A 144179-nucleotide genomic window follows, 5' to 3' on the forward strand; every position below is an offset into this window, starting at 1 on the left:
ACTACGCTCAAGAGAACCCTGTGAAGCAGGATGATAGGGGCTGGACAATACCTGTTTGATGTTGAACTCTTCCAGTGTCCTCTTGAAGAGATCACTGGTGAAGTTGGTGCCACAGTCACTCTGAACCTCCCTTGGAAATCCATACTGGGTGAAGATCTTCAATAAGTGTTTCACAACCGTAGCAGCCGTAATGTTCTTTACTGGAACTGCTATGGGGAATCTGGTGGTAGGACACAGGATGGTTAAGATATAGGCGTTACCTGTACTCATCAGTGTTACCTGTATCCCCACTGGATTTTGAAGAAGCCATAAATAGTATGCCTATGCACTCTGCACCAGGCCCGGATTCTTGGAACTCCATATTCATCAAGAACTGTAAACAAACACTATCGCAGGCCCTCCACATTCTGTGGAGACAAAGCCTAGATACTGGCGTTATTCCTGATATACTAAAAACAGCAGAGATAGCACCACTTCATAAAGGAGGAAATAAGGCAGAGGCAAAAAATTACAGACCGATAGCACTAACATCGCACATTATAAAAATTTTTGAGAGAGTGCTAAGAAGTAAGATCACAAAATACATGGAATCACAGCATCTCCATAACCCCGGACAACATGGTTTCAGAACAGGGCGCTCTTGCCTGTCGCAGTTGCTGGACCACTATGATATGGCATTAGATGCTATGGAAGACAAACAAAACGCTGATGTAATTTACACAGATTTCGCAAAAGCTTTTGATAAATGTGACCATGGCGTTATTGCACATAAAATGCGTTCAAAAAGAATTACCGGAAAAATAGGCAGATGGATCTACAATTTCCTGACCAACAGAACCCAATGTGTAATAGTCAACAAAATAAAATCCAGCCCATCAACCGTGAAGAGCTCAGTTCCCCAGGGTACTGTGCTTGCTCCAGTACTTTTTTTCATCCTCATATCGGACATAGACAAGAACACAACCTATAGCACTGTATCATCCTTTGCAGATGACACTAGGATCTACATGAGAGTAGGCAACATAGAGGACACGGCGAACCTCCAGACAGATGTAGATCAGGTCTTTCTATGGGCTACAGAAAATAATATGGTGTTTAACGAAGATAAGTTCCAGCTCATGCGCTATGGAAAAAATGAAAATATAAAAACGGAAACCACGTACAAAACTCAGGCAAATCATAACATAGAACGTAAAGGCAATGTAAAGGATCTGGGTGTACTCATGTCGGAAGACCTTACCTTTAAAGAACACAATAAAGTAGCCGTCACAACTGCAAGAAAAATGACAGGTTGGATAACAAGAACTTTTCACACTAGAGATGCTATACCGATGATGACACTTTTCAAAACGCTTGTGCTCTCTAGAGTGGAGTACTGCTGCACAATGACAGCCCCTTTCAAAGCTGGAGAAATTGCTGACCTGGAGAGCGTGCAGAGATCCTTTACTGCTAGAATCCACTCAGTAAAACACCTAAACTATTGGGACCGACTAAAGAGCCTAAATCTGTACTCCATTGAGCGCAGGCGGGAGAGATACATAATAATTTACACGTGGAAAATATTAGAGGGGCTGGTCCCAAACCTGCACACAGAAATAACATCACATGAGACCAGAAGACATGGCAGGATGTGCAGAATACCCCCGTTAAAAAGCGGAGGTGCATCAGGTACTCTGAGAGAGAATTCTATCAACATCAGAGGCCCGAGACTGTTCAACTCGCTTCCGCTACACATAAGGGGCATAACTGGCAATCCCCTCACAGTGTTCAAGAGAGAACTGGATAAGCACCTCCAAAGTATACCTGATCAACCAGGCTGTGACTCATATGTCAGGCTGCGAGCAGCCGCGTCCAACAGCCTGGTTGATCAGTCCAGCAACCAGGAGGCCTGGTCGACGACCGGGCCGCGGGGACGCTAAGCCCCGGAAGCACCTCAAGGTAACCTCAAGGTAAGGTACCTGAACTGGTCCGAGGTAAAGGACCAACACAGTCTATAATAAGTCTGTGGAAAGGTTCCACAGGCACCTGTATGGGAGTCATTGGTGCTCTGGGGATAGAGATGTTCGGTTTACCTGCCATCTGACATGTATGACACTGTTTGACGTACTGTTTGACGCTATTTACCATACCTGGCCAGTAGTAGTCTTGACGGATTCCATGGTAGGTCTTGTTAAATCCGTAGTGGGAGAGTGCTCCGTGGGCCAGGTGTAGAATAGTGGGCCGCAGGCTGGCAGGAATCACTAGTTGTTCGACGTTGGCCCAATCGTCCTCCTCCTTCCGTTTACTGGGTCTATATCTGCGGTAGAGCAACTCGTTCTCTAGGAAGAACCCAGGAATACTGTCAGGTTGAGTCTCAGCCTGGAAAAATAATGGTGTCAAGGTAAGATCTTCCCTCTGTAACTTACGGAACTCCAACTTGGTCAAATTCAGGGGTAGTTTCTGAGGGTCTTGAGGGACAGCGGTAGCAGTAGAGTCAGCTGGCTGTGGTCGTGCAGCTTGTGCACGGGTGGTCACTAAAACCGGAGGAGAAACTTCATCACTCTCTTGAACCTTTGCTGGAACATACTCAAAGATGGGATTATCCATTACAGAGGTACACACCTGGGGTTTGTCCATGACGATCAGGTTGGTCGGTTGCAGGTCTTCTGCCAAGTCGTTGCCCAGGAGAAGTTGCACTCCAGGCATGGGAAAAGGCTTTTCCCTGACGGCGACTTGGACTTCTCCGGTCACGAAGGGACAATCCAGGTGGACTCTGGCGAGAGGATAAGGAGTGGTAGCAGTGAGGTCAGTGATGAAGACAGTTTCTCCGGTGTAGGCGATATTGGGCACAGCTGATTTCAAAATAATTGATTGAAGAGCCGCTGTGTCCCTCAAGATCTTCAGTTTGAAACGTCCCTCCGGATTTGAGCCGTTGGTAGAGACAGTTCCAGTATACAGGTGTTTACTGAAAAGAGAAAGATCATTACCATGAACACCAACATTCATCACAGGCATACCGGACTTAGGAGGAGTCTGTTTGGGTTTAGGTGATTCAGTATTTCCTTTGTATTGAGACTTACCACATTTATCTATGGCATGTCCATAGAGTCTACAATACTTACAGTACAATTGCGAGCCAGCTTGATCGGTACTCACTTTCTCGTAACTGTACCATGACTTCTTACTGGAAGATGGTTCTGGTGTCAGCCGGTGGATGAGGCTGTAAGTGTCAGCCGACTTAGCACACTTTAGGTAGTCGGTTTCTTCTTTATCTGCTAAATATAGGCGGACAGGAGGCGGCACACGCCTCAAGAATTCTTCAACTAGCATAAGGTTGACGAGTTCGGCAAAGGTAGAGACATGTGCTGCTTCCAGCCATTTCATAAAATATCTCTTTTTGGTATTAGCAAATTCGAGAAAGGTAGTGGTACTTGCCTTCAGGTGGTCACGGAATTTCCTTCGATAACTTTCGGTGGAGAGAAGGTAGGCGTCCAACACTGCTTGTTTCAGAGTTTGGTAGTCATTCTCAGTCGCCAAAGTACTGAGTGTAACTGCAGCTCTACCTGTAAGATGTACTCTGAGAAGGGTTGCCCATTGGTCGGCAGGCCAACTAAGTTGATTAGCAAGGGTTTCAAAGGTGGTAAAAAACACATCAACTTCTGTCTCTACGAATGGTGGCATTAACTTACTTGCATGTGATATATTGAAACTGACGGGAAGATTGGCAGTATCTTGCTGGCGTTGAGCGTGGTGTGTAGTTTCCAACGCGAATTCTCGTTGACGACATTTCATAGCCAGAGCTGCTTGTTGTTTGTCATGTTCGCGTTGCATCTCCAATTGGCGTTGTTTTGTTTCCAGCTGTATTCGCTCACGTTCACGGAGTATTGCAATCTCACGTTCTTGTTCTTCTTTTCGTATGGCAGCTGCTTCCCTTTGTTGCTCGAGGGCTTCTCTTTGTTGTTCGCGTTCGATCTTGGCCAGCTCTATTTTGTGTTTCATCGTTGCCAAATCAGTTTTATCTGCAATAAAGTAAGTTTCGTGAGTTTCAGAGTCTATCTTACCTTTCTCTAAGAGATGATCCAGTAACAGGTTATGTATTTCATTGTTGTTGGCTTGGTAGGGAACTTCTAGTTGATACTCATGTGCAAGAGTTTGTAATTCAGTCCTCTTGGCACGACTTAAAGTCCCTATTTCACCTGCTGGATCTGTACAGAAAGCTTGGAGACGAAACATGGTGAAATTAGCAAATAAATGCACAACGAATATACTGTTGTGATATGGTGAATGTCAGAAACAGGACAACGTGGCAACTGGTACCTATCCTGTGGAATCGTTAACAATTAATGTTAATTTCAAGATGATAAATGATTAATAAATCAAGGTCGCAGGAAATCCTGTACCCGGTACTCAATGTAAGAGGATAAGGGCAAGAAAATCCTACTAAATAAGCGAAACTGAGTTTCTAAAACAAATGAAACAGTTAATTGCCTCAAAAGTGAATTAGGTAGTCCAAGAATGTAGGCATACCTTGCCGAGTCTCTATAGGACATAAGCAAGTTTTTCGCACTGAAATTAATATGATACTTACAGAATTAGCGAACTTTTGTGCTCTGAAAAAGAAAGCTAATTCCCTACCAATGTAAATATCATCATCTCTGACCGACGTGTAGGGGTGCGAGGTGTCAACTGGTGACGAGAACTGCTGCTGAGGTCCCAATTCAGCAACTAAAGTTCGTGCGAGAGGAACTATGGCCCTCTTTATCCTCCTACCGTCAGATGGCAGAAGATTAGGTGCTCTTGACCCGGGGACAGACCACAGTACCAGGGTAACAATATGATGATCTGCCGAAAATATGAGAAATATCCTAGGGACAAAAGATGGTAAACACGAGTAATAACACGGAGGGAGAGATGACCAATTAAGAGAATGACTGAGGCCTACAGTCACCACGTAATCCAAAGTTGTCTCACCTTCACCATATGCTACTGTCGGAATGCACAATACACACAGCACCATATGAAAATAAAATTGAATATTGAAAATAGTGAAAAGTTACTTTACCAAAGCCAAATACGCTTACCACAAATTTACATTTGGTACCAGTACCTGAGTGAAGCTCCGTGGACAGGCTCCCACGTAATGTGACGGAAAAGCGTTGGTGTTCGGCTGTTTCAAAAGCTGTGGGCAGGGCCTCGTCACATAACAAAAAAAAAAGAGAAGTTTGTCCTTTCGTCTGTGGTAAGGTAATGGGAAGACACAAAACACAAGTATATAAACAATGAAATTTTAATTACTCTAGAAAACAAGACATGAATAAAGGCAATCTCATAAAATGCAGGACAAGTCAACAAACAAAACAACATGAATAATCACTGGCAATGAAAAGTTACTCTAAGACAAGTAAGTTATAGTGATAGCAATATAAATTAAAGAGGTGAGATGCTGGAATACTGGCTTCAAGCTGCCACCTCCCTTAGTACACGAAAGCCAAGGCTTAGTCTACTAGCGAGAGATGTCAACTCCAAGGAGCACAGAGATATTCTGACGAGTACAGCGTGCTGCTGCCCAGACGTCGACTTTTGGTGGTGGCGTGAGTGCAGGTGTGGCGAGACACCAGCCAATCAGCAACAGGCAGGCGGAGTATGAGCAGTTTGCTGGTTACGGCGGCTGTAGCAGGTGTTGGGGTGTGCATGGTACGATTTGCTTCCTGGGCAAAACGTTTGGCGATACTGGTGGACGTATCTTCTATATAGTATCTTGTACTTTAAAGACGTAATGATGTAGGGAAGAGCAGGCTCAATCTCTCTTGAAAGAGATTATCGTCACAGTATCCATATCCGTCTTTTGACGTCTGAGCGTTTAGAGGGTGAGGAAGTCTCTGCACGCTTATTGAGTAAGGTTAAGTCTCCTAGGTACTCTACCATGATGACTTGTATTCGCAGGGTAGATGGAACGGTCCTCACTAATACTGATGGGTTGGTGTGTTATGTTCGGGAGGAGTTGGAGGGTTTGTATAGAAAGGTGGAGTGTGTTTCAGTTGAGTGTGAGCATTTTCTTAGTTTTTGTCAAAATGTGTTGTCTGTTGAGGACAATGTGCCATTACTGAGCGAGTTTACGGATAGGGAGATTTGGGAGGTGGTTCGTGGGTTGGTGAATGGGAAGGCGCCAGGGTCTGATGGGTTGCCGGCGGAATTCTATAAGTGCTTCTGGGGGTGATTGGGTCGGACTTCTCAGAGGTGGTGCGGTATAGCCTGAGGCATGGTGTTATTAGTGGGTCACAGTCGTTTGGTATTATTCGCCTTCTGCCGAAATCTGGGGGATGTGCAGCTGCTCTCGAATTGGAGACCGTTGTCTCTCCTGAACCAGGACTATAAAATTCTTTCAAAGTTACTGGTGAATAGGCTTCGGTTAGTTTTGGGGAAGTGTATTTCTCCAGGGCAGTTTTGTGGTGTTCCGGGTAGGTCGACTGTCTACTGCAAAAATTTGATGATGGATATGATTTATTATCTTTCAGATAATGTTGTTCCATTGGTCATGGTAAATTTAGATTGGTCCAAAGCTTTGATAGGGTGGATTTGAGTTTTGTGCTTCAGGTGATGGAAAGGGTTGGGATTGGGCCGCAGTTTGTCTCTTGGATCAGAATGCTGTATAGGGATTGCAAGAGTAGTGTTTGTATTAACGGGGTGTTGAGTGCCCCCTTTTTTCTTGGGAGGTCGGTCCGGCAAGGTTGCCCCCTTTCTATGGTCCTGTTTATTCTGTTTCAGGAACCTCTGTATATGGCTTTGCGGTCCCATCATTCTCTTGTGCCGCCGCGTCTCCCGAATGGTTTGCTGGTACCCGTTGTAGGGTATGCGGACGAGACGACTGTGTTTGTCTCCACGGAGGAGTCAGCTCTTGTGGTGCAGGATGTACTGGCTCGGTTTCATCGGGCGACGGGGGCAGTGCTAAATCGGGAGAAATCTTTGTATGATGGGGCTTGGTGCCTGGGCTTCTCGGCCTTCGTGGGGGGGTTTTTGGTTCCCAGGTGTGGACTCGATTCGGACTCTTGGCATCCGGTGGTGTAAAACGTATTTGATGTCCTTGCAGGAGAACTGAGAGGCAGTCTCTAGAGGAGTTTGGGTTCAATTTCATGTTTGTATGGGAGGAGGTTGACTTTGTTTCAGAGGGGGCTGCTTCTTAACTGCAAGGTTCTATCCAAAGTTTGGTACATAGCACATACCTTTCCGTTGAGTCGGCAGTTTGCATTGGCCATCAATAAGGTTTTTTTCGATACTTGTGGGGTGGGAGGTATTGTCCGATACATAGGTCTATCCTTTTTTTGCCAAAATTGCAAGGTAGGATTGGATTGTTCGCTCTATACTATAAGGCGTTGGTAATATTTTTTGTCTCGTTTAGGAAGGGGCTCTTGGGGGGGGGGGGGACGGTGTGTTCTCTCTGGGATTATATTATTGTACGATGCGTGTAAATTCTCTGTTGCGGTTGCCTTTGTGTAGGGAGATTGCGCTTCTATCGCCTCCCTTTTATACTTGTGTAATTGATGTCCTCCGGAGGCTTTGTCGTGTGGAGGGGTTCTTGTTTTTTACGTGTCGGAGAGTGTATGAGGAATTGCGTCATTTTGTCGCCCCTGCTGTGGAAGACTCGTTTCCTCTTTTTGATTGGATGGTGGTGTGGCAATCGCTCCATTTGAAGTTTCTAGCTTCGTCGCAGAGGGAATTCCTGTACCGGTATTTACATGAGTCGATTGCGACAAACGAGCGGCTGCTGAGGTTGGGGATTAAGGATAGTGCTGGGTGTGACCTTTGTGGAGGGCTGGAGACTGCGTTTCATGTGTTTTATTTTTGCCCAGGTCGGGCGAGGTTGGTGGATTGGTTGACTGGGACGCTTGTGCGTTTTTATGCGTCAGCGTTCTGTATTTCCCCTTTACGCTTCTTGATGTTTCATGTTCAGGCTCCTTGTAGGAGGGTCCGCAATACTGTGCTTTTGGTTCTATCGGATTATCTTTATTGTGTGTGGGTTGGGAGGTGGGAGGGGTATACAGTGGATAGAACGTTGGGGTTTTTGGAAGGTCGGTTAGGTTACTCGAATTGGGAATTGGGAATGCATCTGCTGGTATGCATTCAAGATGCTCTGTTGGACAAATTTAAAATTGAAAGAATTTTCAGCAGGAATAGATGCAAAAACTTCCTGAGCTTTCCCCTTAAATTGTCCCTGCATAATGGCAACCCATTGATCCACAGGCCAATTCATGCTGACTTCTAACTTCTTAAAATGTAAAAGAATATTTCTGGGTCTTCCTCATTGAATTGAGGTAAATCTACATGTTTATTATACTTGGAAGAACTATTTAGTTCTCCCAAGTACTTAGGGAAGGATTGGGGGACCATTTTACTGATACTTATGTGCATTATGGATAGTATATGACGTTTTTTTTCGGGGGGGGGGGGTACTGGGATTGTAGTTTACTTTCGCTTTGTGGGTTTGCTGGACTCTGGGCTCCGTAGGTCGGTTGCCATGTGTCTTGGGTTTTCCTGGGTTTCAGGGACGTTGCTGGGTTATCATTTTGGGTTTTCTGGCTTTGTGTGGGTCGTTCTGGTTTCGTTGGGCCTCTGTTTTTTTTCCTCCTACTGGGGTGTTTGTACGTTTGTACTATACTCTCCAGGTGGAGGCTGTTAGTGTTCTGGGTTCCGCTTTGTTTAGATGTTGGTTGTTGGCATGTTGTCATGTGTAATGTGTAGCTGTGGGATTTATCTCCATTTGTATGTGTGTGTGTGTGTGTGTGTGTGTGTGTGTGCTGGGATTGCGTGCGACATGACCTGTTGTCCGTGTGCCTTCCTTTCCTCTTGTGATGGGTTTGTGTGACGGCACTTTGTGTGTCACTGCGTGGCAATATGATGGTATTGTGACTGGGTACCATACGGATGTTTGTGGTGCTATGATTTGGAACAGTTTAGGTGTGTATGGGTTTGTTTGAGGTATGGTTTCCTGGATTCCTTACATGACCTGTCCCAGTGATATGCTTCCCTGGTTTCCCAGTTTATGGGTGGTACAGGTACTTACGTGTATATGTGTATTTTACGGGGTGCTGTGCCCCCCCCCCCCCACCCTGTTACATTGTTTCCGGTTGAGAGGACTTTGTTATATAGTTAACTAGTTTTATCAACTAGTTTTATTAATGCTTTCTCCGGGTTCGGAGTGTAATGTATGTGTGTTTCATGTTGGATTCTTGGGTCCTTTTTATTATGCCCTGCCATAATACATATGTGGCCTTTGAAATAAAATGTGTTCCGATTTACTTGAGTGGGTGCCTTATCATTTGTGCATTTATTCTGTTCCCTTTATACTATTCATGTCCAATGTTTGGGTGGTGTGTGATAGCTCTGTATTGCTGGGGTTTGGATGTATATTTATATTTATGACGACTTTATAAAACAAAAAATATTGGCTATTACGTGTTGTAACTCAACTGTGTGAATTAAAACTGAATAATATTTGTATTCGCTTATGCTGTATTACATTGTTAATTTATTATTGTCATTTTTGTATATTGCTTTTCTTTCTGTTTATACGTTTTTGTACTTAGTCCTTGTTTTTGTATTATGTGTCCGGCCTTTTGGTCTGTATGCATTTTGTGTGTTGTTTAGTGAGGCGTTTTGGGAAATGTTTTCAGTGGGTTAAATGTTACTAATGTTTTCAAGTGTTTTATGGGTTTTGTATATGGTTAAGTGGATGGATATATGCCTTCCCCTTGGTTTGTGTTCATTTATGTTCCCCGTCGTATGCCTTTATTCGTCAGTACTGCAATTTTCCTTCTGTGCTGAGGGGTGGGTTGTTTAATCACCTGTTTTTGTGTTGGTTGTTACAATTTTATTATGAGTCATGTGAGTGCTATCTAACTCACTGTGTACTGGTGCTTTGGTAACTGTTTTTATATTATATTTATGTGTTTTATAAATAAAAGAAAAAAATTATGCTTCGTAACTGCAGGAGGTACAATTACACCCCCGATAACGAGTGCAAACGCCGGGGAGGACCCTCAAACGTCCGTCCCCTACGCTGCCTATGGCACGACTTTGAGAGTCAACAGTAACAGAGCCAGGACTCAAGGTTATGTTGGGTGCGTTGTGTATTAGAGCCGATTCAATAAGACGGCGTCTGTGTAGAGGCAGGAAAGATTATTTTGGAGGAAGACCAATCAATAGGATGATTAGAATCCCTAACATGACAGAAGAGAGCATTGTTTTTTGTCAGCAGACTTAATACTTCTTCTGTGTTCAGTAAGTGTACGGCCAGTTTCACCAAAGTATTGGAGAGGACAAGGCAAACAGGAAATAGAGAAGAAATCAGCAGTATTAGAAGCAGGAGGAGGAACAGTGTGGACTAGATTGCTACGAAGTGTGTTAGTTTGTCGAAGGGCGAGCTTTGTCAAGAGGACGAAAGGTATTAGTAAAAGTTTTGAGTTCAGATATGAAGGGAAGGCAGAGCACATTCGTCATCGTCCCTTCACTTTCTAGTGTGTGGTTTGGTCAACAAGATGAACAGGTACGTAAGTGCTTTTGTAACTGCTTCGTGAATCTGGTCCCAGGTTGGTTTGCCTTAAGCCTGGCTTTCTAAACCATTACTGATCTGAATGTCAAAATGGGTTTCAGTACACCATTTTCCCTGCTTTTGTTTTACCTTAAGTTCTTTGAGCTTAGAGAAAATGTTGGTTGAATAACATTTTTCTACACACTATTCACTGGAAAATAACTGGCAATAAAGGATTTAAAAAAAAAGGAAAATATGAATCTCAATACCTACATCTAAGATCCTAGTTATAATTCGTCCACTGGAAAAGGTCCTAACTAATAAGGTAGTTACCTAACTGGCATCGGTCAGCTATAATCCCTAGGTTAAATGACAAATCTTAAGTTTAATGAGTGCTAACTTTAACCATTCCATTCAGAACATTTCGGAGTTGGGGAATCCTAGAATGACTCACAACACCACTGTTTTTACAGTTATGTTTGCTGCTCCATCAGTTGTTGCTTCCTTGCATTCATCCCAATTTTTTTGCATTTTCCAGTTTTCACCCCTTCCCTTTCTGGCTCGTTGTGGTCGTGAGGGGGCTTGGTAGGCGGCTGCCGGAGTGTGATGCTCCATGGAGCATTCCTCGCTCCTTTTGAAGCCTTATGCTCCTGCTGCTCTCTTCCTAAACAATGCCGGATGTCTTTTGCTTTTTCATGCGTTAATTTTTTCTCCCCCCCCCACCCCTCTTCTTCTTTCTAATTGTCATTTCCTGTCGATCTTTTGCCAGTCTTGATTATTCTTTAGGACATATTATGTTTTGATACCCGGGTGTTTGGGGAGGCACACTCTCACCAGACGAACTGTGGTACCTAACGTCGTACGCAAGGGGCTGCTTTTGTTGGCAATCCTCCTTTCGTTGCTGAACCCGATCTTGTCAGACTGAAGTTTCTTAAGGTGGCGATTGTGGGGCGTATACTCACGATGCACCCCTGGGGGGCACCAGCTTGTCTCTTGTTTGGTGTCCTATCCTCTAATTGTGACTCTATGGTGGGTACAGAGGCATATTCGTGAATGAAAGTTTTACCTGTCATTTTCATGTCACTGAATACTGTTCCTCTTATGACTTCTAAGGCTCGTGGGGTGGGCAATCAAGCCCCCGAGTTAGACTGTGTTTGAAGATTAGGCTCTGTAGCCCCCGCTACATTGGGCCCCGACCTTGCTCCTCCTTTGGCCCTCCTGACTACCCACCTCCGCTCTCCTGCTACCTCTGTGGTAGAGTCGAGATCCAAGCCAACCGTGGTGACAACCTCGTCCTCTGGCACGGCTCAGTCTCTCATTGTGACTACTGCTTCCTTTAACCCCTCTCTCTCTGGTGGTTCTCAACGCTGTCCCCGCCACAGTCACACTAGCATGATTCATTCCCATACTAATACGTACCATGCCTTGTTTGGTCCTGATTCGTGGGCTAAATACTTTTATCTCCACCATCTGGATTCTACACCTGACGATTTCTCTCTTCATAAACTCCTTGTTGATTCGGTAGATGCTTCTGTTACTTTTAACCCCACTCGTTTGCATCCTGCTCTCGCACAAGACAGCACATATATGACTTAATGCTTATAGTCATTATTTTACTTATGAATTAGTACATATGTGGTATATTCACAGTTATATTTTTTCAAGGCCCAAACTCTTCCTTACGTACCAATTTACATCTCACAGTACCCGTCCATCGCCGTAGACAGCAGAAAAGTCGTGATTGGTTCAATTATAATGAAAATTGTAGTTTTCAGGTCACACATGGGTAGTGAAATTTACCTGCTATTATCCATGCTCTTAGAATATTACAGATCAGCTACATCCTATTAAAGGTTCGTAATTTTGTTTTGAGAAATATTAGTTATTCTTAGTAAATTATAAATAAGCACTATAAATTATTACATAGAATAATAGTGCGTCACCAATCAACAGTATATACACTAGTCTGTGCTTTAAAACTTTAAGAAATGTACTGTAAGAACATCAACAAAAAACGATGTTACGTTGGAATGTCTATGGGGTAAACTACTGCAAATAGGATAGTATGGTGTCTTATTACCTTCTGTAGGATGGGTATAGGGTCCACTACCACCTGTTAGGTGGGTAAGGGGTCCATACCACTTGAAGGATGTGTCTGGGCCCACTAACTACCCATAGGATAGGTATGGGGTCCACTACCGCCTACTGCATGGGTATATGGTCCACTACCACACACGGGATGTGTATGGCGTCTACTACCGCCTGCAGGATGGGTATGGGGTCCACTACTGCCCACAGGATGAGTATGGAGGGTCCACTACCGCCCACAGATTGGGTATTGGATCCATTACCGACCACAATATGCTTATGGAGTCAAGTACCGCCCACAGGATAGGTATGGGGTCCACTTCCGCCCACAGGGTGGGTTTGGGGACCACTATCACCCATAGGATGGGTATGGGGTCCACTACCACCCACAGGATACTTATTTGATCCACAACACCCACAGGGTGGGTGTGGGGTTCACTACCTACAGGATGGCTATGGGGTCATTACCACCCACCGCATGGGTATGGGGGTCCACTTCCTCCCGCAGGATGGGTATGCGGTCCACTACCACCCACAGGATGGGTATGGGGTCCAATACCACCCCACAAGATGGGTATGGGGTCCACTACCATCCACAGGATGGGTAGTGCCCTCCCCCCATATCCACCCTGTGGATATGGGGGGGAGGCCACTACTACCCACAGTATGGGTATGAGGTCACTATACCACCCACAGGATGGGCATGGGGTCCACTACCGCCCAAAAGATTGGTATGGGGTGCACGACTGCCCACCGGATGGGTATGGGGTTCACTACCACCCACAGGATAAGTATGGTGGTCCACTACCACCTACAAGATGGGTGTGGGGTCTAATATTATCTACAATATGGGTATGGGGTTTACTACCATCCACAGGATGGATATGGTGTCCACTACCACCCACAAGATGGGTATGGGGTCCACTATCATCCACAGGATGGGTATGGGGTCCACTAGCACCCACAAGATGGGGTATTGGGTCCACTCGCACCCACAGGATGGGTATGATGTCCAATACTTGCCACAAGATTGGTATGGGGTCCACTACCGCAAACAGGATGGGCATGGGGTCTACTATCACCAACAGGATAAGTATATTGGGTCCACTCCCTTCCACAGGATGGGTGTGGGGTCCATTATCACTCATGGGCTGGGGTATGGGGGCAACTACAGCTCACGAGATGGGGTATGGGGTCAACTACAGCTCAAGGATAGATATAAATTCCACTACATCCCACGGGGTGGTGGTGTTGGGAGTGGTGGTGGTGTTGGGAGTGGTTGGGAGTTACAAGTAGAATGTTGGATTTCAAGAAAGAACAAGTATATACTATGGCTAAAGCACTAATACGCACAGCGTTTTGGGCAAGATCTGGGAAAACCTTAAAAACTAAGACTTAGGACTAATTGAGATCAACAGCATGAACTGAACTGACATATGTTGACATTTAGGAGTTAAGGTAAGTTACAATTCAGTTTCTTTCTTTATTATGCACCCCATACCCATCCCGCGGGCGGTGGTGTAAAGGATTACAGAGGCACATAATCGGTTCAGGAACTGAACCCTCTAGTTAGTTTAGCTAAGCAAATAACAATCTTTTGACGATAGTTACACAATTATTAATGTTTTATATACATGTACACATACTCATACATACATGTACATATATATACATATAATATATATACATACATACACATACATATTCAATCACCTACACAAATACACACATCAATAATCTTTTGAATCACAAGTGATTCAACAAGAGTCTCACAACAGTCACAACCCAGCAATCCCAGAGGGGAGTGGGGAACTCCAGTCCAGCAACTCAGGAACCCCAGGGGGGAATGCAACACCCCAGCCCACCACCCAATAGGGCCCTCCCCCCTATCCCCCAACACAAACCCTTCCTTGCCCCTGCACAATGCCCATCATGAAACCCAAATCCTCCCCCTCCCCTTACCCCAAGTATCGCCTGCTTTCCCAGCCCATGGTCTTCTTCCTGCCCCAAGCAGGCCTGAGCAAGACCAAAGCCCTCTATCCCCCACTCCACCTCCCCCCAAACCCCTGTCAACTACACTGCAGGAGGGCGTGCCCTCTCCCCAAGCAATCCCTGCCCCCCTCACCCCCAGGACTTCTTCCTGCCTCAAGCAGGCCTGAGGAAGACCTAAGCCCTCCATCCCCCACTGCACTTTCCCCTGAATCATTGGAGATTTCACCCATGGAAAGATAGACTGGAAGAATGGGGACCCACATGGTGGTGCAGATACGTGGTGAGCTAAACTCTTGGAAGTGGCAACAAGGCACTTTCTGAGCCAGCATGTCAAGGAACCCACAAGAGTGAGAGTCAATGATGAACCAGCTAGACTCGACTTTATATTCACCCTGAATGAGTCAGAAATAAGGAAAGTCAAAGTTGAAGCCCCCATAGGAATGAATGACCACAGTATTCTGACTTTTGAGTACTTGGTGGAGGTAGGGATAACCTATCTAAGGATGGGATCAGAGGGAAAAAGACTGAATTACCGAAGAGGAAAATATGACGAGATGAGGAACTTCCTCAGGGAAATACCATGGGAAACAGAACTTAGAGACAAGAATGTGCAGGTCATGATGGATTTTGTCACCCAGAAGTGCCGGGAAGCTGCAGACAGGTTTATCTCCGTCCAAAAGGAGAAAAACGAAAAATATCAGAAAAACCCATGGTTCAACCAGGAATGCAAGGTAGCGAAGCAACTGAGTAAAAGAACATGAAGAAACTACAGAAATAATAGAACACCAGAGAGCAGGGAGAGATACCAGAGGGCCAGAAATGAGTACCTCAGAGTGAGAAGGGAAGCAGAGAGACAGTTTAAAAATGACATAGCGAGTATAGCCAAGACCCAACTAAAGCTGCTCCACAGCCGCATCAGGAGGAAAACAGCAGTGAAGGAACAAGTGATGAAGCTGCGAAAAGGGGAGAACAAATACACAGAGGATGACAAGGAGGTGTGTGAAGAACTCAACAAGAGATTCCAGGAGGTCTTCCCAATAGAACAAGGAGAAGCCCCCTGCACTAAATGAGGAGGCAGCACCCAAACAGCCTTGGAGGAATTTGACCTCACCAGTGATGAGGTCAAAAGGTGTCTGCTGGAGCTGGATGTGACAAAGGCTGTTGGGCCTGACAGAATGTCACCATGGATACTAAAGGAAGGTGCAGAAGCACTAAGTGTGCCACTCTCTATGGTGTATAACAGGTCACTGGAAACAGGAGACTTACCAGAAAGTTGCAAGACAGCTAACGTAGTCCCAATATACAAGAAAGGTGACAGGCAAGAGGCACTGAACTACAGGCCAGTTTCCTTATCTTGTATACCATGCAAGGTGATGGAGAAGATCGTGAGGAAAAGGCTCATAGAGCATCTGGAAGGAAATAACTTTGTAACGCATCACCAACATGGGTTCAGGGATGATAAATCGTGCCCCACAGACTTAATAGAATTTTATGACCAGACAACAAAAATTAGGCAGGAAAGAGAAGGGTGGGCCGACTGCATTTTCCTGGGCTGCCAGAAAGCCTTTGACACAGTACCCCATAAAAGGCTGTTAAAAAAGTTGGAGCAACAGGCAGGAGTAAAAGGGAAGGTGCTCCAGTGGATAAGGGAGTACTTAAGCAATAGGAAACAGCGAGTAACGGTGAGAGGGGAGACATCAGAGTGGCGAGATGTCACTAGCGGAGTCCCACAGGGCTCAGTACTTGGACCCATCCTGTTTCTAATATATGTAAACGATCTTCCGGAGGGTATAGACTCATTCCTCTCAATGTTTGCTGATGGCAGAGTTGTGGAATGAGCTGGCTAGAGGGTGGACAGGATGGGGTGAATGGGATAGGGGAGAATGGTGGATAGCGGCAGGTAGATGGATAGACGATAGGGGAAAGGGGAGGGGAGGGGTGGTGGAGGGAAGGAATAGGTAGGTAGGGAGCCTTGAAAGGATGTAGGAGATAGATGGATAGATGAGGTTGGTGTGGGGTGGTGAAGGCTAGGAGATAGAGAAGGGGGGATTGGTAAGAGGTGGGATGATGGTGGGCTGGAATAGGGGAGATAGAATAGAGATAGGGATGATTGCTAGGGACGGGATGAAGGGGAAGGTGTTAGGAGGGATCGGAATGGTTGATAATAATAAAGAGCAAGTAAAAAAATGGATGAAATGAAAGAGGTACTAGAGAGGAGAAAGAAAAGGGGTTGAATAGAATAGGGTGAAGGCTGAAAGAGAGACGCAGATGAGAAAGGGACGGCCAGGGATAGGGAACCGTAGAACATGAGCGAAAGGGCAGAGGGATAGACCGAAAAGGGATTACCCGAGGCGCTAGTTAGCGTATAAATTAATAGGGGAATCATCCAAGGATAGGAGGAGTTAGATATACTAAGGCAGGATAGGAAGGAATAGATGTTGGAAATTTCCAACACTAATACAACACTGTTGCATTATTATTAATTATTACTAAATCTACTAATCACTGTAGTAATTAAAATTAAACCAAACGTAGAGTTCACATGTACTAATAATTACATCGGTACAATAAGGCTAGAATTCTTACGTCACCAGACGCCAGTATTGCGTCAGATTCCATTATAATAAACACAACTATATCCAGTGTGTCTGAGAATTGAGTTTGATTCTCTATAAAACAACGGTGTTCTGTGTGATAATTATTTACAGATAAACTGATCCCCAACTAATGCCAAATAGAGCGTTTATAGTTATAACTGTTATCTGGTAATAAATTTAACATCACGCGTGAATGCCCTGGAGAGACTTTAATTCATCTCCATTGCTTGTTTACCATCGTAAAACGGGCAAATAATAATATTTAACTCCTCTGAATAATAAACCCGTCCTTATCTGAGCATTTCAATCACAACTGTGAGAAATAATATTATTCGTAGTAAATAATTTGTGTATCAAATGCGGGACGCGGAGCGGGGCAGGGGAGACGCGAGTACACGAGGCGACGCCATGAGAGAGAGACGCCATTACCCAAGCGGCCAGGGTGGACGCCACCAAGAGCGCAAGACGAAAGTCGCCACTGTGAGGTGTGAAGAACCTTTGCAGACAACATCTTAGCTGGTGTCAGTGTCATTTATACGTCGTGTTGAATTGTCAAGAGATTTAATTTGACATTCAGCCAGGAACCTGTTAATTTGTTCCGTGTAGCACAACGTGACCGGCCAGAGAAGCGCGTCAACATCTAGGCAAGGCACGACACCACGTGTTCGTTACTACGACGCCTGAACCTAGGACGCGAACTTCGGCAAGCTTTAACTTACACAGTGCCCTGTGTAAGTTTCACTTACACAGTGAACTTGGTATGTTCACTTCAAATTAGCTAAGTACCTTTATTCCCATTTGATGCATCATTTTGGAGGGGGTTATAGCGGGGTAGCTTGTCGTCACGCAGAGCGACTATAAAAACCCACAGGTTATTATCTGTCTCCATTCTCTAATTTAATTTTCTTGAACATAGATGTCTAGCAGCTTAATATGTTGCTACTGAATATAATTTGATTTGCAGCGTGTGTGAAGAATTCCCCGAACTGTCATTTCCCGTGTTAATCATCTCCCAGTGTTCCATGATGAGTTCAGGAGATTCCGAGGATGAATCATAATCGATGTCTTGGAAAACGTCTTCAAGCTAAGACCCCTTTCCGTATTCCTTAAATTACATTATCTGTAGTATTATTCATGCGGAGCACTGTTTTCTGGATTAACATGTGTTTATTATAATTATTAATTTCTCATGTTCATAATCTATGTTCTTATTGGTGATTGTTTCTATTGATTCTATAATTGGTCATAGGATTAGATTATTGCATAATGAACTGGTGCACGAACCACACTAGTTCCTGGACATATATGAAGTTCCAGTAATACCCCCCCAATGTAGGTGTTTGAGGCTTAGATTCAGTTAAATTATACAGCCCATTAATTATATAAGTGATCATATTCTCTAGTATTTTATCCATAGTTACTGGTTCATCTAGGAATTTTCTAATGATCATATTTTCTTAGTTTCCCTCTTTACTATAAAAGCGGGTGGTCCTTCGTAATAGAATTTCATTACATTAATATTTAAATAAATAGAGTCAAGCCCCAAATGTCCCACAATAGAAAAGCTCGGCTAGATCTGTGCTTTTGTGAGTGACAAAAAGAGGTGTGAAGAGACATAGTTGAGGATAAGGAGACCATGAAAGATAGAAGGAAATGGGGACAGGCAAAGTGGAGGCACGCGAGCTCAGGAGGACGTGGTTTGGCTGCTAGAGGAAGGAAAACTTGGAGGAGGAGGGAGGATGGAAGGTATTTGAGAGGCAGCATTGAATATATATTTTTCCCGGAGAGTTTTATTTAAAGACTGAAAAACCTCACGTGTATGGAATTCGATAAGAGTACCTAGGTTCGCCAGCTCTCACTACGTTAGAGTTGACGAAACACCTCCAGCATCTAGGTGACGAGTCCATAATAATGGAATTTGAAGATGAAAAAGGGATGCTGGGTGAGCATCACTGGGGGAAGGGGTGAAGATGACTGTAGCCAGAAGAAAAATAGGGATTTGTGAAAACAGCTAAAATATTACTATGGCAAAGCTAAGATAAATAAATTAAACGCCTATTTTTCTTATTGTTTTCTTATTCTGTCCGATAATATATTGCTCTGAAGAATAGTCCTGTATCCCTCGGTATACAGGGACACATTCTGCCGGTACACAGAGAGGACACAACCCCTAGTATATGGTGCCTCTATCCACCAGTACACAGTGATGCTCTCCTTCAGTATCTAGGTAGGAGGAAGGGTTGAGGAGGCAGGAAGAGATAAGAAGACAGGGAAGCTGGAGAGGTCATCCTTCACAGGTTAAGTCACGGAATCTTTTTATAAGAAAAGACTGTTTTTTACTGAGAGCCTAAACAGGTACCGAGAAAAGACTACACCTATCACTACAACTGCTCTCAATTAACCCCTCAACTGCGCATCACATCCTGGGACGTTTGACCAGTGGTGGCCATCACGTCCAGAATTATTTTAGGGATTCCACTGAAATTTGAATCTCCCGCGGTTACACATGGCTTCCTCAGTACACAGACGCCATCTTGGAAAAGATCGTTAGTATGCTGCCATGGCTTCAACCCAGAAGTTTAATACACAACGCTGCAGCCTCGTGTATAAAATCATATATCCCACAATACCTTGATGCTCAGTTTCAGAAAATACTCAATGATATATATACCGAAGCTTTACACACGTTCTCGTAAAAATTGGACAAGAATCACGTATAATTGAGAAGAAAGGTAAAATTCCTTTATTTTTAATGCAATCCAGGATACAAGAAATTCATAAGTTGGCGTTGTGAAGGATGTGGTGCGGTCTAGCGTCAAGGAGGTCGTCCTGGAACACCGGGTGAAAGATACTGAAGCATTATGAAGTATACTGAAGCATTCTGAACGATACTAAAGTATTCTGAAGGATACTGAATCATTCTGAAGGATTCTGAAAAATTCTGAAGGATACTGAAGCCTTCTGAAGGATACTGAAGCATTCTGAAGGATACTGAAGCCTTCTGAAGGATACTGAAGCATTCTGAAGGATACTGAAGCATTCTGAAGGATACTGAAGCATTCTGAAGGATACTGAAGCATTCTGAAGGATACTGAAACATTCTGAAGGATACTGAAGCATATTATTATATTATATTATATTATATTATATTATATTATATTATATTATATTATATATTCTGAAGGATATTGAAGCATTCTGAAGGATACTGAAGCATTCTGAAGGATACTGAAGCTTTCTGAAGGATACTGAAGCATTCTGAAAGATACAGAAGCTCTCTGAAGGATATTGAAGCTTTCTGAAGGATACTGAAGTTTTCCGAAGGATATTGAAGCTTTTTGAAGGATACTGAAGTTTTCTGAAGGATATTGAAGCTTTCTGAAGGATATTGAAGTTTTCTGAAGGATACTGAAGCATTCTGAAGGTTGACTGATATATGTCGACGGTGAGGGTTGCAATGTGTAGTGTTCGTGCGGAGCAACACCGTAAAGATGGCGACGAAGAATGTTGTTACCTCAGCTCATCTTGTAAATGGTGGCAAAAAGGTTGCCATCGCTCTACTGCTTCTTGCGAGGCCCTGTAGGCAGGTCTACGGTGCAAGCGTTGGCAGGGAATCCCTTCACTCCGAGACCTGTAACTCTGATTACAAAACACTCAAAGTTAATTTGCGGTTAACAGTTAACACGTTAACTGAGGACAACGTAAATATAAAGTCACTCTGAAGACAGTCTATTTGAACTCTTCCTAATTTTGCACTATATAACAGCGACCTTGTGAGTACAAAAGGCTGTGAGGTGAGCCATATTATTGCTCTCTCACTCCTCACAACCACTGTTCCTCTGTGAACTTCCTCCCTTCCCTCACAATGGGGGATCTCACCTGTAGACAGGAGCATTCCCACAGGTGACGAAGAGCTGGTCGAGGTCGGGTCCTCCCCAGGAAACTGAGGTAGTGTCAAGGCTTGGTATGTTCACTACCCTCAAGATATCTCCGTTACTTGGGTCTATGTTGAACACCTGTGGGGGAAAGATCAAAACATATGTACTTACGTATACATACCTGAATACCTGTGGGAGGAACAATACATCTGTAAGATGAAGATTTTTCCTCGTGGCGCCCCCCCCCCCCTTTCCTTGGTAAGGTTAATTGCCTGTTATGCCACATTTAATTTCGCATGTCTAACGAAATTTTTCCGAAATTAGCAAATGGACTTTTTAGATAATATGCAGTAAACAGAAGTATCACTGGGAAAACTCTGAACCATAGTCAAAAAGTGAGTTACATTCTGCATAAGTTTTAATGAATTTAGTAGATTATGGCTGAGGAGACTGCAGTTACCCATTGTGCCACCCACTGTGCCACCTACCCACCGTGCCCACGCCGTAGCCGGGGACCCAGATGTTGCCGTCCGTGTCAATGGTCATGCCATCAGGCTGAGCCGGGCTGAGTCCTGCCTCTTGGAAATCGAACACAACACGACGACCGCCTTAAAAAAAAACACATTACGACACATGTAAACAAATACATGCATGCATGCATGAGTGTATGTTTTTACATGCACTCGATAAGCGTGTAGGTGAACAGACACACGCATGGCGAGTCTACGAAACGCACACTATTCAAATATGTTTTTCAACATCAAGTTCGATTACTAAACGGCTCAGAATCGTACTCAGCGCTCCGGTGGAAAGATCGAAGTCGAAGGCGTTGACCTTGTACTCGAGCGTGTCGTTGTAGTACATTGTTGAGTTGTCCTCGGTCCATGCCAGCCCGTTGCTGAGGGTCACCTGCTGGAGCACCAGGGAGGTCAGCCTCCAGGGGGTAGTTAGTGTGGACGGAAAGGGAGTTCTTCAGGTGGGACAGTGGTGGGGTGGAATGATGCAGCCCGTGCTCTCAAAATAATGTCGCTTTTCGCTCGTATGGCCAAAAACTTGTGTAATTTGGAATGAAATCGGCTCACGAATGTGATGTACTGTCCCGTTTTCTGTGAGTCCTCCAGCTTAGTCTGTTAGGTTAAGAGAGGACACTTTCAATTAACGTTTTTCATGACGTTTTAAAACTTCAGGAGAATTTCCTGCCCTCCTACATTACCAGAGGACACATAACTTACTGTTTTGGAAAAAAAAAATCCCAAATTTATTTTCCATTTTTTAATTTTCAAATTACGCCACTTTTCGGCCATACGAGCAAACGGCTAAATTCAGACGAAATTTCTAAGAGGACAAGTTGGTGAGGAGGTAGTGAGGTGGAATGGTGAGAGGTGGAGAGAATGAGGAGTTGAGAGAAAGTAATGGTGAGTCGACGATGGTGTCGTTGATGGTGAGGAACGACATTGCTTAATTAATGGGGGCAACGAGGCAGAGGAGTTGCTGTAGGTATGAATGGTAAGGAGGGAAAGTAAGGTTGTAGGTGAGGGAACTGTTGTGAGAGAAACATTCCACCAAACAATCAAAGTAACAAAAGTATTGCTTAAGACTGACCAACATGGAGTCGAGAGAGAGAAAACGCTTCGTACCTGACAATAAAAAACACGTTTTATACCTGTAACAGTCCCACATGACGTGACCTCCAGCACTGACCTTCTCGACGACCTTGGTGATGGTTCGGTCGGTGTCGAGGCGGTAGAGGTTGCCCATGTGGTCAGGATCCTCTGCTGTGCTCATGGTTCCTGCCGAAACCATGTGGTTATTGATCACCTGCGCTCTCGCAAAACTTTTCTTGCCATGTTCACTGTTTTGGTTTCAAATAGAATTCAACAGCTATCCTAGCGCATTATAGCCGTTCTCACCCACCTATAGTGCATGTTCCTCCTGTTCTCTCCCACCTGTAGTGCCATGTTCCACCTGTTCTCTCCCACCTATAGTGTCATGTTCCACCTGTTCTCTCCCACCTATAGTGCCATGTTCCACCTGTTCTCACCTACCTATAGTGCCATGTTCCACCTGTTCTCTCCCACCTGCAGTGCCATGTTCCTCCTGTTCTCTCCCTCCTATCGTTCCATGTTCCACCTGTTCTCTCCCACCTGCAGTGCCATGTTCCACCTGTTCTCTCCCACCTGCAGTGCCATGTTCCTCCTGTTCTCTCCCTCCTATCGTTCCATGTTCCACCTGTTCTCTCCCACCTGCAGTGCCATGTTCCTCCTGTTCTCTCCCTCCTATCGTTCCATGTTCCACCTGTTCTCTCCAACCTATAATGCCAGATTCCACCTGTTCTCTCCCACCTATAGTGCCATGTTCCACCTGCTCTCTTCCACCTGTCTACTCACCCGCAAAGAGCCTGCCGAGGGTGTCGCACTTGCCATCGTTGAAGCGGTTGTCCGGGAGGTCCTGCTCGACGGTGGCCAGGAGGCGGAGGTCGTCGGCGGTGACGGACAGGTCCTGGGTGGGGTCGGGCCAGGTCACAGCCACCAGGCTCAAACCAACACTGACGACGAAGGTATGAGCCGGTCCAGTCTTGTGAGGCACCACCATCGTCACGGGGCCGCCTTCTGCAGGAGGGACATGGGCGCCGGGGTGTATAGGTAATATCGATTATATGTTCAGTTTAATCTATTGCATTCTTCATATAGCGGCTTAGTCACAGAAAGCTCGTAATACAGCTGTTTTAGCCAAACTAAACAGTTTGGTTAAACAGTATGAACCCAAAGCAGCCCATTTAACCTATCGAGTACGATGCGTAGAAAACTTCAATATTACGGGGCTCTTGTGTTTTTGCCTCTACGTAGCAAATTTAACGAATCGATCAAATCCGTAACAAAATTTGCAACGTATTAGGTGATGGGACGTCTTTGATTAAGGACAGGTTGATTAAGAGCTTCGAGAGAACTGCATTTCTTTTCTTAGTCATGCAATCATTCCCGGTGTTAGTGCCTTTTGCTCGTTAGGTCAAAGACGTGTTCTCCCACACTTGGAGTTTCTTCATACAGATAATTAAGATCAAGGTCAAGATTGTATCCATCAGTTATTTAATTGCTACGACAGATAAGGTAATTATGCTACGAGAAAGGGGAAGTGAATGGGTGTGATTATGTTGCCATAAGGCATACGGAAAATTGCCAGATGATTGGAAGAGTAATCACGCTTTTTTGTATATGTAAATAAAAGTGAATGTAGCACATTAGTACATGTACGACCCAGCAAGGCGTTTGTCTACTTAGCGTAATGGGAACATTTATGGTAGAATAGTGTGTGAACGAGAATAGAAATAAATTTAGAAAGTGGAGAACGAAGTGGTTTTCATAGTGGACGAGGCATTTGTATTGAGACACCTGCATGCTGTAGGTGAGGCCTGTGTGGAACCTGGCGAGGGTACGCGTCCCAGTGTGCTTGTGTTGTGGCGGAAGTTGTTGTTGTTATAGATTCAGCTACTGGGAACAACAAGTTCCAAGTAGAACGGGCTATGGTGAGCCCGTAGTGGACTTATCTGGCACAGGAGCGGGGCTGTAACTGTGTGGCGGAAGGTGTACTCACCTATATGAAGCTTGGTGTGAGTATCGGTCTCTGGATGGTACCGCCTCACCAGCTGCTCGAAGAAGTCCACAAAGTAGAGTGCCTGGTCCTCCACTGACCAGTGAGGCCCCTCACCGAAACCAATTGTGCCTGTCACTGGCTCCACTTTGTAATCTTCCGACATCTGTCACGAGGAGTATGAGAGGTGAGTCAGATATCTACGAGCAAGTAGGGTGAGAGGTCAGTCAGATATGTACGAGCAAGTAGTGTGAGAGGTGAGTCAGATATCTACGAGCAAGTAGTGTGAGAAGTGAGCCAGACAGCAACCACAAAATGTTTAAATCGTGTGAATCTGTCTGACAAATTAACACCAGATAAACAAAATAATAAAGTCAATGTCCCTCCCATTGTTATTTCAAACTCTTCTGATGATTTTACCAACATTTATTCACTCCCATTATGACTTAGGCTCTATACCCCTACAAACATCCACAGAAATTCAACGTAAATATTAAACATTGTAAATATCGAACCTTGTTGAGGTGTTTCACAGGTCTAGACGAGTCGCCAGGGAACGTCGAAATGATACCATGGAAAGCCAGACTGCATTTATATACAAACAACTCCACCCACTCTCCTCACCCTCCCCCCCCCCTCACTTCCCACGTGAGTTTCCACCAACCACTGGTGTCAAAATAACTTAATTTATGGCATTATCTCCAGTGCGAATGAGTCACGCAAAAAATCATATCTAAAGTTGTCACCTATGATATCATAGCTGCGTGACATCTTCGACATATTTGATAGGAACAGATAAGAATGTGTCTGTTATCATTTGATAGTCTCTGGGCAGCATTATCTCTCCCAAGGAATGGTGATAGGGAGCTAGGTGTGAATTTCACACCTGGTCTATATCCACTTGGACTGGTCGATATACAGCAAAAGTCTCGTTTTTTGCAGTAGGCCGGTGTTTGATCCCTGTTAGTCCGAAGTGTTTGGGCACTGTTCCTTCTCTCTGTCCTCATATCCCAGCTTCTTGTCTCTCATACCACTTCCAAGAGCTATGTAATCATAATAGCATCTCACCTCACACCTTAGAGAGTAACATTTAAGTAGTACAGATCAACGTTTTCACGTTGTCTGTCAATCAGACTATTACCAGGGAGAGAACAGCTGACAATTTCCCACAAACCCTCCTTATGTTGCTCCCAGACCTTTGTTAATGTCAACATAGACCCCCTCATATTCCTCCCAGACCCTGGCTTTTACAACATGAACATTCTAACATAAACTATGACAAGTAGAAGGTTAATTACTCTACAGTCTGAGGATTTATTGTGTATAAACAATTCCTCTAGCTTTCCATACCTCGCGATTTGAAATTAAGTTACAGCCTAACTCCCTGAATACTGCTAAGAGGTCATCCTTCTGTATGAGATAATGGTCGAAACTAACTCACTCACTCACCCACTCACTCACTCACTCACTCACTCACTCACTCACTCACTCACTCACTCAATCTCTCTCTCTTTCTCTCTCTCTCTCTGTCTCTCTGTTTCTCTGCCTCTCTGCCTCTCTGTCTCTCTCTCTCTCTCTCTCTCTCTCTCTCTCTCTCTCTCTCTCTCTCTCTCTCTCTCTCTCTCTCTCTCTCTCTCTCTCTCTCTCTCACTCACTCACTCACTCACTCACTCAATCTCTCTCTCTTTCTCTCTCTCTCTCTGTCTCTCTGTCTCTCTGTTTCTCTGCCTCTCTGTCTCTCTCTCTCTCTCTCTCTCTCTCTCTCTCTCTCTCTCTCTCTCTCTCTCTCTGTCTCTCTCTCTCTCTCTCTCTCTCTCTATCTCTATCTCTATCTCTCTCTCTCTCTCTCTCTCTCTCTCTCTCTCTCTCTCTATCTCTATCTCTATCTCTCTCTCTCTCTCTCTCTCTCTCTCTCTCTCTCTCTCTCTCTCTCTCTCTCTCTCTCTCTCTCTCTCTCTCTCTCTCTCTGGTCTTTTAAAAGCCCCGGCTCTGTGCAGCGTGTCCCTGGCTACAATGTTCATGATCATTACAATTCACTACCTGGAGGGGTGGAGAAGGATAGGCCTAACGTGACAGCTGTGTGTGGTGTTGGTGGTGAGGGTGGATGTGGTGGTGGAGAGAGGTGGAAATGGTGGTAGTGGGGATGCTGGTGGTGATAGTGACGACAGTGTCCAGCGACACGAGTGAGGCTGGTGAGGGGTTTAGGCTAGTCAAGAGCAGCTCATCACAGGATCTAACAAACCCGGAAGAGTGAGAATGAGATAGAACAGGATAGTGAGGTAGGGAGTGAGTGAGTGAGGGGGGGAAAAGGGCAATGAGAGAATGAGAGTAGGGATGAAGGGAGAGGAAGGAGGAAAGAAGGAATGGAACACAGATACCCGGAACAACCACAGAGCTCCTTCTCTCTGTGATATAAGAACCAGCACCACACTATGTGGGATTTGCAACAACAGGAAACGCATATAGGTCAAGCTAGCTGCACTTTAAGCTCTGTACAGCTCTAGCTTGTCATTGGTGTTACACCCTTACGTGAACCTCTACAGTTTCTAACCTCTATGACTCTAACTAGTTGATGGCTCTTTTCCATCAAAAATGGGAGAGAGGTGCATCTATTTGATATATAACTAGGACTGATGTTTTTTGTTCTCCAAAAATAAATAATGATTGATCACAATGTCTCATCTACCCAGGCTCAGCTAATCGCCCTAATAATAAATCTAGAATTCGTAGAAGGAATTAAGCATAAGGGAAAGCAGTGATTTAATGAGGATTCAAGAGATTAATTTCTCCATACTGATGGAAAATATCAGTTGAAACTTGACGGGCATTTGATGAAATCAATCAAGCCGAGAAAACATGAATAAAGCGATTATGATCAGATTCCAATAGATCCAGTGGAAGAACAGACAAGCTGAGAGATTAACGTATTATAGATCATATTGAATTCTGCATCGTCATTTTTGCAACTGAAGTCTGCAACCCCCCCCCCCCCCCACTTCCCTCCTAGACTACTCACCAGAACAGAGCCTTGCAACGTGGTAAATTTACTCAAGAGGCCGGAAGAGTTGGACAGTTAATCTGTGAGGCTGTGCACGATGCAATTGCAGTTGATTTTGTGCACATTGGTCTTCCCTGTGGGCGTCGTGGAATCTGATACATTATGGCTCCGTCTCTGCTACAATAAGACTCCGTCTCTGCTACAATAAGACTCCGTCTCTGATACAATAAGACTCCGTCTCTGATTCAATAAGACTCCGTCTCTGCTACAATAAGACTCCGTCTCTGATACAATAAGACTCCGTCTCTGATACAATAAGACTCCGTCTCTGATTCAATAAGACTCCGTCTCTGATACAATAAGACTCCGTCTCTGATACAATAAGACTCCGTCTCTGATACAATAAGACTCCGTCTCTGATACAATAAGACTCCGTCTCTGATACAATAAGACTCCGTCTCTGATACAATAAGACTCCGTCTCTGATACAATAAGACTCCGTCTCTGCTACAATAAGACTCCGTCTCTGCTACAATAAGACTCCGTCTCTGATGCAATAAGACTCCTTCTCTGATAGAGTACAAGGCTCTGATTCTGGTGCAAGTATTAGTGGAGACTCGGGACTGGAACAGCAGACGGAGAGAAACAGTGTACTACACCATTTGGACCCCATCCCCCTCGACCACATTACTGTTCATCAGAGACTTTGGGTTGCTTAGAAACGTTACATGTGAGCACAGTAATAAAATCACTTAATTATTTTATGCTGGGAAGACATTTTTCCCTGCACCTGCAAGATAGCGTGAACTTGTGTGGACGTGGTGAATGTCGCTATCTTTGCTCAGTTATCTGTTCACTTGAGATAGCCAAGTAAGTGTTAGTTACTAGTGGGTACAAGTGACCGGATAAACAATTGTCCTCAGCGGCAGCAATGGTCTATTGCTGTCTATTGTACCCCAGACACTCCTGCGTCTGTGTTCAAGAGACTGGATTAACAAGCATAGCTATACTTCTGGATACAAGTGCCAGGATGAACAAATCCAGTTGAATTTGGATTTAAGTATTAGGATGAACAATTACAGCTGGTTTTCCTCTATTTGAAGGCGCTGTACATTTTGCTATTGGAAGATGTTGTATTTGCTGATATTTCCAGCTGCTATTGTACATGATATACTGTGTGTATAGCAGTACATACTGCTATACACGCTTTCTCTTCCTAATTGGTTTTCAACCTTACTCATCTTCGTGATGTCACCCGTCCACTTAGGGGGGTCAAAAGACGTTGTGTGCTGATGATGTCTACTATGTCAGATGTAAATAGTAAATAGTTGTGTATATGATATCAGTGATCGGACTCTGTACGATTTGTTGGTCATTCCCATTACTAGAACCACTGCTACAGCAAATTATTCACTTCAAACGCAAAAAGGACTTAATCCGAACGCAGCGTCATTCGGATTAAGTCTCAAAAATCCTCACAAATCAACAAATCATTTACTCACTGTGCCAGCCAGCTGATAATTACCGAGATCTGACCACTGTATAATGAGGTAGTGTACAACAACTCTTCCCTAATGTCTCACGTTGCATCTCTAATAAGTAAACAATCCAATGGACCATTAGTATTTGCAACCACAATCATTTCCTTTCGAAGGCTGAACTATGGAGTTTTTTGGGATATATATTTTTATTTTGGCTATGGAGCGCGTATAATTATCCTGCGCCCCGAGGAAAATACGCCCTGCGTGACGAGAAGGGCTTCATAAATTACCAGGGAGGTGGGTGGAGGAGGGAAGGCTACACAGGTGTCTTCCTGCCAGGGCTGGGGTTGGCCCCGTGGGGCCCCTGCAAGACGAATCACCTGTCAACACTTGCCCCTTCTCCGATGCTTCCCCTCTTCCTCCTCCTCCTCCTCCTCTTCCCCCTGTACTACTCCTTCCTTATCCAAATCTTGTTTTTCCTCTTCCTCCTTCTGCAGTTCACCTTCCATATCCAAGTCTTCTTCCTCATGCTTCACTTCTTCCTCCCTAACCTTGTCTTATTATTCCTTATTACTAGGCCAATTCTTATACTTTCTTGCTAATATTTATACATATTTTTTATTTATTTCTTTCTCCCATTTCTGTTATATTTTCTTCAAATCAAAGTAAGCTGTTTTACGTAACGTTTCCTACAGCTTTAATTTTTTAATTGCTATATTTCCTCATAATCTCAACATTTGTTCACAATTGTGTCTATTCAGCAGAGAATTGTTCACAAAAGAGACAGTGTTTACCGATTGGCTTATCCCACAGGTAAGGACATATATGCCTAAGACGTGTACGCCAAGGCAGGCATATATATATATATATATATATTGGTGTATACTGGCAGCAGGTTTTCTTTCAAACATGTTTCATTGAATATGACCGCATATTCTGTATTTATTATTTTCTGGTTTAGGGCTTCTATCCCTCTAACTATTTTCTTAGCATCAGGGCTTAATTGGAATAGGAGTTCTCCAAAACTCATTTTCGTACTTTTAAGGTGAAGAAAAGAAGTGATTTACTATAGAGTGTATTACACTTATTTGTATAATTTGCACGACGTTTCGAACCTCCATGGTTCATTCTCAAGTGAACAGATCTTACAATACTAGTTGATTTTATACCCGCATTAGGTCAGGTGATAATACAATGAAGGTGAAAAACATGGGGGGATATATAAGGGATAAACATAGGGGCTGCAGAAGGCTTATTGGCCCATACGAGGCATCTCCTATCTAAACACAAAGATTAATCCAGTGTAATTGGCCTGTTATGTTGGACATTGTCTTCTGTGTTGGCATCGATATGTTCTTGTCTTGTCCTTACTATATATATATATATATATATATATATATATATATATATATATATATATATATATATATATATATATATATATATATATATATATATATATATATATATATATATATATATATATATATATATATATATATATATATATATATATATATATATCACTAAGAACTCTTTGACCCGGCCAGGATTCGAACCCATGCCGTCCAGGATCACCCCTAAACGTACACAGTACCGTGACCACCGCACCAATGATCGTCTAACGATCGTCTAGACGATCATTGGTGCGGTGTTCACGGTACTGTGTACGTACGTACGTTCTTAGTGATATATGGCTTGCGCGTTCATGCAGCTTTCTCACATATATATATATATATATATATATATATATATATATATATATATATATATATATATATATATATATATATATATATATATATATATATATATATTAGTATATTTTGGTAGCAGTCTTTCCTGTAGACATATATTATTAAATATGACCGAAAAAGTAAGATTAATAATTCTAACACGAATTTTCTCAATCTTTCGTACATTTCTTTTCACTGTTGGAGGTAATTCAAAAATCAATTCTCCAAAATTCATTTTTATTTCTAGTCTGACGCGACACGAGCGCGTTTCGTAAAAATTATTACATTTTCAAAGACTTTAGTTTACAAATACACAACTGAATGGAACTTATACATCTCCGATTTTGTTTATATCTACATTTGAGTGAGGTGGATGGGGTGAGGTGGCATTAATAGGGTATTAATTTCATCAACACAAGACAGAACAAGAGGTGGCATTAATAGGGTATTAATTTCATCAACACAAGACAGAACACGAAACAATGGGTATTGAAATGGAAGTGATTGTAGAAAGCCTATTGGTCCATATTTCTTGATGCTTCTATATTGGAGCGGAGTCTTGTGGTGGGTAGAATATAGTTGTGCATTAATTGGCTGTTGATTGCTGGTGTTGACTTCTTAATGTGTAGTGCCTCGCAAACGTCAAGCCGCCTGCTATCGCTGTATCTATCGATGATTTCTGTGTTGTTTACTAGGATTTCTCTGGCGATGGTTTGGTTGTGGGAAGCGATTATATGTTCCTTAATGGAGCCCGGTTGTTTATGCATCGTTAAACGCCTAGAAAGAGATGTTGTTGTCTTGCCTATATACTGGCTTTTTTGGAGCTTACAGTCCCCAAGAGGGCATTTGAAGGCATAGACGACGTTGGTCTCTTTTAAAGTGTTCTGCTTTGTGTCTGGAGAGTTTCTCATGAGTAGGCTAGCCGTTTTTCTGGTTTTATGGTAAATCGTCAGTTGTATCCTCTGATTTTTGTCCCTCTGTTCGCATTTGTGTTCCTCACGTGTGCCCCAAAGAATGAGGTGATTTGGTAAAATGCTATGCCCAAGATTACTATCCGAGTGCCGGTGGTGGGGTGGTTCAAATAGCCTCGGCTATCACCTCATTATGTCTGGTCGTGATGGTCAAGTGGATTAAGGCGTCTTGTACATACCAGTTGCGTTGCTTCTGGGAGTATGGGTTCGAGTCACTTCTGGGGTGTGAGTTTTCAGTTGCATATTGTCCTGGGGACCATTCAGGCTTGTTCGCATTTGTGTTCCTCACGTGTGCCCCAAAGAATGAGGTGATTTGGTAAAATGCTATGCCCAAGATTACTATCCGAGTGCCGGCGGTTGGGTGGTTCAAATAGCCTCGGCTATCACCTCATTATGTCCGGTCGTGATGGTCAAGTGGATTAAGGCGTCTTGTACATACCAGTTGCGTTGCTTCTGGGAGTATGGGTTCGAGTCACTTCTGGGGTGTGAGTTTTCAGTTGCATATTGTCCTGGGGACCATTCAGGCTTGTTCGCATTTGTGTTCCTCACGTGTGCCCCAAAGAATGAGGTGATTTGGTAAAATGCTATGCCCAAGATTACTATCCGAGTGCCGGCGGTGGGGTGGTTCAAATAGCCTCGGCTATCACCTCATTATGTCCGGTCGTGATGGTCAAGTGGATTAAGGCGTCTTGTACATACCAGTTGCGTTGCTTCTGGGAGTATGGGTTCGAGTCACTTCTGGGGTGTGAGTTTTCAGTTGCATATTGTCCTGGGGACCATTCAGGCTTGTTCGCATTTGTGTTCCTCACGTGTGCCCCAAAGAATGAGGTGATTTGGTAAAATGCTATGCCCAAGATTACTATCCGAGTGCCGGCGGTGGGGTGGTTCAAATAGCCTCGGCTATCACTTCATTATGTACGGTCGTGATGGTCAAGTGGATTAAGGCGTCTTGTACATACCAGTTGCGTTGCTTCTGGGAGTATGGGTTCGAGTCACTTCTGGGGTGTGAGTTTTCAGTTGCATATTGTCCTGGGGACCATTCAGGCTTGTTCGCATTTGTGTTCCTCACGTGTGCCCCAAAGAATGAGGTGATTTGGTAAAATGCTATGCCCAAGATTACTATCCGAGTGCCGGCGGTGGGGTGGTTCAAATAGCCTCGGCTATCACTTCATTATGTACGGTCGTGATGGTCAAGTGGATTAAGGCGTCTTGTACATACCAGTTGCGTTGCTTCTGGGAGTATGGGTTCGAGTCACTTCTGGGGTGTGAGTTTTCAGTTGCATATTGTCCTGGGGACCATTCAGGCTTGTTCGCATATATATATATATATATATATATATATATATATATATATATATATATATATATATATATATATATATATATATATATATATATATATATATATATATGTGCAGGCTCCCCATGCAGGGAACTTCCTTTTGGCAGTCCCTATGTCTGCGACAGGCACACGTCTTGATCCGCAGGAGCTCCGTATTGCAGTCGCTCTCCGTCTTGCTGCCCCTATCCACACTGTTCATAGGTGTATTTGCGGCGAGGCAGATGCTGACGAATATGGACTGCATGGCTTGCACTGTGTAAAATCTGGTATTTGGCACACTAGACACGACGAAGTCAATGACATCATTAAAAGAAGCCTTGCCTCTGCTCAGTGTCCAGCGGAGAGAGAGCCCCGCAACCTACTGAACCGTGACTCCGTTAGCTTTGCAGGCCGACCAGACGGAATCACACTGCGACCGTGGAAGGGTGGCAGACAGTTGGAATGGGACTATACTTGTGTATCCACCCTGGCAACCACATACATCAACCTCTCTGCCGACACAGCAGGAGCCGCGGCGACACGCAGAGAAAGAGACAAGTCAGCCAAGTACAGGCAATTAGATCATCGGTACAACTTCGTTCCAATAGGGTCTGAGACCCTAGGCCCATGGGGAGAGAGTGCAAGAAGGTTTCTTAAGGATCTTGGTTCCAAGCTCATTGACACCACAAGAGACCCTAGAGCAGCAAGTTTTCTCTTTCAGCGCCTCAGTGTCGCGATCCAGAGGGGGAATGCTCGCTGCATCCTCGGTTCCTGCCCGGCGTCGAAGGAGTTCGAGGAAATCTACAGCCTCTAGGAAGCGAACTTTTTTTTGTGTCCTCTTAAAGTTAATTTTTTGTATAAAATCAGATATGTAACTGTATAACCTTGCATAATAAAGTGTACACCATAAAAAAGGGGGTGGTAGGAGAAGCGAACACTCTTACGTATTCAGAGTTAAATGGCAAGTTTTTCCCTGAATGCTCTGTGTTCCCTTCTCTGAGGCTGTGGGTCCCTATAATTGCATCAGTGGTGGTACCCCCCTATATATATATATATATATATATATATATATATATATATATATATATATATATATATATATATATATATATATATATATATATATATATATATATATCCAATATATATATATATATATATATATATATATATATATATATATATATATATATATATATATATATATATATATATATATATATCCAATATATATATATATATATATATATATATATATATATATATATATATATATATATATATCCAACTCTGGCCCCAGACATCACTCGGTACCCTTACTCAAATCTCTGAATATGTTAGATATTAAGTCACTGCACATTCTCTCTTGTGTATTATACATATATAAAACGCTAAACTGTAATGCCAATCCTGACCTCAAAAGCCTCATTGAAGGTTGTAACAGAACCCATGAGCACCACACCAGGAATAAATACAGTTTTGATATTCCTAGAGTACGACTTAATCAAACTAGAAATGCTCTACAAATCAAGGGACCCAGAATGTGGAATGACCTTCCCAACCATGTTAAAGACTGTACCTCTCTCAACCAGTTTAAGATAAAAACTAAACACTACCTAATAAATCCCCTGTAACCCACCTCACTCCTTTATTGTCAACCCATGTCTGTTATTTTATTTTATTATTATTATTTTTTTTAATCAACACTGTTTGTCAACCTATTGTATTTGTGCTGCTTTTTCAGTCATGTTCCCCCTTTTTTTTATCTTTATTTGTATTTGTTTTCAACACTTTTTATTCTTTATGCTCAATTAGTATTAAGTTCTAGATATTAATGTTTTTCTTGCCCGAAACGCATTGCGTAATAGTGGCTTTAGGCATTGTATGTACTAGCTCTATCTATATATCAATCCATTAATGTAACATCACTTGTATGTATGTACCTTACCTGAATAAACATATTTATATTTATTTATTTATTTATATATATATATATATACTTATATATATATATATATATATATATATATATATATATATATATATATATATATACATATATATATATATATATATATATATATATATATATATATATATGTATATATATGAATGAAAACTCACACCCCAGAAGTGACTCGAACCCATACTCCCAGAAGCAACGCAACTGGTAACTACAGGGCGCCTTAATCCGCTTGACCATCACGGCCGTCAAGCGGATTAAGGCGCCCTGTAGTTACCAGTTGCGTTGCTTCTGGGAGTATGGGTTCGAGTCACTTCTGGGGTGTGAGTTTTCATTCGCATATAGTCCTGGGGACCATTCAGGCTTGTTTGCACATGTATATATATATATATATATATATATATATATATATATATATATATATATATATATATATATATATATATATATATATATTTATATATATATATAGTGAGGCAGCCGTAGCAGTCGGTCGTGCAGGGGGTTGGGTCCCACATTTGTGCCCATTCAACAAGGATAACAGTGCCTGAGAAAGTCAAGAATCGACTCATGTCTGTGTTAATACCTGCTGAAGATTCTTAGTGGGTCGAGGAAGCCTACCTCTCTAGCAGTGCAACAGAATCAACTGTAAAAGGTGTGTTGTCTTGGCGGGAGGCGTGCTAGGGAGGGGAAGGACACAGCCCTGGCTGAGGGTTATCTCAGTGCCTCCATAAACAACAGCCTCCTGGCGGGAAGGAGGCCTCAAGTGGAGGGGGGGAGGGGTGGGGGGAGTTAAGGGGAGGCTCACACACCTGCTTGTATTAAAGCAGACTTATAAGTGAATGTGTGTGTCTTTTCAGATGAACGGTGAGTGTGCAGTGATAAACATAATGCACCTAAGAAAATTTGTGTTAATTGTGTGTGACCGCTGCCTGTGGCGGGACCCTTCCCCCCCCCCTCCCTAGCCTCCCGCAGGCCTCGCCAGCCCACCCAGTAACCCACTCCCGGCGGCTGACCCGACGACCATCGTCCACCCCACGCCCACTGTCGACCAACGCCCACCATCACCTCCCACGCATCGTCACCCAACGCCCACCGTTACCCCACTCCCACCGGCACCCCACGCAACCCTACGCCCACCGCCACCCCACGCCCACCGTCACCCCACGCCCACACACGTCACACGCCCCACGGCTCCCTCACCAGGAAAGGGTGGAAGGACACATGTGGTGGGGTCAAGAGACTGGGTCACCAGTGTGCCAATAAGTGCTTGAAAAAGATAAGTTGAGTCCAGTCCTGTGGTGACTGGACCATTGTGAGTATCGTGTTGAGAGCACCACACGCAGTGAGCCAGGACACATTCTCCAGTGTTTAGTGACAAAAACAAATTATCCAAGTGTTAAGTGCCACATCAACCCTCCCCCCCACCCACTGATTGTAGTGCCTCCCCCCCCCCCAGTGAATGTAGTGTCTCCCGCTCCCCCACTCCCCTTGTGTTGTGTCTCCCCCCCCCCCCCAGTGAGGTGCAGTATCTTCCGCTCCCCCTCCCCCACCTCCCACAACCAGGCGGTCGCGCCTTCCCCTCCCCGGCCCCCCTCCCAGACCGGCAATCGCAGCCTCCCCCCCCCCACCCACCACCTCCACGAGCCCACCCACCCCAGACATGACGCATGGTATAGGGGACAACCTCGTCCCCCCCAGCCAGGAGGGAGAGACAAATACTCCAGTGCAAGGTGACAGTCACTTTACCTAAGGGGATGGCAGAAGAAGCCGCTACCAGCCAGCTCACCCCTCCCGAAGCCAATCAAAGGAGAGGCACATGCAGTGTTTGTGGGAGCAACATCAGCATCAACTCGGTCTCCAGAGTCATACGCCAGCATGGTGACTGTCCTGGGTCAGGGAGGCCTCCCGTGGGAGGAGGCAGCACTCAGGAGCCTGTTGCACCAGTACAAATCGCAACAGATTACATTGCAACAGACGACCTGCTAGAGGCAATTAAAGCAACGTCAACCAGGACACTCACCCACATCCCAAAGGCCTCTCGCCCATTTGCTGCCGGGAAATACACAGACCGCATCGCAAAAGTCAACAGAGGGTCAAATAACCTTGATGCACCTGATACCATCAAAGCCTGGCACAATCTGCTACTTTTTGGCAATGCATGCTTAGGTGTACCAGACAGAGGATGCAAGACACTGACCTCATCCGTCAATAAAGCAATTAGGGATTTCCCTAGGGCTGACAACCTAGTCCGCCTCCCCAAACACACCAAACACCGCCGAGGCAGACCAAGTACGACAATCAGCGACAACAGAAAATTAGGTACCCAAGTCAGCAAGAAAATTGAAGAGGGCAATACAGTCGGGGCACTCAGGTTGATCACAAGTGAGGACAAAATTTTGCCCAGGGATGAAACCACAGCCCAAGCACTGAGAGAAAAACACCCCCTCAGGGCCGTAGGTGGACCTCCCCCACAGGTCAGGCTCGCCCCTAACCAGGAACCTCTCGTCCTCCGGGAGTCAGAGGTTTATAAAGCTATCGTTTCATTTCCCCCGGGCTCCTCAGAAGGCTACACAGGGGTAAGGCCTCAACATGTGAAGGAAATGGTGAACCCTGTTCTTGGCCCAGCTGCAGAAGCGCTCCTGACAGAAATCACAACGTTTGTCAACAACTGCCTCGCCGGGTTAATCCCTGATGAAATCAAACCATTCTTCTCTGGTGCATCCCTATGTGCCCTGAAAAAGAAGGGGGGAGGGATCAGACCCATTGCCGTTGGTAATACCCTTCGCCGCCTAGTTGCAAGGGCTGCTGTCAGAAGTATCCGAATGGAAGCAGCCACCATGCTGCAACCCAACCAGCTGGGGTTTGGAGTCCCCCAAGGCTGTGAAGCAGCGGCTCATGCTGCACGAGCCTACATTAGCTCTCTTACTGAAGACCAGACAGTAGTAAAATTAGATTTTAAAAACGCTTTCAACTCGGTCAAAAGGGAAGCAGTTCTCACTGCAGTCCAGGAACATTGCCCAAGCATTCTCCCGTTTGTGTCAGCAGGCTACAGCAAAGACTCAACCCTCCTTTTTGGCAAACATGAAGTCACCTCAGCAGAAGGAATTCAACAGGGAGACCCACGTGCACTCTTCCTCTTTTGCATAGCGATTCGAGAAATTACAACCAGACTGTCCAGTGAGCTCAACATCTGGTTCCTGGATGATGGCACTTTGGCAGGCACACAAGATTCCCTGCTGGAAGACCTGCAGCTGGTGAAGACACGGGGGGAGTCCATGGGTCTCGTTCTTAACCCCTCCAAGTGCGAAATTATTGCATCCAGTGAAGTAATTATTAGAGCAGTGAAATCAGTTTTACCAGAAGCCTCAGTCATTAAACCCACCGACAGCACACTACTTGGAGCACCTCTGGGCCACAATGCCATTGATGCAGTCCTTGACGAAAAGTTTAGAGACCTAAAGAGGATGGAAGGGAGAATAGAGGACTTGGACTCCCACGATGCCCTCTACCTTCTCACAAAGCGCAAAGTAAATATATACCGGCGTAACCCCCTTCTCCCCTCTTCACTGGGTATATAAGCTGGGAATTTTTTCTAGTCCTTGATTATGTCCAAGGACTAGAGAATATGTCCAAGAAAACTTTATATATAACGCTCAATCACTTTGGTGTAGTTAAGACAGTACATTAACTGTACACGCTCCACCTTCAGATACACAAAGAAATCGACTAGGATGTGGATTTACCCGTATGTGTACGGGTAAATCCATACATCCATACCAGGATTTAAATCCGGATCCCTATTTCACGACTATCCAATTTTAGAAAGTAAAATGTTTTGTTTTACATAGCTTTGTTACAACTGATTGACTTAATTATTAAAAAAAGGAATATTATTCCTAAATACAATATTTTTTTCCTCGTTGTCCAGTGAAGACTGTTGAATAACTTTCATAACTTCTTGTCAGACGTTGAGAGCTCCTATTTTGGACCGCACAGAATTCCTGCAGCTGTGTAATATCGACTTATAATGCCACCTCGCCTACAATATACTACCGCTTAGGCCATAGATAATTTAACTATGATGGTTCTACACAGACTTTCTCATTACTGGTGATTTACGGACCCACAACGATTCCCCCTTCACATCTGGAAGTGATAAAGTCAAGCACAAGATTAAACAGACTAATGACATTAGCAATTCCCATACAACATACTTTTCGTTTTTTGCTAATACAAGCACTATACAATTTAAAACTATGATATATCTTCATAAATTAGCATGTATGTGTATCTGTCTAAGGTTGGAAACCCGATAGTTAGGGGCTATACCTCGTCCCCAAATATTAACAGTAATTGCTGATGGGCACATGTCCAACATGGGTGGATCGGGATTGGCATCAATGTAGCGAGTGCCACTTAACATTGTGAAAAGGCAAACTCTACTACCAATTTCACCATATCATATGAATTCGACCGTGAATCATTATAATTAGGTCTTACATTTTAAAACATTAAGTAATAATGTCTCCAAAATTTTCAAAGAATTCTAACTATCATACTTTGTCTGTTATAGCCTGTAATACGTGTTATGATGCCATTAAAAAGACGGCATTCTTTTCCGATCACAGTCTTTTCACATGTCGACCTGGGCACATCCATACACCCCTCGGTCACACTGCCTCAGGTGGAAGGGAGGGTGTATGGAGGCTCAACTCCCTCCTCCATCAATACTACCCTACCACCAATGTGATAGGTAGAGAGAGAGACAGACAGACAGGCAGCCACTAAGACAGAAAGACATAGAGACACACAAAATGAGCGACATAGAGTGAAAGAGACACAGAAAAAGAGACAGACACAGAAACAAACACAGTCATGCCTCACATTTAACTCTACTATTATGTTATATAATGTACTAGATGGGGTACGCGGTGTGGCCAGAGTAGACCTTGAGGGCCTTGCGGCCGAGTGGATATAGCTCGGGGATCGTGGTCCTAAAGGATCTGGGTTCTATTCTCGGCCGAGGAAATGGCAGAGTTTCTTTCATCTGATTCACCTGTTCACCTAGCAGTAAAAAGGACTTGGAAGTTAGATGCTACGGGCTGCATCCTGGGGGATTGTGTGTGTGTGTGTGTGTGTGTGTGTGTGTGTGTGTGTGTGTGTGTGTGTGTGTGTGTGTGTGTGTGTGTGTGTGTTCCTCTAGTTATATTCACCTAGTTGTGTTTGCGAGGGTTGAGCTTTGCTCTTTCGGCCCGCCTCTCAACTGTGTACTAACTACTTTTTTTTCCACACCACAACACACACACCCCTGGAAGCTGCCCGTGACAGCTGACTAATCCCAGATACCTATTAACTGCTAGGTAACAGGGGCATACATGGTGAAAGAGACTTTGCCCATTTGTTTCTGCTTGGTGCGGGAATCGAACCCGCGCCACAGAATTACGAGTCCTGCGCAACAGAATTACGAGTCCTGCAGGCTACCAGGCCCCTAGGCCCCTTGTGTGTGTGTGTGTGTGTGTGTGTGTGTGTGTGTGTGTGTGTGTGTACTCACCTAGTTGTGTTTGCGGGGGTTGAGCTCTGGCTTTTTGGTCCCGCCTCTCAACCGTCAATCAACAGGTGTACAGATTCCTGAGCCTATTGGGCTCTATCATATCTACACTTGAAACTGTGTATGGAGTCAGCCTCCACCACATCACTTCCTAATGCATTCCATTTGTCAACCACTCTGACACTAAAAAAGTTCTTTCTAATATCTCTGTGGCTCATTTGGTCACTCAGTTTCCACCTGTGTCCCCTTGTGCGTGTGCCCCTTGTGTTAAATAGCCAGTCTTTATCTACCCTATCAATTCCCTTCAGAATCTTAAATGTGGTGATCATGTCCCCCCTAACTCTTCTGTCTTCCAGCGAAGTAAGGTTTAATTCCCGTAGTCTCTCCTCGTAGCTCATACCTCTCAGCTCGGGTACTAGTCTGGTGGCAAACCTTTGAACCTTTTCAAGTTTAATCTTATCCTTGACTAGATATGGACTCCATGCTGGGGCTGCATACTCCAGGATTGGCCTGGCATATGTGGTATACAAAGTTCTGAATGATTCTTTACACAAGTTTCTGAATGTCGTTCGTATATTGGCCAGCCTGGCATATGACACTGATGTTATCCTCTTGATATGGGCTTGATAAGGAATCGTTCAGAATATTGTACACCACATACGTAGGACCAATCCTGGAGTATGCGGTCCCAGCATGAAGCCCGTACCTTGTCAAACACAAGATGAAGCTGGAAAAAGTTCAGAGGTATGCCACTAGACTAGTCCTAGAACTAAGAGGCATGAGGTGCGAGGAAAGGCTGCGGGAAATGCACCTTACGACACTGGAAGATAGAAGAGTGAGGGGAGACATGATCATTACCTACAAAATTCTCAGAGGAATTGACAGGATAGTTAAAGATAAACTGTTTAACACGGGTGGTATGCGAACAAGGGTACAAAGATGGATACTGAGTACCCAAATGAGCCACAGGGAGGTTAGAAAAAAAAATCCGTGTCAGAGTAGTTAGCAGATGGAATGCATTAGGCAGTGATGTGGTGGAGGCTGACTCCATACACAGTTTCAAATGTAGATATGATAAATGTAGATTGAAAAAATTAATATTTTCAAATGTAGATAGAATCATTACTTCATTCACTGTGAAGCTCTGGCTACTGAAGGCTTCCTTGACTCCCTGTGAAATGTAATGAATGGGGTGGTAAAAGTTGTCATTCTCATCAAAGAAAGTTGACTGAATTGCCGTTTGTTTGAACAATTTTGCTTAAGGATTTTAGCTGACCGATAACAGTTATTGTATCTCATAGAAGTTAGGTCCCCTTTCCCGTGGACGAATTTTAAGTAGGACTTAAGAGGTAAGGATGGAGATTTATATTTTCTTTTTTTATAGAAAATCTCCATTGACAAATTTATTTTCCAATGATGGGTGGGTAGTAAAGCTGTCATATTTAACAAACATTTCCTCTAAGCACAAAGAACTTGATCTATAACAGCACAGGAGGGAAAATGGTGTAATTAAACACAGATGAAGATATTCAAAAGATCAGTAATGGTTTTCAAGCAGGTCTTAAAGCAGACAAACCTGTTTACGACAGCTTCACCTTGCTACACATTGAGGAAAACAATATAAACTAAACAATATAAACTAAACAATATAAACATTATTGGCAATAATAATGCCAATAATGTGTGAAGAATTTAAAACAAGACATAAATGCATCTTCCGTCTATGACAGCGAGTTTTGAACAATATTTTCCAGGCGAGAATTATATATGGTATATGAATATTTTTTGAAGTATATCTGAAATATAAGCACTGGAAAAGACCCATTAGCATTAGAAACCCCAGATTATGTTGTTGCTAAAACTTAACTCCTGATCAGGAAGAAGAGATAATCTGTATCACAAATGATAATTCATTAAGAATCAGCCACAAGACATTCTCATTGTCATCATTCTGGATCAGTGTATCCAAGGAATACGGAGATTACGGTATCCAGAGATTACGACCTGACAATGGTCCAAGATCGACCGGAACTTCATCGCTTCTTACCGATGTTCTTACCGTCGCTTCCTACCGATGTTCTTACCGTCGCTTCTTACCGATGTTCTTACCGTCGCTTCTTACCGATGTTCTTACCGTCGCTTCTTACCGATGTTCTTACCGTCGCTTCTTACCGATGTTCTTACCGTCGCTTCTTACCGATGTTCTTACCGTCGCTTCTTACCGATGTTCTTACCGATGTAAAACTGCGGAAAACCGCAGTTTTCTGATGTGCGGTTTGATCATCATATCTTCAGCCACGTTATTGTGACTCATCGTCTGCAATATTCCAACTTAAGTAAAGAAAGTATCTTGCACTTGGACTTGCTATGTTCTTTGACCTCTTACTTGTGGGAGGCTGGCTTCTCAACCCTAACAAGACTCAAGTCCAAGGAGAGACACCGCCTTAACCCTTCCGCCGATATGCGTGTGGCCTTGTCCTGCAAGCCAGAATGGACCAGGAGGAAACAAGGAACAAACACGCTCACAAAACACACTGAACAAGTAGGCCTAATTGCAAATTTCTCCTCTACTTTTGATTATTAAATTTAATAATAATAACAATAATAATCATAAAAATAGCAATAATAATAATAATAATAATAATAATAATAATAATAATAATAATAATAATAATAATAATAATGCCAGTAAAAAATATACATAGGAATATTATACAAGGGATTATTATAATATATACAGTTGCAGAGTATGTACATTTATTAAGGCCACTAATTCACAAAGAGTATTTGTGCCTTCTTTAGTGTAAGAATTCAATCAGACTTCACTTAAAGGCACATGTAATCATTTCATGTGTCAATGTATGAATACACATACATATGAATGTATAAAAATGTATGTATCATAACATATCGTAGTACGTTTCTGTTCACGCAAGATGAGTGTGCCAGTACTATACATTTGTACATGATATATGTCAGTGGGTCGTGAGGTTATTGCATAACATTAAACTGGGTCACGAACGAAAAAGTTTGAAGAAGCGCCGTCTAGAAGGACTGAGGTCAGTCCCGCGAGACTCGTTATTTCTCTCAGACATTATGGACTCATATTTGTTTAATATTTGTTTTTATATAGGAAGTTAAACACGGTAAAATAAGTGAAAACATTGCAATTAATGAAGTTATCCACAGACTATTTAACACGACATATTTAAGAAACAAAGAACTTTTCAATAAATAGTCAATGATGTAATGTTAGAGGGAAGGGAATGCAATATTACCAATTTCTCCTGTAGTTGGCGCACCCGTCAATAGATGGCACTGTTAGGCCGGGCGAGCGTTGGGTTGGGTGTTACATGATCTACATATTTTATAGAGAGCTTTCCTATCCTCCTTCCATAGTCTCTTGTTAGTGCGTATGTTTATTGTGTGTGGGGAAGGTAACGAGTCGGGCCACCTTCCTGCACTGGTCATTCAATCCCCAACTTTTTGAGGTGAAAACATTCTCTCTGTGCTTCAAGGTTTGTGTATAAAAGGATAGTTTACTGTTGTTGGTTGAAATCCATGAATGTTATGGAACCGGTGTTGTGTGACGTTAGTTGGTGTTTTACTTTTCATCCACAATGAAGGTGGTATCTGGGTGGTTTGTGTTTAGTCCTCTAATTTTCTCAACATACTCGCTCACCGATAATTTATTCAAATTTATTTACAAAGCTATAAGAAATGCAAACTGAAATTTAATTAACGTTTGATAATTGGAGTAAAAACAAACTAAATAGTTTACCCTTTTAATTGATCGTAGGTCTATTCACACTCTTAAAGGTAAATTGCAACCACCCTCCAGAACTTCTTGTACAAAGTTGTACCGCATTAGATTTTGATTTAATTTTAATGCGGTAACTTTTTTTTTTTTTTCTTCTCTCAGATGTCTTCCTGTTCTTGGGTACTGTTAATATGGACGACCCTGGTAATATCACAAAATCTAGTCTTCGCACAACTTCCTACCGTGAGTAAACGTCGCCTTAAGAATTTTGTTCGATTTTTTTTTTTTTTAATTTGCCTAAATCGCGGGGAAAAAAAATCAGTCATGAATGTCGTGCTAGCGTAGTCACAGCCTAAACAATTCTGTAACTTTGTTTTATTCATATTGATTTACCATGTTTCCTAATGAATTTTAAAACCACTAAAAAATTGCATTGTTGGCACTTCCCATCTATTGTGTATTAGACATCTCATTGCTAAATAATTGGGTATTAATACCACTCTTAACAAGTTTCCAATCAAAGCGTAACTTTATCGTAACCCTCTCAATTTAATATAATTATAAATACATTAGAGAAAATTATGTTTGTCGTTAAGGCCCTCCTCAACCATTAAGACTCAAACGGTGGTAAAGGGTACCTTAAGGTCTGTAACGAGTCGAGGAATTGTTCCCATCATTCACTATGGGTGGAAGATGAAGTATTGGCGTTTTACAACCAACTATTTGGTACTGCTTAGTCTTAAAGATGTTACACATCTTGCGCATCGTTTTATAAGTGTAGATTTGAATCTTAAAAGTTTTGGCGCCAGTCTTTTGATATACATTACTGTAGTATAAGACTTCTTTTATTATATACTCACTACGGCGCACCAGTGCCTGTATACAGCTCCTAGACCTGTAATTTCTATACGTACTCAGACGTATAATGGCGTATTTACATGTACTTTTAAATGGTTTGCCTTTCTCGAACCCATCAGCCTGGCTCTGGTTATGGCAGTCAGACCAGAGGTGCAGCTAGTACCAGCTCTCAGGGGTCATCGGGTCAACAAGGCAGCGGTCCAGTTGTAGGTGGCGGCCCGGGCGTCGGCAGCGGTCCACTTCTGGGTGCTGGATTAGGCCTTGGCAGCGGTGAAGTAGTAGGTATTAACCTCGGCCATGGCATTGGCGGCGGTCCGGCTGGCAGTTCTGGTCAAGGAGTAGGCGGCGGTGACAGGGCTGGACAGGTTAGCAGCGGACCTCGAGATACCTCTGGCAGCAGCGGTCCGGCTCCTTACGCTGGTGCAAGGTATGGCAGTCCACAAGTGAGCAGAGTGGATGCACTATTTAACCCCACTGTCACCCAGCTCTTCACCATCGACCGCTTCGTCACCCTCACTGATCAGGCTTTCCAGAGTGTGGCTGTCACCCTCACTTCCCTCACAGTCCAGACTGTCACCACTGGAACACGTGCAGTGAGTACTTGGTATGTATTGTGATAAACGATAGTCTGGACGCTGAGCTTAGACTAGTTAAGTGTTCTTTCACAGGTGGCACAGACGCCGGTGGATGACCGCGTCGCCCTCCAGACAACGGTAGTTGTCAGACCTTCAACACTAACGGTCACGTACGTGCAGTCGGACTTCAGGATTGTTACTGAAAGGTCTCTAGACTACGTGACTCTCGCCCACACATCGTACGTAATCTTGCAGACTACCTACACTACTACTGCTACCCAAGTGTAAGTTCGATGCAAAGTCTACAGTATTGTACTGTAACTGCCAGTCTGTTGATTACTTGAAAGAATACCGATTAATTGACAAATTTACTCCCCACAGGCTGTCGTACACGACAACGCTGGTGAGAACAAACATCAATACTAAGAGCACAGTGTTCACGGACTACCGCACAGTCACCGACACAGTCCTCGTCCCCGGAGCACGCTACGGTTATAGACAGCTCTAGCACCTTCATCCATGCTAAGATTTTTAAAGAACATAATATTAAACATATTTAACATTATCGGTCTGTATGATCTATTAAACTTGATTAAAGAATTTTTCTTTAAAAGCTAACTTTGTGTCCATATTAAATACTTGTGTATATATATTTGATTATGAAATTTGTTAAGCAGTTGGAAAGATTGAGTAAATACTTGTATGCTGTATTATTAAAGGTTCCGATAATGTGGGTTATACATAATGAAATATTTCCTAGGCGGAATGTCTAGTAAACAAACTTCTAACTATTCGGCAACTTGAGAGAGGCGTCATTGCGACTAGAGGTTCACGCAGCGTCTCTCCTACAAATATTGATGATGCCTCTGAGGACACTGGGGAAACCACATCTGCATACCACACATTTAGATCATGAACGTCACCCGGTCTTAGAGGATCTAGATGGAGATTTTCTAGCCGGCAAACATCACAGCAAGGCAAACAGATTGGAGGCGAAACGCCGCCAACTTAGAGGTTTACAGAGACCATGCCGGCACCACGCGGCCTCGGTATAAACTTCCACAGCTCGGCCAAGGTAGGCCATGTTCTTCTTATTTGCAAACTTTCATCATTGCCTTTGATGGCAAAGAGGAAAATGTGTTCAGAAATAGCCGGACACAAAGTATCATATATAATGCCATTCCCAAGATATTCGGGATCAACGTGCACAATAAGACCAAATAAACAAAAAAACCTGATCACAGTGGACCACAAACATGACGAAGAACTAAAGCTCTCGGACATTACTGACATCTGTGGCCACAAAGTAAAGTGCTACAAACCACTAGGGAACCGATTAACAAAATATGTAATCAGACATGTGGTAGACATCAGTGTAGACGTCAAAGCACAACTTGCGACACATGACCCCCTCCCCGCTCAGCTCGTTGTTGCCGTGTGGGGGCTTTGTGGGCGGCTGCTGGAGTGTGATGCTCCTTGGGACAGTCCTCTGTCCTTCTCTAGCCTTGTGCTCCTGCTGCCGTCCTCTCCAATTATGCTGGGCACCTTTTCCTTTTCTTTCTGTTTCGTTTTTTCTTCTATCTGCTTGCCGTTTCCTGCTGACCTTTTGCTTGTTTTGGTTCTTCCCTTAGACTTCTTCTATTTTGACGCCCGGGTGCATGAGGAGGCATACTCTTGCACTCGTAGCCCCCTCCCCGCTCAGCTCGTTGTCGCCGTGTGGGGGCTTAGTGGGCGGCTGCCGGAGTGTGATGCTGCTTGGGACAGTCCTCTGTCCTTTTCTAGCCTTATGCTCCTGCTGCCGTCCTCTCCAATTCTGCTGGGCATCTTTTCCTTTTCCTTCCGTTTCGTTTTTCTCCCCCCTCTTCTCCTATCTGCTTGCCGTTTCCTGCCGACCTTTTGCTTGTTCTGGTTCTTCCTTTGGACTTCTTCTATTCTGGCGCCTGGGTGCTTGAGGAGGCATACTCAGGCACCCGTAGAACTGTAGTACCCGACGTCGAGAGCGAAGGGAACCTTTTATTGTCAATCCCCCTTTCGTCGCTGAACCCGATCTCGACGGACTGTCGGTTTCTTAAGGTGGCGTTTGTGGGGCGTATACTCACGACGCACCCCTAGGGGGCCCCGACAAGATCGGCGATAGCTTCTTGTTGGGTGTCCTGCCTCTAATTGTGGCTCCATGGTGGGTGTGGGGGCACATTCGTGAATGAATTCTTCTTTTCGTCAAGATGATAACCCCTGTTTCGACTTCTTCTGGTTTACCTTCTCAGGCTCGTGGGGTGGGCGACCAAGCCCCCGAGTCGGTCCGTATTGGAAGACCGGGCTCTGTAGCCTCCGCTGCATTGGGCCCCGACCTTGCTCTTCCTTTGGCCTCTCTGACTCCTTCCCCTGGCTCCCCTCCCTTCTCTGTGGTTGGGTCCAGCCCCAAGCCCCCAGTGGTGACTACCTCGTCCCCTGGCGCGGCTCCTTCTCTAGTTGTAACTACTGCGCCTTTTAACCCCTCTCTCTCTGGGGGTTCTCACCGCCGTCCTCGTCACGGCCGCCCTCGCTCGATTCCTTTCAGTTCTGCTACCTATCAAGCCTTGTTTGGTCCCGCTTCGTGGGCCAAATATTTTGATCTCCTCCCTCTTGATTCTGCGCCTCCTGACGATTTCTCCCTCCATCGACATCTCGTTGATTCCGTGGATGCCTCCATTACTTTTAACCCCACTCGTCTCGGTACACGTGTCGTTGCTGCTCCTTCTCAGGATGCTGCTTCCCGCTTGGCTGCCTTATCCTGCCTTGGCGAGACCCCCGTTCGGGTCTCGAAGAACGCTCAGTTGAATGCCAGTGTTGGCACTATTTTGCTCCCGCCCCATGTTGCGACCGGTGTTCGGGACCTGCGCGACTGCCACGACGATATTCGACATATCCTCGCTGCCCAGGGCCATTCTATTCTCCAGGTGGACACGTTTACTCGTCCCCCTCGTGGTAGTCGCCGTCAACCCCTCCGGGTTGTGAAGATTACCTTTGATGGTAGGACCCTTCCACCCTCTGTCATTCTTGCTGGTGCCAGGTGCTCTGTCCAGGAGTACATTCCTTCTCCTCGGCTCTGCAACAAGTGCTGGAGGTTTGGGCATGGTGCCCTCCGCTGCTCCGGGACTGTCTCTCTCTGTCCTTTGTGTGGTGGTGAAGGTCACTCTAAGTCGGAGTGCACTTCTCCCCAGGCTCGTTGCCTCAACTGCGGTGAGGCCCATCCTACCTTCTCCCGTGCGTGTGTCCATTACAAGCTTGAGGCAGCCGTCCTCAACTTGAAGCACCGGGAGCGTTTATCTTTTCCTGAGGCGAGGCGCCAGGTTCGCCGGCTCCGCCTTATGCTAATATCTCTTATGCTCGCGTGTTGCGCTCTTCCTCTCCTCGTCCTTCCCGCCTTCCTCAGACTCACAACCGTTTCCGGGCCTTGGACCCTGATGCGCCCACTGCCCCCTCCTCTGTTCCTTTGGGTTCTCTCCCGAAGGATCCTCCTCCTGGTCCTCTGTCTGGGGTTCCCCTTCCTTCTACCCGGTCTGTCGTGTCTTCTGTGTCTTCTTCCTCGTCTCCCTCCGATCCTCCTTCCCATCCTCTTCCTCCATCTATCGGCTCTCCCCACCGCCTGTCGGTGCGGGCGGATGTCCATCGCTCTCCTAACGGCCGTCGTGTGTGCTCTCGTTCGGCTTCTCCTGTTGAGACGCTGGAATCCGTTGCCCAGTACGTAGTTGCTGGGACACCGGTCTCTTTAAGTCAGAAGCGTAAGCCTGGCTCCTCTCCTTCCTCTTCCCCGGCGGGTAAGAAGGCTTCGCTTTCTTCCTCCGCTCCTCCTTCTGGCTCTGTTGCTCCTTCCCCTCCCGTTTCAGTGCTTGCGCCCCCTGTTCCTGCTATGGAGGTTTCTTTGGCCCCTGCTTCCCTTTCGGTTGCTGCTCTAGCTGGGGTGCGCTCCCCTCTTTCTACTCCCCCTCTTCCTGCTGCTGTCCTTGACTGTTCCTCTCCGTTGTCTCCTCCTCTTCCTCCTCCTCCGGACCCTGCCCGCCCACCTCTGATCTGTTCTCCCGTTTACTTCCCTCCGTCTTTGCTCAGTTTACCCATGCCCCCTAACCCTGACTTTGCTGACCCTGATCCCGACCCTGATATTCTTTAACGTGCTCTGTTGCTCTTTCGCCTATGTTTCTTCCTTGTTCTCTGTTTTTGTCCTTAATATTTCTCGTCGTTGTCCATTCTTCAATGGAACGTTCGAGGTTATTACGCCAATTTCCTCGAACTCCAACTTCTGATTTCACGGTTTTCGCCCCTCTGTGTCTGTCTCCAGGAGCCGATGCTTGGTGCTCGTCCTGGTCGTTTTCGTGGCTATTCCTTCCCCCCCCCCCCCCCCGCCGTTGCTGGGGCTTCTAATTCTTCTGCTCTCTTGATTCGGGCTGATGTTCCCTTTGTTACTTTACTTTTTCCTTCGCCTCAACATTGTTCTGCTGCTCGTATCTTTGTGGGGAAATGGTACACAGTTTGTTCCATTTATCTCCCCCCGAGTGTTCCGCTCTCTCTTCCTGATTTGAAACACCTCCTTGACACCTTGCCGGAGCCTGTGCTCCTGCTGGGTGACTTCAATTGTCGTCATTCTCTTTGGGGTGACGTTCTGACGAATACCCGGGGTCGCCTCCTTGAGCCGTTTCTCCTCTCTTCTTCCCTGTCTCTTCTGAATTCTGGTGAGCCCACTCATTTGGACTCTCGGACTCGCACCCTTTCTTGTCTTGATCTTTCTCTCTGCTCTTCTTCTTTTTACTTAGATTTCACGTGGCAGGTTCTTGATGACCTCCATGGAAGTGATCATTTCCCCATCCTTGTTTCCTTTTTCTCTTTTCGCCCTTCCCTCTCTTTCCCTAGGTGGCAGTTTGCTAAGGCAGACTGGACCCTATTTACCCTCAGTGCTGCTCTCTCTGACCTCTCACTTCTGCCTCTCTCTCGCGCTCTCCTCCTTTTTCATGACAATGTCTTCAACGCTGCCCTCCACTCTATTCCTCGCTCTTCCTCTCGGGGTCCACGGAAGTGCGTTCCCTGGTGGAATGCGGACTGTGCTCGGGCTGTCCGCTGTAAGCGTGCAGCCTGGAAGAGGCACCGCCGTAGGCAGACGACCGATTCTTTTCTTTTCTTTCGGAAAGCAAGTGCGGTGGCCCGTAGGGCCATCCGTACGGCTAAACGTGAATGTTGGGCATCTTATGTCTCAACAATTACGTCCGAAACCCCTCTGGCCCAGATTTGGAAGCGTATCCGCAAGATAGCGGGTAAGTTCGTTCCCGATGTTTCACCGGTCCTTCACCTCCATGATACTCTTGTGGCGGACCCGTTGCAGGTCGCTTCCGAACTGGGTTCCCACTTTTCTTCTGTTAGCTCTGGTCTTCATCTTCCCCAATCTTTCCTTCTTCGTAAACCTGTCCTTGAGTCTCGTCCTTTAGATTTCTGCACTAATCTTCAGCTTCCCTATAATGATCCCTTCTCTCTCTCTGAACTTCGTTCTGCTCTGGCCCTCTGCGGTTCTACGGCGGCGGGCTCCGATGGTATTCATTATGAAATGCTTCGCCATCTCCCTCCGAGCACGTCTCAGTATTTACTGAGTCTGTATAATCGGATCTGGGAGTCGTCGTCAGTCCCTGAGGACTGGCTCGATGCCGTTGTCCTCCCTGTTCACAAACCGGGGTCTCTGGGTACTTCCCCTAAGGACTTTCGCCCTATTGCTCTCACAAGTTGTGTCTGCAAACTCTTTGAACGTATGGTTAACGTTCGTCTGATGTGGTTCCTGGAACACCATCACCTCCTCTCCCCTTCTCAATTTGGTTTCCGCAAGTGCCGCAGCACGACAGATGTCCTGGTGAACTTGGAGGTCTATATTCGTACTGCTTTTGCTGCGAAGACCTCCGTTTTTGCCGTCCTTTTTGACCTAGAAAAGGCTTACGACACCACTTGGCGTTATCATATCCTATCTCAACTTCATTCTTTTGGCCTTCGTGGTCATCTCCCTCTCTTTCTCCGCAGCTTCCTCTCTCGTCGTTCCTTTCGGGTGCGCCTTGGTACCGCTCTCTCTCCCTCTTTTCAGCAATACGAAGGTGTGCCCTAGGGTAGTGTTCTGGCACTACTCTTTTTCTTGTTGCCCTCAATGGTCTTCTTTCCTCTCTTCCTTCTGGTGTCTTCTCCGCTCTCTATGTCGATGATCTTGCCCTTTGTTGTCAGGGTGATGATTCGCCTCTCCTTCAACGCCGGCTTCAACTTGCAATTGATGCCGTGTCGTCTTGGGCCACAGGTCATGGCTTCAAGTTCTCTACTTCTAAGACTTGTGCCATGACTTTTACGCGGAAACGGGTTGTTCTTCGTCCCTCTTTGTCACTTTATGGTCATCCCCTCGAATACAAAGATTCCGCGAAGCTTTTGGGGTTATTCCTTGACACTCGTTTGTCTTGGGCTCCCCATATCTCTTACCTCCGTGTTGAGTGCTCTAAGGCCCTTACCCTCCTTCGGGTCTTGTCCCATACTTCTTGGGGGGCAGATAGGCGCACTCTCCTTCCTTTACATTCCTCTCTCGTCCTGTCTAAGCTCGATTATGGTTGCCCTGCTTACTCGTCTGCTTCTCCTTCTACTCTTCGCCGTCTTGATGCTTTGCACCATACTGGGTTGCGCCTCAGTTCTGGTGCCTTTCGTTCGACTCCCATCCTTAGCTTATATGTTGACACTGGCTTCCTGTCTCTCCAGGACCGCCGTGATCGCTACTGTCTTCGCTATCTTGCGCGGTCCTTGCAACATCCTTCCTCTCGCCTCTGTCGTGCTTTAACTTTTACCCCTCCTGCGGTTCCTGTTCCTCTTCACCGCCTCCCTCTTTCTGTCCGGTTATCTCGCCTACAGGATTCTCTCTCCGTTCGTATTTCTGATGTTTCTCCTCGTGTTGTTCCTTCTTTGCCCCCGTGGAGGGTCCCTCTTCCGCGGTTTTGTACTTCCTTGACCCGTATCACTAGAGCTTTTACCCCTCCTACGGTTCTAAAACGCCTTTTTCTCGAGCACTTTTCTTCTCACTCCCGCTCCGTTTCTGTCTTCACCGATGGGTCTAAGTCAGCGGACGGTGTTGGCTACTCTGTTGTTTTTCCTGATCGCACTTATATGTGTCGCTTGCCTCCGGAGACTAGCATCTTTACAGCGGAACTTTATGCTATTCTCTATGCTCTTCGTCTCCTGCTTTCTCGTTGTCAGTCTTCCTTTGTGGTTGTTGTTGACTCTCGTAGTGCCCTCATGGCTCTCGGGTCCTTTAATCCGGTTCATCCAGTAGTTATCGAGATCCAGCATTGGCTGTTTCTCGTTCACAGTAAATTTAAGTCGGTTGAGTTTTGTTGGGTTCCCAGCCATATTGGTGTGTCTTTAAATGAGCGTGTGGATGCTGCCGCTAAGGAAGCTGTCCGCTCTTGTCCCATCTCTCGTAAAGGCATTCCGTATTCTGACTTTTACCCGGTTATCCATTCCTCAGTCCTTACCCGTTGGCAGGCTTCTTGGTTGTCTGTTACTGGTAACAAGCTGCGTACTCTTAAATGTTGTGTTTCCTCGTGGCCGTCCTCCTTCCACCGTAACCGGCGGTGGGAAACAGCTCTGGCGAGGTTGCGTATTGGCCATACTCGCTTAACCCATGGTCACTTGATGGAGCGCCGCCCTGCTCCTTATTGTCCTAGTTGCATTGTCCCTCTTACGGTCGTGCATGTCCTTCTTGAATGTCCTGACTTCCAGGACGAGCGTGTGTCTTGCTTTCCGACCGCCCCTCGCGGTCACCTGTCCCTCGATAGAATTCTTGGTGACTCGGATACTTTTGATATCGTTCGCCTTATGCGTTTTTGTTCTCGTATTGGCATCCTTGGTGATATTTAGCGCCCTCTGATTATTTTGCGTATTTGATGGTGCTACATAGCCTTCCCGGTTTGGTGCCTTCTTTTGATAATTACTTACTTACTTGCACTCGTAGAACTGTAGTACCCAACGTCGAGAGCGAGGGGGAACCTTTTATTGTCAATCCCCCTTTCGTCACTGAACCCGATCTCGACGGACTGTCGGTTTCTTAAGGTGGCGTTTGTGGGGCGTATACTCACGACGCACCCCTGGGAGGCCCCGGCAAGATCGGCGATAGCTTCTTGTTGGGTGTCCTGCCTCCAATTGTGGCTCCATGGTGGGTGTGGGGGCACATTCGTGAATGAATTTTCTTTTTCGTAATGATGACGACCCCTGTTTCGGCTGTTTCTGCTTTACCTTCTCAGGCTCGTGGGGTGGGCGACCAAGCCCCCGAGTCGGTCCGTGTTGGAAGACCGGGCTCGGTAGCCTCCGCTGCATTGGGCCCCGACCTTGCTCCTCCTTTGGCCTCTCTGACTCCTTCCCCTGGCTCCCCTCCCTCTGTGGTTGGGTCGAGCCCCAAGCCCCCAGTGGTGACTACCTCGTCCCCTGGCGCGGCTCCTTCTCTAGTTGTAACTACTGCGCCTTTTAACCCCTCTCTCTGGGGGTTCTCGCCGCCGTCCTCGTCACGGCCGCCCTCGCTCGATTTCTTCCAGTTCTGCTACCTATCAAGCCTTGTTTGGTCCCGCTTCGTGGGCCAAATATTTTGATCTCCTCCCTCTTGATTCTGCGCCTCATGACGATTTCTCCCTCCTTCGACATCTCGGTGATTCCGTGGATGCCTCTGATACTTTCAACCCCACTCGTCTCGGTACACGTGTCATTGCTGCTCCTTCTCGGGATGCTGCTTCCTGCTTGGCTGCCTTATCCTGCCTTGGCGAGACCCCTGTTCGGGTCTCGAAGAACGCTCGGTTGAATGTCAGTGTTGGCACTATCCTGCTCCCGCCCCATGTTGCAACCGGTGTTCGGGACCTGCGCGACTGCCACGACGATATTCAACATATCCTTGCTGCCCAGGGCCATTCTATTATCCAGGTGGACACGTTTACTCGTCCCCCTCGTGGTAGTCGCCGTCAACCCCTCCGGGTTGTGAAGATTACCTTTGATGGTAGGACCCTTCCATCCTCTGTCATTCTTGCTGGTGCTAGGTGCTCTGTCCAGGAGTATATTCCTTCTCCTCGACTTTGTAACAAGTGCTGGAGGTTTGGGCATAGTGCACTCCGCTGCTCTACGACTGTCTCTCTCTGTCCTGTGTGTGGTGGCGAAGGTAACTTTAAGTCGGAGTGCACTTCTCCCCAGGCTCGTTGCCTCAACTGCGGTGAGGCCCATCCTACCTTCTCCTGTGCGTGTGTCCATTACAAGCTTGAGGCAACCGTCCTCAACTTGAAGCACCGGGAGCGTTTATCTTTTCCTGAGGCGAGACGCCAGGTTCGCAGGCTCCCGCCTTATGCTAATATCTCTTATGCTCACGTGTTGCGCTCTTCCTCTCCTCGTCCTTCCCGCCTTCCTCAGACTCGCAACCGTTTCCGGGCCTTGTGTAACGGGGGGTGGTTGAAATAACTATCTTGTCCATTATTCCACCCCCCCCCCCCCCGTTAACTAACCAGGCCGGGGGGAAACGGTTCTCTAGTCCGTTAACCCGTCCACAGTTAGCTAACTATTCTAGAGCACCTCCAGAGTTCCTAAGGCAGCCTCTCTCGTTCAACACCTTGTAACCTAGGTATTTGACTACCTAGGTGCTAAGACTTCAAGGTGCCGTACCTTGATCAGCTACCCGAAACTCTAGAGAGAACTCTAGAATACATTTCCACTGCCACAAACGTATAAGAGAAAACGAAAGGAAAGAAATGAATAGTGAAGTAATTAGTGAGGGTTTGGGGTGAGAGGTAGGGAGGTGGGAGGAGCGAGGAGGGTCATTAGTTGAAAGTGAGAGTTTAGAGAGGGGTGGAGGGAGAGGTGTAGATAGGTAGAAGTAGAAGAGTAGATAGAAGACGAAATGCTGCCACCATCCATTCATGATCATTACATACAAGACAAGGAATGGAACTTGTCTGTATCAATATTCTCAAAAGATGTTATCAAGAGGTCATTATTAGTATGTCCCATCTTTATCATGTACTCATTAAATCATGAAACCAGTAATCAGAGGCTTTCTCACCGCAACTCAAAACTCTAGGGAACAGAGACAATTTAAATAATAAATTCAGAATTATATTTCATGAGGTAACATACTTTAAGCAATTCAAACGTTCAAGATTAATATTCAAAGTGAGTCATCAGCCAAGAATTTGAGAACCCTACAACTGACTGCCCCTGATCATCACACAACATATGTAAACACGACCAAGTCACCTTAATGCTCAACTCAAAGTGTCTGCCTATAGCTGGATTGAGAGGGGGGGGGGGAGTCTGCAGCTGTCAGGCAGCTTCACCCCAGTCCGACCGACAGCCTGTCTCGGCTGTTGTCCTCCTGCTCTGCTGCCTGGTCTTCTGTCCTGTTAATGCTCTCGAATCGATAGCTCTCAGAGTATATATTGGGGAACCTAGTAGCTAACTCCGCCCACAAGTAGATAGCCTCCGGCTCTCTACCAAGCCACTCCTTAAACGTCGGCATGTTTGAAGGCTACCAGGCTCCAATTATAAGATTAGCAGAAGCAAGGTGAAATTCACATGATCTGACCACAGGTCACTTGGGGTCATCACCTCTTAGAGGTGTGAAACTTGGGCCGACCAAGCTGGCGCCTTCTCAAATCCCTGTCTGTGACTCGTGTACTCTATGTTTGTATTAAATACAACTAAACCAAACACTTTTACAGTGTTACACTTGGACCCTGATACTCCCACTGCCCCCTCCTCTGTTCCTTTGGGTTCTCTCCCGAAGGATCCACCTCCTGGTCCTCTGTCTGGGGTTCCCCTTCTTTCTACCCAGTCTGTCGTGTTTCCTGTGTCTTCTCCCTCGTCTCCCTCCGTTCCTCCTTCCCATCCTTCCCCTCCGTCTCTTGACTTTCCCCGCCGCCTGTCGGTGCGGGCTGATGTCCATCGCTCTCCAAACGGCCGTCATGTGTGCTCTCGTTCGGCTTCTCCTGCCGAGACGCTAGAATCCGGTGCCCAGTACGTGGTTGCTGGGACACCTGTCTCTTTAAGTCAGAAGCGTAAGCCTGGCTTCTCTCCTTCCTCCTCCCCGGCGGGTAAGGAGGTTTCGCTTTCTTCCTCGGCCCCTACTTCTGCCTCTCTCGCTCCTTCCCCTCCCATTTCGGTGGTTGCGCCCCCTGTTCCTGCTATGGAGGTTTCTTTAGCCCCCGCTTCCCTCTCTGTTGCTGCCCTTGCTGAGGTTCGCTCCCCTCTTTCTACCCCCCCCCCTCTTCCTGCTGCTGTCCTTGACTGCTCCTCTCCATTGTCTCCTCCTCCTCTTCCTCCTCCTCCTCCTCCGGACCCCGCCCGCCCACCTCTCATCTGTTCTCCCGTTTCCTTCCCTCCATCTTTGCTCAGTTTACCCATGCCCCGTAACCCTGACTTTGCTGACCCTGATCCCGACCCTGATATTCTTTAACGTGCTCTGTTGCTCTTTCGCCTATGTTTCTTCCTTGTTCTCTGTTTTTGTCCTTAATATTTCTCGTCGTTGTCCATTCTTCAATGGAACGTTCGAGGTTATTACGCCAATTTCCTCGAACTCCAACTTCTGATTTCGCGGTTTTCGCCCCTCTGTGTCTGTCTCCAGGAGCCGATGCTTGGTGCTCGTCCTTGTCGTTTTCGTGGCTATTCCTTCCCCCCCCCCCCCCAGCCGTTGCTGGGGCTTCTAATTCTTCTGCTCTCTTGATTCGTGCTGATGTTCCATTTGTTCCTTTACTTTTTCCTTCACCTCTCCATTGTTCTGCTGCTCGTATCTTTGTGGGGAAATGGTACACAGTTTGTTCCATTTATCTCCTCCCGAGTGTCCCGCTTTCTCTTCCTGATTTGAAACACCTCCTTGACACCTTGCCGGAGCCTGTGCTCCTGCTGGGTGACTTCAATTGTCGTCATTCTCTTTGGAGTGACGTTCTGACGAATACCCGGGGTCGCCTTCTTGAGCCGTTTCTCCTCTCTTCTTCCCTGTCTCTTCTGAATTCTGGTGAGCCCACTCATTTGGACTCTGACTCGCACCCTTTCTTGTCTTGATCTTTCTCTGCTCTTCTTCTCTTTACTTAGATTTCACGTGGCAGGTTCTTGACCTCCAGGGGAGTGATCATTTCCCCATCCTTGTTTCCTTTTTCTCTTTTCGCCCTACCCTCTCTTTCCCTAGGTGGCAGTTTGCTAAGGCGGACTAGACCCTATTTACCCTCAGTGCTACTCTCTCTGACCTCTCCCATCTGCCTCTCTCTCGTGCTCTCCTCCTTTTTCATGACACTGTCTTAAACGCTGCCCTCCGCTCTATCCCTCTTCCTCTCGGGGTCCACGGAAGTGCGTTCCCTGGTGGAATGCGGACTGTGCTCGGGCTGTCCGCTGTAAGCATGCAGCCTGGAAGAGGCACCGCCGTAGGCAGACGACCGATTCTTTTCTTTTCTTTCGGAAAGAGAGTGCGGTGGCCCGTAGGGCCATCCGTATGGCTAAACGTGAATGTTGGGCATCTTATGTCTCGACAATTACGTCCGAAACTCCTCTGGCCCAGATCTGGACGCGTATCCGCAAGATAGCGGGTAAGTTCGTTCCCAATGTTTCATCGGTCCTTCACCTCCATGATACTCTTGTGGCGGACCCGTTGCAGGTCGCTTCCGTACTGGGTTCCCACTTTTCTTATGTTAGCTCTGGTCTTCATCTTCCCCAATCTTTTCTTCTTCGTAAACCTGTCCTTGAGTCTCGTCCTTTAGATTTCTGCACTCGTCTTCAGCTTCCCTATAATGATCCCTTCTCTCTCTCTGAACTTCGTTCTGCCCTGGCCCTCTGCGGTTCTACGGCGGCGGGCTCCGATTGTATTCATTATGAGATGCTTCGCCATCTCCCTCCGTGCACGTCTCGGTATTTACTGAGTCTGTATAATCGGATCTGGGAGTCGTCGTCAGTCCCTGAGGACTGGCTCGATGCCGTTGTCCTCCCTGTTCGCAAACCGGGGTGTCTGGGTACTTCCCCTAAGGACTTTCGCCCTATTGCTCTCACAAGTTGTGTCTGCAAACTCTTTGAACGTATGGTTAACGTTCGTCTGATGTGGTTCCTGGAACACCATCACCTCCTCTCCCCTTCTCAATTTGGTTTCCGCAAGTGCCGCAGCACGACAGATGTCCTGATGAACTTGGAGGTCTATATTCGTACTGCTTTTGCTGCGAAGACCTCCGTTGTTGCCGTCCTTTTTGACCTGGAAAAGGCTTACGACACCACTTGGCGATATCATATTCTATCTCAACTTCATTCTTTTGGCCTTCGTGGTCATCTCCCTCTCTTTCTCCGCAGCTTCCTCTCCCGTCGTTCCTTTCGGGTGCGCCTTGGTACCGCTCTCTCTCCCTCTTTTCAGCAATACGAAGGTGTGCCCCAGGGTAGCGTTCTGAGCACTACTCTTTTTCTGGTTGCCCTCAATGGTCTTCTTTCCTCTCTTCCTTCTGGTGTCTTCTCCCCTCTATATGTCGATGATCTTACCCTTTGCTGTCAGGGTGATGATTCGCCTCTCCTTCAGCGCCGGCTTCAACTTGCAGTTGATGCCGTGTCGTCTTGGGCCACCGATCATAGCTTCAAGTTCTCTACTTCTAAGACTTGTGCCATGACTTTTACGCGGAAACGGGTTGTTCTTCGTCCCTCTTTGTCACTTTATGGTCATCCCTTGAATACAAAGATTCCGCGAAGCTTTTGGGGTTATTCCTTGACACTCGTTTGTCTTGTTCTCCCCATATCTCTTACCTCCGTGTTGAGTGCTCCAAGGCCCTTACCCTCCTTCAGGTCTTGTCCCATACTTCCTGGGGGGCAGATAGGCGCACTCTCCTTGCTTTACATTCCTCTCTTGTCCTGTCTAAGCTCGATTATGGTTGCCCTGCTTACTCGTCGGCTTCTCCTTCTACTCTTCGCCGTCTTGATGCTTTGCACCATACTGGGTTGCGCCTCAGTTCTGGTGCCTTTCGTTCGACTCCCGTCCTTAGCTTGTATGTTGACACTGGCTTCCTGTCTCTCCAGGACCGCCGTGATCGCTACTGTCTTCGCTATCTTGCGCGGTCCTTACAACATCCTTCCTCTCGCCTCTGTCGTGCTTTAACTTTTACCCCTCCTGCGGTTCCTGTTCCTCTTCACCACCTCCCTCTTTCCGTTCGTATTTCTAATGTTTCTTCTCGTGTTGTTCCTTCTTTGCCCCCATGGAGAGTCCCTCTTCCGCTGTTTTGTACTTCCTTGACCCGTATCACTAAAGCTTTTACCCACCCTACGGTTCTAAAACGCCTTTTCCTTGAGCACTTTTCTTCTCACTCCCGCTCCGTTTCTGTCTTCACCGATGGGTCAAAGTCGGCGGACGGTGTTAGCTACTGTTGTTTTTCCTGATCGCACTTATGTGTCGCTTACCTCCGGAGACTAGCATCTTTACAGCGGAACTTTATGCTATTCTCTATGCTCTTCGTCTCCTGCTTTCTCGTTGTCAGTCTTCCTTTGTAGTTGCTGTTGACTCTCGTAGTACCCTCATGGCTCTCGGGTCCTTTAATCTGGTTCATCCAGTAGTTGTCGAGATCCAGCATTGGCTGTTTCTTGTTCACAGTAAATTTAAGTCGGTTGAGTTTTGTTGGGTTCCCAGCCATAATGGTGTGTCTTTAAATGAGCGTGCGGATGCTGCTGCCAAGGAAGCTATCCGCTCTTGTCCCGTCTCTCGTAAAGGCATTCCGTATTCCGACTTTTATCCGGTTATCCATTCCTCAGTCCTTACCCGTTGGCAGGCTTCTTGGTTGTCTGTTACTGGTAACAAGCTCCGTATTTTAAAATGTTGAGTTTCCTCGTGGCCGTCCTCCTTCCACCGTAACCGGCGGTGGGAAACAGCTCTGGCGAGGTTGCCTAGTGGCCATACTCGCTTAACCCATGGTCACTTGATGGAGCGCCGCCCTGCTCCTTATTGTCCTAGTTGCATTGTCCCTCTTACGGTCGTGTATGTTCTTCTTAAATGTCCTGACTTCCTGGACGAGCGTGTGTCTTGCTTTCCGACCGCCCCTCGCGGTCACCTGTCCCTCAATAAAATTCTTGGTGACTCGGATTCTTTTGATATCGTTCGCCTTATGCGTTTTTGTTCTCGTATTGGCATCCTTGGTGATATTTAGCGCCCTCTGATTATTTTGCGCATTTGATGGTGCTACATAGCCTTCCCGGTTTGGTGCCTTCTTTTGATAATTACTTACTTGCGACACATGACATCCCGATCCATGGAATCGAAAAATTTATGCGAAGAACAGAGTGATACAGGCACTGCCCTGCTTACCTTTCTAGACTACATTCCCCCTGAGAAGATTTAGTTAAACAGCTTCCTCCCTAAACTAGAGGTGTATATACCACGTCCCACTCAGTGTTTTAAATGTAAAGGCTTTAACCATACCTGGACAGGATGCACCAAAGACATTAAATGTGGGAAATGCTCTGGTTCCCATTACGCACAAGAATGTACATCAGATACACTTACCTGCTCAAACTGTGGTGGCGATCACAACATTACATTCAAACAATGTCCTTCATGCAAAGCAGCAGCAGCAAAAACTAAGGTTCTCCCTACCAACAACCTGCTATACAGTAGTGCACTGAAACAACCTAACACAGCCCATCATCAAACACTACCTCACACTCAACCACAACCTTTTGCGTGTACCTGATATATCTGTCGGACATTCCCACAACCCCAGGGTCCAACCATCTCACAAAATGCACAACTCCTGATCTTGTTGAAACTTTTGTCACACGCATCGAAAATGCACTAGAAAAGACGCTGGACCGACTTCTAAATTTTTTACACAAGTAACGCAACCCACCCCTGAGGCTGACCCAAAAGACATCCCATCAACAGCTACAGACACTGACATCCGCCCAAACAAAGCCCACCATTGCTGGACACATTGTTTGAACAGATGATAGAAAAACTCATAACTCCCTAGCACGCCTTACCAAAATCATTCCACAGGCTGACTTGCCACAAACCCAAGCCGCCAGTACCAAGAGAAAGACACAGCCCACATCCACATCTAGGTATCTAACATGTACTACTACTGGCATGCCAAGGAAAACAGACGCATCCATAACCCACACATCCTAAATGGCTCCCCTAACCTTCATGACTTGGAACGCAAAAAGCATTAAAATGTCCCTCACAGAACTTAAACAATTCCTTTACTCATCCAAACCGGACTTAGCGTTCATAACCGAATCCTGGCTCACTCCCAAACAAAATCCTATTTTTAAAAACTTTCAGATGCAGAGACTGGACAGACCAAACCGTATGGGTGGTGCTATTTTCCTCCTAACACGGAGTAACATGACCTGTAAACCTGTAACGCTTACACATTTTGTGAACGGTAAACTAGAAATTTTAGCATGCCTAATACCTTACATTGGTACACGCATATCCTTTCTGGGTATATACAACCCTGGTGGCACAATAAATTTAAATGAACTAGAATTCTATCTTAACCAATTACGGCAACCGATCATTGTTACAGGTGATCTCAATGCAAACCACCCCACATGGAGTAGAGGTACCCAAAATACTGCAGGCACCGATTTATATAACTACTTAGACACTACACCATATATTCTTCTTTCGCCGCCCTACCTTGCAACCTACTTTAACGACAGAACCAATTATGAAGCCTCACTGGACATCTGCTTTGGCTCTGCGCACTTTCAACATGAACTACAGTTTCATACTGGACCAGATATTGGAAGTGACCACAAACCCCTCATTATAAAATTTACTAACTTTCAGCCACCAACCCACCCCCTAACGCTCCCCAAGTGGAACATTAAGAAACTAGATAAGAAAAAATGGGCTGATACTGTCTGTCTCTGCCATATACAGACGATGTAGACCCAAACACGCGACTGTCCACAATCACCTCGGCCATAAATTCTGCAGCCACCCAAATGCTCAAAAAAACTTCAGGACATAGGTCCAACAAACCACTTAAACCGTGGTGGAATGCGGAATGTGCACGAAGAGTCGCCTTACGCCGACGAGCCATACAAAAACAGACGTCAACCCTCCCTACAGAACTGGGTTAATCTCCGGCGGGCTACAACAGAAGCCAAAAAAACCATACTGTCAGCAAAGCATTATCATGGGCAAAATTTTGTGATAGCCTCACACCCACTACGAAACATTCAAAACTCTGGGCACCATTTAACAGCATTAAAGGTCGCCCAACATTCCCTTCGTTTCCCCTGATCAACGGTTCACTCTGTCAAACACCTCGGGAGCATGCAAATGTTCTTGCTGAATGTCTTAGTTACCTTCTCAACACCCTTCTTTCATGCCCAAGAACTCCCCCTCAGACAAGAAATTGACCGTGCCATACTGCTACCCATGCCCGGCGTCGACAACATGTACACCTTGAGCGAGCTACAATTAGTCTTAACCAGCCTACCTCTTGGCAAGGCACCTGGAGAGGATGGAATTCCATATGAACTCATTAAATATCTTTCATCAACTGCACATAGTACTCTCCTAAACTATTACAACCTATGCTGGACTCAAGGAAATATTCCCTCACAATGGCAGACCAGTATTATTCTTCCGTTCCTTAAACCAGGAAAAGACCCATCCCAACCTGTGTCATATAGACCTATTTCCCTACTATCATGTCTCAGTAAAGTCATGGAAAGACTAGTACATACTCGCCTCCAATGGTACCTAGAATAAAATAATATTATACCGTCACTCCAAGCTGGATTTCGACCGCAATGCTCCACACTCGATCAAATACTCTGCCTTGAACATGAAATCTGCACCTCCCTCAGAAGCAGCAAATTTTGTATTGTTCTCTACTTAGAACTCAAAGGAGCTTTTGATAGCATTCCTCATACTTGCCTCCTCGCAAAGCTTGGGCGTTTAGGCGTACAGGGAAGATTACTTTTATGGTTAAAATCCTATCTTACGAACAGGACCTCTAAAGTCTATATACAAGGCGAGTTTTCCGATGACATCTCAATACAAACGGGTGTCCCACAAGGCTCCATACTAAGCCCAACCCTTTTTGCTGCATTCTTAGCAGATTTGCCTAACACCCATCCTGTTCACCTCTCGGCGTACGCCGACGACTTAACACTGTATTATTCAGACAACACCTTACCTAATAGTCTCAACAATGCAAACAGCACTTGACCACCTCATAGATTGGACACAACAATGGGGCCTTCAAGTTAGTACTACCAAAACCTATTATCAAATTTTCACTAAAAAAAAAATTTATTCATCTACCCACCCACACAATACACAACACTCCCATCCAACACGTACGAGAACATAAATACCTTGGCATGACTTGCCCTCACTTACCTGGAAAGCACACATTCAACACTTTAAACAGACGACACAACCCCGACTCGTCATACTGAAAGCCCTCACTGGCACCACCTGGGGAGCACACCATAAAATCCTGCTCCGTTTCTATACAACCTACATTCGCAGCCAACTAGACTAGTGTTGCCAAGCATATGCGTCGGCTGCGCCTACTAACCTACAGAGCTGTTGGTGAGAGTTCCACCTGAGCAGCCGTAGGGTGAAGACGTGTCGTCTGAACACTCCGGCAGTTTGGGGAGGTTGCAGTTTTTCGCCGGCAGGGGGTGTGGGGGTCTCTTACCCTCCCTGTCCAGTGTTGTTGCCTGCCTGGCTGCGTGCTGACGTGGCCGTTTTGACATGGGGGGCCTGGCCATTCCTCCTGTGTTGCGGGTAAATTCTGTGGGCCTGGAATTCACGTGTAAGGCTGGTTATCCGGCCATTGAGTTAGTTATGTGCGACATGCTTCGTGTCCCGGTGGAAGCTGTGTATGGCGTTGAGCTTGTTACAGCCCACCGGGTGATTGTCAAGTTCGTGGGGGAGGAGGAGTATTGGGACTTCCTCCGGCGGAACGAGGGGCGTTCATTGCAGTTGCCGGATGGCGCCGGCTTCGTTACGATCTCGGACCGAAGTGGTGCCCTGACATATGTCAGTGTGCACGATGCGCCCCTGGAGTTCCCTGAAGACCTTCTCCGGCGCTTCTTCGGGAGGTATGGTGTAATCAGTGTGCGGGTGAACAAGCTGTCCTCGGGGAAGTATGCTGGGAAGCAGACGAACGTCCGTACATTAGGTATGCGCCTGCGGTCGGCTATCCCGTCTTCTGTCCGGCTGCTGGGCTACTACGTTCGGGTGTACTATGCCCGGCAGCCCTGTACTTGTTTCCGGTGTGGCCAGTTGGGGCATCAGGCTGCCGGTTGCTCTGAGACACCTGCTGCACCCGTTAACTTATTCCGTGAGGAGGATTTCCCGCCGCTCCCTCAGGGCGTGGATTCCAGAGATGAAGTGGAGCAGGTCCCAGTCGCTGCTGATGCGGCCCCTCCTGCGTCACCCGACATGCCCCCGGTGCTTGTTGTCCCTCAGCCGAGTGCGTCTGCGTCTTCCTCGACTCCTGCTGCTGAGCCTGGTCCTGCACCCTCGCCAGGTGTTCCGGCTGTGCTGGGTGTTGGGGGGGCTGCGGAGCATCCTGTTGTGTGCGGCCCGGTTCCCCATGTGGTTGAGGCTGCTGCAGTACTGCGACGGGCGTTGGTTCGCCCGGTTCGTGAGGGCCGTGGTTCTGGGTCCGCCTCCGGCTGTGAGGATGTGCGGCCAGTGCCCAAGCGTTCTAGGCGCTCTTCTACTGCTTGGGCTGATATGGAGGACTACGACGCGGGTGGAGCTTTGGGAGATGGTGTGGCGATTCCGGGTGCCTCGTGCTCTACGACGCTGGTGGTGGCTGATGTCCATGTGTCGGCTGTTGACGATAATTGTGCGTCTAATTTACCTCCTGTTCTTTCTCCTGCAGAAGGTTCTCCGCAGTGGGAGGTGGTTGCTCCTACGGGCGTGGATGGTGTGGATCCTGGTGCGAACCGAGGCATCAAGCTGGTGCTGAAAAAGGATGCCAAGCGTGGGGGGTCCCAGCAGATACAACGTTCGGTGGTTGACGAGGGGCCCTGTGAGGCAGCTGAGGAGGCTCCCAGTGTGCTGCCCATTGCCCGGCCTCATGGGAAGGTGCCTCTCCCTCTCATCTTGGCCTCCGGAGTGGCGAATGATGCTGACCATCCGTTGAGTTTTGATATTGTTGACCGTGTGCGTCCTGCTCCGTGGTGCCCTTCTACCATCTGGATTCGTCGGGCTAAGTGTTTTATTGTAGGTGTGCCAGAGTTAATGCCTGATCCTCGTACGCTCAATAGTGACCATGTTTCGGAGGACATTATGCTACTTTGGGAGGCGTATTGTATTCGCTTCCCGGCGGACGAGTGGCCGGATGGATGGCTTGGCGTGTTTTTTTTTTATTAATGTATTGATTTCATGTTGCTTTACCAGTTGTACCCCGTTGGCGTCGTGAGGGGGCTTGGTGGACGGCTGCCGGAGTGTGATGCTCCGTTGGGCAGTCCTCTGTCCTTTTCTGGCCTTGCACTCCTGCTGCTGTCTTCTCTAATTGTGCCGGATCGCTTTTCCTTTTCCTTGTGTTTCGTTTTTCTCCCCCCTCTTCTCCTATCTGCTTGTCGTTTCCTGCCGACCTTTTGCTTGTTTTGAATTCTTTCTTTGGACTTCTTTTATTTTGACGCCCGGGTGCTTGAGGAGGCATACTCTTGCACCCGTAGAACTGTAGTACCCAACGTCTCGAGCGAGGGGAACCTTTTATTGTCAATCCCCCTTTCGTCGTGAACCCGATCTCGACGGACTGACGGTTCTTAAGGTGGCGTTTGTGGGGCGTATACTCACGGCGCACCCCTAGGGGACCCCGGCATGATCGGCGATAGCTTCCTGTTGGGTGTCCTGCCTCTAATTGTGGCTCCATGGTGGGTATGGGGGCACATTCGTGGATGAATTTGTCATTTTTCGTCTCTATGTCGTTGAATGTTTCCGTTGTACCCTCTCAGGCTCGTGGGGTGGGCGACCAAGCCCCCGAGTCGGCCTGTATTGGAAGATCAGGCTCTGTAGCTCCCGCTGCGTTGGGCCCCGACCTTGCTCCTCCTTTGACCGTCCTAACTTCTTTCCCCATCTCCCCTCCCTCCTCTGTGGTTGGGTCGAGCCTCCAGCCCCCGGTGGTGACCACTTCGTCCCCTGGTGTGGCTAAGTCTTTCGTTGTGACTACTGCGCCTTTTGACCCCTCTCTCTCTAGGGGTTCTCAACGCCGTTCGCGCCCCAACCGCACTCGCTCGATTCTTTCTCGTGCCGATGCGTATCAGGCCTTGTTTGGTCCTGCTTCATGGGCCAAATACTTTGATTTCCTCCCTCTTGATTCTGCGCCTCCTGACGATTTCTCCCTCCATCGGCATCTTGTAGATTCCGTGGATGCGTCTGTTACTTTCAACCCCACTCGTCTCGGTACACGTGTCGTTGCTGCTCCTTCTCAGGATGCGGCTTCCCGCTTGGCTGCCTTATCTTGCCTTGGCGAGACCCCTGTTTGGGTCTCCAAGAACGTTCAGATGAATGCCAGTGTTGGCACTATTCTCCTCCCACCCCATGTTGCAACCGGTGTTCGGAATCTGCAGGATTGCCACGATGATATTCGGCATATCCTTGATGCCCAAGGCCATTCTGTCCTCCAGGTTGACTCGTTTACTCGTCCCCCTCGTGGTCGTCGCCGTCAACCCCTTCGCGTTGTGAAGATCACCTTTGATGGTAGGACCCTTCCATCCTCTGTCATTCTTGCTGGTGCTAGGTGCTCTGTCCAGGAGTATATTCCTTCTCCTCGACTTTGTAACAAGTGCTGGAGGTTTGGGCATGGTGCCCTCCGCTGCTCTGGGACTGTCTCTCTCTGTCCTTTGTGTGGGAGTGAAGGTCACTCTAAGTCGGAGTGCACTTCTCCCCAGGCTCGTTGCCTCAACTGCGGTGAGGCCCATCCTACCTTCTCCCGTGCGTGTGTCCATTACAAGCTTGAGGCAGCCGTCCTCGACTTGAAGAACCGGGAGCGTTTCTTTTCCTGAGGCGAGGCGCCAGGTTCGCCGGCTCCCGCCTTTTGCTCATATCTCTTATGCTCGCGTGTTGCGCTCTTCCTCTCCTCGTCCTTCCCGCCTTCCTCAGACTCACAACCGTTTCCGGGCCTTGGACCCTGATGCGCCCACTGCCCCCTCCTTTGTTCCTTTGGGTTCTCTCCCGAAGGATCCTCCTCCTGGTCCTCTGTCTGGGGTTCCCCTTCCTTCTACCCGGTCTGTCGTGTCTCCTGTGTCTTCTTCCTCGTCCCCCTCCGATCCTCCTTCCCATCCTCTTCCTCCATCTATCGGCTCTCCCCACCGCCTGTCGGTGCGGGCGGATGTCCATCGCTCTCCTAACGGCCGTCGTGTGTGCTCTCGTTCGGCTTCTCCTGTTGAGACATTGGAATCCGTTGCCCGGTACGTAGTTGCTGGGACACCGGTCTCTTTAAGTCAGAAGCGAAAGCCTGGCTCCTCTCCTTCCTCTTCCCCGGCGGGTAAGAAGGCTTCGCTTTCTTCCTCAGCTCCTACTTCTGGCTCTGTTGCTCCTTCCCCTCCCGTTTCAGTGATTGCGCCCCCTGTTCCTGCTTTGGGGGTTTCTTTGGCCCCTGCTTCCCTTTCGGTTGCTGCTCTTGCTGAGATGCGCTCCCCTCTTTCTACTCCCCCTCTTCCTGCTGCTGTCCTTGACTGCTCCTCTCCGTTGTCTCCTCCTCCTCCTCCTCCTCCTCCTCCTCCTCCGGACCCTGCCCGCCCACCTCTGATCTGTTCTCCCGTTTCCTTCCCTCCGTCTTTGCTCAGTTTACCCATGCCCCCTAACCCTGACTTTGCTGACCCTGATCCCGACCCTGATATTCTTTAACGTGCTCTGTTGGTCTTTCGCCTTTGTTTCTTCCTTGTTCTCTGTTTTTGTCCTTTCTCTTCTCGTCGTTGTCCATTCTTCAATGGAACGTTCGAGGTTATTACGCCAATTTCCTCGAACTCCAACTTCTGGTTTCGCGGTTTTCGCCCCTTTGTGTCTGTCTCCAGGAGCCGATGCTTGGTGCTCGTCCTGGTCGTTTTCGTGGCTATTCCTTTCTCTCCCCCCCCCAGCCATTGCTGGGGCTTCTAATTCTTCTGCTCTCTTGATTCGGGCTGATGTTCCCTTTGTTCCTTTACTTTTTCCTTCGCCTCTCCATTGTTCTGCTGCTCGTATCTTTGTGGGGAAATGGTACACAGTTTGTTCCATTTATCTCCCCCCGGGTGTCCCGCTCTCTCTTCCTGATTTGAAACACCTCCTAGACTCCTTGCCGGAGCCTGTGCTCCTGCTGGGTGACTTCAATTGTCATTCTCTTTGGGGTGACGTTCTGACGAATACCCGGGGTCGCCTCCTTGAGCCGTTTCTCCTCTCTTCTTCCCTGTCTCTTCTGAATTCTGGTGAGCCCACTCATTTGGACTCTCGAACTCGCACCCTTTCTTGTCTTGATCTTTCTCTCTGCTCTTCTTCTCTTTACTTAGATTTCACATGGCAGGTTCTTGATGACCTCCATGGAAGTGATCATTTCCCCATCCTTGTTTCCTTTTTCTCTTTTCGCCCTTCCCTCTCTTTCCCTAGGTGGCAGTTTGCTAAGGCGGACTGGACCCTGTTTTCCCTCAGTGCTACTCTCTCTGACCTCTCCCTTCTGCCCCTCTCTCGCGCTCTCCTCCTTTTTCATGACACTGTCTTCGACGCTGCCCTCCGCTCTATTCCTCGCTCTTCCTCTCGGGGTCCACGGAAGTGCGTTCCCTGGTGGAATGCGGACTGTGCTCGGGCTGTCCGCTGTAAGCGTGCAGCCTGGAAGAAGCACCGCCGTAGGCAGACGACCGATTCTTTTCTTTTCTTTCGGAAAGCGAGTGCGGTGGCCCGTAGGGCCATCCGTACGGCTAAACGTGAATGTTGGGCATCTTATGTCTCGACAATTACGTCCGAAACCCCTCTGGCCCAGATCTGGAAGCGTATCCGCAAGATAGCGGGTAAGTTCGTTCCCGATGTTTCACCGGTCCTTCACCTCCATGATACTCTTGTGGCGGACCCGTTGCAGGTCGCTTCCGAACTGGGTTCCCACTTTTCTTCTGTTAGCTCTGGTCTTCATCTTCCCCAATCTTTCCTTCTTCGTAAACCTGTCCTTGAGTCTCGTCCTTTAGATTTCTGCACTCATCTTCAGCTTCCCTATAATGATCCCTTCTCTCTCTCTGAACTTCGTTCTGCCCTGGCCCTCTGCGGTTCTACGGCGGCGGGCTCCGATGGTATTCATTATGAGATGCTTCGCCATCTCCCTCCGAGCACGTCTCAGTATTTACTGAGTCTGTATAATCGGATCTGGGAGTCGTCGTCAGTCCCTGAGGACTGGCTCGATGCCGTTGTCCTCCCTGTTCGCAAACCGGGGTCTCTGGGTACTTCCCCTAAGGACTTTCGCCCTATTGCTCTCACAAGTTGTGTCTGCAAACTCTTTGAACGTATGGTTAACGTTCGTCTGATGTGGTTCCTGGAACACCATCACCTCCTCTCCCCTTCTCAATTTGGTTTCCGCAAGTGCCGCAGCACGACAGATGTCCTGGTGAACTTGGAGGTCTATATACGTACTGCTTTTGCTGCGAAGACCTCCGTTGTTGCCGTCCTTTTTGACCTAGAAAAGGCTTACGACACCACTTGGCGTTATCATATCCTATCTCAACTTCATTCTTTTGGCCTTCGTGGTCATCTCCCTCTCTTTCTCCGCAGCTTCCTCTCTCGTCGTTCCTTTCGGGTGCGCCTTGGTACCGCTCTCTCTTCCCCCTTTTCAGCAATACGAAGGTGTGCCCCAGGGTAGTGTTCTGAGCACTACTCTTTTTCTGGTTGCCCTCAATGGTCTTCTTTCCTCTCTTCCTTCTGGTGTCTTCTCCGCTCTCTATGTCGATGATCTTACCCTTTGTTGTCAGGGTGATGATTCGCCTCTCCTTCAACGCCGGCTTCAACTTGCGATTGATGCCGTGTCGTCTTGGGCCACAGGTCATGGCTTCAAGTTCTCTACTTCTAAGACTTGTGCCATGACTTTTACGCGGAAACGGGTTGTTCTTCGTCCCTCTTTGTCACTTTATGGTCATCCCCTTGAATACAAAGATTCCGCGAAGCTTTTGGGGTTATTCCTTGACACTCGTTTGTCTTGGTCTCCCCATATCTCTTACCTCCGTGTTGAGTGCTCTAAGTCCCTTACCCTCCTTCGGGTCTTGTCCCATACTTCTTGGGGGGCAGATAGGCGCACTCTCCTTGCTTTACATTCCTCTCTCGTCCTGTCTAAGCTCGATTATGGTTGCCCTGCTTACTCGTCTGCTTCTCCTTCTACTCTTCGCCGTCTTGATGCTTTGCACCATACTGGGTTGCGCCTCAGTTCTGGTGCCTTTCGTTCGACTCCCGTCCTTAGCTTGTATGTTGACACTGGCTTCCTGTCTCTCCAGGACCGCCGTGATCGCTACTGTCTTCGCTATCTTGCGCGGTCCTTGCAACATCCTTCCTCTCGTCTCTGTCGTGCTTTAACTTTTAACCCTCCTGCGGTTCCTGTTCCTCTTCACCACCTCCCTCTTTCTGTCCGGTTATCTCGCCTGCAGGATTCTCTTTCCGTTCGTATTTCTGATGTTTCTCCTCGTGTTGTTCCTTCTTTGCCCCCGTGGAGGGTCCCTCTTCCGCGGTTTTGTACATCCTTGACTCGTATCACTAAAGCTTTTACCCCTCCTACAGTTCTAAAACGCCTTTTCCTCGAGCACTTTTCTTCTCACTCCCGCTCCGTTTCTGTCTTCACCGATGGGTCTAAGTCAGCGGACGGTGTTGGCTACTCTGTTGTTTTTCCTGATCGCACTTATATGTGTCGCTTGCCTCCGGAGACTAGCATCTTTACAGCGGAACTTTATGCTATTCTCTATGCTCTTCGTCTCCTGCTTTCTCGTTGTCAGTCTTCCTTTGTGGTTGTTGTTGACTCTCGTAGTGCCCTCATGGCTCTCGGGTGCTTTAATCCAGTTCATCCGGTAGTTGTCGAGATCCAGCATTGGCTGTTTCTCGTTCACAGTAAGTTTAAGTCGGTTGAGTTTTGTTGGGTTCCCAGCCATATTGGCGTGTCTTTAAATGAGCGTGCGGATGCTGCCGCTAAGGAAGCTGTCCGCTCTTGTCCCATCTCTCGTAAAGGCATTCCGTATTCCGACTTTTACCCGGTTATCCATTCCTCAGTCCTTACCCGTTGGCAGGCTTCTTGGTTGTCTGTAACTGGTAACAAGCTACGTACTCTTAAATGTTGTTTCCTCGTGGCCGTCCTCCTTCCACCGTAACCGGCGGTGGGAAACAGCTCTAGCGAGGTTGCGTATTGGCCATACTCGCTTAACCCATGGTCACTTGATGGAGCGCCGCCCTGCTCCTTATTGTCCTAGTTGCATTGTCCCTCTTACGGTCGTGCATGTCCTTCTTGAATGTCCTGACTTCCAGGACGAGCGTGTGTCTTGCTTTCCGACCACCCCTCGCGGTCACCTGTCCCTCGATAGAATTCTTGGTGACTCGGATACTTTTGATATCGTTCGCCTTATGCGTTTTTGTTCTCGTATTGGCATCCTTGGTGATATTTAGCGCCCTCTGATTATTTTGCGTATTTGATGGTGCTACATAGCCTTCCCGGTTTGGTGCCTTCTTTTGATAATTACTTACTTACTCCTTCACTGCTTCCGACATTATAGTGCCAGAGTAAATTTAAAACGAGTACTTATCTCACTTAAAATACCCTTTACCATCGAGCATATATTAGGAGGCGGTGACAACTTGTTACAAGAAAAATACCAAATAGTCAAAGCACTGGCTAAATATCTCCAATCGACCAACAAATTGGGTCACATCTGACCCGTGCTACATTTATACCTGGCGCCACCAACAGCTAAACACAGAAAACAACTGCCTCGTTGCAGTACCAAGGATCAGCTGACGCCATAAACACAACATACCGCCCTACGGTGCGGCAAGTCTCCCTCTAACACACACCTCTGTTTTAGTCGCCGCTCCTCTGTCTACAGCACAACGCAACAAGCACTTTTGAAACTCTTATCATCTTCAATATAAACGCCTCTACCAACATCTGTACTGGTGCAGTCATCGGGAGGACAAACCCTTCATGCAAATTGCACCTACTATCAAGAAGAAGAAGAGATGGTCAGTGATCCAACGAAGTACATCGCAGGAAAGTCGTGAAAACGTGACAGCCACAGAGTGCTAAAGGAGAAAACTGACTGTTAATGTAAGACTAAATTATATAAGGTAATTAAAACTTTAATGGCAGCCTTCTTAGGCTATCTATAAAACTGATACTCGAAGGTTGACTGTTTGGTACATAAGTCTTAAGAGGATATTTTCATGCCTGTGATTTGGGTGCTGATACATGGGGAGGGGGGGACGGGTAGGTGATGGTCTGCTGGACCTCTACTAGAGAAAATTGAAAAAAATATAAGTTAATCGACGAGTAAAATTATAATGCTAATTAAATTTAAGCATTTATCTCGGCAAACGCGTTATACTTTCTGCACTTCTTTCCCCTCCCCATCCGGCCCGTTGGCGCTGTGAGGGGGCTTGGTGGACTGCTGCCGGAGTATGATGCTCCGTGGGACAGTCCTGTCCTTTTTATGGTCTTGTGCTCCTGCTGCTGTCTTCTCTAATTGTGCCAGATCGCTTTTCCTTTTCCTTGCATTACGTTTTTCTCCCCTCTTCTCTTATCTGCTCCCCTCCGTGGTGCCTCCTTGCCGTGGTGAGGGGCTCACGTACACCTCCTTGGGACCGGTGTGGGTTGCCTGTGCCCCCCCTCTCCTGCCCCCTCTTTGGGTGGTGTACGTGCTGAAGGGCACCATGTAGGGGCCTTGTGAGCCATCGGACCACCCGCTGGAGGGGTCGCCTGTGAGAGGCCGCCCTGAGTTGATGGTTGGGTGTCCAGGCTGGGGCGATAGGGGGACTGGGGTCTTGGCACCAGTGTGGGAGAATGAACGAAGTAGGACTCCCCTGCTGAAAAGTGGGAGCACCGCTGGGGACGACATACCCTTCGTGCACTGGCCCGCGCTCGGCCTCCCTGGCTGCCCTGGTAGGTGGTATCCCTTGGTTCCAGGTCCCATCCCTTATATATTGGTTTGCTGAAAGGATGATGACTTGACTTCCCTTACCCAGACTCATGGGGTGGGCGACCAGGCCCCTGAGTCGGACCGTCCTGGAAGACTGGGATCTGTAGCCCCCTCTACAGGACCCGGTTTAGGCCCAGACAGGACTCTTCCTCCTTGCTCCCCTCCCTCCTCTGTGGTTGGGTCTCGCCCCCCCCCCCCCCCCTTGCACGGCTCCATCTCTTCTTGTGACGACTGCACCTTTCGACCCGTCTCTAAGGGTTCTCATCGCCATCCCCGCCACGGCCTCTTTCGTATGCTCCCTTCCCATCCTACTCCGTTCCATGCTTTGTTTGGTCCTGCTACGTGGACTAAGTACTTTGACCTCCAACCTTTGGATTCAACTCCTCCTGACGATTTTTCCCTTCATAGGCATCTTGTCGATTCCGTGGATGCCTCTGTCACTTTCAACCCCACTCGTCTTGGTACCAGTGTTGTTGCTGCTCCTTCTCAAGATGTAGCCACCCGCTTGGCCGCCTTATCCTGCCTTGGCGAGACCCTTGTTCGGGTCTTGAAGAACGCTCGGTTGAATGCCAGTTTGGCTCTGTTCTCCTCCCGCACCATGTTGCGACCGGTGTTAGGGATCTCAAGGACTGCCACGAGGATATCAAGCATATCCTCGAGGCCCAGGGTCATTCTGTCCTCCAGGTGGATACATTTACTCGTCCCCCTCGTGGTCATCACCGTCTGCCACTTCGGGTTGTGAAGGTTACCTTTGATGGTAGGACCCTTCCGCCCTCTGTCATTGTTGCTGGTGCCAGATGCTCCGTTCAGGAATATATTCAATCTCCTCGGTAAGAGCCGTTGTTGCTCAGATGTGGGCATGTCCTCCGCCTCACAGTCTGGAGATCCTCGGCTCTGAGGTAAGTTAAGTGCTGGAGGTTTGGGCATGGTACCCTCAAATGCTCTAGTCCTGTCTCTCTGTCCCGTGTGGAAGCGAGGGTCACTCTAAGTTGGAGTGCACGTCTGCCCAGGCCCGCTGCCTCAATTGCAGTGAGGCCCTCCCTACCTTCTCCCGTGCGTGTATTTGTTATAAACTTGAGGCGGCTGTCCTCAACTTGAAGCACCGGGACCGTTTCTTTTCCCGAGGCTCGGCGCAAAATTCATCGTCTCCCCTCCTTCGCTGATGTCTCCTATGCTCGCGTGGTGCGCTCTTCCTCTCCTCGTCCTTCCCGCCTTCCTCAGTCTCACAACCGTTTCAGAGCCTTAGACCCGGACACGCCCACCACCACCTCCCGTTTCCCTCCGTTCTGTTCCGAAGGGTCCCTCTCCTGGTTCTCTATATAGGGCTCCTCTTCTTTCTACCCTGTCTGTCATGTCTCCTGTGTCTTCTTTTTCCTCTCTCTCTAGTCCTCCTTCCCGTCATTCTCCTCCGTTTTTTGGCTCTCCACGCCACCTGACTGTGCGGGCCGACGTCCATCGCTCTCCTGATGGTTGTGTTGTTCGCTCTCGCTCTTCTCCTATCGATACGCTGGAGTCTATTGCCCAGTACATTGCTGCTGGGACGCCCGTATCTTTGAATCAGAAGCGAAATCCAGGCTCCTCTCCTTCCTCCTCCCCTGTCGGTAAGAAGGCTTCGCTTTCTTCTTCACCCCTTATCTCTGATTCTATCGTTCCTTCCCCTACCGCTTCGGAGGTGGAGCCCCCCTGTTCCTACTGAAAGGGTTTCTTTAGCCCCCAGTTCCATCTCGGTTAGTGCCCTTGCTGAGGTGCGCTTCCCTCTTTCTGCCCCCCCTCCTCCTCCAGACCCTGCCTGTCCACCTCTGGTCTGTCCTCCCGCTTCTTTCCCTCCTTCTTTACTCAGTTTACCTATGCCCCCTAACCCTGACTTCGCTGACCCTGATCCTGACTCTGTGCTTTTTTAGCGCGCTGTGTTCCTTTTTCACCTTTGTTTCTTCTTTGCTCTCTGTTGCTCTCCTCTCTCTCTTTGCTGATGTCCTTTCTTCAATGGAACATCCGTGGACAGTTTTCGCCCCTTTGTGTCTGTCTCCAGGAGCCGATGCTTGGTGCTCGTCCTGGTCGCTTCCGTGGCTATTCTTTTCTCTCCTCCCCCCCCCCCCCAGCTATCGCTGGGGTCCATAATTCTTCTGCTCTCTTGATTCGCTCCGATGTTACCTTTGTCCCCTTACTTTTTTCCTCGCCTCTCCACTGTTCTGCTGCCTGTGTCTTTGTGTGTATATGGTACACGGTTTGTACCATATACACACAAGTAACGGTTTGTACAAGGTAAAGGCTCTCCGTCAAAGAGACGGAGAGCATAGAGAATAGCATAAAATTCCGTCGTAAAGACGCTAGCCTCCGAAGGGAGGCGACACATATAAGTACGGTCAGGAAAAACAACAGAGTAGCCCACACCGTTCGCAGACTTAGACCCATCGGTGAAGATGGAAACAGGCTTTTCAGAATTGTAGGAGGGGTAAAGGCTTTAGTAATACAAGTCAAGGACGTACAAAACTTGGCAAGGGGAACTCTCCACGGAGGCAAGGAAGGAACAATATGAGGAGAAACATTAGAAATATGATCAGAAAGAGAATCCTGTAAACGAGATAATCGGACAGAAAGTGGGAGACGACTAAGACGAACCGGAGCTACAGGAGGAGGAAAAGTCAAAGCACGACAGAGGCGAGAGGAAGGATGTTGTAAGGACCGCAGAAGATAGCAACGACAGTAGCGATCACGGCGGTCCTGAAGAGAGAGAAAGCCAGTGTTAACATACAAACTGAGGGTGGGAGTTGAACGAAAGGCACCAGAGCTGAGACGCAACCCAGTATGGTGCAAAGCATCAGGACGGCGAAGAGTAGAAGGAGAAGCAGAAGAGTATGCAGCGCAACCATAATCGAGTTTAGACAAGACGAGAGAGGAGTGAAAATAGAGGAGCGTGCGCCTATCCGCTTCCCAAGAAATATGGGACAAAACCTTTAGTAGGTTATGGGCCTTAGAGCATTCAACTCGGAGGTAAGAGATATGGGCTGACCAAGTCAAACGAGTGTCAAAGACTAACCTCAAGAGCTTTGCGGAATCCCTGTACACAATGGAATGATCATAAAGCGACAAAGAGGAACGAAGAACGACATGCTTCCAAGTAAAAGTCATAGCACAAGTCTTAGACGCAGAGAACTTGAAGCCATGATCGGTGGCCTAAGATGACACGGCATCAATCGCAAGTTGAAGCAGCCGTTGTAGGAGAGATGAATCATCACCCCGACAGCAAAGGGTAAGATCATCAACATAGAGAGCAAAGAAGACGCCAGAAGGAAGAGAGGAAAGAAGACCGTTGAGGGCAACTAGAAAAAGAGTAGTGCTCAGAACACTACCCTGGGGTACACTCTCAATCTGCCGAAAAGGGGCAGAGAGAGCAGTACCTAGCCGCACACGAAAGAAACAACGAGGTTACCTTGAGGTTACCTTACCTTGAGGTGCTTCCGGGGCTTAGCGTCCCCGCGGCCCGGTCGTCGACCAGGCCTCCTGGTTGCCGGACTGATCAACCAGGCTGTTGGACGCGGCTGCTCGCAGCCTGACGTACGAGTCACAGCCTGGTTGATCAGGTATCCTTTGGAGGTGCTTATCTAGTTCTCTCTTGAACACTGTGAGGGGTCGGCCAGTTATGCCCCTTATGTGTAGTGGAAGCGTGTTGAACAGTCTCGGACCTCTGATGTTGATAGAGTTCTCTCTCAGAGTACTAGTTGCACCTCTGTTTTTCAACGGGGGTATTCTGCACATCCTGCCATGTCTTCTGGTCTCATGTGATGTTATTTCTGTGTGCAGGTTTGGGACCAGCCCCTCTAATATTTTCCACGTGTAAATTATGTATCTCTCCCGCCTGCGCTCAAGGGAGTACAGTTTTAGGCTCTTTAGTCGGTCCCAATAGTTTAGATGTTTTACTGAGTGGATTCTAGCAGTAAAGGATCTCTGCACGCTCTCCAGTTCAGTAATTTCTCCAGCTTTGAAAGGTGCTGTCATTGTGCAGCAGTACTCCACTCTAGAGAGCACAAGCGTTTTGAAAAGTATCATCATTGGTATAGCATCTCTAGTGTGAAAAGTTCTTGTTATCCAACCTGTCATTTTTCTTGCAGTTGTGACGGCTACTTTATTGTGTTCTTTAAAGGTAAGGTCTTCCGACATGAGTACACCCAGATCCTTTACATTGCCTTTTCGTTCTATGTTATGATTTGCCTGAGTTTTGTACGTGGTTTCCGTTTTTATATTTTAATTTTTTCCATAGCGCATGAGCTGGAACTTATCTTCGTTAAACACCATATTATTTTCTGTAGCCCATAGAAAGACCTGATCTACATCTGACTGGAGGTTCTCCGTGTCCTCTATGTTGCCTACTCTCATGAAGATCCTAGTGTCATCTGCAAAGGATGATACAGTGCTATAGGTTGTGTTCTTGTCTATGTCCGAAATGAGGATGAGAAAAAGTACTGGAGCAAGCACAGTACCCTGGGGGACTGAGCTCTTCACGGTTGATGGGCTGGATTTTATTTTGTTGACTATTACACATTGGGTTCTGTTGGTCAGGAAATTGTAGATCCATCTGCCTATTTTTCCGGTAATTCCTTTTGAACGCATTTTATGTGCAATAACACCATGGTCACATTTATCAAAAGCTTTTGCGAAATCTGTGTAAATTACATCCGCGTTATGTTTGTCTTCCATAGCATCTAATGCCATATCATAGTGGTCCAGCAACTGCGACAGGTAAGAGCGCCCTGTTCTGAAACCATGTGTTCCGGGGTTATGGAGTTGATGTGATTCCATGTATTTTGTGATTTTACTTCTTAGCACTCTCTCAAAAATTTTTATGATGTGCGATGTTAGCGCTATCGGTCTGTAATTTTTTGCCTCTGCCTTATTTCCTACTTTATGAAGTGGTGCTATCTCTGCTGTTTTTAGTATATAAGGAATAACGCCAGTATCTAGGCTTTGTCTCCACAGAATGTGGAGGGCCTGCGATAGTGGTTTTTTACAGTTCTTTATGAATATGGAGTTCCAAGAATCCGGGCCTGGTGCAGAGTGCATAGGCATACTGTTTATGGCTTCTTCAAAATCCAGTGGGGATAGGGTGACGTCTGGTATATGATTTGCTGTTGGTATCGTATCCATGAAAAATTCATTTGGGTTATCAATCTTTAGTGTGTTTAATGGCTCGCTGAAAACAGAGTCGTACTGCGTCCTCAGTAGCTCGCTCATTTCTTTGTTGTCATCGGTGAAAGTTCCATCTCCCTTTCGCAGGGGCCCGATACTAGATGTGGTTTTTGATCTTGATTTTGCATAGGAGAAAAAATATTTCGGATTTCTTTCTATTTCACTGATGACCTTTTGCTCTCTTTGCCTCTCCTGGGTTTTGTATAATTCTTGTAGCTTCCGTTCAATTGTTTCTATTTCTCTACCTAACCTTCTTCGCCGTTCTTGAGATAGGGTGCGACTCTCAAGTTGTTCCGCGATTCGTTTTCTTCGCCTATATGGGGAACGACGTTCCCGTTCCAATCTGCATCTCTTCCTTTTTTTCTTAGAGGTATGCGGTTTGAACATATTTCTAGTGCTACTGAGCTTATTTTTTCCAGGCACTGGTTCAGGTTTGCATTTTTGCAAATCCCACGAGAGAGGAAGCTCTGGAGGAAGAGAGGGAAGTTCCCACGAAGGCCAAAAGAATGAAGTTGAGACAGACTATGACATCGCAAGGTAGGGTCGCAAGCCTTTTCCAGGTCAAAAAGGACGGCAACAACAGGGGTCTTCGCAGCAAAAGTAGTACGAATATAGACCTCCAAGTTCACCAGGACATCCGTTGTGCTGCGGCACTTGCGAAAACCAAATTGAGAAGGGGAGAGGTGGTGATAGTGTTCTAAGAACCACATCACACAAACGTTAACCATACGTTCAAGGAGCTTGCAGACACAACTCGTGAGGGCAATAGGGCAGAAGTAGCTCCGGTTCCTCTTAGTCGTCTCCCACTTTCTGTCCGATTATCTCGTTTACAGGATTCTCTTTCTGTTCATATTTCTAATGTTTCTCCTCATATTGCTCCTTCCTTGCCTCCGTGGAGAGTCCCCCTTGCCAAGTTTTGTACGTCCTTGACTTGTATTACTAAAGCCTTTACCCCTCCTACAATTCTGAAAAGCCTGTTTCCATCTTCACCGATGGGTCTAAGTCTGCAAACGGTGTGGGCTACTCAGTTGTTTTTCCTGACCGTACTTATATGTGTTGCCTCCCTTCGGAGGCTAGCGTCTTTACGACGGAATTTTATGCTATTCTCTATGCTCTCCGTCTCTTTGACGGAGAGCCTTTACCTTGTACAAACCGTTACTTGTGTGTATATGGTACAAACCGTGTACCATATACACACAAAGACACAGGCGGCAGAACAGTGTAGAGGCGAGGAAAAAAGTAAGGGGACAAAGATAACATCGGAGCGAATCAAGAGAGCAGAAGAATTATGGACCCCAGCGGTAGCTGGGGGGGGGGGGGAGGAGAGAAAAGAATAGCCACGGAAGCGACCAGGACGAGCACCAAGCATCGGCTCCTGGAGACAGACACAAAGGGGCGAAAACTGTGAAATGAGAAGTTGGAGGTCAAGGAAATTGGCGTAAAATCCACGGATGTTCCATTGAAGAAAGGACATCAGCAAAGAGAGAGAGGAGAGCAACAGAGAGCAAAGAAGAAACAAAGGTGAAAAAGGAACACAGCGCGCTAAAAAAGCACAGAGTCAGGATCAGGGTCAGCGAAGTCAGGGTTAGGGGGCATAGGTAAACTGAGTAAAGAAGGAGGGAAAGAAGCGGGAGGACAGACCAGAGGTGGACAGGCAGGGTCTGGAGGAGGAGGGGGGGGCAGAAAGAGGGGAGCGCACCTCAGCAAGGGCACTAACCTAGATGGAACTGGGGGCTAAATAAACCCCTTCAGTAGGAACAGGGGGGCTCCACCTCCGAAGCGGTAGGGGATGGAACGATAGAATCAGAGATAGGGGGTGAAGAAGAAAGCGAAGCCTTCTTACCGACAGGGGAGGAGGAAGGAGAGGAGCCTGGATTTCGCTTCTGATTCAAAGATACGGGCGTCCCAGCAGCAATGTACTGGGCAATAGACTCCAGCATATCGATAGGAGAAGAGCGAGAGCGAACAACACAACCATCAGGAGAGCGATGGACGTCGGCCCGCACAGTCAGGTGGCGTGGAGAGCCAAAAAACGGAGGAGAATGACGGGAAGGAGGACTAGAGAGAGAGGAAAAAGAAGACACAGGAGACATGACAGACAGGGTAGAAAGAAGAGGAGCCCTATATAGAGAACCAGGAGAGGGACCCTTCAGAACAGAACGGATGGAAACGGGAGGTGGTGGTGGGCGTGTCCGGGTCTAAGGCTCGGAAACGGATGTGAGACTGAGGAAGGCGGGAAGGACGAGGAGAGGAAGAGCGCACCACGCGAGCATAGGAGACATCAGCGAAGGAGGGGAGACGATGAATTTTGCGCCGAGCCTCGGGAAAAGACAAACGGTCCCGGTGCTTCAAGTTGAGGACAGCCACCTCAAGTTTATAACAAATACACGCACGGGAGAAGGTATGGTGGGCCTCACTGCAATTGAGGCAGCGGGCCTGGGCAGACGTGCACTCCAACTTAGAGTGACCCTCGCTTCCACACGGGACAGAGAGACAGGACTAGAGCATTTGAGGGTACCATGCCCAAACCTCCAGCACTTAACTTACCGCAGAGCCAATGATCTCCAGACTGTGAGGCGGAGGAAATGCCCACATCTGAGCAACAACGGCTCCTACCGAGGAGATGGAATATATTCCTGAACGGAGCATCTGGCACCAGCAACAATGACAGAGGGCGGAAGGGTCCTACCATCAAAGGTAACCTTCACAACCTGAAGGGGCAGACGGTGATGACCACGAGGGAGACGAGTAAATGTATCCACCTGGAGGACAGAATGATCCTGGGCCTCGAGGATATGCTTGATATCTTCGTGGCAGTCCATGAGATCCCTAACACCGGTCGCAACATGGTGCGGGAGGAGAACAGAGCCAAACTGGCATTCAACCGAGCGTTCTTCAAGACCCGAACAGGGGTCTCGCCAAGGCAGGATAAGGCGGCCAAGCGGGTGGCTACATCTTGAGAAGGAGCAGCAACAACACGGGTACCAAGACGAGTGGGGTTGAAAGTGACAGAGGCATCCACGGAATCGACAAGATGCCTATGAAGGGAAAAATCGTCAGGAGTTGAATCCAAAGGTTGGAGGTCAAAGTACTTAGTCCACGTAGCAGGATTAAACAAAGCATGGAACGGAGTAGGATGGGAAGGGAGCATACGAAAGCGGCCGTAGCGGAGATGGCGATGAGAACCCTTAGAGACGGGTCGAAAGGTGCAGTCGTCACAAGAAGAGATGGAGCCGCGCAAGGGGGGGGGCGAGATGGTCACCACAGCAGGCTTGGGGCGCGACCCAACCACAGAGGAGGGAGGGGAGCAGGGAGGAAGAGTCCGGTCTGGGCCTAAACCGGGTCCTGTAGTGGGGGCTACAGATCCCAGTCTTCCAGGACGGTCCGACTCAGGGGCCTAGTCGCCCACCCCATGAGTCTTTGTAAGGGAAGTCAAGTCATCATCCTTTCAGCAAACCAATATATAAGGGATGGGACCTGGAACCAAGGGATACCACCTACCAGGGCAGCCAGGGAGGCCGAGCGCGGGCCAGTGCAGGAAGGGTGTGTCGTCACCAGCGGTGATCCCACTTTTCAGCAGGGGAGTCCTACTTCGTTCATTCTCCCACACTGGTGCCAAGACCCCAGTCCCCCTATCGCCCCAGCCTGGACACCCAACCATTCACTCAGGGCGGCCTCTCACAGGCGACCCCTCCAGCGGGTGGTCCGATGGTTCACAAGGCCCCTACATGGTGCCCTTCAGCACGTACACCACCCAAAGAGGGGGCAGGAGAGGGGGGGGCACAGGCAACCCACACCGGTCCCAAGGAGGTGTACGTGAGCCCCTCACCACGGCAAGGAGGCACCACGGAGGGGAGCAGATAAGAGAAGAGGGGAGAAAAACGTAATGCAAGGAAAAGGAAAAGCGATCTGGCACAATTAGAGAAGACAGCAGCAGGAGCACAAGACCATAAAAAGGACAGGACTGTCCCACGGAGCATCACACTCCGGCAGCAGTCCACCAAGCCCCCTCACAGCGCCAACGGGCCGGATGGGGAGGGGAAAGAAGTGCAGAAAGTATAACGCGTTTGCCGAGATAAATGCTTAAATTTAATTAGCATTATAATTTTACTCGTCGATTAACTTATATTTTTTTCAATTTTCTCTAGTAGAGGTCCAGCAGACCATCACCTACCCGTCCCCCCCTCCCCATGTATCAGCACCCAAATCACAGGCATGAAAATATCCTCTTAAGACTTATGTACCAAGCAGTCAACCTTCGAGTATCAGTTTTATAGATAGCCTAAGAAGGCTGCCATTAAAGTTTTAATTACCTTATATAATTTAGTCTTACATTAACAGTCAGTTTTCTCCTTTAGCACTCTGTGGCTGTCACGTTTTCACGACTTTCCTGCGATGTACTTCGTCGGATCACTGACCATCTCTTCTTCTTCTTGATAGTAGGTGCAATTTGCATGAAGGGTTTGTCCTCCCGATGACTGCACCTCTACAGATGTTGGTAGAGGCGTTTATATTGAAGATGATAAGAGTTTCAAAAGTGCTTGTTGCGTTGTGCTGTAGACAGAGGAGCGGCGACTAAAACAGAGGTGTGTGTTAGAGGGAGACTTGCCGCACCGTAGGGCGGTATGTTGTGTTTATGGCGTCAGCTGATCCTTGGTACTGCGACGAGGCAGTTGTTTTCTGTGTTTAGCTGTTGGTGGCGCCAGGTATAAATGTAGCACGGGTCAGATGTGACCCAATTTGTTGGTCGATTGGAGATATTTAGCCAGTGCTTTGACTATTTGGTATTTTTCTTGTAACAAGTGGTCACCGCCTCCTAATATATGCTCGATGGTAAAGGGTATTTTAAGTGAGATAAGTACTTGTTTGAAATTTACTCTGGCACTATAATGTCGGAAGCAGTGAAGGAGATAGTGTTCGATTGTTTCAGGCACCTGACAGTGGATGCAGAGTTCGTTGATGTCTGTTCTGTACTTAGAGCTGTGTGCTGCTAGTTTGGTGTGTCCCAGCCTTAATCTGGTCATTGCTATATCAATTTCCCTGCTTTTATTTCTGACATGTTTCCAAGTTTCCCATTTCTTTTTAATGGACCCATAGTACAAAGGTGAGCATGACGTTTTCCATTTCGTCGCAAAATCTTGGGTGATGGTATTTTTTAAGGCTCCTTTACGTGCAACATGGGGAATTGGATGACGGGTAATGTGAGGTGCGTTGTGCATTGCTTTGGCTAGTTGATCTACTAGTTCATTATGGAGAATACCACAATGCGCTGGGACCCATTGGATGGAGGTATCATAACCGTTCAATCGATGTTCATGAAGAAGTTGATGACATGGGTAAACAAACTCATTGCACGTTTTTGGAGAGTACGTAATTGCTTGAATCGCACTCTTGGAGTCACTGCAGATTGTATATGTCCCGATTGGAAATGTTGTGATTATTTGGAGAGCTTGATATAAGGCATATAATTCAGCTGTGAAAACATAGTTGGTTTGGTAACCACCATTCCTGCTCGAGATGTCATTCCGGTATCCATACAGCGCTAGTGACCGAGGGTACGTTGTTCATGATGATGCGAGATCCATCTGTATAAATCGCTGTGGTATTTGGGTAGCAATTTTTCATTGTTGAGAGAAAGACTGAGGCTATGGCTGAGTTTGGTGCAGACTTTGGAATGTTGTCTTCGAGTTGTATTGCTGTATTAGGAGTTGTATAAAGCCAGGGTGGAATAGGGGGAACAGTAAGTTGGGTTTCCGAGTTTTGGAGTAGAGAGAGGTCTATATTGAGGCTATTTGTAGCCCGTGTGAGGAAAGGTTGTGAGTGATTGGTTGGGAAGCGGAGGTTATGTGGGTTAACTGTTGGGTTAATTTTTGATCTGTATGGGTGTGTCTGGTGAGCAGTGGTACAGAGTGACAGATAGTTGGCACACATTATGTCTCGTCTGGTGGCTAAGCTTGTGAGGCCCGTTTCCTCGTAAAGTCCGAGGATAGGAGTGGAACGCTTTGCGCCACATATAAGTCGCATGGCATTGTTTTGGATGACCTCTAGGCTCTGTAGGTTAGTAGGCGCAGCCGACGCATATGCTTGGCAACACTAGTCTAGTTGGCTGCGAATGTAGGTTGTATAGAAACGGAGCAGGATTTTATGGTGTGCTCCCCAGGTGGTGCCAGTGAGGGCTTTCAGTATGACGAGTCGGGGTTGTGTCGTCTGTTTAAAGTGTTGAATGTGTGCTTTCCAGGTAAGTGAGGGCAAGTCTAAGTGCATGCCAAGGTATTTATGTTCTCGTACGTGTTGGATGGGAGTGTTGTGTATTGTGAGGGTGGGTAGATGAATAAGTCTTTTTTTTTTTAGTGAAAATTTGATAATAGGTTTTGGTAGTACTAATTTGAAGGCCCCATTGTTGTGTCCAATCTATGAGGTGGTCAAGTGCTGTTTTCATTGTTGAGACTATTAGGTAAGGTGTTGTCTGAATAATACAGTGTTAAGTCGTCGGCGTACGCCGAGAGGTGAACAGGATGGGTGTTGGGCAAATCTGCTAAGAATGCAGCAAAAAGGGTTGGGCTTAGTATGGAGCCTTGTGGGACACCCGTTTGTATTGAGATGTCACCGGAAAACTCGCCTTGTATATAGACTTTAGAGGTCCTGTTCGTAAGATAGGATTTTAACCATAAAAGTAATCTTCCCTGTACGCCTAAACGCCCAAGCTTTGCGAGGAGGCAAGTATGAGGAATGCTATCAAAAGCTCCTTTGAGGTCTAAGTAGAGAACAATACAAAATTTGCTGCTTCTGAGGGAGGTGCAGATTTCATGTTCAAGGCAGAGTATTTGATCGAGTGTGGAGCATTGCGGTCGAAATCCAGCTTGGAGTGACGGTATAATATTATTATATTCTAGGTACCATTGGAGGCGAGTATGTACTAGTCTTTCCATGACTTTACTGAGACATGATAGTAGGGAAATAGGTCTATATGACACAGGTTGGGATGGGTCTTTTCCTGGTTTAAGGAACGGAAGAATAATACTGGTCTGCCATTGTGAGGGAATATTTCCGTGAGTCCAGCATAGGTTGTAATAGTTTAGGAGAGTACTATGTGCAGTTGATGAAAGATATTTAATGAGTTCATATGGAATTCCATCCTCTCCAGGTGCCTTGCCAAGAGGTAGGCTGGTTAAGGCTAATTGTAGCTCGCTTAAGGTGTACATGTTGTCGACGCCGGGCATGGGTAGCAGTATGGCACGGTCAATTTCTTGTCTGAGGGGGAGTTCTTGGGCATGAAAGAAGGGTGTTGAGAAGGTAACTAAGACATTCAGCAAGAACATTTGCATGCTCCCGAGGTGTTTGACAGAGTGAACCGTTGATCAGGGGAAACGAAGGGAATGTTGGGCGACCTTTAATGCTGTTAAATGGTGCCCAGAGTTTTGAATGTTTCGTAGTGGGTGTGAGGCTATCACAAAATTTTGCCCATGATAATGCTTTGCTGACAGTATGGTTTTTTTGGCTTCTGCTGTAGCCCGCCGGAGATTAACCCAGTTCTGTAGGGAGGGTTGACGTCTGTTTTTGTATGGCTCGTCGGCGTAAAGCGACTCTTCGTGCACATTCCGCATTCCACCACGGTTTAAGTGGTTTGTTGGACCTATGTCCTGAAGTTTTTTTGAGCATTTGGGTGGCTGCAGAATTTATGGCCGAGGTGATTGTGGACAGTCGCGTGTTTGGGTCTACATCGTCTGTATATGGCAGAGACAGACAGTATCAGCCCATTTTTTCTTATCTAGTTTCTTAATGTTCCACTTGGGGAGCGTTAGGGGGTGGGTTGGTGGCTGAAAGTTAGTAAATTTTATAATGAGGGGTTTGTGGTCACTTCCAATATCTGATCCAGTATGAAACTGTAGTTCATGTTGAAAGTGTGCAGAGCCAAAGCAGATGTCCAGTGAGGCTTCATAATTGGTTCTGTCGTTAAAGTAGGTTGCAAGGTAGGGCGGCGAAAGAAGAATATATGGTGTAGTGTCTAAGTAGTTATATAAATCGGTGCCTGCAGTATTTTGGGTACCTCTACTCCATGTGGGGTGGTTTGCATTGAGATCACCTGTAACAATGATCGGTTGCCGTAATTGGTTAAGATAGAATTCTAGTTCATTTAAATTTATTGTGCCACCAGGGTTGTATATACCCAGAAAGGTTATGCGTGTACCATTGTAAGGTATTAGGCATGCTAAAATTTCTAGTTTACCGTTCACAAAATGTGTAAGCGTTACAGGTTTACATGTCATGTTACTCCGTGTTAGGAGGAAAATAGCACCACCCATACGGTTTGGTCTGTCCAGTCTCTGCATCTGAAATATTTAAAAATAGGATTTTGTTTGGGAGTGAGCCAGGATTCGGTTATGAAAGCTAAGTCCGGTTTGGATGAGTAAAGGAATTGTTTAAGTTCTGTGAGGGACATTTTAATGCTTTTTGCGTTCCAAGTCATGAAGGTTAGGGGAGCCATTTAGGATGTGTGGGGTATGGATGCGTCTGTTTTCCTTGGCATGCCAGTAGTAGTACATGTTGGATACCTAGATGTGGATGTGGGCTGTGTCTTTCTCTTGGTACTGGCGGCTTGGGTTTGTGGCAAGTCAGCCTGTGGAATGATTTTGGTAAGGCGTGCTAGGGAGTTATGAGTTTTTCTATCATCTGTTCAAACAATGTGTCCAGCAATGGTGGCTTTGTTTGGGCGGATGTCAGTGTCTGTAGCTGTTGATGGGATGTCTTTTGGGTCAGCCTCAGGGGTGGGTTGCGTTACTTGTGTAAAAAATTTAGAAGTAGGTCCAGCGTCTTTTCTAGTGCATTTTCGATGCGTGTGACAAAAGTTTCAACTAGATCAGGAGTTGTGCATTTTGTGAGATGGTTGGACCCTGGGGTTGTGGGAATGTCCGACAGATATATCAGGTACACGCAAAAGGTTGTGGTTGAGTGTGAGGTAGTGTTTGATGATGGGCTGTGTTAGGTTGTTTCAGTGCACTACTGTATAGCAGGTTGTTGGTAGGGAGAACCTTAGTTTTTGCTGCTGCTGCTATGTATGAAGGACATTGTTTGAATGTAATGTTGTGATCGCCACCACAGTTTGAGCAGGTAAGTGTATCTGATGTACATTCTTGCGTGTAATGGGAACCAGAGCATTTCCCACATTTAATGTCTTTGGTGCATCCTGTCCAGGTATGGTTAAAGCCTTTACATTTAAAACACTGAGTGGGACGTGGTATATACACCTCTAGTTTAGGGAGGAAGCCGTTTAACTAAATCTTCTCAGGGGGAATGTAGTCTAGAAAGGTAAGCAGGGCAGTGCCTGTATCACTCAGTTCTCTCTGTTCTTCGCATAAATTTTTCGATTCCATGGATCGGGATGTCATGTGTCGCAAGTAAGTAAGTAATTATCAAAGAAGGCACCAAACCGGGAAGGCTATGTAGCACCATCAAATGCGCAAAATAATCAGAGGGCGCTAAATATCACCAAGGATGCCAATACGAGAACAAAAACGCATAAGGCGAACGATATCAAAAGTATCCGAGTCACCAAGAATTCTATTGAGGGACAGGTGACCGCGAGGGGCGGTCGGAAAGCAAGACACACGCTCGTCCTGCAAGTCAGGACATTTAAGAAGGACATGCACGACCGTAAGAGGGACAATGCAACTAGGACAATAAGGAGCAGGGCGGCGCTCCATCAAGTGACCATGGGTTAAGCGAGTATGGCCACTCCGCAACCTCGCCAGAGCTGTTTCCCACCGCCGGTTACGGTGGAAGGAGGACGGCCACAAGGAAACACAACATTTTAGAGTACGGAGCTTGTTACAAGTAACAGACAACCAAGAAGCCTGCCAACGGGTAAGGACTGAGGAATGGATAACCGGGTAAAAGTAGGAATACGGAATGCCTTTACGAGAGACGGGACAAGAGCGGACAGCTTCCTTGGCGGCAGCATCCGCACGCTCATTTAAAGACACACCAATATGGCTGGGAACCCAACAAAGCTCAACTGACTTAAATTTACTGTGAACAAGAAACAGCCAATGCTGGATCTCGACAACTACTGGATGAACCGGATTAAAGGACCCGAGAGCCATGAGGGCACTACGAGAGTCAACAACTACAAAGGAAGACTGACAACGAGAAAACAGGAGACGAAGAGCATAGAGAATAGCATAAAGTTCCGCTGTAAAGATGCTAGTCTCCGGAGGTAAGCGACACATAAATGCGATCAGGAAAAACAACAGAGTAGCCAACACCGTCCGCCGACTTTGACCCATCGGTGAAGACAGAAACGGAGCGGGAGTGAGAAGAAAAGTGCTCAAGGAAAAGGCGTTTTAGAACTGTAGGAGGGGTAAAAGCTTTAGTGATACGGGTCAAGGAAGTACAAAACCGCGGAAGAGGGACTCTCCATGGGGGCAAAGAAAGAACAACACGAGAAGAAACATTAGAAACACAAACGGAAAGAATCCTGGAGGCGAGATAACCGGACAGAAAGAGGGAGGTGGTGAAGAGGAACAGGAACCGCAGGCGGGGTAAAAGTTGAAGCACGACAGAGGCGAGAGGAAGGATGTTGTAAGGACCGCGCAAGATAGCGAAGACAGTAGCGATCACGGCGGTCTTGGAGAGACAGGAAGCCAGTGTCAACATACAAGCTAAGGACGGGAGTCGAACGAAAGGCACCAGAACTGAGGTGCAACCCAGTATAGTGCAAAGCATCAAGACGGCGAAGAGTAGAACGAGAAGCAGTCGAGTAAGCAGGGCAACCATAATCGAGCTTAGACAGGACAAGAGAAGAATGTAAAGCAAGGAGAGTGCGCCTATCTGCCCCCCAGGAAGTATGGGATAAGACCCGAAGGAGGGTAAGGGCCTTGGAGCACTCAACACGGAGGTAAGAGATATGGGGAGAACAAGACAAACGAGTGTCAAGGAATAACCCCAAAAGCTTCGCGGAATCTTTGTATTCAAGGGATGACCATAAAGTGACAAAGAGGGACGAAGAACAACCCGTTTCCGCGTAAAAGTCATGGCACAAGTCTTAGAAGTAGAGAACTTGAAGCTATGATCGGTGGCCCAAGACGACACGGCATCAACTGCAAGTTGAAGCCAGCGCTGAAGGAGAGGCGAATCATCACCCTGACAGCAAAGGGTAAGATCATCGACATAGAGAGCGGAGAAGACACCAGAAGGAAGAGAGGAAAGAAGACCATTGAGGGCAACCAGAAAAAGAGTAGTGCTCAGAACACTACCCTGGGGCACACCTTCGTATTGCTGAAAAGAGGCAGAGAGAGCAGTACCAAGGCGCACCCGAAAGAATCGACGGGAGAGGAAGCTGCGGAGAAAGAGAGGGAGATGACCACGAAGGCCAAAAGAATGAAGTTGAGATAGAATATGATATCGCCAAGAGGTGTCGTAAGCCTTTTCCAGGTCAAAAAGGACGGCAACAACGGAGGTCTTCGCAGCAAAAGCAGTACGAATATAGACCTCCAAGTTCATCAGGACATCTGTCGTGCTGCGGAACGTGCAGAAACCAAATTGAGAAGGGGAGAGGAGGTGATGGTGTTCCAGGAACCACATCAGACGAACGTTAACCATACGTTCAAAGAGTTTGCAGACACAACTTGTGAGAGCAATAGGGCGAAAGTCCGTAGGGGAAGTACCCAGAGACCCCGGTTTGCGAACAGGGAGGACAACGGCATCGAGCCAGTCCTCAGGGACTGACGACGACTCCCAGATCCGATTATACAGACTCAGTAAATACCGAGACGTGCACGGAGGGAGATGGCAAAGCATCTCATAATGAATACCATCGGAGCCCGCCGCCGTAGAACCGCAGAGGGCCAGGGCAGAACGAAGTTCAGAGAGAGAGAAGGGATCATTATAGGGAAGCTGAAGACGAGTGCAGAAATCTAAAGGACGAGACTCAAAGACAGGTTTACGAAGAAGAAAAGATTGGGGAAGATGAAGACCAGAGCTAACAGAAGAAAAGTGGGAACCCAATACGGAAGCGACCTGCAACGGGTCCGCCACAAGAGTATCATGGAGGTGAAGGACCGGTGAAACATCGGGAACGAACTTACCCGCTATCTTGCGGATACGCTTCCAGATCTGGGCCAGAGGAGTTTCGGACGTAATTGTCGAGACATAAGATGCCCAACATTCACGTTTAACCGTGCGGATGGCCCTACGGGCCACCGCACTCGCTTTCCGAAAGAAAAGAAAAGAATCGGTCGTCTGCCTATGGCGGTGCCTCTTACAGGCTGCACGCTAACAGCGGACAGCCCGAGCACAGTCTGCATTCCACCAGGGAACGCACTTCCGTGGACCCCGAGAGGGAGAGCGAGGGATAGAGCGGAGGGCAGCGTTTAAGACAGTGTCATGAAAAAGGAGGAGAGCGAGAGAGAGAGGCAGAAGGGAGAGGTCAGAGAGAGTAGCACTGAGGGTAAATAGGTTCCAGTCCACCTTAGCAAACTGCCACCTAGGGAAAGAGAGGGTAGGGCGAAAAGAGAAAAAGGAAACAAGGATGGGGGAAATGATCACTCCCATGGAGGTCATCAAGGACCTGCCACGTGAAATCTAAATAAAGAGAAGAAGAGCAGAGAGAAAGATCAAGACAAGAAAGGGTGCAAGTCAGAGTCCAAATGAGTGGGCTCACCAGAATTCAGAAGAGACAGGGAAGAAGGAGAAACGGCTCAAGAAGGCGACCCCGGGTATTCGTCAGACCGTCACCCCAAAGAGAATGACGACAATTGAAGTCACCCAGCAGGAGCACAGGCTCCGGCAAGGTGTCAAGGAGGTGTTTCAAATCAGGAAGAGAAAGCGGGACACTCGGGAGGAGATAAATGGAACAAACTGTGTACAATGGAGAGGCGAAGGAAAAAGTAAAGGAACAAAGGGAACATCAGCACGAATCAAGAGAGCAGAAGAATTAGAAGCCCCAGCAACGGCTGGGGGGGGGGGAGAAAAAGGAATAGCCACGAAAACGACCAGGACGAGCACCAAGCATCGGCTCATGGAGACAGACACAGAGGGGCGAAAACCGCGAAATCAGAAGTTGGAGTTCGAGGAAATTGGCGTAATAACCTCGAACGTTCCATTGAAGAATGGACAACGACGAGAAGAGAAAGGACAAAAACAGAGAACAAGGAAAAAACATAGGCGAAAGAGCAACAGAGCACGTTAAAGAATATCAGGGTCGGGATCAGGGTCAGCAAAGTCATGGTTAGGGGGCATGGGTAAACTGAGCAAAGACGGAGGGAAGGAAACGGGAGAACAGATGAGAGGTGGGCGGGCGGGGTCTGGAGGAGGAGGAGGAAGAGGAGAAGGAGACAACGGAGAGGAGCAGTTAAGGACAGCAGCAGGAAGAGGGGGGTAGAAAGAGATGAGCGAACCTCAGCAAGGGCAGCAACCGAGAGGGAAGCGGGGGCTAAAGAAACCTCCATAGCAGGAATGGGGCGCAACCACCGAAATGGGAGGGGAAGGAGCGAGAGAGGCAGAAGTAGGGGCCGAGGAAGAAAGCGAAACCTCCTTATCCGCCATGGAGGAGGAAGGAGAGGAGCCAGGCTTACGCTTCTGACTTAAAGAGACAGGTGTCCCAGCAACCACGTACTGGGCAACGGATTCTAGCGTCTCGGCAGGAGAAGCCGAACGAGAGCACACATGACAGCCGTTTGGAGAGCGATGGACATCAGCCCGCACCAACAGGCGGCGGGGAGAGTCAAGAGATGGAGGGGAAGGATGGGAAGGAGGAACAGAGGGAGACGAGGAAGAAGACACAGGAGACACGACAGACCGGGTAGAAAGAAGGGGAACCCCAGACAGAGGACCAGGAGGTGGATCCTTCGGGAGAGAACCCAAAGGAACAGAGGAGGGGGCAGTGGGCGTATCAGGGTCCAAGTGTAACACTGTAAAAGTGTTTGGTTTAGTTGTATTTAATACATACATAGAGTACATGAGTCACAGACAGGGATTTGAGAAGGCGCCAGCTTGGTCGGCCTGAGTTTCACACCTCTAAGAGTTAATGACCCCAAGTGACCTGAGGTCAGATCATGTGAATTTCACCTTGCTTCTGCTAATCTTATAATTGGAGCCTGGTAGCCTTCAAACATGCCGACGTTTAAGGAGTGGCTTGGTAGAGAGCCGGAGGCTATCTACTTGTGGGCGGAGTTAGCTACTAGGTTCCCCAATATATACTCTGAGAGCTATCGATTCGAGAGCATTAACAAGACAGAAGACCAGGCAGCAGAGCAGGAGGACAACAGCCGAGACAGGCTGTCGGTCGGACTGGGGTGAAGCTGCCTGACAGCTGCAGACTCATCCCCCCCCTCCTCTTAATCCAGCTATAGGCAGACACTTTGTGAGTTGAGCATTAAGGTGACTGGGTCGTGTTTACATATGTTGTGTGATGATCAGGGGCAGTCAGTTGTAGGGTTCTCAAATTCTTGGCTGATGACTCACTTTGAATATTAATCTTGAACGTTTGAATTGCTTAAAGTATGATACCTCATGAAATATAATTCTGAATTTATTATTTAAATTGTCTCTGTTCCCTAGAGTTTTGAGTTGCGGTGAGAAAGCCTCTGATTACTGGTTTCATGATTTAATGAGTACATGATAAAGATGGGACATACTAATAATGACCTCTTGATAACATCTTTTGAGAATATTGATACAGACAAGTTCCATTCCTTGTCTTGTATGTAATGATCATGAATGGATGGTGGCAGCATTTCGTCTTCTATCTACTCTTCTACTATCTACTCTTCTACTTCTACCTATCTACACCTCTCCCTCCACCCCTCTCTAAACTCTCACTTTCAACTAATGACCCTCCTCGCTCCTCCCACCTCCCTACCTCTCACCCCAAACCCTCACCAATTACTTCACTATTCATTTCTTTCCTTTCGTTTTCTCTTATACGTTTGTGGCAGTGGAAATGTATTCTACAGTTCTCTCTAGAGTTTCGGGTAGCTGATCAAGTTACGGCGCCTTGTAGTCTTAGCACCTAGGTAGTCAAATACCTAGGTTACAAGGTGTTGAACGAGAGAGGCTGCCTTAGGAACTCTGGAGGTGCTCTAGAATAGCTAACTGGGGACGGGTTAACGGACTAGAGAGAGCCGTTACCCCCGGCCTCGTTAGTTAACGGGGGGGAGGGGGGTGGAATAATGGACAAGATAGAGTTATTTCCCCCACCCCCCGTTACACAAGGCCCGGAAACGGTTGTGAGTCTGAGGAAGGCGGGAAGGACGAGGAGAGGAAGAGCGCAACACGCGAGCATAAGAGATATTAGCATAAGGCGGGAGCCGGCGAACCTGGCGTCTCGCCTCAGGAAAAGATAAACGCTCCCGGTGCTTCAAGTTGAGGACGGTTGCCTCAAGCTTGTAATGGACACACGCACAGGAGAAGGTAGGATGGGCCTCACCGCAGTTCAGGCAACGAGCCTGGGGAGAAGTGCACTCCGACTTAGAGTGACCTTCGCCACCACACACAGGACAGAGAGAGACAGTCGCAGAGAAGCGGAGGGCACCATGCCCAAACCTCCAGCACTTGTTACAAAGTCGAGGAGAAGGAATATACTCCTGGACAGAGCACCTAGCACCAGCAAGAATGACAGGATGGAAGGGTCCTACCATCAAAGGTAATCTTCACAACCCGGAGGGGTTGACGGCGACTACCACGAGGGGGACGAGTAAACGTGTCCACCTGGAGAATAGAATGGTCCTGGGCAGCAAGGATATGTCGAACATCGTCGTGGCAGTCGCGCAGGTCCCGAACACCGGTCGCAACATGGGGCGGGAGCAGAATAGTGCCATCACTGGCATTCAACCGAGCGTTCTTCGAGACCCGAACAGGGGTCTCGCCAAGGCAGGATAAGGCAGCCAAGCAGGAAGCAGCATCCTGAGAAGGAGCAGCAACGACACGTGTACCAAGACGAGTGGGGTTGAAAGTAATGGAGGCATCCACGGAATCAACGAGATGTCGATGGAGGGAGAAATCGTCAGGAGGCGCAGAATCAAGAGGGAGGAGATCAAAATATTTGGCCCACGAAGCGGGACCAAACAAGGCTTGATAGGTAGCAGAACTGGAAGGAATCGAGCGAGGGCGGCCGTGACGTGGACGGCGGTGAGAACCCCTAGAGAGAGGGGTTAAAAGGCGCAGTAGTTACAACTAGAGAAGGAGCCGCGCCAGGGGACGAGGTAGTCACCACTGGGGGCTTGGGGCTCGACCCAACCACAGAGGAGGGAGGGAAGCCAGGGGAAGGAGTCAGAGAGGCCAAAGGAGGAGCAAGGTCGGGGCCCAATGCAGCGGAGGCTACATAGCCCGTCTTCCAACACGGACCGAGTCGGGGGCTTGGTCGCCCACCCCACGAGCCTGAGAAGGTAAAGCAGAAATAGCCGAAACAGGGGTCATCATCATTACGAAAAAGAAAATTCATTCACGAATGTGCCCCCACACCCACCATGGAGCCACAATTAGAGGCAGGACACCCAACAAGAAGCTATCGCCGATCTTGCCGGGGCCTCCCAGGGGTGCGTCGTGAGTATACACCCCACAAACGCCACCTTAAGAAACCGACAGTCCGTCGTGATCGGGTTCAGTTTCTACAAGGCAAGTTCTACAAGTTCTACAAGGCACGTTCTACAAGTCTGTTCAGTTTCTACAGTTTCTACTTTCTCTCTTTCTACAAGGCTTCCTTTCTCGTCGTTTCTTTCGAGTGAGGCTTGGTACCACTCTCTCTGCCCCTTTTCGGCAATACATGAGTGTACTCCAAGTTAATGTTCTGAGCACTTTTCTTTTTCTAATAGCCCTCAATGGTTTCTTTCCTTCCAGCGCCACCCTGCTCCTTATTGTCCAAATTGTATTGTCCCTCTTACAGTTATGCATATTCTTGATGAATGTCCAGGACGAGCGTGTTTTCCGACCGTCCCTTGCGGTTGCTTGTCCCTGTTACGAATCTTACTAGGATTCTAACATTACTCTTGATTCTTATATTACTTTATTGTCTTGTTCTATAATTAATATAGCATCCAGTTGTATGATATGAGATTCTTGTATGTTATATATTATAGCATGCTGTAGTGTGCATGAGTTGCATTATATTGTATGAGGCTTTTGTGCTAGATTTCTCATGTGGTTTCTCCGTGTGGACGGTTGACCATATTTGGATGTGTCCAGTGTGGGAACATTGTTGTCAAGCGAGTGTTTATAGTTCAACCTTGATTAATTCTTATTATTGTTTGCCATTATATTATATTGAGTATTGTACCAGTATTTAATACTCTTAAGATTAATAATGATTTGAATATTAGTACTACATTTTGTTAGTAGAATTTCTACAATGTTTATGTGGATGTTTAGTTGTTATTATGGTAGACGCTTTGCATTGCGTTTTGCAATGCCATTTGCAAGAAATAAAATGTTATTTTCTTGGTCCACTTGTGACATTTCCTGGCGAAATGGTAATACTTTACCATTTGATCAAAGTGGTCAACACCCTTCATGAACTTATTGTAGTCAACAATTGCCTGTGGTTTGTTCACCACAACCTGCTGTAGTCTTACTCTTCCATCTGGCCTGCGAACTTGTTTGCTTTTCTGAACTTTCTTTGTGTCTGCATTGTGTAGGTTGGTAATCATAGAGACAACTCGCTTGTCTTTCCACAGCAGAATGAAGGTGTTGTCCTTGCGGCGGTAGATTGTGGTATCCACATCAATCTTACTCTTCGCTATTTGTTGCAAGTCTTTTGGGCCGCCACGTAAGAGTCTAATTGTTCCACAGGTGTACACCCCCACTTCTCGCAACTTCTCTGTAAGGGTAACTGAGTTGTAATAGTTATCCATATAAAGGTGGTGCCCCTTGTTCAACAATGGCCGCATCAAACCAGTAACTGTTTCAATGATTGTTCTACCAATGCCAGAGTAAACCTCAAATGAATAAATGTAGCCAGATGTTGATTCGGCTAGCATATAAAATTTGACGCCATATTTGTCTGGTTTGCTTGGATTGTACACTTTGAACGACAACCGGCCTCGCCATGCCATTGTGCCTTCATCCAAACACAACTCTCTAATTGGGTAATAAACTTCTTGAAAACGGTGTCTTAGGTAGTCCATCACTGGTCTCACTTTGATCAATTTATCTGTATTGTCCACTGACACCGCATTGCTGTTGAACGCATGAAAAAACTGACCTATGTGCTGAAACCTTCTGCTCGTCATAAACATGTTGAAGAATCTTGTATGCCATGGTTTATTTGTCTGCCAATACATGCGCATAGTGGGGTTTTTGGTTACTCCCATCAACATACACAGTCCTAAGAATCTTGCCATTTCTTTCAACTTCACCGGTTTCCAAATATCATCAACATTTTCTTTAGCCAGGTTGAATATTTGTAAAGCGTACAGATTTGTTTCATATGCCAAGTAATGAATCAACGCACGAGTAATAAACAACTGAATATATCCAAGTGCATTAGTTGGTTTTGTAATCATTAGGCCTGGGCTTCCAGTAAAATCATCGAACACTGGTGGAATATTGTCCTCAAGCCACCCAACACTGGCCCCAGGCTAGCGAGTACGTACTGGACACGTACGCTTGCAAGGAGGCTGGGGTGCCTCATCTTCGTCACTAGGTTCATCCTCACCTGATATATCAAAGCTAGAATCACTACCACTATCAACAAATGGGGTTATTTTCAAACGACGAGTAGGATGTCGTTTACTTAGCTGGATTTTAGGAGTGCACGCACCACGTGTGCGCCTTGTGGTGAGAGGCGGCGGTGCTGGTGCCCCCTCCTCCTCCTCCTCCTCAGTTTGGCTTTCAGTCTCTGTTACGAACCCGGATCCAGCGTCCGAGCACGGAGCAGTGACGACCACGCCATCTGTGGGTCAGCTCCCGAAACCCCCTCCAAACGGACGACGACACCTGGTGAGGACGACGTGTACTGGCTACGAGGGCCAGTTTCCAGTCCCGTTCAGCGCTCAACACAGCCGCTGCTGACCTCTGGTGAGGTGGTGCTCAGACTACAATGCCATCTATGGAGTGGATATGTCGGGCGTTTGTGTCTGAGCCTGTAAGTGAGGTGTTTTAGTGTCCCTGTTATTGATGACGTGTCTGCTTACAGAGTCGACCTGGGACTGCTGTGATGAAAGTTGAGTCAGTCTACCCAAGGCAGCCATCCCCATACCTTGTGCTTTGCTGTAGCAGCTGTGAGTCGCCTCCCGGAAGAACACTGTGGTGTTACCCTGCCAGTGGAGTGGCAGTAGAAGGATTACCCGGGACCGACTGCTGGAGACGATTATCCACTGGGGTATTGAGGACAGGAGAGTGATTTGTGGTATCACACAAGGCTCCTGACTAGGGCGCTTCCCTAGTATCGCTCGTGGAGTGGCCTGACCAGCGTTGCTGATCCGGAACCTGCCAGCAGACCTGCTGGACTTGTGGTTGACGGCCTCCACGGCGGTGCCCCCAGTGGACCTGTGTTTTGGCTGACCTGTGGCCAGGGTAGACTCGGCTTCTCAAAGGATTCGTTGTGAGGCCACGAAAGCACCGAGGACTTAGCACCAAGAGCTTGGATCCAGAGTCTTCAGGAGAAGACGATTGTGTACAGTGTTAATACCCTTCCCCCTGTGTAATCTTATATTATTTATTTGGTGATGGTTTAATTATAATCTTAAGTTCTTGCCTTTATTTCCCTTCCCCTTTAAGTTACTTGCGTCACGGATCACATCCCTTGATAGCCACTACTGGCTTGGGGCCGGATACAACTTCCTCTAACAACATCAGAGTAAGAACCCCGTTGCGTCCCGAGAGGGCCGTAACATAATTGGCATCCCCAGCGGGATCCGTCCCCTTGTTAAGTATGTTTGACAGGGGTGGTGAAGTGGCGTAATCCCTGTATATAATTCCCCCTGTATGACGATTAGGACGTTATACGCCCTGTGCGGTGCTCAAGAGTGACTAAGTGCGATATTGTGCAGTGCGGTGCTCGTTGTGATTCAGTGCAATATTGTAGAGCGAAGTGTTCGCTTGGATTCAGTGCAATATTGTGTAGTGCGGTGCCCGAAGTAATTACGTGCAATATTGGCAAGTGAGGTGCCAGGTGCGATAAAGTGCAATATTGGCGTAGAACAGTGCTCGATGCGTTAAATGCTAACGTGTAAGCAGTGTGTTAAGTGCTAAGTGTTCCATCTGTGACAATGGCAGAAAAAGCTACCATCGATGATCTGGACGATGTTCAGGCTTTTCGGAACAGAGTGGACTGTCTTGCCAGATTGAAATATCTGAGCAAACTAGAGCTTGTACTAGTGAGCGCCTACCTGGAGATCAAGATCCGTGCCGGTGATTCCCGTGTGGAGATCTTGTCCAAGGTTCACCGGCACTTGAAGGCAGAAAAGAAACAGGAAGGCGCGGCTCCTAGTACAAAGGAAGGTGAGGAAATAGCTTCCACGGAAAAGGAAGATAAGGGCAGTGACATTGACAGTGATGCAGGTGAGCTTAATATTAGCTTTCTTACAGTCAAAATGTGTGCCCTAGAGATAAATCGCGAGATAGAATGGAAGAAATTAGAAATGGAAAGGGAGAGACAAGATAAAGAATTAGAGATGAGGCGTTTAGAATTAGAAGAGAGGAAGGCAGAAAGAGAAAGAGAAGAGAAACGAGAAAGAGAAAGAGAAGAACGAGAGAGAGAAGAGAAACGAGAGAGAAGAACGAGAGAGAGAGAGAGAAAGAGAAGAACGAGAAAGAGAAGAGAAACGAGAGAGAAGAGCGAGAAAGGGAAGAGAAACAGCGAGAGAGAGAAGAAAAAGAAAGACAGAGACAACATGAACTAGAAGTATTACGATTAGGCGGTGGTCGGAGGCCAACAACGGACACCAGCGGTTTCGATCCGGTAAGGAACATCAAAATGGTCCCCAAATTCAATGAGAGGGAAGTTTCGAAGTTCTTTGCAGCCTTCGAGAAAGTCGCTGCCTCTTTGGAGTGGCCAAGGGAGAATTGGGCCATCATGATACAGTCAGTCTTGACTGGGAAGGCCCAAATCGCCTACTCCACGTTATCCCTTGACGACTCTGGCGATTATGACAAGGTGAAGAAAGTGGTGCTCATGGCTTACCAGTTGGTACCTGAGGCTTACAGGCAGAAGTTCAGAAACCTGAAGAAGACCTCAGAGCACACTTTCACCGAATTCGCCACCATCAAGGAGCGACTTTTTTAGGAGTGGTGTGCCTCTCGGAAGGTGGAGACCAAAGAAGACCTCGAGCAGCTTATACTGCTAGAGGACTTCAAGGATTGTTTGTCTGGAGACCTGAAGACGTACTTAGAGGAACAGCAGGTAGAGACCTTGCGTGCGGCAGCCACCATGGCTGAAGAGTATATCCTGACGCATAGGCCTTTTGCTAAGTACGTCCCAAGGCATTACCAACGCCGGTTTGATAAACCTCAGGACGAAGAAGAGACTCCCGTCCCACGAAGCGCTAAGAAGACGCCCCCAAGTAGCCCTCGAAGAACAAGTCCTAGCAGTCCGAAACACCGAAGTCCAAGGAGGAATGTGGTGTGCTGGACTTGTGGGCAGAAAGGGCATGTAGCTGCTATGTGCCGAGGCAGAAGAGGTGGCAGCGCACGTAGGGAGGTGATGATGATGAGCTGTGTTACACCACCAGCAGGAAGCCAGTCGACGACGACACAGGAAGGATCAAGTTTGTTCGCCCCTCACACTTCAAGCGGGTATGTAACGAGTGTTCATACTGGTAGATCTGTAGTAGTGCTCAGAGATAGTGGAGCAGCCCAGTCCCTGATCGTGAGAAGCTCGTTACCCGAGGGAGTAAGTGTGGACGGGAGACAACAGGTTGTCCTGGTTGGGTTTCCTAGGACGCAGTACATCGCCCCCTTAGTGCCAGTACATCTCGACTCGCCTTACTTCAGTGGCACATGTGCGTTGGCAGTAGTCGATACCCTCCCTGTGGTTGGGATTGACGTGGTACTAGCCAACGACTTGGTATCGGATTGGAGCACCAATCATCCCAAGATTGTGGACGAGTCAGCCAGAACAGCAAGGTCTGAGGTAACGGCAGGCAGTGGTAATATCCAGGTAGAGTCAGACCCGGAATATACTATGTTTAATTTGTCCTCTCGCCTACAGATTGAGAACGTTCCAGCAGAGTCTCCTGAATCGTTTCCCGACAAGAAACATGAGGTTACGATGGCTAAAGTACCTGAGCTAGAAAAGAGGCCTTGTGTGCAGGCACCCACGGATACCAACGAGTCTGGAGCGAAGGCGGATGTGTACTTGCGGTATGGCAAGGTACAGCGTTCATTGAACCGACCAGAGATGCCCCAGACGTCAGAGGTATGTGAGGTGTGTTTGAAAGGTCTAGTGCCCTCTTTGGTCCAAACCAGGCTAATGGATATAGCCGGCTATGGACATGACAAGCTCATGAAACTTGTACCTCAGTTGACCAAATGTTTCTTAGCGGTATTTTTGTTTCTTGTGTGTGTTCTCTGTGTTCTCAGTAAGGATCAGTGGACGACCCAAAGGATGATGGCTCCCTTGAACATCGTGAAGAGATCCTAGGGATTAGAGATGTGTATTGCAAGTGTTGCAGTCGACAAAGGGACCTGGAAGGTGATAGTAGATACAGGAGGTACGCGATACGATAATATGAGTGACTGTTTCCGACAGGTTGACACCCCCCGCGTGATAGCTGAGCCTCAATGCAGCGTTATGCGGAACGTTGGTCGACCTGACGGTGGCAGAGCGAATGCCAGCTTCGGTGTGCAAGCAGCCCCGTTGGAACTAGGTGTGGACCTAGTAGAGTATGCTGTAAGTACTGTTTTACCCGCTGTCGCTGTCACTCTGAATTATCAGACCCCTGTATTCCAGGTTCCTGTCTCCCTGAAGGACCGTCGGACCGGTACCAGAAATGCCGTCTGTGGTCAGTCATCATCGGTGCCACGACACAGGGAAGTGTCCAGTCGCCCCACATCGTGTCAATACCGATCCTTACGCGAGAGATGTGAGATGATGCCCCTGCTTGACATCGCAGAGGAGGTGTGGAAAATTACGTCAGGCAGGTCATCGCCTGCCATTTTTAAGTTCCCTTTGTGCCAGGGTTTCTCCTTAGTACAGTTCTGTGGACGAGACAGCCTCGCCGTTCCAGTTTATAAAGCATGTGAGTCCATTTGGAGTTGTGTCCCCGTACTAATTTGGTTTGTCTTCTCTTTTATAGAAACCCAAACCAAATTCTTTTTGGTGGGGAGGTGTTACGAACCCGGATCCAGCGTCCGAGCACGGAGCAGTGATGACCACGCCATCTGTGGGTCAGCTCCCGAAACCCCCTCCAAACGGACGACGACACCTGGTGAGGACGACGTGTACTGGCTACGAGGGCCAGTTTCCAGTCCCGTTCAGCGCTCAACACAGCCGCTGCTGACCTCTGGTGAGGTGGTGCTCAGACTACAACGCCATCTATGGAGTGGATATGTCGGGCGTTTGTGTCTGAGCCTGTAATTGAGGTGTTTTAGTGTCCCTGTTATTGATGACGTGTCTGCTTACAGAGTCAACCTGGGACTGCTGTGATGAAAGTTGAGTCAGTCTACCCAAGGCAGCCATCCCCATACCTTGTGCTTTGCTGTAGCAGCTGTGAGTCGCCTCCCGGAAGAACACTGTGGTGTTACCCTGCCAGTGGAGTGGCAGTAGAAGGATTACCCGGGACCGACTGCTGGAGACGATTATCCACTGGGGTATTGAGGACAGGAGAGTGATTTGTGGTATCACACGAGGCTCCTGACTAGGGCACTTCCCTAGTATCGCTCGTGGAGTGGCCTGACCAGCGTTGCTGATCCGGAACCTGCCAGCAGACCTGCTGGACTTGTGGTTGACGGCCTCCACGGCGGTGCCCCCAGTGGACCTGTGTTTTGGCTGACCTGTGGCCAGGGTAGACTCAGCTTCTCAAAGGATTCGTTGTGAGGCCACGAAAGCACCGAGGACTTAGCACCAAGAGCTTGGATCCAGAGTCTTCAGGAGAAGACGATTGTGTACAGTGTTAATACCCTTCCCCCTGTGTAATCTTATATTATTTATTTGGTGATGGTTTAATTATAATCTTAAGTTCTTGCCTTTATTTCCCTTCCCCTTTAAGTTACTTGCGTCACGGATCACATCCCTTGATAGCCACTACTGGCTTGGGGCCGGATACAACTTCCTCTAACAACATCAGAGTAAGAACCCCGTTGCGTCCCGAGAGGGCCGTAACAGTCTCTCCTCTGTTGAGTCATCCCCAAGGGGTCTACGGTCCCCAATTTCAAATTCTTCTTCTACATCCTCACCTTCTGCATCACTTCGTTCATTTTCAGCTTGATCAAAGGCATCCAAGACATTGGGAATCTTGGTGGGAGTGAGCCTCACACCAGCAAACCTCCTATAGATGGCGGTAATCCTGTCTTTTCCACTTGAATCTGAGGCTCCTGTAGCCGAAACACCGCTTGGGCCTGGTGCTGGATCCATTATTGATGAATTTAGTGGGTTACAAACACACACAAACGGGTAATAATCCTTGAAAACGTGCGAGTTTGGCGGCCGAGGGGAGAGAGATCCGATCGCTCCACGTGACAACAAAACAATGGGCCTGTCACGTGACCCAGTAGGCCGACGTGACTTGCGGCCTACCCGAGAGAACGGGAACTTCATGGCGCGGAGTTTGAAACAAACCCCAAGTAAATCGGAGTTAAACTGGATTTTTTACAAATATTTTAAACCGGACCGTAAAATTACGTCGTGATCCGACAAACGGTTAAGCAAATCGCCCGTAATTCCAAGTGGAAAATCCAGGAAAGTGTTAAGTCATTGGTCACTGTTATTTTAGCTCATATCAAGTTAATTATCTGGTTAGATGATTGTGTATATCCCATTTATTAATCCATGTGCTGATGATATTGCTCATTTCTCAATAAGGAGTTTTCTTTATGATATTGCATGCTAAAGAATATTTCTGGTTATTATTTTCACCATTTAATTGTTATGTTTGTCCCCCTTAGCGTAAATATATTGTTCTCCATTTTATGCAGTGATGTATCTATAACCCCTAGACTTATGTTGGCAAGGCCAATTTAATATCATTTCTTAACACTGCGGGGAGAAGAACCTTATTGAGTCTCAAAGGTGGTAACAAATGAGGGCCTGTGTCCTGGAGATTAAACCTTAATTTTCTGTAATGTTTGTACAATTGACAGTGCTAATTATTAATAGCAATTGCCTTCCGAGGTACTCTGTGATTATCTAGTGACACCAAATCAAGCCTGTGAAATTATCTGTTCAATCTGAGCTGCTGTGAAAACTTCTCAACGCTTCACGATTTGAGGTAAGTGTTCAGCTTGTGTCAGGGGCCAAGCATAATTTTCAGTGTTGTTTCAAGTGTAAGTTGTGATTATTGAACCAACCATGGAGGATCAGGTTGCTTCGCTGGTGGATCAGCCAAATTTTGGTAAAATTAAAGACTTAAAGAAGTATGGTTTGTTATTGGTGGCTGATAAATTGAACATAGCAGTTTCCAGTAAAATATTGAAAGCTCAAGTGTTAAGAGTTATTGTCACACACTTTGTGGAGGAGGAGAGACTTGAAGAGGAGTGTTTGGGAGAGTTAGAAGAAGAGTCAAGTGACAAGGTGGCAATCTTAAAGTTGGAGTTGGAGACTAAATTAGAAATGGCTAGGCTGGAAGCAGACAAGCAGAGGTTGGAGTTGCAGAACCAGCAAAAACACCTTGAGTTGGCAGCAGACAAGCAAAGGTTGGAGTTGCAGAACCAGACAAAACACCTTGAGTTGGAGGCTAAGTTACGACTAGCAGAGCATCAGACTAAACAATTAGAAATTCAGCAGATGATTATGGCTGAAAATAATAACAGGTTGGAACAGTAGAGAATTGCGACAGGTTTGGGTGACACTAATAATTATCCAGAGAGTACAAATAGTTCTTCTAAGTACAGTAAACATGTAGAATTACCTAAGTTTAATGAAGAAGATCCAGAAATATTTTTATTGCATTTTAAGAAATTAGCAGTCAGCATGAACTGGCCTGTCGATCAATGGGTTAGCATTTTACAAAGACAATTTAAGGGTAAAGCTCAAGAGGTATTTGCATCTTTGACTGCTGAGAATTCTTTCGATTTTAAATTTGTTCAGCAAAGTATTTTAAATGCTTACCAGCAGATCCCAGAGGCACATAGAATAAAATTCAGAAGTTTAAAAAGAGCACATGACCAGACTATTTCTGACTTTGTACGAGTAAAATTAAATCACTTTGACAGATGGATTAAAGCACTTAATATTACAGAGTTTGAGACTTTAAGAGACCTTATAGTAACTGAGGAAGTAGTGGGATGTCTACCAGAGAAATTAGCTTTATTTATGGCTGAAAATAAACAAACCACTGATCTTATAAAACTAGCCAAGCTAGCTGATGAGCATGAACTACTTACCAAAGTGCCTTTTAGAGCACCAGTTAATCATTTTAATGCTAAAACTAATCATTATGCTCATAAAAATCATGTTTTCCAGACTCGACCAGCTACTTCACCTTCTCCCTTTAACCCTTCTCCTGTAAAGCCTAAATCTGAGAAACAACATACAGGGTTGTCAACCTCAAGTAATGTAGTGATTAAGCCTGCAGTGGGTTCGGCTGTTCCGACCACTGGCAGATATTGCACGCATTGCAGGAGAAGAGGTCATGTGGTAAATTCATGTTATGCTTTGCACCCAGAGTTGAGACCAACTGGTCTAATTATGAGTAGGGGTTTGCAAACCATTAATGCCAATGTTGCTCCAGTCATGCCCTAGTGGATGACTAATTTTGATCCATACCTACATTCGGGAACCCTATTATGTACTAGTGGAACCTGGAAACCAGTCCAGTTGTTAAGGGACACTGGTGCTTCCCAGTCTTTAATTTCTCGCCGTGTTCTTACTGATGTTAGCACAGAAGACACTGGAGAGGTAGTGTTATTGCAGGGACTTGGAGGGCATATCCAGCGTGTACCATTAATTAAGGTTAACCTGAATTCTTCTATTACATCAGGTTGGTGCACTGTAGCAGTCAGTGAGCAGTTGCCCATTCCTGGGATTGATATCATTGTAGGTAATGATTTTGACAAGTGTCAATTTAGTGGGACCGATTGTCCTGTTATGTATATTAAGCCTAACGCAGTACTGGCTCAACCAGATGCGGATGATGGTGTCATTTATCCAGCCTGTGTTGTGACCAGATCCATGGGTAAGCAGAATGTGGTAAGTCCTGCTACTACCAAGGTGGATGTTCTCGAGGCCAGGACCCCTTCAGACAGGGAGGTGGAGGTGGACCTTGAAGATACATTTTTAGCTCACGTGGATGTCGAGAGTGAGGCCGGTGCCAAAGCCCTAATTTATTCTGACCCAGATGGTCTGGAAGATGTGGCCCAGGTACCAATTCCTTGCCCGCTCGCTCCAGTTGTAGAGTTCCAGACCTTGCGTAAGTTACAGAGTATTGATCCTCTGTAACTTACCACCTAATGAAAATGTTGATGATATTTGGAAACCGGTGAAGTTGAAAGAAATGGCAAGATTCTTAGGACTGTGTATGTTGATGGGAGTAACCAAAAACTCCACTATGCGCATGTATTGGCAGACAAATAAACCATGGCATACAAGATTCTTCAACATGTTTATGACGAGCAGAAGGTTTCAGCACATAGGTCAGTTTTTTCATGCGTTCAACAGCAATGCGGTGCCAGTGGACAATACAGATAAATTGATCAAAGTGAGACCAGTGATGGACTACCTAAGACACCGTTTTCAAGAAGTTTATTACCCAATTAGAGAGTTGTGTTTGGATGAAGGCACAATGGCATGGCGAGGCCGGTTGTCGTTCAAAGTGTACAATCCAAGCAAACCAGACAAATATGGCGTCAAATTTTATATGCTAGCCGAATCAACATCTGGCTACATTTATTCATTTGAGGTTTACTCTGGCATTGGTAGAACAATCATTGAAACAGTTACTGATTTGATGCGGCCATTGTTGAACAAGGGGCACCACCTCTATATGGATAACTATTACAACTCAGTTACCCTTTCAGAGAAGTTGCGAGAAGTGGGGGTGTACACCTGTGGAACAATTAGACTTACGTGGCGGCCCAAAAGACTTGCAACAAATAGCGAAGAGTAAGATTGATGTGGATACCACAATCTACCGCCGCAAGGACAACACCTTCATTCTGCTGTGGAAAGACAAGCGAGTTGTCTCTATGATTACCAACCTACACAATGCAGACACAAAGAAAGTTCAGAAAAGCAAACAAGTTCGCAGGCCAGATGGAAGAGTAAGACTACAGCAGGTTGTGGTGAACAAACCACAGGCAATTGTTGACTACAATAAGTTCATGAAGGGTGTTGACCACTTTGATCAAATGGTAAAGTATTACCATTTCGCCAGGAAATGTCACAAGTGGACCAAGAAAATAACATTTTATTTCTTGCAAATGGCATTGCAAAACGCAATGCAAAGCGTCTACCATAATAACAACTAAACATCCACATAAACATTGTGGAAATTCTACTAACAAAATGTAGTACTAATATTCAAATCATTATTAATCTTAAGAGTATTAAATACTGGTACAATACTCAATATAATATAATGGCAAACAATAATAAGAATTAATCAAGGTTGAACTATAAACATTCGCTTGACAACAATGTTCCCACACTGGACACATCCAAATATGGTCAACCGTCCACACGGAGAAACCACATGAGAAATCTAGTACAAAAGCCTCATACAATATAATGCAACTCAGGCAAACTACAGCATGCTATAATATATAACATACAAGAATCTCATATCATACAACTGGATGCTATATTAATTGTAGAACAAGACAATAAAGTAATATAAGAATCAAGAGTAATGTTAGAATCCTAGTAAGATTCGTAACAGGGACAAGCAACCGCAAGGGACGGTCGGAAAACACGCTCGTCCTGGACATTCATCAAGAATATGCACAACTGTAAGAGGGACAATACAATTTGGACAATAAGGAGCAGGGTGGCGCTGGAAGGTAGAAGACCATTGAGGGCAACTAGAAAAAGAGAAGTGCTCAGAACATTAACTTGGAGTACACCCATATATTGCCGAAAAGGGGCAGAGAGAGTGGTACCAAGCCTCACTCGAAAGAAACGACGAGAGAGGAAGCCTTGTAGAAAGAGAGGGAGATTATCACGAAGGCCAAAAGAAAGAAGTTCCGACAGAATTTGGTATCTCCAGGTGGTGTCATAATCCTTTTCCAGATCAAAAAGGACGGCAACAACGGACGTCTTCGCAGCATAAGCAGTACGAACATTAACCTCCAAGTTCATCAGGACATCCGTTGTCTTGCGGTAGTTGCGAAAACCAAATTGAGAAGAAAAGAGGTGGTGATGGTGTTCTAAGAACCACATCAGACGAACGTTAATCATATTTTCAAAGAGTTTACAGACACAACTCGTGAGGGCAATAGGGCGAAAGTCCTTAGGGGATGTCCCAAGAGACCCCGGTTTCCGAACAGGGAGGACAACAGCATCGAGGTATTCCTCAGGAACGACGACGAGTCCCTGGCCCGATTACACAGACTCAGTAAATACTGAGACGTGCACGGAGGGAGATGGCGAAGCATCTCATAATGCATACCATCGGAGCCTGTCGCCGTAGATCCGCAGGGGGCCAGGGCAGAATGAAGTTCAGAGAGAGAGAAGCGATCGTTATAGGGAAGGCTGAGATAAATGCAGAAATCTAAAGTACGAGATTCAAGGACAGGTTTACAAAGAAGGAAAGATTGGGAAAGATGAAGACCAGAGCTAACAGAAGAAAAGTGGGAACCCAGTTCGGTAGCGACCTGCAACGGGTCCGCCACAAGAGTACCACGGAGGTGAAGGACCTCATTTGAGCATGACATCGGGAACAAACTTTCCCGCAATCTTGTGGATACGCTTCCAGATCTCCGTCAGAGCGGTTTCGGATGTAATGGTGGAAACATAAGACTTCCTCAACTCAGGCTTAGCTGTACGAATTGTCCTACGGGCCACCACACTCGCCTTTCGAAACAAAAGAAAAGACTCAACCGTCTACTGGCAGCGGTGTCTCTTTCAGGCTGCACGCTTACAGTGGATAGCCCAAGCACAATCCACATTCCACCATGGAACGCACTTCCATATTCCCCGAGAGAAAAAGCGAGGAATAGAGCGGAGGGCAGCGTCGAAGATGGTGTCATGAAAAAGGAGGAGGGCGTGATGGAGAGGCAGAATGGAAAGGTTGGAAAGAGCAGAACGGAGGGTAAATAGGTTCCAGTCTGCCTTGGTAAACTGCCACCTAGGGAAGGAGAGGGAAGGGTGAAAAGAGAAAAAGGTAACAAGGAAGGGGAAATGGTCACTGCCATAGAGGTCATCAAGAACCTGCCACGTGAAATGCAAGTAAAGAGAAGACAAGCAAAGAGAAAGATCAAGACAGGAAAGGGTGCGAGTCCTCGAGTCCAAATGAGTGGGTTCACCAGAATTCAGAAGAGACAGGGAAGAAGAAAGGATGAACGGTTCAAGCAGGCGACCCCGGGTGTTTGTCAAAACATCACCCCAAAGGGTATGACGACAATTGAAATCACCCAGCAGGAGCACAGACTCAGGCAGTGAGTCCAGAAGGTGTTTAAGATCTGGAAAAGAAAGCGGGACATTTGGGGGGAGATAAAGGAAACAAACCGTGTACCATATATGCACAAAGACACATGCAACAAAACATTGAAGAGGTGACGGAAAAAGCAGGGGAACTAAGGGAACATCAGAACGATCCAAGAGAGCAGATGTGTTATGAGCCCCAACGAAAGCTGGGGGAAGGGGGCGAGAAAGGAAAAACCACGGAAGCGACCAGGACGAGCACCATGAATTGGCTCAAGGAGACAAACACAAAGGGGCGAAAATTGTGAAATCAGAAGTTGGAGTTCATGGAAATTGGTGTAATAACCATGAATATTCCATTGAAGAATAGACATTGACAAAAAGAGAAAGGAGAGCAACAGAGAACAATGAAGAAACAAAGGTTAAAATGGAACACAGCACGTCAAAGAAGCGCAGGATCAGGATCATGGTCAGCGAAGTCAGGGTTGGGGGCATGGGTAAACTGAGTAAGGATGGGGGGAAGGGAGTGGGAGAACAGACCAGAGGCAGACGAGCAGGGTCTGGAGGAGGAGGAGGAGCAGGAGGAGACAACAGATGGTCAAGAACAGCAAGAAGAGAAGGAGCAGAAACCGGGGAGCGCACCTCAGCAAGAGCAGCAACCGAGAGGGAAGTGGGAGTCAAAGAAACCTCCATACCAGGAATAGGGGGCTCGACCACCGAAACGGGAGGGGATGGCGCGATAGAGTCAGAGGTAGGGGGCGAGGAAAAAAGCGAAGCCTTCTTACCCGCCGGGGAGGAGGAGGGAGATGAGTCAGGCTTCCGCTTCTAACTCAAAGAGACAGGCGTCCCAGCAACAACGTACTGGGCAACAGACTCGAGTGTCTCAACAGGAGAAGAACCACAAGAGCGAACAACACGATGATCCATAGGAGAGTGATGGACATCAGCCTGCACAGACAGGCAGCGTGGAGAGCTAAGACACGGAGGAGAAGGACGAGAAGGAGGATCGGAGGGAGATGAGAAAGAAGACACAGGAGACATGACAGACTGGGTAGAAAGAAGGGGAACCAGAAACAGAGAACTAGGAGGGGGGACCCTTCGGGGCAGACTGTAGAAAAACTAGGGAGGAGGTGGTGGGCGTGTCTGGGGTTAAGGCTTGGAAACGGTTGTGAGACTGAGGAAGGTAGGAAAGACAAGGAGATGAAGCGTGCAACACGTGAGCATAAGTAACGCCTGCGTAAGGGGGGAGACGGCAAACTTGGCGCCTCGCCCCAGGAAAAGACAAACGTTTCCCGGTGCTTCAAGTTGAGGACGGCTGCCTCAAGTTTGTAACGTACACAAGCACGGGAGAAGGTAGGGTGGGCCTCACCACAACTGAGGCAGCGAGCTTGGGAAGAAGTGCACTCTGACTAAGAGTAACCTTCGTCCCCACACAAGGGACAGTGAGAGACAGTACTGGAGCACCGGAGGGCACCATGCCCAAACTTCCAGCACCTACTAAAGAGCCGAGGGGTGGGGAATGTACACCTGAACGGAGCACCTGGCACCAGCAAAAATGACAGGGGAGGAAACGCCCGACCATTAAAGGTAATTGTCACAACCCGAAAGGGCTGATGGTGACGACCATGAGGAGGACGAGTAAACGTGTCCACCTGGAGGACAGAATGGCCCTGGACTTGATATCTTCGTGGCAGTCTTTTAGATTCTTAACACCAGTCGCAACATGGTGCAGGAGGAGAATAGTGTCAACACTGGCGTTTAACCAAGTGTTCTTGGAGACCCGAACAGGGGTCTCGCCAATGCAGGATAAGGCGGCCAAGCAGGTAGCTGCATCCTGAGAAGGAGTAGCAACAACACGTGAACCGAGATGGGTGAGGTTTAAAGTAACAAAGGCATCCACGGAATTAACAAGGTGCATATGGAGGGAAAAATCATCAGGAGGAGGAGTAGAATCTAGATGATGGAGGTCAAAGTATTTAGTCCACATAGGAGGACCAAACCAGGCGCGGTACGAATTAGTATGGGAAGGGATCGGGTGAGTGCGGCCGTGGCGTGGACGGCGTTGAGAACCCCCAGAGAGAGAGGGGTTAAAAGGCGCAGTAGTTACAATGAGAAACGGAGCCGGGTCAGGGGACGAGGTGGTCACCGCTGGGGGCTTAGGGCTCAACTCAACCACAGAGAAGGGAGGAGAGCCGAGGGGAGTAGTCAGGAGGGTCTGAGGAGGAGCTAGGCCCGGGCCCAATGTAACAATTAGGGGCTACAGAGCCCAGTCTTCCAACACAGTCCGCCTCGGGGGCCCTAGTCGTCCACCCCCGCGAGCCCTAGAAGTCATAACAGGAACAGGAGTCATCGGGTTTTAAAGGAGAGGGAAGACTTTTATTCACGAATGTGTCCCCACACCCACCACGGAGCCACAATTTATAGACAGGACACCCAACAAGAGACATGTTGCCGGACTTGCTGGGGGCCTCTAGGGGTGTGTCGTGAATATACTCCCCACAAATGCCACCTTAAGAACCGTCAGTCCATCGAGATCTGGTTCAGTGAAGAAAGAAGGACTAACAATAAAAGCGTCCCCTCGCTCGCGACGTTGGATACCACAGTTCTACGGGTAAGAGAATATGCCTCCCAAAACACCCGGGCGTCAAAACAAAAGAAGGCCGAAAGAATAATCAAGACAGGCAAAAGATCGGCGGGAAATGACACTTAGAAAGGAGAAGAGGACGGGGGGAGAAAAACGAAACATAAGGAAAAGGAAATTATCCGGCATAATTCGAGAGGACAGCAGCAGGAGCATAAGGCTACAAAAGGACGGAGGACTGTCCCATGGAGCATCACACTCCAGCAGCTACCCACCAAGCCTCCTCACGGCAACAACAGGCTGGACAGGGAGGGGGGGCTGGAGACTAAATTAACCCGAATTTTCAGCCCTAATGCCTCCCGCAAGCGTTCCTGTACAGAATTAAAGTCCTGAATAGAATAGACAGACTCCTTGCGCATACTAAAACCCATCGCGAAATGCAAACTATCTTAAATTGTATACATACAGCTTGTGAGATCTTGTAATCAACGCTGCTAAAACTAAGGTATTAACAGAAATTGATAATCGCAAAAGTGGACCACAAAAACTCTAGATAAAATTCCAATAAACTCTTCCTTCAAATACCTTGATGTCTCAGTCCCTTGTAACTCAACTGGAGTCAAAAAGTCACATCAACAATGTATAGACAGTTTCCAGGCTCTCAGAACTGTGGTGGGGTACTCCAATAAATACGGTGTTAATATTAGAATAACAAAAATGTACATAGAGCAAATAAGGTCTCTAATAGACTATCATGCACCAGGTTTAGTCCTTCAAAATAGCAAAAGTATTTACAGACTGGAAAAAAATAAAACCCTCAGAATTACACATGGCTGTCTTATAACCACCAACGTTATCTATATGCAGAAGAAACTAAGTATACCTAGCATTCAAAATATAATAATTGAAATAAATTTTATGATGGGACTAGAGCTTCTGCGTGTCAACAGAAGCAACATTGTGGCAATTGAACTGCTAGAACACATACGCAAAGGAACTAGGGAGTCTAAATGAATTCAAAGAATGGCCACTCATTAAAATGATGGGACTGCACGATATATGTAAAGATGAAAGAATACAGCACTTATTATATGCGAATGTGGATGGACATTTCGCCATGACGCCTGAATACCCCATCAAAAAACTAATCTCAAACAACCCTCATGCTCAGCTGGCTGCTAAATTAAGCACCCTAGAACAAATTCTGAATATATAAACAAAAAACAAACCATATACACAGACGGATCACTCGATACAGCTACATTGAGGGCAAGAAGTGCTATTATTCCTAATCGGCCCGATGGAAGCACAATTGAAATGAATAAGTTAATAACTGGGCATCCAGAATGGAAGCAGAATTGGTAGCAATACTGATAGGACTAAATTAATGACAACACTGAAGTAGACACCGTAATATATCCGACTCCCTTTCCTCAATACTTGCATTATATTGTACAATCAAATAATAACATGCTTGTCTCCGAAGCTTGATATATATATAAGCATACTTGAGAGGGAAAACATCAGAATTATATTGATTCCCCGCTTACATTGCTCTGCAGGAACATGATACAGTTGATGCCCGTGCTATGGTTGCAATTAATAAAAACAATGTTGAACGGAATTTCGAGTTATCAAGTAAGTAATTATCAAAAAGAGACACCAAACCGAGAAAGCTATGTAGCACCATCGAATGTGCGGAATAATCAGAGGGCGCTAAATATCACCAAGGATGCCAATACGAGAACGGAAACCCATAAGGCGAATGATATCAAAAGTATCCGATTCACCAAGAATTCTATCAAGGAACAAGTGACCACGATGAACGGTCGGAAAGCAAAGACACGCTCGTCCTGGAAGTTGGGACATTCAACAAGGATATGCACGACTGTAAGAGGGACAATGCAATTTGGACAATAACTAGCAGGGCGGCACTCCATTAAGTGATTGCGACTTAAGCGTGTATGGCCAATACATAGCCTTCCTAGAGCCGTTTTCCACCGCCGGTTACGGTGGTAGGAGGAAGGCCACAGGGACACACTACGCTTAAGAGTACACAGTTTGTTACCAACAAACAGAAGACCAACAACCCTGCCAATGGGCTAGGATGGAGGAATGAATAACCGGGTAAAAGTCGGTATAAGGAATACCTTTACGGGAGATGGCACAAGAGAGAACAGCTTCTCTAGCGGCAGCATCCGCACGCACATTTAAAGAAACATCAATATGGTTGGGAACCCACCAAAACTCTGCACTTTAAATTTACTGGAGATAAGAAACAGCCAATGTTGAATCTATACGAACACCAAATGAACTCGATTAAAGGACCCTAGAGCCATGAGGGCACTACGAGAGTCAACTACAACCACAAAGAAGGATTGACAACGAGAAGTTAGGAGACGAAGAGAATAGCATAAAGTTCTGCTGTGAAGATGCTAGTCTCCAGAGGTAGACGACACATAAAAGTGTCGTCAGGGAAAACAACAGAGTAGCCAACACCATCCGCAGACTTAGACCCATCGGTGAAGATATAAACGGAGCGGGAGTGTGAAGAAGCGTTAAAGGAAAAGACATCTTAGAACCGGAGGAGGGGGTAATAGCTTTAGTGATGCAGGTCAAGGATGTACAAAATTTTGGCAGGGGGACTCTTCACGGAAATAAGGAAATAATAATACAAGGAGAAATATTAGAAATACGATCTGCGAAAGAATCCGGCAAGCAAGATAACTGGACAGAAAGGGGCGAGGTAGTGAAGAGGAATAGGAACTACAGGAGGGGTAGAAGTCAAAGCATGACAGAGGGGAGAGGAAGGATATTGCAAGGACCGCACAAGATAGCGAAGACAGTAGCGATCACGGTGGTCCTGGAGAGATAGGAAACCAGTGTCAACATACAAGCTGAAGGCGGGAGTCGAACGAAAGGCATCAGAGATGAGGCGTAACCCAGAATGGTGCAAAGCATCACGACGGCGAAGAGTAGAAGGAGAAGCGGACGAGTAAGCAGGGCAACCATAATCGAGTTTAGACAGGACGACCGAGGAATGTAGAGAGAGGAACGTACGCCTATCCCCCCCCCCCCCCAAGAAGGTAAAGAGCCTTAGAGCATTCAGCGTGGAGGTAAGAAATATGGGCTGACCAAGACAAACGAGTGTCAAAGATTAACCCCAGAAGCTTAGCGGAATCCTTGTACACATGGGGATGTCCATAAAGAGACAAAGAGGGACGAAGAATGACACGCTGCCGAGTAAATGTCATAGCACAAGTCTTAGACGCAGAGAACTTGAAGCCATGATCGGTGGCCGAAGACGACACGGCAACAATCGCAAGTTGAAGCTGCCTATGAAGGAGAGGCGAATCATCACCCCGACAGCAAAGGGTAAGATCGTCTACATAGAGAGCGGAGAAGACGCCAGAAGGAAGGGAGAAAAGAAGACCATTAAGAGCAACAAGAAAAAGAGTATCGCTCAGATTACTTATTACTACTTTGGGGCACACCATCATATTGCCGAAAAGGGGCAGAGAGAGTGGTACCGAGCCTCAAGCGAAAGGAAAGAAAAGAGAGGAAACTTTTGAGGAAGAGAGGAAGATTCCGACAAAGGCCAAAAGAATGAAGTTGGAACAGAATATGATATCGCCAGGTATTGTCGTAAGCCTTTTCCAGGTCAAAAAGGACGGCAACAACGGAGGTCTTCGCAGCAAAAGCAGTACGAATATAGACCTCCAAGTTCACCAGGACATCTGTCGTGCTGTGGCACTTGCGGAAACCAAATTGGTAAGGGGAGAGGAGGTGATGGTGTTCTAGGAACCACATCAGACGAACGTTAACCATACGTTCAAAGAGTTTGCAGACACAACTTGTGAGAGCAATAGGGGGCGAAAGTCCTTAGGGGAAGTACCCAGAGACCCCGGTTTGCGAACAGGGAGGACAACGGCATCGAGCCAGTCCTCAGGGACTGACGACGACTCCCAGATCCGATTATACAGACTCGGTAAATACTGAGACGTGCACAGAGGGAGATGGCGAAGCATCTCATAATGAATACCATCGGAGCCCGCCGCCGTAGAGCCGCAGAGGGCCAGGGCAGAACGAAGTTCAGAGAGGGAGAAGGGATCATTATAGGGAAGCTGAAGACGAGTGCAGAAATCTAAAGGACGAGACTCAAGGACAGGTTTACGAAGAAGGAAAGATTGGGGAAGATGGAGACCAGAGCTAACAGATAAAAAGTGGGAACCCAGTTCGGAAGCGACCTGCAACGGGTCCGCCACAAGAGTATCATGGAGGTGAAGGACCGGTGAAACATCGGGAACGAACTTACCCGCTATCTTGCGGATACGCTTCCAGACCTGGGGCAGAGGAGTTTCGGACGTAATTGTTGAGACATAAGATGCCCAACATTCACGTTTAGCCGTACGGATGGCAATACGGGCCACCGCACTCGCTTTCCGAAAGAAAAGAAAAGAATCGGCCGTCTGCCGACGGCGGTGCCTCTTCCAGGCTGCACGCTTACAGCGGACAGCCCGAGCACAGTCCGCATTCCACCAGGGAACGCACTTCCGTGGACCCCGAGAGGAAGAGCGAGGAATAGAGCGGAGGGCAGCGTTGAAGACAGTGTCATGAAAAAGGAGGAGAGCGCGAGAGAGAGGCAGAAGGGAGAGGTCAGAAAGAGCAGCACTGAGGGTAAATAGGGTCTAGTCTGCCTTAGCAAACTGCCACCTAGGGAAAGAGAGGGAAGGGCGAAAAGATTAAAAGGAAACAAGGATGGGGAAATGATCACTTCCATGGAGGTCATCAAGAACCTGCCACGTGAAATCTAAGTAAAGAGAAGAAGAGCAGAGAGAAAGATCAAGACAAGAAAGGGTGCGAGTCCGAGAGTCAAAATGAGTGGGCTCACCAGAATTCAGAAGAGACAGGGAAGATGAGAGGAGAAACGGCTCCAGAAGGCGACCCTGGGTATTCGTCAGAACATCACCCCAAAGAGAATGACGACAATTGAAGTCACCCAGCAGGAGCATAGGCTCCGGCAAGGAGTCCAAGAGGTGTTTCAAATCAGGAAGAGAAAGCGGGACACTCGGGGGGAGATAAATGGAACAAACTGTGTACCATTTCCCCACAAAGATACGAGCAGCAGAACAATGGAGAGGCAACGGAAAAAGTAAAGGAACAAAGGGAACATCAGCGCGAATCATGGGAGCAGAAGAATTAGGAGCCCCAGCAACGGCTGGGGGGGGGGGGTGGAGAGAAAGGAATAACCACAAAAACGACCAGGACGAGCACCAAGCATCGGCTCCTGGAGACAGGCACAAAGGGCGAAAACCGCGAAATCAGAAGTTGGAGTTCGAGGAAATTGGCGTAATAACCTCGAACTTTCCATTGAAGAATAGACATCGACGAGAAGGGAAAGGACAACAACAGAGAACAAGGAAGAAACAAAGGCGAAAGAGCAACACAGCACGTTAAAGAATATGAGGGTCGGGATCAGGGTCAGCAAAGTCAGGGTTAGGGGGCATGGGTAAACTGAGCAAAGACGGGGGGAAGGAAGCGGGAGAGCAGACCAGAGGTGGGCGGGCAGGGTCCAGAGGAGGAGGAGGAGGAGACAATGGAGAGGAGAAGTCAAGGACAGCAGCAGGAAGAGGGGGAGTAGAAAGAGGGGAGCGCACCTCAGCAAGAGCAGCAACCGAAAGGGAAGCAGGGGCCAAAGAAACCTCCATAGCAGGAACAGGGGGTGCAAGCACAGAAATGGGAGGGGAAGGAGCAACAGAGCCAGAAGTAGGGGCCAAGGAAGAAAGCAAAGCCTTCTTACCTGCCGGGGAGGAGGAAGGAGAGGAGCCAGGCTTACGCTTCTGACTTAAAGAGACCGGTGTCCCAGCAAATACGTACCGGGCAACGGATTCCAGTGTCTCAACAGGAGAAGCTGAACGAGAGCACACACGACGGCCGTTAGGAGAGCGATGGACATATCCACCTGCACCGACAGGCGGCGGGGAGAGCCAATAGATGGAGGAAGAGGATGAGAAGGAGGATCGGAGGGAGACGAAGAAGAAGACACAGGAGACACGACAGGCTGGGTAGAAAGAAGGGGAACCCCAGACAGAGGACCAGGAGGGGGACCCTTCGGGACAGAACGCAATGGAACAGAGGAGGGGGCAGTGGGCATATCAGGGTCCAAGGCCCGGAAACGGTTGTGAGTCTGAGGAAGGAGGGAAGGACGAGGAGAGGAAGAGCGCAACACGTGAGCATAAGAGACGTTAGCATAAGGCGGGAGCCGGCGAACCTTGCGCCTCGCCTCAGGAAAAGATAAACGCTCCCGGTGCTTCAAGTTGAGGACGGCCGCCTCAAGCTTGTAATGGATACAGGCACGGGAGAAGGTAGGATGGGCCTCACCGCAGTTGAGGCAGCGAGCTTGAGGAGAAGCGCACTCCGACTTAGAGTGACCTTCACCCCCACACAAAGGGCAGAGAGAGACAGTCCCAGAGCAGCTGAGGGCACCATGCCCAAACCTCCAGCACTTGTTACAAAGCCGAGGAGACTGAATATACTCCTGGACAGAGCATCTAGCACCAGCAAGAATGACAGAGGATGGAAGGGTCCTACCATCAAAGGTGATTTTCACAACACGAAGGGGTTGACGGCGACGACCACGAGGGGGACGAGTAAACGAGTCAACCTGGAGGACAGAATGGCCTTGGGCATTAAGGATATGCCGAATATCATCGTAGCAATCCTGCAGATTCCGAACACCGGTTGCAACATGGGGCGGGAGGAGAAACGTGCCAACACTGGCATTCATCTGAACGTTCTTGGAGACCCGAATAGGGATCTCGCCAATGCAAGACAAGGCTGCCAAGCGGGAAGCTGCATCCTGAGAAGGAGCAGCAACGACACGTGTACTGAGACGAGTGGGGTTGAAGGTAACAGACGCATCCAAGGAATCAACAAGATGCCGATGGAGGGAGAAATCGTCTGGAGGCACAGAATCAAGAGGGAGGAGATCAAAGTATTTGGCTCATGAAGCGGGACCAAACAAGGCCTGATACGTGTCAGTACGGGAAGGAATCGAGCGAGTGCGGCCGCGGCGCGAACGGCGTTGAGAACCCCCAGAGAGAGAGGCGTCAAAAGGCGCAGTAGTCACAACGAGAGACTTAGCCGCACCAGGGGACGAAGTGGTCACCACTGGGGGCTAGAGGCTCGACCCAACCACAGAGGAGGGAGGGGAGCTGGGGGAAGAAGTCAGGACGGTCAAAGGAGGAGCAAGGTCGGGGCCCAATGCAGCGGGAGCTACAGAGCCTGGTCTTCCAATACAGGCCGACTTGGGGGCTTGATCGCCCACCCCACGAGCCTGAGAGGGTACAATGGAAACATTTATCGACAGAGACGCAGAGAAAAAAATTCATCCACGAATGTGCCCCCATACCCACCATGGAGCCACAATTAGAGGCAGGACACCCAACAGGAAGCTATCGCCGATCATGCCGGGGCCCCCTAGGGGTGCGTCGTGAGAATACGCCCCACAAACGCCACCTTAAGAACCGTCAGTCCGTCGAGATCGGGTTCAGCGACGAAAGGAAGATTGACAATAAAAGGTTCCCCTCGCTCGAGACGTCGGGTACAACAGTTCTACGGGTGCAAGAGTATACCTCCTCAAGCACCCGGGCGTCAAAATAGAAGAAGTCCAAAGAAAGATCCAAAACAAGCAAAAGGTCGGCAGGAAACGACAAGCAGATAGGAGAAGAGGGGGAGAAAAACGAAACAGAAGGAAAAGGAAAAGGTGCTCAGCACAATTGGAGAGGACGGCAGCAGGAGCACAAGGCTAGAAAAGGACAGAGGACTGTCTAAAGGAGCATCACACTCCAGCAGCCGCCCACTAAGCCCCCCTCACGGCATCAACGAGCTGAGCGGGGAGGGGGGAGGCACGGAAGAAGGTACGGTGGGCCTCACCACAATTGAAGCAGCGAGCCTGAGAAGTGCACTCCGACTTAGAGAGACCTTTGCCCCCCACACAAAGGACAGAGGGTGACAGTACCAGAGCAGCGGAGGGTACCATTCCCAAACTTCCAGCACTTATTACAGAGCCGAGGAGAGGGAATGTACTCCTGGACGGAGCACCTGGCACCAGTAAGAATGACAGAAGGCGGAAGGGTCCTACCATCAAAGGTAATCTTCACAACCCATACGGGTTAACAGCGACGACCACGAAGGGGACGAGTAAACAAATCTACCTGGAGGACAGAATGGCCCTGGGCATCGAGAATATGACGAATATCTTCCTGGCAGTCATGGAGACTCCGCACACCGGTAGCAGCATGGGGTGGGAGGAGAATAGTGTCAAAACTGGTATTCAACCAAGCGTTCTTGGAGACCCAAACAGGGGTCTCGCCAAGGAAGGACAAGGCGGTAAGCGGGAGGCTGCATCCTGAGGAGCAGCAGCAATGTGGCAGGACGAGTGGGGTGGAAAGTAACAGAGGCATCTACATAATCAACAAGGTGCCTATGGAGGAAGAAATCGTCAGGAGGTGCAGAATCAAGAGGGAGGAGATCGAAGTATTTGGCCAATGAAGCGGGACCAAACAAGGCTTGATACGCATCAGTACGGGAAGGAATCGATCGAGTGCGGCCGTGTCGAGGACGGCGTTGAGAACCCCCAGAGGGGTTAAAAGGCGCAGTAGTCACAACTTGAGACCGAGCCATACCAGGGGACGAGGTGGTCACCACTGGGGTTTCGACCCAACCACGGGAGGGAGGGGAGCCGAGAGGAGTAGTCAGGAGGGTCAAAGGAGGAGCGAGGTAGGGGCCCAATGCAGTAGGGGCAACAGAGCCCAGTCTTCCAACACGGTCCGACTGGGGCTTGGTCGCCCATCCCAGGAGTCTGAGAAGGTAACAAGAGGAACAGAATAAGACAAGGACGAATAGAGAAACATTCATTCACGAATGTGCCCCATACCCAAAATAGAGCCACAATTAAAGGCAGGACACCCAACAAGAAGCTATCCCCGATCGTGCCAGGGCCCCCTAGGAGTGCGTCGTGAGTATACGCCCCCCCCCCCCTTCATTGTTTAAGACCGTCAGTTCGTCGAGATCGGGTTCAGTGACGAAAGGAGGATTGACAATAAAAGGTTCCCTCTCGCTCTCTACGTTAGGCACTACAGTTCTACAGGTACAAGGGTATGACTTCCCAAGCATCCGGACATCAAAATATTACAAGTCCAAAATAATAACCAAAACAAGCAAAAGGTCGGCAGGAAACGACAAGCAGATAGGAGAAGAGTGGGGAGAAAAAGAAAAGGAAAAGGAAAAGCATTCCAGCACAATTGGAGAAGTAAGTAAGTAATTATCAAAAGAAGGCACCAAACCGGGAAGGCTATGTAGCACCAACAAATACGCAAAATAATCAGAGGGCGCTAAATATCACCAAGGATGCCAATACGAGAACAGAAACTCATAAGGCGAACGATATCAAAAGTATCCGAGTCACCAAGAATTCTATCGAGGGACAGGTGACCGCGAGGGGCGGTCGGAAAGCAATACACACGCTCGTCCTGGAAGTCAGGACATTCAAGAAGGACATGCACGACCGTAAGAGGGACAATGCAACTAGGACAATAAGGAGCAGGGCGGCGCTCCATCAAGTGACCATGGATTAAGCGAGTATGGCCAATACGCAACCTCGCCAGAGCTGTTTCCCACCGCCGGTTACGGTGGAAGGAGGACGGCCACGAGGAAACACAACATTTAAGAGTACGTAGCTTGTTACCAGTAACAGACAACCAAGAAGCCTGCCAACGGGTAAGGACTGAGGAATGGATAACCGGGTAAAAGTCGGAATACGGAATGCCTTTACGAGAGATGGGACAAGAGCGGACAGCTTCCTTGGCGGCAGCATCCGCACGCTCATTTAAAGACACACCAATATGGCTGGGAACCCAACAAAACTCAACTGACTTAAATTTACTGTGAACGAGAAACAGCCAATGCTGGATCTCGATAACTACTGGATGAACCGGATTAAAGGACCCGAGAGCCATGAGGGCACTACGAGAGTCAACAACAACCACAAAGGAAGACTGACAACGAGAAAGCAGGAGACGAAGAGCATAGAGAATAGCATAAAGTTCCGCTGTAAAGATGCTAGTCACCGGAGGCAAGCGACACATATAAGTGCGATCAGGAAAAACAACAGAGTAGCCAACACCGTCCGCTGACTTAGACCCATCGGTGAAGACAGAAACGGAGCGGGAGTGAGAAGAAAAGTGCTCGAGGAAAAGGCGTTTTAGAACCGTAGGAGGGGTAAAAGCTTTAGTGATACGGGTCAAGGATGTACAAAACCGTGGAAGAGGGACCCTCCACGGGGGCAAAGAAGGAACAACACGAGGAGAAACATCAGAAATACGAACGGAAAGAGAATCCTGTAGGCGAGATAACCGGACAAAAAGAGGGAGGTGGTGAAGAGGAACAGGAACCGCAGGAGGGGTAAAAGTTAAAGCACGACAGAGGCGAGAGGAAGGATGTTGCAAGGACCGCGCAAGATAGCGAAGACAGTAGCGATCACGGCGGTCCTGGAGAGACAGGAAGCCAGTGTCAACATACAAGCTAAGGATGGGAGTCGAACGAAAGGCACCAGAACTGAGGCGCAACCCAGTATGGTGCAAAGCATCAAGACGGCGATGAGTAGAAGGAGAAGCAGACGAGTAAGCAGGGCAACCATAATCGAGCTTAGACAGGACGAGAGAGGAATGTAAAGCAAGGAGAGTGCGCCTATCTGCCCCCCAAGAAGTATGGGACAAGACCCGTAGGAGGGTAAGGGCCTTAGAGCACTCAACACGGAGGTAAGAGATATGGGGAGACCAAGACAAACGAGTGTCAAGGAATAACCCCAAAAGCTTCGCGGAATCTTTGTATTCAAGGGGATGACCATAAAGTGACAAAGAGGGACGAAGAACAACCCGTTTCCGCGTAAAAGTCATGGCACAAGTCTTAGAAGTAGAGAACTTGAAGCCATGACCTGTGGCCCAAGACGACACGGCATCAATTGCAAGTTGAAGCCGGCGTTGAAGGAGAGGCGAATCATCACCCTGACAGCAAAGGGTAAGATCATCGACGTAGAGAGCGGAGAAGGCACCTGGAGGAAGAGAGGAAAGAAGACCATTGAGGGCAACCAGAAAAAGAGTAGTGCTCAGAACACTACCCTGGGGCACAGGGAGAGAGAGCGGTACCAAGGCGCACCCGAAAGGAACTACGAGAGAGGAAGCCGCGGAGAAAGAGAGGGAGATGACCACGAAGGCCAAAAGAATGAAGTTGAGATAGGATATGATAACGCCAAGTGGTGTCGTAAGCCTTTTCCAGGTCAAAAAGGACGGCAACAACGGAGGTCTTCGCAGCAAAAGCAGTACGAATATAGACCTCCAAGTTCACCAGGACATCTGTCGTGCTGCGGCACTTGCGGAAACCAAATTGAGAAGGGGAGAGGAGGTGATGGTGTTCCAGGAACCACATCAGACGAACGTTAACCATACGTTCAAAGAGTTTGCAGACACAACTTGTGAGAGCAATAGGGCGAAAGTCCTTAGGGGAAGTACCCAGAGACCCCGGTTTGCGAACAGGGAGGACAACGGCATCGAGCCAGTCCTCAGGGACTGACGACGACTCCCAGATCCGATTATACAGACTCAGTAAATACTGAGACGTGCTCGGAGGGAGATGGCGAAGCATCTCATAATGAATACCATCGGAGCCCGCCGCCGTAGAACCGCAGAGGGCCAGGGCAGAACGAAGTTCAGAGAGAGAGAAGGGATCATTATAGGGAAGCTGAAGATGAGTGCAGAAATCTAAATTACGAGACTCAAGGACAGGTTTACGAAGAAGGAAAGATTGGGGAAGATGAAGACCAGAGCTAACAGAAGAAAAGTGGGAACCCAGTTCGGAAGCGACCTGCAACGGGTCCGCCACAAGAGTATCATGGAGGTGAAGGACCGGTGAAACATCGGGAACGAACTTACCCGCTATCTTGCGGATACGCTTCCAGATCTGGGCCAGAGGGGTTTCGGACGTAATTGTTGAGACATAAGATGCCCAACATTCACGTTTTAACCCACTTTCCTATCAAGTTATGAGAAAAAAAGTTAGTCTGGCGTTTACTAAATAAAGATCAACTAAGTAAATTGATAAGACTAATTACTGACGTTGATTGGTTAGTTCCCCATGCTTAGTAAATGGCAAGTGGATTACTGTAAAATGACCTTTCGATAAAAGAAGGTGATTGGTGTGGGAGGAGTCAATTATAGGAAGCAATTATGAGCTTTAACAAGTTTCAAAAAAAATCATATCCAGTGTAGATTATGAACACTAGTGCCATTAATAATAATAATGGTTTCATAACACTGCAATTTTTTTAAGTTGCCAAACATTAAGCCTTTGAAGTTACTCTAGTGTTTACGAGTAGTTCTGGTCTGTAAATCTTGCTTCAATTAGCAAGATTATCCTACAAACAATCGATGTGTTTAACTTAATCCCATAGAATAAAGTCGTCAGCGTAACTAAATCATTAAAGTTTTTAAAAACGTTTAAAAAAATTTCACTAATGAGGATCGTTTCACGGTCGTTTATAGATACATTAACAATAAAAAAATCCAAGAATCGCAAGTGAAGATTTCTTAATGGCAGCAAAGAAGAATGAAGGCTGAAATTTCCTGGGAAGAGTGTCGGTCAGTGATATTTGAGTGGGAGGTGCGAAGGCACGTTGTTCCAGTTGAAGGTACATACACAATACTTATAAGCATATTGTCTATTTACATCAGCATATCAGTTTACATTATAACTTATTATATTTTCATTTTTTTTTTTAGTTATATTTTTTGAATAGAGAGTGGATACTTCGTTTTAAATATACCTGAAGCATTTTATCACTAATGAAAAATGTGTATGTATACTTATAGACAATATTTTTTGCCTAATTCTGCATGATCTGAAACTTTACAGAAATCTTTTATTACATATATCCAGTATTTTTTAACATATGTTTTCAAATATTTTTGTTTGACAGACAGAAAATGCTGAAAATGTATGATTGAAGCCAGCATCAAATGTGAAGATTGTCATTGCCTATTCTGCTACCACTACCACTACCACAGTGAGAGGTTGTGTTAGCTAGAGCTCTGGAGTAACATTATTATTGCAATAATGGAAGGATTAGTGAAGGATTTGGTGAGTCTGGTTGGAGCTCTGAGAGCAGAGATGGATTCCCTGCGGGAGGAGGTACGACGGCTGAGACTTCGGGAGGAAACGAAGGAGGAAACGAAGGAGGAAACCAGTGTTGACGAGACCTCATCGTGGAGAGTCGTGAAGGACAGGGGTCTTAAGAAGACCTTGACAAGGCCGCCTACAGACGCCCTAAGGACAGCAAATTCATTTGCCGTGTTGGAGGACGAGTGCTGTGGAGCGCCTGCAGCGAGGAAATCAGCGAAAAGCGGCGGAGCGCAGGCCCCTCAGGCTGCTCAGAAAGTTAAGGAGGTACGGAAGCGAATTTTGGTTGTGGGAGATTCCCAGGTGAGGTATTTAGACAGAACGTTTTGTGCCAGAGATAAGGGGAACAGATTAAGGGTTTGCTATCCGGGAGCTGGAATTGGTGATATTGTTGGAAACATGAATGATATTATGACGGGAAATGGGAACAAACCCATTATTTGTATTAGTGCAGGGGGTAATGATGTTGGGCGAGTTAGGAGTGAGGAACTAATACAGAGATTCAGGGCAGCCATTGAATTAGTTAGGAGCAAGGGAGGAATCCCGATCATATGTGGCATTCTTCCAAGAAAGGGAGTGGGAAATGAATGGATGTCGAGGGCACTTGGTGTCAATTGCCGGCTGGAGTGATATTGCAAATCAAATGCAATATCTTTCATAGACAACTGGGAACACTTCTATGGAAGAAATGAAATGTATGCTCGTGATGGGGTGCATCTTTCGAGGGCTGGGGTTGTTGCTGTTGCGAACTCGTTGGAACCAGTGGTTAGAGGTGTTTATTTGGGTTTAAACTGTTTGTAGATAGTGGTATGGGAATTGATTTGGAGGAAGGAGGTAATAAAAGTATGTGTTCGTGGGAGAAAAGAATTGGCAAAATGATCAGGGAAAGAAAAAGGCCTCAAAATAACAATTCACTTAGGATATATTACACTAACAGTAGAAGTCTAAGAAATAAAATTAATGAATTAAATGCTCTTGTCAGCACAGAAAAAATAGATATTATTGCACTTACCGAAACGTGGATGAATGTAGAAAATAGAGAACTATTAGCTGAATATCAGATAAATGGATTTAAACTATTTCACACAGATAGATATATTAGACGAGGAGGGGGAGTAGCCATATATGTTAGGGACAATTTGAAATGTAGTCTCAAAGAGGGAATCAAAACTGAGCCACACACAGAAACTATTTGGACAGAATTAAACGAAAAATCAAATAATATTATAATAGGAGTTATACATAGGCCACCAAATTTAGACAGAATGGAAGCAAAGCATCTATGGGATGAAATATCTAGAGCATCTAGATCTAACAGTATTTATGTCATGGGTGACTTTAATTTTAGTGGAATAAACTGGGTGAACAAAACAGGGAATAGTGAAGCAGAAGATTTTCTAGAATTAATTGACGATTGCTTTCTTACACAACACATTAAGGAACCAACGCGGGAAAATAATATTTTAGATTTAGTGTTAACTAACAGGGAAACACAAATTAATGACATCGAAATAGGGAGTGAGCTAGGGAACAGTGATCACAAAGTAATCAGATTTAGCATAGAATGGAATAGACCTGTAGGAGAAAATTCTGTTAAAGTGCCAGATTTTCGAAAAGCTGATTTTAATAGCCTAAGAAATTTTTTGGGTCAAATAGATTGGAGAATCTTGGGTATGGGGTGTGGGCCGGTCTTGGAGCGAGACATGAACCCAGCGATAGGTGACGTAAAAGGAGATTTCGATGTGGATTTAATATATAACTTATTTAAGAATATTCTAAACAAAGCATAGGAACGTAGTATACCATACAAATTGAATAGATCGAATACTAATGACCCAAAGTGGATAACAAATAATTTAAAGAACCTTATAGGCAAAAAGAGAGCTTGGTACAAAAGGATTAAGAATGTGGAAGTCAGTTTAGAACAGGAATTCATACAACTGGTTAGAAATGTTAAAAAAGAGATTAGGAAAGCAAAAAGAAACTATGAAGTTCGCATAGCAGAGCAAGCAAAGTCAAATCCTAAAGGGTTTTTTCAGTTATATCGAACTAAGACTAGGGAAAGGATAGGTCCATTAAAATCTGAGACAGGTCAAATAACGGATAATGACAAGGAGATGAGTAGTATTTTTAACAAATATTTTATATCTGTATTTACTAAAGAAGAACTTAACAATATGCCTTCAGCCGAACAAGTCTATGTGGGTGGGGATGAGGACAGGTTGACTAGTTTAGCAGTTATCAGGGAAGATGTAATTAAACAATTAGAAAAACTAAAACCAAACAAATCCCCAGGGCCGGATGAAGTGTTTGCCAGGGTGCTTAAAGAATGCAAAGAGGAGCTTTCCGAGCCACTGTCTACCATATTTAATAAATCAATAGAGTCAGGCAGAGTACCAGAGTCATGGAAGGTAGCTAATGTGGTACCAATTTTTAAAAAAGGAGATAGATCACTTGCGTCAAACTATCGGCCAATTAGCCTAACGTCTATTGTGGGAAAGTTACTTGAATCAATAATTGCAAATACAATTCGTCTCCATCTTGAAAAACAAATTAATAAATGAGTCGCAACATGGTTTTACAAATGGCCATTCATGTTTAACAAATTTGCTAACTTTTTATTCCAGCATAGTTGAGGCAGTTGACAGTGGTAAGGATTGTGATGTTGTGTACCTTGACTTTAGCAAAGCTTTTGATACAGTGCCACATGAAAGACTAATTAAAAAAATAGAAGCTCATGGTATTGGGGGTGCTATATTAACTTGGATTAGGGCATGGCTATTCCAAAGGAAACAGAAAGTTAGTATAAATGGGGTTAAGTCAGAGTGGGATAATGTTGTTAGTGGAGTACCTCAGGGCTCTGTCCTGGGACCTCTGTTTTTATAATATATATAAATGATTTAGATTCAGGTTTGAGTAGCAACATTTGCTGATGATACGAAAATCGGTAGGGAAATTAATTCAGAGGAGGACTCACTATCACTTCAAGTTGATCTAGATAGGGTTTTGAAATGGTCAAAGGATTGGCAAATGCAGTTTAATGCTGATAAATGTAAAGTTCTGAGGCTACGTAATGATGATAGAAAGGGATCTGGGAGTTATGATTAGTAAGAATCAACACAAGACAGAGCACGAAACAATGGGTATAAATTGGATAAGTTTAGATTTAGGAAAGACTTGGGTAAATACTGGTTCAGTAACAGGGTTGTTGATTTGTGGAACCAATTGCCGCGTAACGTGGTGGAGGTGGGGTCCCTCGATTGTTTCAAGCGCCGGTTGGACAAGTATATGAGTGGGATTGGGTGGTTATAGATAGGAGCTGCCTCGTATGGGCCAATAGGCCTTCTGCAGTTACCTTTGTTCTTATGTTCTTATGTTCTTATATGAAAAAACTTTTTTTAAACCCATTCCATGATAGGTTTTTCTGGGCCAGTGGATATTATGAAGCATTGCCACCAACTGTGACTGTTTAATGGGACGTTCACTGACTGGCGTATGTAAATCAAATTTTTTTTTACATATGACAACTTTTCTTTTTACTAAGCCTTTATAATATAAGTACAAAAATATTGAAGGAGAACAATTAAATTTTAATTTTTACTCATTAAGGAATACAATTTTTATGGCATTTGATTTACTGAATATTATTTAAATATGCATTCTTTGCTATGTTTATTATTATTTTCTTATTCAGAACCTGTTGTGCCAGTTCCTGTGCCAAAAATGTCTTGTAACTGTAAAGACTGTAACCTCAACATAAAAAGTTCTGACATCATGTGTACTTTCATAACGCTCTCAGGTATATCTTATTTAATATTAAATTTGAACACATAAGTCTAGGAGTATTTGCATCACTGAATATAATAGTATCACTGAAGTTCTAGTGACGATACCCATCCCCAAGCATGTAGACTTCAATTTTTGAGAGACATACAAACATATCTGTTATGATAATGGTGGACTTGCTATGGAGGAACTGGTACTATTAAGGGGTAAGGGTAGTTAAAATACAGAGTTATCAAATATGGGAGAACTAAAAAGCCCGGCCCCCAAAATAAACTATCCACAGTAATAATAACTTGCTACTAGACCATGTCAGACTAGAGGTTGATCATTGCACTCCCACATAGGAAGAAGGGATACTCCGTTCTAACTTACTTATTTATTAACCCCTTAACAACCCCCCATATACACTCACACCAATAACAATAATAATAATTACTATACCACACTATTTTACGTTAAAAGCCCTGGTCCACATAGACAGGATACAAGGTTTACACTGTGAACAAGCTAGGGTAAAGTACTACTGGATAAGCACTGAAGCTGGATGCAGCTTAGGGTAGTGAGACCACGTGGTACCCTAACACAAAAACACAACACTTAGGGGTACCCAAAACACTGGCAAATACTACCCCCAGGTCTCACCAATCGTTACTACCAAAGTAGGCACACTTAAAACACACCGTACTTAACTTAATGGTACAGGAACTTAAGGTAAAGGAAATAAGTAAGAGGAGAAGGGAGAAGAGGAGAGGGGCAGCCACAGAGTAGGTCTCGACACCACGAACGCCAGCCAGAGAAGCGCATCTCCACTCTCCTCCCTCAGTACTCGCTGCCAGCAGACTACTCAACTAATCGTACAGCATTCCTATCCCAAGTTTACTCAGGTTTACTTTACAAATGATTAGAAAGTATTAGTAAACATAGTTGGTGCCTATTTTATTATTTAATAATCAACCCCAAGCTCAGTCTTTAAATGCTCTTTGAGAAACAAGAATAGTCTTACGTCTAGCAGGGAAGATACAAACAATCGCAGCTCGTGATGCGTCCAACTATACTATAAGAAAGTTTAATAGCTCAATTTTGACCTCTGGTTTCCACTGAGGAACCCAGGGTCGTAACAATATCCATGCATTGATACAGATGAGTTTTACAAATGATTCAAAATAAGTTACTTAATTTAAGGAATAAATACTAAAACTGAGATTTCTATGCAGGTATGACCTTTATCTGCCCATATTTGAGTGTCAAGAGTGTGGATACAGCCTTCCTGCAGATGCTAAGATGTTGTCTGAGGGTAGATACTTCTGCTCATCAGCCAGGAAAAGTAACACATTCTTCAGCACCAAACTCCTGGACAACTGGCATTTCCTTAAAAGGAACAGTCCAGGTTTATCAATGGAATCCATGTTACTAGCACTCTAAGCGCTTGGCTCTCGTAATGAAAGAGTAAGTATATATTTGTTTTACATTTGTAATGTAAGTATACATTATATTGTATATATAATAGTACATAAAAATATGAACCCAATCCACACATTCTCTTGTGCCACTTACATGTAAAAAATTTTGCTCCTAAATGCAAATCTTGATCTCAAAACTCTTCCTTGACAGATGTAAAGGATCCTATAATCACCACACCAGAAATTAATATCTCTCTGATATCCCCCGAGTCAAACTAAATCTGTGCAAACTCTCTATGCAAATAAAGTAATTGGTTATTGCTCCTAATTAGTAAACTCCTTATTGAATTAAAAAGCTGTCCAGCTGTTCAAAATATTATGATGATGTTGTTGATGGCGGTCGGTTATCCGTCCTTCCTTCATTTCGGACAACCATCCCAAAATTCCGTAGAGTGCTTATTTTGACCAGATCACCCTGGGTGCTTCTGGCACTTGGAGAGAGGTACAACGTCACACCTTTAGGGGATGCGGCTCCAATACTTAGCCTCGTTGTCACGTGCACACACTCACTCGAGCCGCCGTGACTCCCCACTCTCTCCTTATTTGGTATGATCTCCTCAATCCCCTTTCTCTTATTATTATTCGGTTCTATCCTGTCCACGGCTGTGGTTCTTTCTCTCTCTTTTCTACTTACTGGGAAGCCTCACTAGGACAAGGGCAAACACCGGCAAATTTGAATACATTTACTGGACAAGGCACATGCACAATACATAAACACATATAATAATATGAATCCAACACTCTATACTATAGTAATCAGGTTGCACTCCTGGACCTAGATTCAGGAAGCTCTGTGTATTTCTTCGTAAGTGGGTTTGCTACGAAGGTTCCTAAGTGCGCCCTAAGAAGATGCTTAGGTGCGATTCAACAAGGTATACTTAGGAAGAAAATTGTTGGTTCACCTGCGTGCCGATAGAGGTCACTACTGTGTTTCGTTTGGCCAATCAGAGAGCAGCAACATTCTTCATATTGAAGATTTAGCGCTGGCTTATCGGAGCTCTATTGCCTCCAATTTACATGGAATTTTCTTATAAAATTAGTATATTTCGAAGTAAAACAATGTTTTTTCAACTTCTACAGCCAGCACCGACATTGTAGTAAACAAATATGTTACATTTGTTGTTTACCTACGTAATTCTAAGAGATACTGTGTAGCTGTCCTTGTTGCTCGGAAGATGCGCTGACAATTATTGTATATATTTACTGAATTTACCCAAGGGCCACTAACTATCTAGTGACCTCGAAGAGGACAGAAAGCCGGTGGCTTGTTAAAGGGCCCGCCAATTGTCTTAATGATATTTTTTAGCTGGAATTTGGCATTTACGGCTTCAGCGGGTAGGCGGTTCCATGGGTTTATAGCCCTCTTGGTGGAAAAAAAACATCTGTTTTCAGTCCTACTTGAGAGAACATACTCTCCAACACTATATCTGTGATTGTCCTGTTATCAGTGACTTCATACCAAATGGTATGAGGTATTTTGAGCTCTGTAATTACTTCATACACTCAGGAATATTGGAAGATATTCTTGTGCTGCACCCAGATTTTGCCAGTGGAGGCTAATAGATCAGCATTAAGTATTTTGTTCTCTCCTAATTCCATGTATGACTGGCCATCCTGTGAGGTGAGGATGTTGGGTGAGCTTGTAGCTGGTTTTTGATCTACACTGTGTGGTCCTTTAGATTCAGATTCAGATGTTTATTCAGGTAAGGTATATACATACAAGTGATGTTACATTAATGGATTGATATATAGATAGAGCTAGTACATACAATGCCTAAAGCCACTATTACGCAATGCGTTTCGGGCAAGAAAACATTAATATCTAGAACTTAATACTAATTGACCATAAAGAATAAAAGATGTTGAGAACAAATACAAATAAAGATAAAAAAAAAGGGGGAACATGACTGAAAGAGCAGCACAAATACAATAGGTTGACAAACAGTGTTGATTAAAAAAAAAAAAAAAAAAAAAAAAAAAAAAAAAAAAAAAAAAAAAAAAAAAAAAAAAAAAAAATAACAGACATGGGTTGACAATAGAGGAGTGAGGTAGATTACAGGGAATTTATTAGGTAGTGTTTAGTTTTTATCTTAAACTGGTTGAGAGAGGTACAGTCTTTAACATGGTTGGGAAGGTCATTCCACATTCTGGGCCCCTTGATTTGCAGAGCATTTCTAGTTTGATTAAGACGTACTCTAGGAATATCAAAACTGTATTTATTTCTGGTGTGGTGCTCATGGGTTCTGTTACAACCTTCTATGAAGCTTTTAAGATCAGGATTGGCATTATAGTTTAGCGTTTTATATATGTATAATACACATGAGAGAATGTGCAGTGACTTAATATCTAACATATTAAGAGATTTGAGTAGGGGTACCGAGTGGTGTCTGGGGCCAGAGTTGGATATTGTTCTAATAGCGGCTTTGTGTTGGGTAATTAGAGGACGTAAGTGATTTTGGGTAGTAGAACCCCAAGCACAAATACCATAGTTGAGATAAGGATAGATAAGGGAGTAATAGAGAGTCACCAGGGCAGGGCGTGGTACATAATATCTGATCTTAGAAAGAATGCCCACAGTTTTTGAAACTTTTTTTGATATATTTAGAATGTGTCCCTGGAAATTCAGCTTGTGGTCAATGAGAATGCCAAGGAATTTGCCATCTAATTTGTTACAAATTTGGGTATTGTTTATTTTGAGATTTATAAGACTAGAGGATTTATTGCCAAACAGAATATAGAAGGTTTTGTCAATGTTAAGGGTGAGTTTGTTGGCAGTTAGCCAAAGATGGACTTTATTTAGCTCAGTATTTACTGTGGCATTTAGAGCAAGAGGGTCAGGACTGGAGTAAATGAAGGTTGTGTCGTCAGCAAATAGAATTGGTTTGAGGTGTTGGGAGGCATTTGGAAGGTCATTAATGTAGATGAGAAAGAGGAGAGGGCCAAGTATGCTGCCCTGAGGAACACCAATGTTGATGGGTAGGGTGGGAGAAATTGTATTATTCACAGAAACATATTGGAGCCTGTCAGTAAGGTAGGACTCGAGGTATTGTAGGGAGTGTCCTCTGACTCCATAATGATGTAATTTAAGAAGAAGGTTATGGTGGTTGACAGTATCAAAAGCTTTACGCAGGTCCACAAATAACCCAACAGGGAACTCCTTTTTATCAAGAGCTGTATGAATCGAGTTAAGCATACTAATAAGTGCATCGTTAGTGCTTTTCTTGGGTCTGAAGCCATATTGGCAAGGGCTAAGTATATTGAGTTTGGCTAGATATGAGTAAAGCTGCTTGTATATAAGTTTTTCAAAGATTTTTGACAAGTTTGGCAGGATTGATATAGGTCTGTAGTTGTTAACATCTGTGGGGTCACCACATTTGTGGACAGGCGTTACTCTCGCTTTTTTAGAATATCTGGAAAGGTTTGGAGTTCAAGTGACTTGTTGAAGAGCAAAGCAATAGCAGGGGCTAAAGATCTGGAGGCTTTTTTGTAAATTAAAGTTGGTATCTCCTCAAGGGCACCAGACTTGGTTTTAAGGGAAAGGATTATCTCATTGACGTCAGTGGAGTTAATAGGCTTTAGGTACAGAGACTGTGGATAGTTACCTGTAAGATAGTCCTTAATGTCAGTACTGGAAGAAGGAATATCATTTGCAAGGGATGAACCAATGGAAGAGAAGAACCTATTAAACTCAATAGCAGAATCAGAGGCTGAAAGCTGACCATCGTTATTAGACAGGAGAGTCGGTTTGTTATTTAAAGATTTCTTTGATCCCAATATTTGTGAAATTGTGCTCCAAGTTTGTTTAATGTTGCTCTTTATTTGAGTAAATTTATCTTCGTAGTAATTAGTTTTGGCTCGTCTAATTATCTTAGATAGCAATAATGAGTAATTCTTTGAGAATTCTTTGGAGACAATTCCTAACCTATACTTCTTCTCAAGGTCGTGTTTTTTGTTAATGGATTTCAGTATTCCCTTTGTAAGCCAAGGATTGTTAAGCCTTTTGCTTGTGACTTGTTTTGTAAGCCTAGGACAGTGGGTGTTATAAAGGCTAAGAGTTGTTTGTAGAAAAGATTGCACTGCTAGGTTGATGTCCCCTATGTTACCTAACTCGGACTCCCAGTTGACATTATCAGCAGCAGTTATAAAATTGTTTATAGCAGTTTCATTGTGCAGCCTAAAGCTTAACTCCCTTGTTTCTAGAGGTGGTTTGCTAATGTTAGTTAAGAGAAATGTGGGGTAGTGGTCTGTAGTGCTATCGGTGATTATACCTGAAGTAAGCGGAGAGGTTATGTTGGTCCAGATGTGATCTAGAGTCGTGGCAGTGCTATCAGTGATTCTAGTAGGTCTAGTGATTAAGGGTATGAGGAGGCAGGAATTCATACAGTTGAGGAAGCTAACAGCAGTAGGGTGTTCTGGCTCGCAGAGGTCAATGTTAAAGTCCCCTGCGATAATTAGGTGGTTTTTGTTCAGTCTGTTATCAAGTATTAGATTTCTAAGGTTTGAGTTGAATACAGACACATCAGTGTTGGGAATTCTATAGACTGCACCCACAGACAGGACAGACTCGGCACCCTTGACTCTGAAGCTGGCGAAGATATACTCCCCATAGCAGTCTCTAGTTCTAATTTCTTTTAAGCATGTTAGTTCTTGGTGGTAGTAAAGAGCAGTGCCACCACCTCTCTGAAGTTGACGACAGTTGTGAATTGCTGAGTAGTTAGGCATGTTAAAGAGTTGAGTAGTATCCTCTTTCAACCATGTTTCAGTAAGTATAATAAAAGAGAATTTGTTGCCAATAGTTTCAATCAAGGCACTAACATCATCGAAGTGTTTACCTAGGGATCTAACGTTCAAATTGATTACAGAGATATTGTGATTATGAGTTAATACATTGTTTACATCATGTGCTGCAAAATATCTGCAATTTAGATCATTAAAGTGATTATTGTCATAGATAGTGGATAAGAGGTTAAGTTCAGGGTCTATACTTGACTGCATAAAAAAAGCTGATTGTAGAATCAGAAATAAGTAGAAAAAAGCTATAAAATAGGGAAAAATATATACACAATACTGTACAAAACAAACACAAAAGGGGCTTACAGGGGTACAATGGAGTAAGGGAGTATGGCTAGGCTAGGCAACCTAGGCAATTAATGAGATTAAAGAAAAAACATGTAAACATGGACTATACAAAACACAAGATATGGAAATACAAAACAAAAAATATAAGCAAGACTAAGCAATACAAAAAAAAAACAAATTGAGCAAAAATGAGGTAGATTGCTTACGAGTACTCACAGGTACACTGTAAGTAACAATTTGCAATTTGAGATGCAGGCAAAGCCAGGGGTACAATGGAGTAAGGGAGCATGGCAAGGCTAGGCAACCTAGGTAATAAATGAAATCAAAGAAATGTTGAATAATAAACAGGCAAATTAAGCTAATGATTAATAACTATAGATAGTTCAGTAATGACTGTATAATTAAAAAGACCTGAAGAACTACTTAATAACTCAATTAAATAATTTCGGTAAATGACTAGGTAAGAGTAAGTTAAAAATTAAGTCAGAAAATGAACCAAGGAGACTTAGGATACCTAGCCCCACTAGTTGACAGGGGGTTAATTAAGTTAATTCATTGGGAGTGATAAGGTGAGACAAACCACATTGGGAGAGGAAAGTGTTGAGGTTTTCTTCTCTAGTAATAGTAAACATTTTGCCCTCTGCGGTTTTTCTCACCTTTATACAGAATAGGGAAGCAGCACATTGCTGTGTATACCTAAACATGTTTAAAAATACATTGTTTGAGAGGAGTTTTGTAGAAACTGGTAAGAGTAATTATAATATAATGTTTCCATGATTCAGTGCTTACCTCTTGTGAAAATTGCTTAGAGTTGTTTAGTCAGAGTTGATTTGTTTTTTGTATTGAGGCTGGTATTTTCTAAATTGATTCCATGTACAGTATGTCTAACCATCCTGTGAGATGGGAGTATTAGATAAACTTAAAGCTAGTTTTTTATCTACACTGTGTAATATTCCATATAGAATAGTGTTACAAATATAAGTTGTGTTGTGGTGGGCTTCTATGAGGGACTGGTACTATTAAGGGGTAAGGATAGTTAAAAGACAGAGTATCAAATATAGGAGAGCTAAAAGGCCCGGCCCCCAAAATAAACTATCCACAGTAATAATACCTTGCTACTAGACCATATATGTCAGTCTAAGGTTGATCAATGCACTCCCACACAGGAAGAAGGGATACTCCTATAATTCATGTACTTATTTATTAACCCCTTAACAACCCCCCATATACACTCACACCAATAACAATAATAATAATAACTTTACCACACTACCTTACGTTAAAAAGCCTTGGTCCACTTAGGCAGGATACAAGGTTTACACTAAGAACAAGCTAGGGTAAAGTACTACTGGATAAGCACTGAAGCTGAATGCAGCTTAGGGTAGAGACACCACGTGGTACCCTAATACAAAACACAACACTTAGGGGTACCCAAACACTGGCAAATACTACCCCCAGGTCTCACCAATCGTTACTACCAGAGTAGGCACACTTAAACACCATACAGTACTTAACTTAATGGTACAGGAACTTAAGGTAAGGGAAATAAGTAAGAGGAGAAGGGAGGAGAGTAGGGGTGCAGCCACAGAGTAGGTCTCGTCCCCACGAACGCCAGCCAGAGAAGATCGCTCCTAGCGACCAGCTAGGCCTCCCGCATGATGTGGTGCCGGAAGGAGCCTAATTGATCGTGCAGCTAAGCACATTAAAGATCTTCCCCTATGCAACGTATTGCTACTTTACAAATGATTAGAAAGTGTTAGTCAACATAGTTGGTGCCTATGTTATTATTTAATAATCAACCCCAAGCTCAGTCTTTAAATGCTCTTTGAGAAACAAGAATAGTCTTACGTCTGGCAGGGAAGATACAAACAATTGCCACTCGTGATGCACTCAACTGTACTACCAGAAAGTTTAATAGCTCAATTTTGACCTCTGGTTTCCACTGGAGAACCCAGGGTCGTAACACTCCTCCCTTCTTCAGAGAAAAAAAATGTGACTACTAGAATAGTAGTCATATTTTTTTTTTGTAAGAGTATACAGAGAATAAAAAGAAAAAACATATGACAAAAACAAAAAATCAATCAAAAACAACAATTTCTCTGCAAGAAAAATACAAAGGAGTTCTCTGAAACAAAAAAAACAAAAAAAACAGGGAAATAAATTGGACACGGAATATTTAATGTCACAGGAGAACCTAAAAAAAATAACTAAAGCATGACAGTTGGTAAATGGCTTCTTGTGGCCTAGATGAATGTTATTCCGGCAACCTGGACAAAGCGTCGGCCATCACGTTGAGTCGGCCTGGTAGGTGGGTAATGGAAAGATTGAAGTCCTGTAGGTACAATGCCCACCTGAGGATGCGTTTATTCTAACCCTTCATCTGAGTCAGGAAGACTAGTGGGTTATGGTCCGTGTACACTTCCACTATATTACCTGTGAGGTAAACTTCGAACTTTTTACATGTTAACACTAGCGCCAACGCCTCTTTTTCTACCACTGAATAATTGCGTTGCGCCTTGTCGAATTTCACAGAGTAATAATATACTGGGTATTCCACCTGATCATCCCCAGTTTGCAACAACACTGCACCAGCACCCGAATCAGACGCGTCAACATGAATTTTAAACGGTCGGTCGAACCTTGGACTAGCAAGCACTGGGGCGGAAGCTAAGATCAATTTCAAATTTTTAAATGCCTCTGCACAGTCTGATGACCACTTAAATTTAACGGCTTTCCGCAACAAGTCTGTGAGAGGAGTGGCAACACTGAAAAAGTTCTTATAAAAACGTCGATAGTACGCAAACATACCGATAAAGCTTTGAACGTCCTTTTTAGACTTTAGTACTGGATACTCCAGAATGGCACTGATTTTATCTTGCCGAGGTAACACTTTTCCTTGGCCCACTTCATAACCGAGGTACGTCACTGTGCCTTGGCCAAAATGACACTTTTTAGCATTTAAGGTAAGATTTGCCCTTTTCAAGATTGCAAACAACTGGAGTAACCTAGCTATGTGGTCAGCCCAATTACTGTCAAACAGCACAATATCATCTAAATACGCCCGACAATTTGGCACCTTAGCGAGCAGAGAGTTCATGAGTCTCTGGAACGTGGCAGGAGCATTACGCAAGCCGAACGGTAACACTTGATACTCAAAAACACCCTCGGGTGTCACGAACGCAGTTAGTTGTTTAGCACGTTCAGTGAGTGGGATTTGATAATACCCCCTCGAGAGGTCGAATTTCGAGACGTACTTGGCATTTGCCAGCTCGTCGATGCAGTCCTCGAGGAGGGGCAGCGGATAGGCATCCACAATGGTCACCTTGTTGAGCTGCCGATAGTCGGTGCATAATCGCCAGGAGCCGTCTGGTTTGGGGACCAAAAGGCAGGGCGAGCACCAAGAGCCCTGGCTTGGCCGGATGAGGCCGTGCTGGAGCAAGAAGTCGACCTCCTTCCGTACGATGGCCTTCTTTTCTGGGCTCATCCGATAGGGTTGAAGGCGAATAGGAGTGTAGTCCGTCAACTCGACATCATGGCAAATGGCATCAGTCTGGGTCGGGACCTCCCCGAACAGACTGGAGAATTCATCAACCAACGACTGAACCTCTTCACGTTGGGCCATCTGCAAATGGGACAGTCCTTCCTCCACAGCATTCACAGAACTAGAATTATTGAAAATGAGATTAGTTGGGTCCCCAGAGCAATCATCCCCTCTCTCACTGGAAATGGAAACATTGGTTAGTGCAATGGGCCTGGGGCCCTGGAACTTCTTCATCCGATTTACATGTACGAGCATTACCTGGTTACGTTTGTCAGAGTGCCTCACTTTGTACGTGAGGTCCCCAGTCTTTTCTGTCACAATGTAGGGGCCTTCGTACTTGTGGGACATAGTGTTCCCTAGTCGAGGCTTTAATACCAGGACAGGGCCGCCAGGCTGAAATACCCGTAACTTAGCCGTAGCATCGTTTCGGTCTTTCATCTTTTCTTGGGCCTTCCCAAGATACTTTAGTGCAGCCGCCTTGCAGTCCTTGAGTCTCTGGTGGTGTTCCGCAAAGAAAGCCAAACCTTCGGTTAACGTTACGTTCCCTAACAGATTCTCCTGTAACATTTGCAAGGGTCCACGAACTTTATGGCCAAAGACTAACTCAAAAGGAGAACAACCCAGTGAACTTTGTAATCCCTCTCTAGCCGCAAACAAAACATATGGCAAATTCTCATCCCAGAAGGTGTGGGAACTCTCGCACGATGTCTTCAACATCTGCTTCAGAGTTAGATGGAAACGTTCAATTACCCCCTGACTCTGTGGATGGTATGGGCTGGAAACCTTATGAGTTATTCCACGGTCCTTACAAAATTGCTCAAAAATATCAGACTTAAAGTTAGTACCATTGTCAGTTTGCACGACCCGAGGCAGTCTAAAAGTGGAAAAAAAATGCAACATACGAGCAACAACAGTTTTTGCTCGGATGTTCCTTACAGCAAAAGCCTCTGGGTAACGAGTAGTGATACACATCATCGTGATTAGATAGATATTACCAGACTTAGTTCTAGGTAATGGTCCAACACAGTCCATTACCACATGAGAAAATGGTTCCTCTGGCACGACAATAGGCCTTAGAGGAGCTTTAGGTGGAGTCTGGTTTGGTTTCCCAACAAGTTGACAAGCAATACATGCATTACAAAATTTTGCCACATCACTTTTCAGCTTGGGCCAGAAAAAATACTTTAAAATTTTGTGATACGTAATATTAATACCTTGATGTCCCCCCCATAGGATCATCATGAGCAGCTGCCAAAACTCTTTCTCTATAGCAGGTCGGCAACATAACCTGGTGGACTACCTCCCACTCATTTGACAAGGGAGCACTCTGTGGTCTCCATTTTCTCATCAAAATCCGATCATTGTAGTAGTACCCAGTTGCTGCGTCTACAATTTCCTCCATAGAGACGGCTGTCTCATGACAATCTGCAAGAGTGGGGTCAGCTTTCTGTAACTCACTCAAGGAGGCATCTAGGCCTTGGTCAGATGCCATTGGCCGAGGCTCAACAGTGTTCTCCTCCACCTCCCCACTACTCTCGGTATATGGCGGTGGCAGGCTCTCCACAATGTCCTCGGCCACGTCATCGAGTCGGACCATGAATGTGTCCGCGAGGTCCACTTGGTTTTCACCACCCAGAAAGTTCCTTATGTCCTCGGGATTTACCACCTTGGCAAGCACAGGGCTGCCCTTACATTTAAATTCCATAGACCTGGTCACTGCGCACGCAGGGTACACAACATTATCCTCTGCGGCGGGTGGATCCAGGCAAACCTTAGGGGTAGGCAACATAATAGGCAGTCTGGAGTCCCCTACCTTATCCCCTGCTAAATCATTACCAACTATTACATCAACATTAGGGAAAGGTAGGTATGAAGTGACTCCGACTGTACAAACAACCTTGTGGAAATCAGATTCCAGGGTAACCTTATGGAGGGGTACTGCCCGAGTATCACTAGTGACACCCTCGACCAGTACCACCTCTCCAGTGTCGAGAGTGTTGGCACCTTGCAACGCACTCTCTAAAATTAAAGTCTGGATGGCACCGGTGTCTCGGAAGATCACCACATCCTTCCAGGAAGAACCCTCAGACAAAAGTAGTCTCCCTTTCGATAAGAATGGGGTAAGCAAGTCCAACCACTGTGGGTTGGAGGTCTTACTCCCTAATCCTTCCGAAGGCCTCAAGCCCTGTGTCACAACTAGAGCATTGGGTCTTTTTTCCGGGTACAGTTGCCAACAACGGCTAATAGTGTGGTTTGGACGATTACAGTGACCACAAAAACGTCGGGGAGAAGAGACTAACAGAATTACCCTTCGGTTCACCCTTAGGTGCCGTGGGGCTAGACACTTTAACAGGGTTAGTTATGTCTGAAACAGAAGGTGCATTAGTTAAAGGGTTAGAATGAGCTGGTCTGGACTGGCTGTGGGTATAGGTTTTGCTACTCTGTGGGGTATAATTATTTTTATTGGGCCTTTTGCCCGCCAATTTGCAGTCTCCGTGGTGTAGTGGTAAGACACTCGCCCGGCATTCCACGAGCGCTATGTCATGGGTTCGTATCCTGGCCGGGGAGGATTTACTGGGCGCAATTCCTTAACTGTAGCCTCTGTTTAACTCAACAGTAAAATGTGTACTTGGATGAATAAACGATTCTTCGCGGCAGGGGATCGTATTCCAGGGACCATAGGATTAAGGACTTGCCCGAAACGCTACGCGTACTAGTGGCTGTACAAGAATGTAACAACTCTTGTATATATCTCCAAAAAAAAAAAAAAAAAAAAAAAAAAATTGGTAGTTTTCTGCCAACTTGGCCAAATCCCCTATTTTAGAATTTACCTCTACCCTTCTTCTAATGTAATGTGAAACATTCTATGGCATAATCTCTATAAAATGCTCCATTAAAACTAAGTTCCTGAGAGCCTCGTATGTTTCGGCTTTCGCCGAGCGAATCCATCTATCAAACAATCTAATTTGATCATTAACAAATTCAGTGAGCGGTTGGTTGTGAGTAGGCCTAAGGTTGCGATAAACTTGGCGGTGAGCTTCAGGAGTGTAATGGTTCTATTGTTACGTAAAGTATGGTGACAAATAAACACAGACACTAAGATACTATATATATATTTGGTCGAATATACAGAAGTACACAGGTGATACTTTGGTGTGAGTTGAGCGCACTGAGCGTCGGTACAGTATCTCGCAAGTGTCTGCTCTAGACCACACTTGAAAGTAGACTAGCCAATGTTCGCTACACCGCTGCTTATATGCTCGGGCAACACCTCACCATGTTGCCCAGGCAACGCCTCACCTCATTCATCTCCTAAGGTTGACAGGAATATTAACAATGCATTTGGAGCGAGTATATTATTGGGATAATCTACTCGCTACAGAACTCCCCCTCCCAGGGGATGAAAGGAAAAATACTTGATCAAGGAACTTAGCTGGTCGGTGAATTGTACGCCCTGCTCGCGTTTCATAACCATCAAAGTTAACTTCCTCCTCTTCGCTGATGTCATCTAACTGGGGTCGTAGGGTGGGAGGTCGCACAGGATCGTCCGTCGTCGCAGGATCAGGTTGTGGTGCGGCTGGTAATTGGGGTCGAAAAGTGAACTGCGTAGTCGGCGGATTTGTCTCTGGATTTAGGAGTGTCGCAGACGTTGAGACGAAGCCTGGAGCAGAGCAGAGAGCTGAGTGAGGCCGGAGTCGTGGAGCTCTATGTGGGAGAGCGTGGCGGCTCGATTGAGATTTGTGAGTGTCTAAACTCGGGGAGCGAGAGCGTGGCGGCTCGATTGAGATTTGTGAGTGTCTAAACTCGGGGAGCGAGAGCGTGGCGGCTCGATGCGGTCGTAGTCTGCTGTCTGCTCTGTGTCGAAGCTGTAGCGTCTTGGGTTGATTAGGACTGTACACGCCAAGTACTACATTGTTGACTGTGGAAATTGTAGTCTGGTACCAAAAGATGTAGGCAGTGTGTGGACAAGCTCGGTGTAGCAGGAGAGAAGAATGTGCATAATTGTTGCGTCCTTGGGTCGCTGGTGGAGCATTTAGATCCGGGGCGGATGGGCTCGGGCACCAGGACATTAGGAGGTAATGTAGGCACGTAGTTAGGACAACGAGGTAATCACTGCTAGAGCTGAATTGTCCTGGAGGCGACGAAGAGTCGGAAACGCAAGCTGTAAGTCCTGTACTGCGCAAAGTGATTGAGTCGGCAGAGTATCAGAATGCAGTGAACGTGTAGATGAATCTGACGAAAGAGCAGCTTTCGTGGGCGCCCCTGTAGAACAAGCAGTGCCCTGGCAGCGACGGAGAGTCGGCAGGACCGGCTGTAGATCACACATTATGTAGTTACTGATGAAACTGTCAGATGAGTAAGTAACACTCGCTGTGCAGCAAGCTGTAGTTGATGAAAATGCCGAGATGATCGCGATGTAAATCATAGCTGTGGCGAGGGTGTTGGCAGCGTTCCATGACAGGTGGATGCGGTCCACAGCCAGCAATAGCAGTAGAGGTCCAGTGAGAATCCATGTTGTAGTCCATCGTGGCTGGGTATCGTCGAAACTCTCTGGGGTCACCAATGTAACGGTTCTATTGTTACGTAAAGTATGGTGACAAATAAACACAGACACTAAGATACTATATATATATTTGGTCGAATATACAGAAGTACACAGGT

The 144179-nt window shown here is 46.4% G+C and overlaps 3 protein-coding genes across 3 annotated transcripts; 1 reads left to right on the forward strand and 2 right to left on the reverse strand.

Annotated features, from left to right (window-relative positions):
* Positions 1 to 20288: 20288 nt before the first annotated feature.
* LOC123771283 (regucalcin) lies at positions 20289 to 25230 on the reverse strand. The gene is made up of 8 exons (XM_045763763.2): positions 25163 to 25230; positions 24651 to 24813; positions 23447 to 23668; positions 22761 to 22849; positions 21854 to 21968; positions 21552 to 21667; positions 21061 to 21197; positions 20289 to 20820 (listed from the first exon to the last, which is right to left on the reverse strand). Exons 2-8 carry the CDS (start codon positions 24811 to 24813, stop codon positions 20739 to 20741), a joined length of 924 nt encoding a protein of 307 aa, XP_045619719.1. The 5' UTR covers positions 25163 to 25230; the 3' UTR covers positions 20289 to 20738.
* Positions 25231 to 44105: 18875 nt separating this feature from the next.
* LOC123771289 (uncharacterized) lies at positions 44106 to 46479 on the forward strand. The gene is made up of 5 exons (XM_045763769.2): positions 44106 to 44186; positions 44591 to 44671; positions 45406 to 45879; positions 45955 to 46145; positions 46243 to 46479. Exons 2-5 carry the CDS (start codon positions 44591 to 44593, stop codon positions 46367 to 46369), a joined length of 873 nt encoding a protein of 290 aa, XP_045619725.2. The 5' UTR covers positions 44106 to 44186; the 3' UTR covers positions 46370 to 46479.
* Positions 46480 to 46869: 390 nt separating this feature from the next.
* Positions 46870 to 97664, reverse strand: LOC138352697 (piggyBac transposable element-derived protein 4-like). The gene is made up of 2 exons (XM_069305277.1): positions 96735 to 97664; positions 46870 to 47154 (listed from the first exon to the last, which is right to left on the reverse strand). The coding sequence occupies exons 1-2, from the start codon at positions 97662 to 97664 to the stop codon at positions 46870 to 46872; spliced, it is 1215 nt and encodes a 404-aa protein (XP_069161378.1).
* Between the last annotated feature and the right edge of the window lie 46515 nt (positions 97665 to 144179).

The sequence above is a fragment of the Procambarus clarkii genome, chromosome 54, assembly GCF_040958095.1.
Source record: "Procambarus clarkii isolate CNS0578487 chromosome 54, FALCON_Pclarkii_2.0, whole genome shotgun sequence".
NCBI classification, from domain to species: Eukaryota; Metazoa; Arthropoda; class Malacostraca; order Decapoda; family Cambaridae; genus Procambarus; species Procambarus clarkii.

Coding starts and splice junctions, on each gene's coding strand:
- LOC123771283 (XM_045763763.2), bottom strand. CDS start 24,813: ATGTCGGAAGATTACAAAGTGGAGCCAGTGACAGGCACAATTGGTTTC. Junction 23,669..24,650: donor TCACACCAAGCTTCATATAG/GTGAGTACACCT, acceptor TCCCTCCTGCAG/AAGGCGGCCCCGTGACGATG. Junction 21,969..22,760: donor TCACCAAGGTCGTCGAGAAG/GTCAGTGCTGGA, acceptor GTGCTCCAGCAG/GTGACCCTCAGCAACGGGCT.
- LOC123771289 (XM_045763769.2), top strand. CDS start 44,591: ATGTCTTCCTGTTCTTGGGTACTGTTAATATGGACGACCCTGGTAATA. Junction 44,672..45,405: donor TCTTCGCACAACTTCCTACC/GTGAGTAAACGT, acceptor CGAACCCATCAG/CCTGGCTCTGGTTATGGCAG. Junction 45,880..45,954: donor TCACCACTGGAACACGTGCA/GTGAGTACTTGG, acceptor GTTCTTTCACAG/GTGGCACAGACGCCGGTGGA.
- LOC138352697 (XM_069305277.1), bottom strand. CDS start 97,664: ATGATTACAAAACCAACTAATGCACTTGGATATATTCAGTTGTTTATT. Junction 47,155..96,734: donor TTCGCAGGCCAGATGGAAGA/GTAAGACTACAG, acceptor TTGTGGCCACAG/ATGTCAGTAATGTCCGAGAG.